Raw genomic sequence first — 144,179 nt, 5'->3', positions numbered from 1 at the left:
TAAGAAAATGGCTGCCTGAGTGAAGTCCTAATTAAATGCCCAGAGGTTTATCAGGAATGTCTAAGGAGTATCAAAAGGGCCAAGGCCACTTGTATGTTGACCAAGAAGCAATTCTACGATTCTGCAAGCACCACCCCTCCCCCGCCGACCCCCCAAGTGCCATTTACCTTAAAAGTAGAGGCAGACATCAGAAGGCTAGAAAGTGAAGGAATCATCAAACCAGTCCAGTTTGTGGAATGGGCAGCACCAGTCATACTGATTGCAAAACCCGCCGGTCAGTTCGCCTTTGTAGGGATTTTAAATAAATGGTAAACCATTTTTCACAGCTGGATAAATATTCGATCCCTTGCATAGAAGATTTATACACAAAGTTGGCAGGGGGAGCTGTCTTTCATGAAGCTGGACATGAGCCAGGCATACTTGCAATTGCAGTTAGATGAGAATTCCCAGAAGTAAGCTACAATTAATAGCCATAAAGTTTTCACCAATATACAAGACTGCCATTTGCGGTATCATCAGCCAGCGCAATTTTTCGGCAGATGATGGAAAACATTTTACAAGGTCTACCCTAGGCCGTCATTTATTTAAATGATGTGCTAAATACAGGAAAGACCAATTAAAGACCACTTGGAGAACTTGGACATAGTCCTTAGACATTTCTCCCAGGCAAGTGTACTCCTTAGAAGGGAATTATGTATGTTCCAGACACGCCAAGTGACTTATGTGGGCTACAAAGTCAGCAAAACTAGGTTATACCCATAAAAGTGAGTGCGATCAAAGATGCCATGGCTCCCACATCTGTACCAGAGCTTAGGTCTTTCCATGGGCTGGTGAATGATTACAGAAAGTTCATACATAACCTGGCCTCCAACCTGGCACCTTTGCATCAACTCTTTAAAAAAGGGTCAGCCTTCAAAATGGTCGCATAGCCAAGCCATAGCTTTCAGGGGAAGTGAAGAAACGGCTATCATTGTCAAAAGTATTGACACACTATGACCCCAATGACACACTATGCCTCTCTGTATGGCATTGGGATGGTATTAGCTCACAGGTGGCCCAATGGAGTGGATTGCCCAATAGCATCCAGGACTTTGGCTAATGCAAAGTGTAAATACATCCAGAAAGAGAAGTGAGGTTTGGCAGTCATATTTAGAGTCAGGAAGTCACAACAATAACTTTACAGACATAAATTTGTAATAACAAACCCCCGCTAAGTCTAGTTAAAGAGGACAAAGTAGTGCTGCCCATAGCTTCAGCCAAATTCAGTGGTAAGCTCTGATACTAAATGCATATAATTACAAGTTGGAACGCCATCTGGGAGGCCAAATCGTAAATGTGGATGCATTCACCCACCTGCTACTGTCCAATACACCACCGGTGGTACTGCCAATGGAAGAGTCCGAATGGTTTTACATTTTCTGGACACACTTCCAGTCATAGCTGACAATATCAGACTTTGGACGCAGGAAGATCCAATCCTGGCAAAACTGAAACAGCTGGTGGTGACGGAGGAAACCAAAGGGCCGTCACAACCAGAATTGAAACTTTTTTGGACCCGGTGAGACCAGCTCACAATAGAGGACAGCATACTATTATGGGGAGCAAGAGTGATTGTCCTGAGCAAAGGTCACCGCCAAATACAAACAATTTCACCAGGGTCAACCAGGGGTTTCCAAAATGAAGCTGTTGGTGAGAATTTATGTCTGGTGGGCAGGATTGGGTGCAGACATAGCCACATTGGTGAGGCAGTGCCCAGAATGCCAACAAGAACAAAAATTACTGCCAGCAGCTTCCCATATTTGTTGGAATGGCCGGGTAAACCCCGGATTTGGTTACACATCAACCACACAGATCTTTTCATGGGCTCAACGTTCTTGGCCATTGTGGATGTGAAAGGAGTTCCTTAATCAGACACGGGGATGAAGATAAATAAAACTGTAAATACCTTTTACAATACATGGACTCCCAGAAGTGTTGGTCACAGATAATGGGCCACCGTTTACCAAGAGTGAATTTGGTTATTTCCTAAAGTCAAATCATATTTGACATATAAGGGCAGCTCCATACCTTCCATCATTCAATGGTTTGGCAGAAAGAGCAGCCCACACTTTGAAGACAGGCTTAAGGAAAGAGCCCACAGTTTTATTATGTACCAAACTGTCCCGATTCCTATTTGATTATAGGACCACCCCTCATCCAACTGCGGGGATAGCTCCAGTAGAGTTGCTAATAGGGAGAAGACTCCACACCAGATTAAATCTCATCTTCCCAGACCTGGTGTCGAGGTGAAACAGTATCAAGAATGTCAATGCCGGACACAAGACTCCATTGAGCGAGAGAGACAGTTTACTATAGGGGACAAAGTTTGGTGTAGGAACCACAGGAATAGTCCTGCATGGGTAAGAAGCATGGTCAACTCGAAGTCAGGTCTAGTGATGTATAAAATTCTGGTAGGTGCAACAGTCCTGAACAAGCATGTGGATCATACGAAAGCTGCTTACTCATAAACTGTGCAATTGTAAAACATGCTTGGCTCCTCACTGCCTTTGCAACTGTTCCTGAACCCATGAGATCTCCTTCACCTTCAAATGTTGAAGAAGCCTCAGAATCTGAGGTGGACATGGCAAATGCTGCTGCCTTGACTCCTTTTTCCTGTGTAGAGGCGGAGTTGAAGGAATCTGATCCAGTGCTAAAATGCCCCAGGAAGAGCCACAAATAAAGGAACCAGCCTATGTTCTTGGAGTCAGAGAGGTGTTAATGTGGTCCAATCAGGGAGCCCTGGCTGACAGATATAAACAGCAGCGTCAGAGGTGTCAATGTCAAAGTTCCCATCCAAGCCAGTCACCATCCTGACTTGGAAATACATCGCCGTTCCTCCTATGCCTTTGGGTCAATATCCTGGAATTCCTTCCGTAAAGGCACAGTGGGTGTCCCTACACCAAATGGTGGTGACTCATCCCCACAGTCTTCAGGGCAATTAGGGATAGGTAAATAAATGCTGGCCTGGTCAGTGACGCCCAAATCCCGTAAACAAATTTTAAAAATCAAAATACCTCTTTTTTAACTGCACAGTGAATTTTTACCTCAAAGATCCCACACAATGTCAGGAGCTCATTAGTTCACAGGAAGTGAAATCGAAAATCTTCATTGCTTGAAACCCTCAGTTCACCAACAACAATAACCTGGATTGGCATAGTGCTTTTATTGTCATGAAACATCCCAATACCCAGGGACATTATAAAAGAAACTGAGCCACATGAGGAGATATTAGGTCAGAGAAATCAAAAGCCTGGTCAAAGGGATAGATTTTAAAGAATGTCTGAAATGAGGTCGGAAGGCAGAGAGAAGTAGGTAGGGAATTGCAGAGCTTTGGGTCCAGGCAGCTGAAGGCACAGCCACCAATTGTAGAGCAAATGTAATCACAAATACACAGTGGGTAGAATTAGAGAAGTGCAGATATTTCAGAGGGTTGTGAGTTTGAAGGAAGTTACCAAGACTTGGAGGGGACAAAGCCACAAAGGCTCAGAGCACAGCTAAATGAATTAACAAATTAATCCAAATTGCTTAAGAAGGAAGAATAACATGTATAAACCTAATAGTGAAATAGGTGATGAAGTTCACCGACATCAAAAAGTAACGTGATATGAGCATGAACAGTGGGTCACAGAAAGGTCTGTAAAAACTATAGCTGGAGATATGAGATGTTGCAAAGTTAGTATTTTCACTAGTAAAACAAGAAGAATATTCAGTGAAGGCTGCAGGAGGCCAGGCCAGGGGCAACACCTTTTTCAAAATGAGGTGTTGAACTGGTGGCTCTACAATACAGGACTACAGTCATAGAGATGTATAGCATGGAAACAGACTCCAGTCTAACTCACCAATGCTGACCAGATGTTCTCCATTAATCTCGTCCCATTTTCCCACATTTGGCCCATATTCCTCTAAACCCTTCCTAGTTGTATACCCATCATTTGCATTTTGAATGATTACTTGCATGCCAAATGGTGAAACAGCTTCCAATCTACATGGCTAAGCAATCCCACAACTAATGGATCAGATCTAGACCCTTCAGTCCTGCCACATCCAGTCACAAATGTAGTGGATAGTTAAACAACTAACAGGAGGTGCAGGCACCACAAATATCCCCAACCTCAAATGGTAGTTTTGCATCAGTGCAAAAGATAAGACTGAAGCATTCAGAGAAATTTACAGCCAGACATGCCAAGTGGATGATCAGCCTCCTCTTGAGGTCCCAAGTGTCACAGATGCCAGCTTTTATGCAATGTGATTGGCTCCAAGTGATATCAAGAAATAGGTGAAGGATCCTGATACTACAAAGGCTACAGGCCCTGACAAAATTCCAGCAATAGCACTGAAGACTTGTGCCCCAAAACTAGCCATGCCCCTAGCCAAGTTGTTCCAGTTCAGTTACAACACTAGCATATACCCAACAATGTGGAAAATTACACAGGTAAGGTCCTGTAAACAAAGAACAGGAAAAATTCAACGCAGTTAATTACCACCATTTCAGTCTACTCTTGATCATCAGTATTGACATGATGGATGAGGTCATCAATAGTTCTATCAAGCAGCGTAACTAACCTACACACTGGTGCTCAGTTTGGGTTCCTCAAGGGTCACTCAATCCCTGACCTCAATACAGCCTTGGTTCAAACATGGACAAAAGGTTTGAATTCCAGAGGTGAGGTGAGAGGAACAGCCCTTGACATCAACAGAGTGTAGGATCAGGGAGTCCTTTACGAACTGGAATCAATGGGAATTAGGGAAAAGCTCTCCACTGGTTATGTCATACCTGGCATCAAGGAAGATGGTTGTGGTTGTTGGTGTTCAATCATCTCAGCTGCAGAGGACATTTGGAGGAGATCATCAGGGTAAGTTCATAGGTTAAAACATCTTCAGCTGCTTCATCAATGACTTTCCCTCCATCATAGAAGTGGGGGTGTTTGTTGATGATTGCACAGTGTTCAGCAGCATTGATGAACCTTTAGTTATTGAAGCAATTCACATCCATAAGCAAAAAGACCTGGACACCGTTCAGGCTTCAGTTGATAAGTGGCAAGTGACATTCATGCTATGCATGTGCTATGCAATGACCAACTCCAAGAAGACAGAATCCAAACAGCACTCCTTGATGTTCAATGTCATTACTGTCACTAAATCCCTCAATATCAAAAGCTTGGGGGCTAACATTGACCAGAAACTAAAATGGACCAGTCTTACTAATATTATTGGCTACAAGAGCAGGTGACTGTAATGTTTAACTTTTAACTTTGTTCCTTATTTCTTTTCTTAAGTTTTTGTACCGAGGTATCGGTACCTAAGGTGGCACTGTGAGTGGTAACGTTGAAAACTTTTCACTGTGCTCCTGTACTTTTGTACTTGAGTACACGTGACAATAAACAAGGAAACATAGAAAATAGGGGCAGGAATAGGCCATTCAGCCCTTCAACCTGCACCTCCATTCAATGCGATCATGCAATCTCAGTATTCCATTCCTGCCCTCTCCCCATACTCCTTGATCCCTTTAGCTGCAAGGGCCACATCCAGCTCTCTCTTGAATATATCTAATGAGCTGGGCCCAATTGATTACGGTGGTAGAAAATTCCACAAGTTCAAACTCTCTGAATAAAGAAATTCTTCCTCTTCTCAGTCCTGAATGGCTTACCCCTTGCTCTTAGACTGTGACCCCTAGTTCTGGACTTCCCCAACATCGGGAACATTCTTCCCACATCTATTCTATTCAGTCCTATCAGGATTTTATATGTTTCTATGAGATCCCCAACATTCTTCTAAATTCCAGTGAATACAAGCCCAGTTGATCCAGTCTGTTGTCATATGTCAGTCCTGCCATCCCAGGAATCAGTTTGGCGAACCTTTGCTAGACTCCCCCAATAGCAAAAATGTCCTTCCTCAGACGAGGAGGCCAAAACTGCACACAATACTCAAGGTGTAACCTCATCAAGGCCCTGTATAACTGCAGCAAGACATCCTTACTCCGATACTCAAATCCTCTCACTATGAAGGCCAGCATGCCATTAGCTTTCCTCACGGCCTGCTGTATCTGCATGCCAACCTTCAGCAGCTGTTCCGCCATGACATCCAGGTCTCATTGCACCTCACTTTTTTCTAAACTGCCACCATTCAGATAATAATCTTTAAAAAAATTTAAAGGTTGGAGGTTAGGAATTTTGAGTGGTATCAAGTCCCCAAAGCTTGTCCAGCATACATAGGAATGTAGTAGAATACTCCCTACTTGCCTGGTTGGGTACAGCTCCAACAATCCACAAAGCAGCTGCTTGACTTGCCTCAACATTCACTCCCTCCACCACTGGCACATAATGGCAGAAGTGTGTACATCAGCATGATGCTCTGCAGTAACTCCCCAAGGTTCCCCTGATGGTACCTTCTAAACTTGTGACTATTACCAACTCAAAGGACAAGGACAGTAGAGGTATGGAAACATCACCCCCTGCAGATTTTTCTCCTAACATGCACCATCCTGACTTGGAACTACTAAACTGTTCCTTCCCTATTTCCAAGTCAACAATTTGGAATTCCCTCCTTAACAGCACAATGGGTATTACCTAGACCACAAGGACTGCAGCATTTCTAGGGTGGAGCCCACCACCACCTTGTCAAGGCAATTTGGCATAAACAATAAATGCTGGTCCAGTCAGTAATGCTCACATCCTATGAATGACTAATAAAAGGGTAAAGATGAACCAGAACTAAATCTGATGTTGAACCAGATGTTAACTGTAATAACTTATTCCTATAGTAGTGAATGAGAGGGAAATAATTCTCCCTCAGCAGTGATACTCCAAGCAGAACTATTTTCAGCACACATCATCTGGAAGCACAAGACCAATTAAAGTTCCTCAGACCAATTGAATTTCCATGTCGAGGTCACATCTTAGTAAGGAGTGAGGGAGGAGTTGTGTGAGGCACTCTTGGTCATGACGGAGTCAGTCATGATTGGTGTCAGGATGGCTAGTGGCGAGTGGAAGGTACACTGACAGTGCCACTCTGAAAGCTTGAGATTCCAAATAAACCTGTTGGACTATGACTTGATGTCACATGACTTTTGACCTTGTCCTCCCCAGTCCAACACCAGCTCCTCCACATCCTGATAACCAGCTACCTCTTATAAGAGCACAACACTGACACCAGGTCAATGGAGGAGAGGGGCAATCTGGAAAATGCCCAGATCCTCAACATTCCTCCAGCCCCAAAGCTTGAAGATCTCCTAGGTGACCAAAGGCAGTTGTCAGGAGAATGACACACCTTTCCTGTGACATCTGGGAGAACTGAATCAGGTATTTAAGTAGAAACAATGGAACAAGGCAGGAAAATGACACAATCACTGAGGGAACCAGTACAGACGAGGCAGGCTAAACAACCTTCATTTGTGGTGTGCCAATCCTGAGATAAGGGGCCTGTGAACTCAGAACCTCATGGCGCTTGTAAGTGTGCATCAAACTTAGTTCTTGCATTTACTAGTAAAATGGAAATATATTTTGGTCATTGTGAGGAATTGACTGGGTTGCTGGGAAGGTAGTGGATGTTAACTGAGTAATTGCACACCCTGTTTATAATGTGTGTACCTTTGTAATTGTTGTGTGTGTGTGTGTGTGTGTGAGAGAGTGTCTGTGTGTGTGTGTGTGGTCACTGGTTTGTGACTGGACTTGACCACCTCAGCTCCTTTGTGATGTCAGGAACATCTTGCAGTGGGACGGGAGATAATGTCCACTCCTCTCTCTAAGTATGGCCTCAATGTAGAAAAAAAACTTTATACAGCAAAACACCTCTTTATCTTTCATTGTGGCTTACATAGGAAACTTTCAGGGACCCTGTCTGCTTGATCGCAGATCTAGCGTGATGGAAAAAAGTTGCCCCTTTCGGTTACTCAAACATCAACAGTCAAACTAGCTCGCTCTTTCCCGAAGGGCAGGGCTGGTTAATGATTAGCTTCTAAGTAAATACACTGGGAAAGGGAGTCAACGCTAATAGCTCAGCTCAGCTTGGGAGAATTGAGAGAGGGGGATTGAGTTACCCAGGTTTAGAGAGGGGTGTTGGCCGTGTCCGCGGTACTCTGTCTCTGCTCAGGGGTGAGCGCGGCGCTCACTGACTCTGAGAGGGTCTTCACTGGTTCCTCAGTCAAGTTGGATGGTTTGTGCCGCCTGGACATGGACCCGGATCTCCGGGAGACCCTGCGGAAGCTGGAGGAGATGCGGCTGGACAAGCGGTAAAAGAAGCCCGTCCTGTCCTTCAGGCCCACGTCGTCCTCCAGTTGGTGCTGGGGCACCTCGATGTTACCCGTGTACCAGAAGATCCACCAGACCAAACTCAGGAAGATGACGATGGAGCCGGCGTATATCAGGAAGTCGTAGAAGAAAATGTTGGCGAAGACGCCGATGAGCAACACCGTGAGACCCACCACGTCAAAAGCCACCGCCAGCCAGAAAGCGCAGGCACAGCGCCCCAGGGCAGCTTGGAGCAGCGCCATCGTTCCCCGTGGCACTGCCTTCTCTCTGTCCCGGAGCAGGGCACTGTCAGCTCCGCCCGCGCTCACCTGGGCTCCCTGTACCTGGCCCACGTCAGCCTGGAGGCGGGCTCCCCCTGTCCCTCCCATAGCCAGGCTCTCCTCAACCAACCTGCTCACACATTACATATCCTCACTCTGAGGGGGGGGGGGGGCGGTGTGGAGATGTGATTTGAAGTCAGGCCTCCTGGCTGACAGGTAGGGGCACTACCCCTGCCCCATTATACCTCGCCCCACCCCCCGTAACTGACAGATCAGAGAACGCTGAAGAAACTCAGCAAGAAAACTGGGAACTGGAAAAGTTACACAAAACAAGAAATTGCTGGGGAATCTCATCAGGAAACTGAGGACCAGAAATGTCACACAAACGAGACATTGCTGTCGAAACTCCGCGGGTCTGGCAGCACCTGTGGAGAGAAAAAGTGAGGGCTGGGAAAAGGATCACTGGATCCGCAACTATAAACTGATGCAGCCAGGCCTGATGAGCTTCTAGTTTTGTGCAATTTTTCCAGTCCTCAGTCTCCTGCTGAGTTTCTCCTGCAATTTCAGTTCGTGTTTTAACATTTCCAGTGTCTTCGTTTTATTGAGGACTGGGAACATTGAACAGCTGCTGCCGCCGGTCCTGGCGAGTTCCTTCAGCAATTTGTTCTCAGCGCTCACTTTCATGCATCGTGTTATGGTTTTGAAACACTTAAATGACCCCTAAATCAATTCTGTGGAGAAAAAACAAGAGTTTTATTTTTGAGTTCAGCGACCCTTTTCAGAACTGGATTCCAAATGTTGAGGCTAGTTTCCTTGCACAGATGCTACCAAACCTGATAAGTTTATCCAGTGATTTCTATTTTTGTTCCAATTTCCAGTTAGTTCCTCGTTTTATACCACGCAATTCAATTCTACCGTCGTTTTCTCCTCATTGCAGAATTGATAGCAATTTAATGAATTTCCATCAAGGATTAGACCTAGTTTGACGATAACTGTTCCATTGAATGAGCTGCTATTTTTTCACCCTGTATGGTTTTCACTCGATTTACCTCAGATCAAATCGAAGTGTGGCTCTTACTCAATTTACAGATTTGCTGGTGGAAATTCTGAGGGGTTTTTAATCGGTGTAAGATGTGCACTTTTTTAGCCTCAAATCAAATAAAAGAAAATTGGATGAAATTTGGCAGGATCCAGAGAGCAGAGTGTTTAAATATTATCTGTTCACACTCTGAGTGCTCCTTTCGCACACCCACTTCTGTGGCTGAGCAGAGAGATCAGGTCATGAAAGTCCTTTCAATGTCTCTGGCCAGGAGGTATCCTCCCAACTTCCTGAACTATATGACATGGGAAGAAAAATGCCTCTTATTTTAAATGAAAATCGCAATTTACACGACAAAACTGCCTTTACACAGTCAATGCAATACCACTCTTTCAGTTCGGAAGAGCTAACTCTGCTTTCTCTCCACACATGCTGCCAGACCTGCAGAGTTTTTCTAGCACTATCTGTTTTTATTTCAGATTTGCAGCATCCACGGGCCTTTATTTTTGTTACATATTCTCATGGTCCATTTAGACAGCCGACCCTCTGCCTGTCTACAGTCATGATTGATCTAGCATTGATTTTCACAACCCCATATTCATTTTGTTACTCGGGGACAGTAGAAGCAGAAGGAGGCCATTCAGTCCCTGGAGCCTGCTCTCCCATTCAGTCGAATCAAGGCTGAACTGAACAGCCATCAAAATACATGAACATCAACCAGCAGCAAAACAGCTCGACGAACTCGCCTTAACATCAGTACTCTCGGACAATGAAAGCCATCAGTCTAACTGGGACAAGGTAACTATAGTAGCCCAAGCCAGATACAGACATGCATGGGACTTCCTAGAGGCATGGTTCTCCACCCATACTTCAATCAACAAACATATAGAATTGGAGCCCATATACAAACCCATACAGATCAAAACTGGAAATGACAGTACTCACCATAACGGACCGGACAGTATAAATTCCAAGCAGAGTAGAATAGCATCACTTCATCTGAGACTCCACAGATGAGGTCACCTAGCATAGTGATGAAATGTCTGAACAAGAACAAGCCAGCTCTGTGAGCAAGTCCATAACCTCACTCACAACCCCAGCTACAGATCTTTACCAAAACTCTGAAGGCTGAACTTCTGTCACCTTAAATCTCATCACCATCTGCCCCGATAACTTTCACACCCTTGCTTAATGTTGTAAGGTTGCTAGACAAATTGAGAGAGGACTTCAGGAGAACATGTAATCGCAGGGGCAGCACGGTAGCCCCTTGGTTAGCACCAGGGACCCGGGTTTGATTCCATTCTTAGGTGACTGTCTGTGTGGAGTTTGCTCATTTTCCCTGTGTATACTTGGGTTTGTGCTGGGTGCTCTGGTTTCCTCCTACAGTCCAAAGATGTGTAGGGTAGGTGGGTTGACAGTGGAAAATGCAGGGTTAAAGGGATAGGTAGGGGGTGGATCTGGGTGGGATGCTCTTCAGAGGGTCAGTTGAACTCGATGGGTTGCTTCCACACTATAGAAATTCTGTGATTTCATACGTACTTACAGAGAAGCCTTAACACTGAAAGTTAAACACTTTGCTGGTTACAGAACACCTTATACAGATTACAGCATTGCTGTTACAATTCCGTTTCCATGCATCCCATATTAACTTGTTTCTCAATGTCTCTCAGAGGCATTTTTGTTTTGTTTTACCTCAAGCCCTCTGACAGTATTATTCTCCATATACCTGCTCTGCTGGATGTGCTTATTACTTGAATATATGACTAAAGCTTTAAACCTTCATTAACTTAACCCCCTTTGCTTCTCAAGAATGTCAGCTGGCTATGAATTAAATGTCCTCTGTGGACATATCTAGATATTCAATATTTTCCAATTTTGTTGTATTAGTTTTCATAAATCATTCTGGCAATTCCACAATTTCAACAATGATACCACACAAAGAACACAGCTTGTGATCAATTATTCCCTTCGTACGGCCTGCTAAAGTTTGTTTAAAGTAGATTACTGATATGGATCATTCATTTTCCATCTCCAAAACAAGAAAGCCAACTTCAGTGGAGTAAGAGTGAAACTGGGTCAAGTAAATTGGTGTCAAAGGCTGGCAGGAAAAATGATAGCCAAACTAAGACAAACTAAAACAGAAATTGCTGGAAAACCTCAGCAGGTCTGGCAGCATCTGTGGAGACAAATCAGAGTTAACATTTCGGGTCCAGTGACCCTTCCTCAGAAAGCACTTCTGATTTCTGACCTCAAACATTTGCAGTTCTTTTGGTTTTTCTTCAGATAAACAATGAGCTGCCTCAAAGAATTTACAGTCTGGGTACAGTCAGTTATGTTTCTTTGAAAGGGGAAGGTGGAATAAACAAATCCAGAGCTCCCTGGGTTACAAAAGAGCTGGACATTACAATGAAAAGAACAAAGTGCGCTTATGGCAGAGGTCCAGTAGAAAGTAGGTTAATTAAAAACCAGGCTAAGGGATAGTGGGATAACAAATAAGACAAGCAAAGAGGGACCATGAAAAAAGACTGGCAGCTAACTGAAAAGGGAATCCTAAAATTTTCTCAATGAGCACCAGAAGTATGAGAATGGAAAGAGGTGTCTTTACCAAGGAGGGAAATACTACCTGGGCTATTGTGACAGTGGAGAAAATACAGTCAGAAGAAGGATTTAAAACTGCTGAGTAGGTATTGGATAGGGTGTCTGTACCTAAGTTGATGAGGCTCTGAATTTAGATCAGATCCATCCAGGGATACTGAGGGAAGTGAGAATGGTAACTTGCAAAACCATTGACTATGGCTGAAGCTTTAACTCCTCCATGCTTGTTTTTTTCTTAAAAACGTTCATGATTTAGACCTTGATATAAAAGGTAGAATTCCAAAATTTGTGACTGATACGAAATTTAAAGCATTGCAAACTTTGAGAAGAATGCATAGAACTTCACAAAGTCATAGACAAGTTGATAGAATGGGCAGAGAGGTGACAGATGAAGTTCAATGTTGAGTATGGTGACGTAATGCATTTTGGCAGGAAGAACATGGTCAGAGAGTATAACATAAAGGGTACAACCTTAGAAGTGGTGCAGTAACAAAGGGACATGGGTGTTTATGTGTAAGAATCATTAAAGATGGTGGGATAAGTGAGAAAAGTAGTTAGCTAAGCATACAGTATTCTTGATGGAGTACAAAGCAAGGACCATATTTTGAGTTGATGTAAAACATCAGTTTGGTCTCAATTAGAGTATTGCATTCAGCCCTGGGTGTTACGCTTTCAGAAGGCAAACGCTCCCACTCATGAAAGAACATAGAGCATCGAACAGTACAGCACAGGAACAGGCCCTTCAGCCCACCATGTCTGGGCCAACCATTCTAAACTAATCTCACCTGCCTGCAGATGATCTGAATCCCTCTACTCCCTGCCTGATCATGTGTCTGTCTAAATGCCAGTTAAACATTGCTAATATATATCTACTTCTACCACCCTCCCCTGGCAGCACAATCCAAGCACCTACCACCCTCTGTGTAAAAACACTTTCATTGTATACCTCCATTAGATATTTCCTCTCTCACCTTTTTTAAATTCATTCACAGGACAAGGGCCTCACTGGCTAGGCAGCATTTATTGCCCATCCCTAATTGCCCAGAAGGCAGTTAAGAATCAACCACATTGCTGTGGGTCTGGAGTCACATGTGGGCCAAACCAGGTAAGGATGACAACTTCCTTCCCTAAAGGACATTAGTGAATCATTTGGGTTTTCCCAACAATCGACAATGGATAATGGATTCACAGTCATCATTAAACTCTTAATCCCAGATATTTATTGAATTCAAATTCCACCATCTGCTGTGGCGGGATTCACACCCGGGTCCCCAAAATGTTATCTGGGTCTCTGGATTAACAGTACAGTGATAATACCGCTAGGCCAAGATCTCCCCACTTAAACCCATGCCCTCTAGTATTTGACATTTCCACAACGGGAGAAAGACTCAAACTATCTACTCCATCTATGTTTCTCTAATAATCTCATATACATCCGTCAGATTGCCCCTCAGCTCTGATACTGTAAAGAAAACAATCAAAGTTTGTCCAAGTTCTCCTTATCTGTAACACACTCCAATCGAGGCAACGTTTCCCTTTTATGCACACTTTCCAAAGCCTCCATATTCTTCCAATAGTGTGGGCACCAGAATGCACACAACACTCCAAATGTGGCCAAATTAAAGTCTTATACAGCTGTAACATGACTTTCCAAGTTTTACATTCAATGGCCCAACCAATAAAGGAGAGCATGCCCAATGCCAGTTTTATCACCTCATTCACTTGTGTTGCCACTTTCTGGAAGCTATGGTCTTGGATGCCAGTCAGAAAAGCACTACCCTCTGTTTCCTATGACTTGTATATCCAATTTGCCAACTTACTGTAGATCCCATGTGACTTAATCTTCTGGTCCAGTCTACACGAGACACTTTGTCAATTGAGAATGAGAACATGCAGAATTTGAAGTAATTAGTAAAAGAAACAAAAGTGATACACTGACAAACATTTTCATGCAGTGTGTGGTTAGCGTCTGAAATGCACTGCCTGAGAATGTGGTGCAGGTGTGTTCAGTTGAGGCATTTAATGGGAATTTAGATGGTTAATTGAAAAGGAAAATGAGCAGGGTTACAGAAGACAGAAGCTGGAGAGCATACAACATGCACACAATGGACTGAACTGTCTCCTTAAGCACCATAATTATTCAGTGATCCTGTGTCTCTGAAACTGATACTCAACCTCATAGGTTTTGTGACATAATACAAGCAGAATCAGTGGTGGTGTTTTGACCTGCTACCTCTTGCTCATTGTTGTCTTCTGTTAGTCGGTCCATTTCACTTAGAATTGGCCATTTTTTTAATCACAACATGGTTTTTTTATCTCTTGTCACTTAGCTGTTCTCTTTTTTCCAATAATAATCCATTGAGAACTGCAATACAGATATTGTTTGAAGCTTTGCTTCAAATTGAATTTTAAAAACCATTCACTGTGGCAAAGGTTAATCATCTCTTAGTTGTAGAGGATTAGACAAGTTTTAAAAACCAACTGAACATAACTGACAAATAGCAAAAAAAGGAGAAAATAAACAATGAGGGCAAACAGCAAGTAATATGAAAGCCGATTACCTTTAAATATTTGCAAAGAGGGGCCAAGGTGAATATTGGAGAATGAAGCTGGAGAAATAGAAAACTGAGAAATGACAGAAGAGTTAAATAGATGATTTACATCAGTCTTCACAAATAGCATTCCAAAAATACGAAATAATCAAGGTGCTAGTGGAAGGGTGGGCAGGAAGGAAATAAATACAATAACTACCATGAGAAAAAGTGAGGGAAACTGGTGCCAAAGGTTGACAAGTCCCCTAGATCTGGTGGATAGCATCCTGGGGTATTAAAGGAAGTAACTAATTAGCTACAGAGATTGTGGATGCACTGGTAATAATCTTTCAAGAATTCTTAGATTCTGAAAATGTCCCAAAGGATTGGAAAACTGCCAATGTAACATCCTTACTCAAAAAAGGAAGACAGAAAACAGTTAACTATATACCAGTTAGGTTAATATTGGTCATTCAGAAAATATTAAGAGTCTATGCAGAATAGTTTGAACTTAGTAGGATAATAGGTCAGCACAACATCGTGGGCCGAAGGGCCTGTACTGTGCTGTACCTTTCTGTGTTCTATTATATGCTGTGAGACACCATCTGCTCTGTCTCCATGGAAAATTTGACTGTAGACATACCCACAAAACAGAGGTAAATAGTTAGATGCTACCACCCCCTCCAGTGAATCCTGCCTCGACCTTTCAAAGTTGGTCAGGCACAGGTCCACGGGAGGTCCTCTGGTCTGTCCTTCCCCTCCGCATTGCATGCCACTCATCTAAACTGAAATGAGTGAATTTTCAAAGAAAAGCAGAAAAAACTGGAGAAAACCAGCAGTCTGGCAGCACCTGTAGAGACAGCAAAACAGAATTAATGAATTTTTCTGAGGAACAGTGACACAGGATGTGAAATGATAACTCTATTTCTCTCTCCATAAATGCTGCTAGAACTCCTGCGTTTCTCCAGCACGTTGTCTTTTCAGCTTTTCCAGCATCCTCAGTATTTTTCTAATGATTTCATTGAAACGTATGAGATCCCAAGGTGACTTGATAATGAACATTTCTTCATATGGAGGAACTAGAGGACATCATTTAAGAATAAAAAGACAGAGATGAGCATACTTATTCTCTCAGAAGATTGTTAGCTTATGGAATTCCTTTCCCCAGAAAGTAGTGGAGGTTCAAGGCAGAGTTGGGTAAATTTTTGATAGATGGGCTGTAGAGGGTTAAGGGGTTGGAGGTGCATACAGGAAACTGGGTTTCAGACAACATCCAGATCTTACTGAATGACAGGGCAGGCTTAAAGAGCCAAGTAGCCGACTTCAATTCACAAGAACTATGCTTGTTTTCAAGGACATCTGCTAAAAATTAAATGCTATGCTCTTCAAAGAATTACAAATACAATGAGTTAAATGAGTAATATTTAATATTTAAGTACAATGACATCCGTGTTCAACATATAATGTTTTGTCAAACAGTTTCTATATTGGAGGTACATTATTTTGGTGTCTTTTCATAAAAAAATTGTTCTTAAACATAAGATTAAATTCTTAATGAAAATGTTACCACTGTACCAACTATTAATGATTTTGTTAAAGTTTTTATATTACAGTATATTTTAATTGTAATTAAGTGTTTAACTGATTTAATTTCTACATCCGGTAGTGTGCTTTGTTACACCAAAATGCAGAGTTTAATAAGTTTCATTTCAATTAAGCCAGAAAGACAAACAATATATTCTATGAACCAAACCTTGGTGAATAAAATGATAATGTGTGCTGTATGAGAAACAGCAAAAACGTGAAACTGAGTACCTGAGAGTGATTCAAATTAGTGACTATGTAAAGAGATTGAGAAAATTAAATTTAATTTGGATTAATTTAATTTGGATAAATGTGAAGTATTGTATTTTAAAACAAACAAGGGCATTAAAAGTATGGCATTAGGTCGTGTTGCAGAACAGAGAGACCAAGGGTTTCAAGTACGTAATTCTTTGAAGTTTGCATCACATGTAGCTAGGGTGGTTAAGAAGGCATTTAGTACACTTGCCTTCATCGCTCAGACCTTTCAGTACTCAGGAGTTGGGAAGTTAAGTTGAGGTTGTACAAGACTTGGTGAGGCCTTTTCTGGAAGAACTGTGTCCATTTCTGGTCACCCTGTTACAGTAAGGATATTATTAAGCAGAATAGGGGTTAGAAGAGATTTACCAGGATGTTGCCAGGAATGGAGTGTTTGAGTTATAGGAAGAGATTGGATAGGCTGGGATGTTTTTCACTGGAGCATAGGAGGTTGAGGGGTTAACTTATAGAGATTTATAAAATAATGAAGGGTATAAATAAGATGAATGGCCAATGTCTTTAACCTAGAGTGGGTGATTTCAAGACAAGGTAGCATATTTTTTAAAGGCGAGAGGAAAAAATTTCAGGAAAGGCATGGGGGCAATTTGTTTTTACACAGAGTGGTTCGTGGGTGGAATGAACTTGCAGAGGAGTTGATGGATGTGAGAACAGTTACAATATTTAAAAGATGTTTGGATAGGTACATGAATGGGAAAAGTTTGGAGGGATATGGGCCAAGCGAAGGCAGCTGGGACTAGTTTAATTTGGGATTATGGTCAGCATGGGCTGGTTGAACCGGAGGTCTGTTTCTGTGCTGTATGTCCCTATGACTCTAAAATGTGATTTAAACATTATCTCAATTTTAATTGTAAACTAGTCCTTGATTCTCTTGCCACCAAAATTCTCCTGCTGTTACATCAGAGATTGAAACAGTCAGGATTGGAGATTTGTAAAAAATGAAATCAAGACTGGTATACAAGAACATTTGGTGCTGTAGTTCAGATTGAATTCCAAGGAAAAAATAAACTTAGGAGAGGTGCTCTTAAGTATTCTTGGGCTGTTACTTTCACATTAATCCAATATGAATCAGGGAGCAAGGCTGGCCTGAAATCAAAAGTTGAGTTGTGGTGTTTGCCCTGTTGCTGAAAAAAGTATATTAAATCACTTCATCATGTTTATAAGCTAGGCAGCCATATCATGACAGCACAATAAGAGTGGCAATGACTCAGAGTCAGACAGCAGGGAAACAGACTCTTCAGTCTGACCAGCACATGCTGACCATAATCCCGAACTAAACTAGTCCCACCTGCCTGCTCTTGGCCCATGTTCCTGCAAACAAATCCTATCCATGTACTTCTCCTAAACTAAACATTGTAACTATGCCCACATCACCACTTTCTTACTAAATTCATTCCACACATGAACCACTGTCTAAGGATAATTCATGACAATTTCGACAGCTCCCAACACATTGCAACTTGATAAATGGTAACCTGAAGATCCACTTTGATTTTCTAAACCAGGGAAAACAGAGCCATAACTTGCACCTATCCTGCATTTGAATTTTGTATCTAGTTCTAAAAATATGAAACTAGAATGGGTGCAGAGGGCATGTCACAGGGTAAAACTTACTTGAACCTTCATTGTTTTATAAGAAATAACTTAGGTTTTGGTTCATACAGAAAGATGGTATCATTCATGTGGATAATGTTCAATGACACCGAAAGTGAGGGATTAAAGATTATAAAGTAATCCCTTTGAATTTATAGAGTGACAATCCACACTGAATTACAAAGAAGTATCACTGGACTTAATGATGGTAATGTCTTGTTAAAGTAAAGCACGCTTGAAAAGGCACAGCAGAATCCTATAGACTTATGCTTTTTCCCCGTGTGTAACTGGAAAGCCCACACAATTTGGATGTATCACGGAGCAGGCTGCCTGGCCTGCAGTATCCGAATTAATCCTTGATGTCTGATCTTCTCCTTAATGACCTGAAGCCACACTAGTCCGGTGACCATGAACATTAAACCAATGGACAGACAAATTGGCCCAAGGACATAAGGCACTTCGACCATTCGAGTGAAGTAGAGGATGGTAAGGACGATGCCAGCCAGTAAACCCAGAACTCCAATCACAGTGATGGTAACAGGTTTGTGATAATAAGCCCAATTGCTGCATTCCCCGCCTTCAGTTATGGAGCTGCTCTCGCCTCGAAGCGCTGAGCTGGTCACATACCCTCCTAAAGAATGACTCCTCAGATTTGCACGAGATGAGATCTGGTCGGAGTTGAACTGCTCCGCAGAGCTGAGGGCTACAAGCTGCATCTTAGCAGTGACCTGCAAAAGCAGAAACAGATGTGATGTAATGCAACCAGGTTGCTAGTGAGCTTATGTGGACACCTACCAGTATCCATCCTTTATACTTATACAGTGCACCTAGAACATGAGTACAACAGCATTTATCTATTCCACCGGGACAGAGAGGAAAGTGGGCGGCATGATGATTCAGTGGTTAGCACTGCTGCATCACTGTGCCAGGAACTTGGGTTTGATTCTAGCCTCGGGCAACTGTCTGTGTGGAGTTTGTACATTCTCCCTGCGTCTGTGTGGGTTTCTGCCAGGTGCTCCAGTTTCCTCCCTCAGTCCAAAGATGTGCAGGCTAAGTGGACTGGCCGTGCAAATTTGCCTGTAGTGTTCAGGAATGTATAGATTAGGTGGGTGATCGGGGGCGGGTCTGGGTAGGATGCTCTGAGGGTCAATGAGGATGAGTTGGGCCCAAAAGCCCATTTTCACCCTGTAGGGATTCTATCCACAGCCCTGTGATGGAGCAGGCTTGAAGACCCAAATGACCTTCATCTGCTCCTAAATCCATTATTTTTCTTCTGAAACCTCTTTGAACATAGGAACTCTACTGTAAAACAGTTTTGATATTGGCTCTCCTTAGCTCCTCCAGTTTAACTAAGACAATTTAAAAGCAATTAATTCTTATTCCAGTGCCAAGCAATGTACTTTTTGAAATATATATCAGACAGAAGTGTTAATTTCAAACAACTACTGCATTCTCAGGAGCGGGGCACGTCATTAACCACTTCACATGATGCCGAGACCATCAAATGTATCTCAAATGTTGACTGACAAATATTTTAAACAAATCTTAGAGAATATCAGCCTTTGGTTGTTTCAAATCTGATTGTTTACATTTGACCTGCAGTTTCAAGTGAACAGTGTTGGAACCTGCATTGCTATGGTTCTCTCACCAGTGTTTCTACAGACACAATATCCCAATTCAGAGATCACCCCTTTCAGATTCTCTGCAGTGATTTCCTTCTACATATGAGGGGATTACCGGTAACTCTCAACCTCTGGCGCTAGCCCGAGGTCCACATTTTGGGAAAATATTTCAACTTTTAATTGTCTGCAACACATTTTACATAAACCTCTCAGTTTTCTACTGCTCGTTTTTGAATGAAGTGTGTTTCACACTGGCTTCTTGGCACAGAGAGATTAAACCTGTTTAGAAGAGAACAGTTGCTGAAATGTGATGTCTGGCTAACACGTCTCTCCGGCTGTAAAACCTGCACTGACGACCAAATAATCAAAAGATTGGAAACAAACGAAAGAAAGTGCTAGAGAAACTCAGCAGGTCTGGCAACATTTTTGAAGACATAAAGTAGAATTACAACTTCGAGTTCTGAAGAAGAGTCATTACAGACAAAACAAAACTGCATCTGCTGGAAATCAGAGTAAATCATATCATAGTCACATCATATCAGACTATCTCTCTCTCTCCACAGATGCTGCCAGACAGGCTGAGCTTCTCCAGCAATCTCTATGCTTGACTCAGAAAATAACACTAGCCATTCCAATTTAAGATCATTCTCCACAGCACGACATTTACTGTTTGAGAGTGAGCAACTGATTCTATGAGAGTCCTTTCTATTATGTGACCTCAGTAACATGTAAGTAAGGTCTGATGTGGTGACATTAGCACCCTCATCCTCTCCCTCTCCCTCCCTCTCCCTCCCTCTCTCTGTCAAGCTCCATTTCTCAAACTCTGGCTGTCAATCTAAAGACTTCAGCATGAGTCTTTGTGTTTACAATCCAAACTCCCTCCTGTCTCCACTGTGCCACACTCAAAAGAACAAAGATCAAACAAAATTACAGCATAGGAACAGGCCCTTTGGCCCTCCAAGCCTGCGCTGAGCCAGATCCTTGATCTAAACATGTCACCTATTTTCCAAGGATCTGTATCCCTCAGCCCATTCATGTATCTGTCTAGATACGTCTTAAATGATGATATCGCGCCCACCTCTACCACCACCACTGGCAACACGTTCCAGGCGCCCACCACCCTCTGAGTAAAGAACTTTCCACACATATCTCGCTTAAACTTTCCGCCTCTCACTTTGAACTCATGACCCCTAGTAATTGAGTCCCCCACTCTGGGAAAAAGCTTCTTGCTATCCACCCAGTCTATATCCCTCATGATTTTGTAGACCTCAATCAAGCCCCCCTCAACCTCCGTCTTTCTAATGTAAATAATCCTAATCTACTCAATCTCTCTTCATAGCTAGCACCCTCCATACCAGGCAACATCCTGGTGAACCTCCTCTGCACCCTCTCCAAAGTATCCACATCCTTTTGGTAATGTGGCGACCAGAACTGCACACAGTACTCCAAATGTGGTCGAACCAAAGTTCTACACAACTGCAACATGACCTGCCAACTCTTGTACTCAATACCCCGTCCAATGAAGGAAAGCATGCCGTATGCCTCTTTGACCACTCTATTGACTTGTGTTGCCACCTTCAGGGAACAATGGACCTGAACATCCAGATCTCTCTGTGCATCAATTTTCCCTAGGACTTTTCCATTTACTGTATAGTTTGCTCTTGAATTTGATCTTCCAAGATGCATCACCTCGTATTTGCCCGGATTGAACTCCATCTGCCATTTATCTGCCCAACTCTCTCCAATCTATCTATATTCTGCTGCATTCTCCGACAGTCTCCTTCACTATCTGCTACTCCACCAATCTTAGTGTCATCTGCAAACTTGCTGATCAGACCACCTACACCTTCCTCCAGATCATTTACATATATCACAAACAGCAGTGGTCCCAACACAGATCCCTGTGGAACACCACTGGTCACAGGTTTCCAATTTGAGAAACTCCCTTCTACTACTACCCTCTGTCTCCTGTTGCCTAGCCAGTTCTCTATCCATGTAGCCAGCACACCCTGGACCCCATGCAACTGCACCTCTTCCATCAGCCTACCATGGAGAACCTTATCAAACGCCTTACCGAAGTCCATGTATATGACATCCATAGCCCTTCCCTCATCTATCAACTTTGTCACTTCCTCAAAGAATTCTATCAAGTGGGTAAGACATGATGTGTGTGTGTGTGTGTGTGTGTGTGTGTGTGTGTGTGTGTGTGTGTGTGTGTGTGTGTGGTGCTGTGATCATCTGTCTAGGGCTTGAACCCTCGCTGTTAATCAATTCCTTTGACAGAGATTTATTCCTCAGCTTCAGCTCCAGATGAATCTAGACTTGGTCTAGAACCTACCCGCACTGGTGGCCTCCACAACACAGACAGGAAGAGTAGGAGCTGAAATGAGGAAGGGGCAGATACACCATAAGCACAGGCTAAACCTCGCATATTAGCATCGCCATCAGGTGTATTGACACAACATGGAGAAGGTCCTCCCTCCTGTCTCATGAGCACAGGGACTATCTCCTCATCCCTCTCTGCACTGTCCCCTTTTATTCAACTCCCCCTCCTTATACACCTTTACTGAGCTTTCATTTAAAATAGTCAGAAATACTGAATTCGCCAAGCAGCATCAGAGGAGAGGAACGCATATAGAGTTTTCAATTGACAATAGCGGAGGCAGAAAGAAATAGAGCGAGCAGTGATCAGGGGTACAGCTCTAAGGTCAGGTACAGAAGGTTTAGAGGGAATGTGAGAGAAACCTTTTACAACTCATTGCCTGTAAGAGTGGAAGAGGTTGAAACCCTCACTTAAGAAGTATTTAGATGGTCACTTGCAATGCCAAGACATACAAAGCTATAGGACTAAGTGTTAGAAATGGAATTTGAATAGTTAGGTGGTTGGTGCAGACTGGATGAACCTAATGGTTCTGTAGATCTCTATGATTATATGACAGCAGATTTCCAGCATCTGTCTTAGTTTGTTTTGCTGCTATCTGGCTTTGCCACTTTTTTTCTGTCCTCCATCCCTTCCAAGAAGTCAATTTGTCCATTCATTCCTTCCTCAAAGTTATCCCAACAAACCCCAACTTCTCCAAATTACCCAGATCCTTGGCATTATTAATGACATTCCCTGCCCCTAGTTTCCCTGGCCATGTGCTTCAGCCCCTGGCTTCACTGGACTGCTCCCTTCAGATGCAGGGGGAATGGGTGAGTTTACACAACAGTTTATACAAAATGGGAGAGACACACTGAGGCACATCCACAGAGCTCACAGACAGAGCTGTCCTTGCAGAATGGAGAATAATTCTGAAAAATGACAGAGGCGATCAACTATCAAAACATAAACTGGACTGCCATAGTGCTAAGGGCTTGCATGTACAAGAAGATTTTCTTATTGAATATGTAGATGTACCTATGAGAGAAGGAGCAAAACTTGATGTTCTCTTGGGAAATAAGGCAGAGCAAGTGACTGAGCTGTCAGTGAGCAAGTGATCATAATTGTATTAATTTTAAGTTAATTATGGAAAATTATAGAACTGATCAAAAAGTTAAAGTTCTAAATTGAAGTAGGCCAATTTTGATGTTATTAGGCAGGAACCCGATTGGTGAGTTGATTGATGGAGGGAATTTGCAGGTGAAGAGGCAGTTGAAAAGTGGGAGGCCTTTAAAAACAAGATAACAGAGGGTCAGAGATAATACGGTCCTGTTAGTGTGAAGGGCAAGGCTGGTAGGTGTACTGAATGCTGGATGACTTCAGTATAGACTCCCAGACAAACAGGGACTCTGGTCAAGAAGAGAAAGGAGGCCTATACCAGGTTGAGACAGCTGGGATTGAGTGAATCCCTTGAGGAGTATGAGGGCAGTAGGATATACTTAAGAGGAAAGTCAGGACAGCAAAAAGGGGACATGAGATAGCTTTGGCAAATTGGGTCAAGGAGAAGCCAAAGACATTCTATAAGTACATTAAGGGAATGATAGCAACTAGGGAGAAAATAGGGCCCCTTAAAGATCAACATTTGTGTGGAACCACAGGAGATGGGTGAGATACTAAATGAATATTTCACATTATTATGTACTGTGGAGAAGGACATGGAAGCTAGGGAACTTGGGGAAATAAATAGTAATGTCTGGACAAGTGTCCATATTTCAAAAGAGGTGGTGCAGGAGGTCTAAAATGCATAACAGTAGATAAGTGCCCAGGACCAGATTAGGTGTATCCCATGCCTTTGTGGAAATTTAGGGAAGAGATTGCTGGGCCCCTTGCTGAGATACTTGAATTATCAACAGCCACAGGTAATGTGCCAGAAGACTGGAGGGTGGCTAATGTGGTCCCATTATTTAAGAAAGGCTCTAAGGAAAAGCTAGGGAACTACAGATTGGTGAGCCTTACATCAGTGGTGGGTGAGTTGTTGAAGGGGATTCTGAGCGACAGGATTTACATGTATTTGGAAAGGCAAGGACTGATTAGGGATAGTTAACATGGCTTTGTGCGTGGGAAATCATGTGTCATTAACTTGATTGGATTTGTTGAAGAGATGACAAAGAAGATTGAAGAAGCAACAGCAGTACACATTAGCAAAGCTTTTGACAAAGTTCTGCATAGTAGATTTGTCAGTAAGATTAGATCACATGAGAGCCAGGGGGAGCAAGGCAAATGGATACAAAATTGACTTGAAGGGTAGTGCTTTTCAATCTGAGGCCTGTGACCAGCAGCGATGTGCCATGACAATTGGTGTTGGGTCCACTGCTTTACATAGAACATAGAACATTACAGCACAGTACAGGCCCTTCGGCCCTCGATGTTGTGCCGACCTGTCATACCCATGTCAAGCCCGTCTAACCTACACTATTCCATGTACGTCCATATGCTTATCCAATGACGACTTAAATGTACCTAAAGTTGGCGAATCTACTACCGTTGCAGGCAAAGCGTTCCATTCCCTTACTACTCTCTGAGTAAAGAAACTACCTCTGACATCTGTCCTATATCTTTCACCCCTCAATTTAAAGCTATGCCCCCTCGTGCTCGCTGTCACCATCCTAGGAAAAAGGCTCTCCCTATCCACCCTATCTAACCCTCTGATTATTTTATATGTTTCAATTAAGTCACCTCTCAATCTTCTTCTCTCTAATGAAAACAGCCTCAAGTCCCTCAGCCTTTCCTTGTAAGACCTTCCCTCCATACCAGGCAACATCCTAGTAAATCTCCTCTGCACCCTTTCCAAAGCTTCCACATCCTTCTTATAATGCGGTGACCAGAACTGTACACAATACTCCAAGTGCGGCCGCACCAGAGTTTTGTACAGCTTCACCATAAACTCTTGGTTCCGGAACTCGATCCCTCTATTAATAAAAACTAAAACACTGTATGCCTTCTTAACAGCCCTGTCAACCTGGATGGCAACTTTCAAGGATTTTAACATCTTTTAAACAAATGGTTTAGATGTAAATATAGCAGACCTGGTTAATGAGATTGCAGATGGCACCAAAATAGGTAGGAAAAGGTTATCACAGAGTACGCTGGGTCCTTGATCAGATGGGCCAATGGGCCAAGAAGTGGCAGATGGAGTTTAATTTAGGTAAATGTGAGTCATCGCATTTTGGTAAGGCAAACCAGGGCAGGATTTGTACAGTTAATGGTAAGGTCCTGGGGACTGTTGCTGAACAAAAGGACCTAGGGGTGCAGGTGCATAGTGCCTTGAAAGTGGAGTTGCAGGTAGACAGGCTAGTGAAGAAGGCATTCAGCACACTTGCCTTTATTGGTCAGAACATTGAGTAAAGGAGTTGCATCACGTTGCAGCTGTGCTAAACACTGGTGAGGCCACTCTTAGGATATTGCATACAATTCTGGTCACTCTTTTGTAGGAAGGATGTCATTAAACTTGAGAGGGCCCAAAAAAGATTTTAAAGGATGTTTCTGGGACTGGTGGGATTGAATTATAGGGATAGGTTGAATAGACTGGGGCTTTTTTTTTCCCTGGAGCATCAGAAGCTGAGGAGTGACCTCAGAGGTTTATAAAACCATGAGGGGCATGGATAGGGTGAAGAGCCAAGATCTTTTTTCCCAAGGTTAGGGGAGTCCCAAACTAGAGAATAATAAGTTTAAGGTAAAAGGGGAAATTTTAAAAAGGAACTGAGGAGTGACTTTTTCATGCAGAGGGTGGTGCGAGTGTACAATGAGCTACTAGAGGAAGTGGAGGAGGCTGGTACAGTTACAACATTTAAAAGGCATCTGGGTGGGTACATGAATAGGAAGGGTTTAGAGGGATATGGGCCAAATGCTGGCAAATGGGACTAGGTCAGATTGGAATATCTGGTTGATGCAAATGAGTTGGACTGAAGGATCTGTTTTAGTGCTGTATGGCTCTATGACTTCTTAATCAAAATTTGTCAGAGACAGAGAGAAGGGACAGAGAGGTGGCTACAGGTGAACAGGACGATATAGAGCAAACCAGAAATGGAGTGCAGGCAAAAAGCAGTAAGTTACAGCAGTGGAAGGAAGCTAGGGCCTATCAAATGGATACAATTTGTTTCAAAACTGCAGGAATGTTCATACTTCGTATTCCACTCTGATGTAAATTAAAGTTCTGCACAATTTCAGATGGTGCTAAAGTTTATATTAACACATTAGTAAGACTCATAAAACAGAAGTAGGTCATTCAGCCCATCCAGTCTGCTCTGACATTCAATACGATCGTGACTAGTCTGATAAACCTCAACTCACCTTGCTGCCTTGATCCTCGTACTATAAATCTATCTCAGCCTTGAATGTACTTAATGACCCTGCCTGGACAGCCCTCTGCAATAAAGAATTCCACAGGTTCACTGCCCTCTGAAAGAAGAAATCCTTCTTTATCTCCATCTTAAATCTGTGACTCTTACTCCGAGGTGATCAGGTCAGATCCTAGACTCTCCCACTGAGGGAAACAGTCTGTCTACATGTCCTTTGCCAGCTTCCTAAGAATCCTGTGTGTTTTATTGATAATTGTTTTGTGTTATTTTATTTCGTAATAGTCGACACTGTGCGTTATAAGAGTCAAAATCCTATACTTGCAACTGACGAATTAGGAACAACTTTGGTTTCAATGTTATATATTTCTTCTAACTTAATTGTTGCATCTGGTCAGTATCAGATTGTGCAGCGAACGACAGAAATCTTCCCCTAAACCCGTTACTTTCTTCCACTTTTAGAACCTCAAACAAATCGTTCTCACCGACATGAAGCGGAAAGTGTTCTGCACTTGAAACAAATTTCAGGGAAACATAGCTTTAACAACGGGGTGCAGAACTGCGGATTTGAATGAGACAATTTTATGTCGGTCCCAGTAGGAACGAACCCGCAATGTTTAAATGTATCAGCTGAAATTTGGTCACAAACTCTCCAACTGGTTTTGCATTCGAATAGAACCTACCTCAGTCGGAAGACTGTATCTTGAGGATTTTGATTTTGCAGCACAGGTTATCAACAACACCAAAAATGGAATGAATGTCTCTTTTTTTGGTTTATCCCTTTAAGTTTCTGATTGTACGATTGCCATCGACTCTCCAGAGTGTCCCAGAGTATCACAGCCCCGGGCTGCTGCTGGCTGCATTTGTTTTAACAGGAGGCGAGCCCAAGCTGCAATTAGACATGTGGTCACTGAGCCAGGAGGGAGTGCGTTGCAGTTAAGACAAGTTTAACTCCCTGATCTGATGATGATGATGGTTGGTGGGATGGGTGGCGGGGAGGTTCCAGGACACCACTGGCTCTGCCCCCGGGAGAAAGAACAGCCGCCAGAAGGAGGCGCTACCTGTGAACAGCGCAACTTCACTCACATTATTCCCCCAGCTGCGTTCAAACTTTCAAAGTTACTCCCCCACCCCCCCGTCTTACACTAAATAAACAAAAAGCCGAAAGAACTGCGGATGCAGGATATCAGAAGCAAAAACAGGAGCTGCTAGAGAAACTCCTGTTGCATGAAACGGTTCTTAAAAATTCTCCCCAATCCCTATTCCCCCAAGATTAAAGATGACATTTTTGTGTTGGTATTTCAAATGAAGACGCTTGAGGTGATTTCCTGACCTGGTTCAGAGGGGAGACGGAGGTAAACGAGAAAGAAAATGAAAACAGCGAGGACCCTACGTGAGAACAGTTTATACAACAGCATCTTCACACTGGGTTCATTAAAAAAAATTAAATATCGTGGCTCAGTCTGTCAATAACATCTCAGTTTTTCTGACTGAGTTTCCTCCAACAACAAAAATGGTGTTCAGCTTCTCCGCACTGAATCTCAATCCCTGCACAGGAAAATCAAGACGTGTATTTTTTTTAATTCATGAGATGTGGATACCCTGGCTAGATTTACTTTCCAGGAGAACTGTCTGTCAGGGAGTCACATGAAGGCCTGGCCCTAAAGGAATTCTGTAAATTAAGTGGGTGTTTACATCAATCCATAGGATTGCCATTAGACCAGCATCTAATCTAATTCCAATTTTTATCTAAAACATGGGATTTGAACCTGTTGAGTCATAGAGAACAGAAGCAAATACTTTGGTCTAATGGTCCATGCTGTCATATTCCCAAACTAAACTAATGTCACCTGCCTGCTTCTGGCCCACAATCCTCCAAACCTTTCGTATCTATGTACTTCTCGAAGTGTCGTTTAGATATTGTAATTGTGCCCACATCCGCCACTTCCTCTGGAAGTTCATTCCTCAAATGAATCACCCTCTGTCTGGAACCAGCCTAGGGCTCCAGACTGCTAAACCAGTAATGTTAGCAAGTAGTCAAGAATATTGGCCCTTATTTCAAGAGGGATTTGGCGGAGCAGACTCAATGAGCCAAATGACTTCATTCTGTTCCTATATCATATCTTATGGGGTTGGAGTATCAGAGTAGGGAAGTCTTACTGCAACTGTGCAAGGTGCTGGTGAGACCAAATCTGGTGTGTCATGAGCAGTTTTAGTCCCCTGATTTAAGGAAAAATATCATTTCATTCAAAGATAGTAAGAACTGCTGATACTGGAGTCAGAAACAACACGGTGTGGAGCTGGAGGAGCACAGCAGGCCAGGCAGCATCAGAACAGCAGGAAACTGATGTTTCGAGTCAGTTCTGAAGAAGGGTCCCACCCTGAAGCTTCAGCTTTCCTGCTCCAGTGATGCTGCCTGGCTTGGTGTGTTCCTCCAGCTCCACACTGTGTTGTCTCATTTCATTCGAAGCAATTCAGAGAATGTTCACAGGGATAATCCCCAATATGAAGGGATTTCCTTATGAGCAAAGGATAAACAAGTTGGGATCCTACTCACTGGAGTTTAGAAGAAGGAGGTGATCTCATTGAAACATAGAGGATTCATAATGGGCTTGACAAGGTAAATGCTGAGAGGATGTTTCCTCTCTGGGAGAGTCTAGGACCAGTGACTATATTCTAGATTAACGGGAAGCCAATTTAAGACTGAAATGAGGAGGAATTTCTTCTCGCAGTGGGTTGTGAGTCTTTGGAATACTCTGCCATAGAACTATGAGGACAGAGTCCTTGCATATATTGAAGACTCAGATAGATTCTTAATCAGTCAGGAATCAAAGGTTATGGGAGAAAATGCAGGAAAGTAGATTGTTGGATCAGCCATGATCCTATTAATTGGTGTAGCAGACTCAGGAGACCAAATGTCTTACTGCTGTTCCTGCTGCTTATAATTACCACCATCACCTTCAGGACTACAAAGAGGGAGGGAATGGTCTCCTGTTAAATATCAATCAATAACATGGTCAGAAGAGTTTGGTTTTGATACTTGGAGAAAACATAGGTGAGAATCAGTTGGAGCGAGTCACTAACTGAACTGCAATTATTTCATTTTGGCGATGACTATGTAAAGAGTTTATTGTCAAAGTAGGAAATGCGTAGGTAGCTCAGCACCTGGAAAGGGGGAACTTTATCCAGGCTCATGGTGCTGACATATCCTTTCCCCATTCAAATAATTTGTTACTAGTTTCATTCTGCAAACAGACTTTTTATGAGCAAGAATAAAATCTGATGAAAGATTCTGTTATCCCAGTGATGTTCCTGTACGTTATAATTACACTACACATTGGATGATACATTGCAGCTTTAAACAGTCTCTGATACAACAAGCTTATGAAATGTTGGCATTGTTTTGGGCTATTGCTGCTTCACACAGTTACATAATTCTTGTTACTGAACTACTTCGATAGTTCTCAGCTCACTGCAACCATGCATCTAACTATGTAAACATTGTATTTCCAATCATTTCACAATGAATTCCTGACGATAGGCAGCATAAAAGACAATGTTCACTCTCCATAGCGCAGGGCAAACCAGAGATAATATGATGACCCCACAGTGACATACATCTATGACAGTCAGCATTCAATACCTTCCCAACCATCATTCACTCACCTTCATTCAGAGGGAATGCCATTTAGACCATTAGAGACAGAAGCATAATTGGGCCATTCAGCCCATCGACTCAGTTCCATTTTTCATTGTTGCAGCCTTGCTTTGGAATGCATTATTGGATCATTAGTATCCCAAAGTAAACAAATAACAACAGAAATAGCTGGAGAAATTTAGCAGGTCTGACAGCATTTGTGGAGAGAAAGAAGAGTCAATATTTTGGGTCCAGTGACCCTTCTTCAGAACACTCCTAGTTCATTAACAGAAAGAAACTGCTGTCTTTCCCTGGTCTGGCCTACAACTGACCCCAAATCCACACCAACATGGTTGACTCTTAACTGCCCTCATGGTTGATCAGCAACTGTGCTCCTGTTTTATTCCCTGAGCCCTTTGTTCTGTTCTGCATCTGTTTCTGCAAACACAATTTGGAATTAAAAACTAGCCTGATGGCGACAGTGTAACCAGTATATTTACATACATTCTGCAATTTATTTAAACAGTAGTTTCAATTGAATGAGAGTAAATGCTGAAAGTAAATTACATTTAAAAATGACACCAAAATGGGACTGATTGTGTGTAAGAGACAGGCAGCGGCTGTATGTCTGCAATGTTACCAGCTGGTCAACTGTCGGAGCAGTTCTCCGATGCTGGTTTACACACATTACACCATATTACAGGTGAAGTTCTTTAATTCTATCTTTCTGCTGTACCTTTGGCAACAGAGCAATATACAGGCACAGTGAAGGCTGATTTTACACATTCTTACCTTGGATCAAGCGCAGTCTATAAGGAGGAATTGTGAAGTGCAGTTTTCAATCACTCTGGTTTAACATTTCCCTCAATGTTCTTTCCACATCCTTTTCTCCTCCTAAAATATGGTCATTGGGAGAGATACTGGTTACTCAGGGAAAGGGTGACCCTTTTATATCTTGTCTGAATGACCATTATTTAAGTGTAAAATATTGGACTGCAAGTAATTAATTTTTTTATCCTTTATATACTTGATAGCCACATGTACTTATACACTTGCTGTTGGGGCCAAGTTGGAGCAGAAATAATAAATATTTCTTTTGTCCCTGAATCCTGCAAATATACTGATGTTAGTTAAGTTGCATTAGCTGGAATTCAAACAAGGGAACTCTCTTAGTTTAAATGGGGAGACCGTGATGCAGTAATAATGTCACTGGTTTGATCCTGAAGAAACCCAGGGTAACGCTCAGGGAGACAGGGATTCAAATTACAACATGCTGTTTAAATTAAATTAACTAAATCTGCAATTTAAATGTAGTGACAATGAAACGACCATCCATTATTATTGAACTCCACCAGGGAAACAAGGATATCTACTGTTCTTGTCTGGCCTACATGTAACTCCAGACATACAGCAATGTGGGTGATTCTCACTTCAAAGGCAATTTAGGATGTGCAACAACCCTAGCCCTGCACATGATGTCCACATCACAAGAACATAATAAATATAGTTTAGTTGGACATTCAGCTCTGTGAGAAATGGATAGCCTGTTGTCCACCTTAGGGAATATACATGTAGCAAAATGCACATGACATTTGTTGAACTACAGTCAGTAAATTCATTGATGTGACATTTTAAATTTTGGATTCCAAAGTAGATAAGTAATTACAAATTTCAATGCAACATGCTCAGCTGTTTCAATCTGAAGCATAACAAACGCAAGGGAGTTTAATAGCATTTTAAGAAGTTCCACTTTTAAATTGAACAGTTCTTTTGGGCATTATTTTCCCTATTCCTGCTCAGATGGAAAAGATCAAGGAACTCAATGCCATTGAAGCTGGTTGTGCAAGAACAGCCTGGATAGACTGACTCTGTTTAACTCTTGATCTGTGTTGCTTAGTGAAGATGTGTTTGAAATTAAAGTGAAGATGTGTAAAATTAAATTAGAACTCACACTTTGTCCTTCAGGGAAAATACTTGCGCAGGGAGAGAAAATAAGATTTTTGGAAGGAGGGGACAGCAATGGTTCATAATTTAGAAATGAACAAGGATGGTTATTCCGAGATAACAAAGTGTGGAGCTGGATGAACACAGCAGGCCAAGCAGCATCTTAGGAGCACAAAAGCTGACGTTTCGTTTCTGTCTGAAAACAAAACATGTTGGAAATTGCATTTTGATGCTGCTGGATCTGCTGTGATTTCCTGCATTTTTTTTTGTTTTCAGTACAGATTCCGACATCTGCAGTAATTTACTCCGAAGCTATTCTGTGTGTCTGAGCTCATCATGTAAAGGGTTTCACACTATGTTTTATTTGATTTGTGTTCAGTACTGAATAGTTTGCAGCACTGCCATTCCATTTATTTCCTGAGTGAAATGTTTTGCCCCCAATATCTTCTCCAGAAGCCCAGTTCAAACAACAAACCATGTCTTCACCATTTCATAATTTAACTTGAAGCAGTTTTCTCGATTTAATTTTACTTAGTGCTGTTAAGTTGCGGTGAAACATCCCTGACCTAAAATACTAACTCTCCACAAAGTGGCATCCACTTTGGTTCAAATTCCGCCACAGGAGGTGGTAAAACTTATATCTGTGGAATCTAAAACTATTATTTTTGTAAAAACCCACCTGATGTAGCCCACATGTGGCTCAAGACCCACAGCCATGTGGTTTACGTTGAAATAGTCCAACAAGCCACTCAGTTATATCTAACTGCTGTGAAGGATGGAACATTTGGAATCACTATGACACTGGAAAACAAAAGACAGCAAACCTTGTCAAGACCTCCTTTCTAACATCATTTTGTATCAAAATTGAGAGAGTTGTCCCAGACTAAGTAAGCTATGAGTTAAGGTTTAAACCTTGCAGATTATATCTCAGGCATTACCATGACCACTATTAGGTCAGGATTAGGGTTACATCCTCAACAATAGGGGAGACCAGCACATCAGTGCAAAAGATAAGACTGAAGCATATGCATCCATTTACAGCCAGAACTGCTGAGTGATGGTTTATATCAGCCTCTCCTGAGATCCCCAGCATCACAGAAGCCAGTCCTCAACCAAATCAGTTGACTCCTTGTGATGGCAAAGAATGGCTCAAGATAATTGATACAGCAAATTGTCCACCCTGAGTGAGTGCAGAAATAAGGTCAGGGAACCAGGAAATGGCAGAGTTGAAGAAATACTTTGGATTCATCTTTACAGTAGGAGACACTAATAGCATTCCAACATTACTAAATAATTAATCAATAAAAAGATGAGAGGAAATAAATACATTGACTATCACAAGACAAAACTAATGGGGTTAAAGACCGATAAGTCCCCTGAAACCAATGGGATCCATCCTATGATATTAAAAGAAGTAGCTACAGAGTTAATGGACACACTGAGTAATCTTCCAAAAATCCTTAGATTCTGGAAAAGTCTAAGAGGATTGGAAAACTGATAATGTAACAGCTTCAGTTTAATAAAGCAAGTTGACGAAACAAAAAATCATTTAACTATAAGCCAGTTCACGTGATGTCTGGTAATGAAAAATGTTGATTCAATACCAGAACTTTCAAAATACATAATATGATCAAACAGAGTTAGCATGGCTTCACAAAGGGAAAATCATATCTGACAAAATTTCTTAGAATTCTTTATGTAGGTAACAAGCTGGATAGATAGGGATAGCAGAGGATCGAATACATTTAGGTTTTCAGAAGGCATTCATAAGATGCCACATATGGGCATTTAAAAGGCATCTGGATGGGTACACGAATAGGAAAGTTTTAGACAGATATGGGCCAAATGCTGGCAAATAGGATTAGATTAGGACTAAAAATAGTTGGCAAGGGGCTCAGTGGTTAGTACTGCACCTTCACAGCGTTAGGGAGCCTGGTTTGATTCCACGCTCGGGTGACTGACCGTGTGGAGTTTCTACATTTCCCCTGTGTCTGCATGGGTTTCCTCCGGGTGCTCCAGTATCCTCCCACAGTCCAAAGATGTGAAGGTTAGGTGTATTGTCCATGTTTAATTGCCCATAGTATCCAGGGGTGCAGAGGTTAGGTGGATTAGCTATATGAAATACAGGGTTACGGGGGGTAGGTCTGGGTGGAATACTTTTCAGAGAGTTGGTGTGGACTTGATGGGTTGAATAGCCTGCTTCCATACTGTAGGGATTCTATGATTAATTTACGATTTTTGGTCAGTAGAGACAAGTTGGACCAAAGGATTTGTTTCCATGCTGTACATCTCTATGACTCTAAGAGCCCATGATGTTAGAAATAGCAAATGAGCATGAATAAAGGATTGGTTAACTAATGGAGGGTGGAGAGTTAGGATATGATGGGGCATTTCAAGATGGCAACCTGTAACTAGTGAAGTGCTACAGGGATCAGTACTGGGGCTACAATTATTTACAATATAAATTACTGACTTGGATGAGGAAAGTGGATGCATTATAGCCAAATTTATGGATGACACAAAAGTAGGTGGGAAGGCAAATATTGAGGTTGACTTAAAGAGTCTGCAGAGAAATGTTCAGCCAGTGGACAAAAAACTGGCAGATGGAATGCACTGATGAATTTTGGAGTGCTTGTGCATGAATCACAAAGAGCAAGTGTTCAAATTCAGCAAGTCAAAGGGAAGGCAAATGGAATGGAATGGAATGTTGACCTTTATTTCAAAGGAAATGGAGAACAAAAATAGGGAAATCTCATTAAAACTATGTAATAGAACTATGTAATAGAAATAGCAATTTATTGTCACTTATATTTTAACAGAAGAATACAGTGATGTGTTTACATTGCCATACTCCACATTAATAACAGAAATCATATATCAAAAAATTAAGGCAAAGTCTGTCTTTGTTCGATTCCTGGCTCATATGTTGCCAAGGTCAAGGGAAAGACGGGAAATACATTCTCCACTACTGCAGAAAGCTCACATCGTTGAATATTGGGGCATTGCAATCACAGGTCAGGTCACCAGGCAGCAAAAGAATCCACCTTCAAGATGGCAGTGGCAGCTAGGAAGTGTTTAGGCATCTGAGCCCGTCTGCTTCTGATCACAAGGCCTGCCCCACCCTTTTTTAAAGTTTTAAAGCTTTCCTATATTTATGTCTGGAACTTGTCTTATCTTCTTTTAATGGCTTTGATGAAGGAGGAATGGTTTGGGAGTCTGCTGCAGCATCTGTGGGGTGTGGTCTGTCCCTTGTGGCTGTTGCAGCCGCTTCCTGCTGGGTCCCACGGAGTGGGTGGGTCTGACCTGGGAATCCAACAAGGCACTAGTCAGACCACAGCTGGAATACTGTGGAGAGTTTTGGGCCTTTTATCAAAGCTATGCTGGCAATGGTGGCAGTCCAGAAAATACTCACTAGACTGATCCTGGGTATCGAGGGACTGTTTTATGAGGAGAGTTGAGTAGGTTGGAGTTTAGAAGAATGAGAGGAAAACTTATTGAAACACACAAGATTCTTAGGGGAAAAAACATAAATTACTGGAAAAGCTCAGCAGGTCTGGCAGCATCTGTGAAGAGGAACCAGAGTTAACTGTTTGTGTCCAGACCCGAAATGCTAATTCTGATTATTTTCCTACATAAGGTCCTTAGGAGACTTGACAAGGTAAATGTGAAAATGTTGTTTACCCTTGGAATCCAGGACCAGAGGGCATAAAATCAGAATAAGGGGTCACACATTATGACAGGGAATTTCTTCTCTCTGAGGGTAGTGAATGTAAAATTCTATACTACAGAAGGCTGCAGAAGCTGGGTCATTAAGTATGTTCAATGCTGAGATAGACAGAGTTTGAACTAGTAAGGACATCCAAGGATATGACAAAAGACAGGGAAGTGGAGTTGAGGATTATCAGATCCGCCTTGATCTTATTAAATGTAGAGCAGACTCAATGAGCTGAATGACTCCTACAGCTTATGGTCTTAGCTAAGTCCTGTCACAAAACAGCAAGACAAACACAAGTGATCAATTACTACCCTGACAGTTTACTCTCTGTTAGTCCCTGGTACTACCTGCAAAGTGATGGATGGTGTCATTAACAGTGCTTTCAAAAAGCATTTGCTTTATAATCATCATCATCATCGGTGGTCTGTTGCATATGAGGACGTCTCTCTTCCACCCTCAGGTTGAGTCTGTAGATGGCTGTACAGACCGATGTGGCTCTGGCAGGCTCTGGTGAAGAATGGGCGAGTGGGGCATTGGTGTGGCAGGATGGTCCTTTTGCCTGGTCTCTGCTTTTTGCGGAGGTGCTCGTCGCCTTCCCAGATGCTCCTCCTCCACTTTGGACAGTGTTGGGCCAGTGATTCCCAGGTGTCGGTGGGAATGCCATCACCAGCAAGGCCTTGGCAGTATCATTGAAGCACTTCCTCTGTCTATGTGGGGCACCCCTGCTGTTTCAAGGCTGAGAGTAGAGCACCTACTTGGGGAGTCTGTCGGTCGTGTGCCCAACCCATTATAGCCAATCAAGGATGGTCAGCGCCTTGATGCTGGGGATGCTACGGGACGCTGGTGTTGGTGCTTCTTTCTTCCCAGCAGATTCACAAGATCTTGTACAGGTCACGTCGGCAGTACTGCTCAAGCACCTTGAGGTGTCCACTGTAAACAGTCCATGTCTCAGAGCTATATAGGAGGGCAGGAATGACACAGCTCTGTTAACCATGAGCTTGGTGGCGGGTTTGATGTTGTTGACCTTGAATACCTTTTGCTTCGTAATAACCTGCTTAAGGATGCTCAGTTTGGGTTCTGCCAGACCACTCAACTCCTAAACTCATTACAACCTTGGTTTCAACATGGACAAAAGAACTGCACTCCATGGTTCCTCTCCAGGACATGAATACCTTCTGTTTTGGTGTCAACACAGGAGACAGGAAAGTGCCAAATGATAAGAGCATGACTTATTTTCATACAAATTGTATTTTATACTTGGTTTGTTAAAAGCCAGCCCTCCATTTATGATAAAGAATGCTTCTCCACACATATAGAAACTAATATCCTTAGAACCCCTCCATCTTCGGTCACAGCTATTCCAACACCATTCATGGGACTAATTTCCATTTATTTAACAATTCACGTTTATTTCCACAACCATGGTTACTTTTTCAGCTTTAACTACACTGCCCTGTTTGGCATCAATTATAAATTTAATGAGTTTACACTGACCTTCAGGAATATCCATAGCAGACAGAATGATAGGAACAAATTTAGCCCAACATTATGTCCATTTACAATCTGAAGCACTTTTGTTTGTTAATTGAGTCATTTCATTGGTTATGTTTGGCTGATGGGTTTGATCCTCTGCAGAGAAGTGTGCTGTACTTGTTCATATGTTGTAAGTATACATATCTTCGAAGGGGTTAATGTTAAAAATTCAAAAGAGAGTTGTTCATCACTTCTCATCGCTTTTCAACCTTTGTATAAATCTTTTTGTCGCGTTTCAACTATAGTTTGCTTTCTTTGTCTCTCAGATGCAGGTTCAAAACTCACTGTTGCACACAAGGAATTATTAATTGGTGACAGCTATGCATACTTTAATAACTGTTTATGCTATGTAAGAGGTCATTAGTTATGCCTCTATATAGAATTGCAGACTCATCTAACCTTACTTGGAATGCAGAGAAATGTGGGGCTGAATAATATTCTTGCCCTGTTCCGAACATCTGACATTCATAAAGAAAGTGTCACAAAGACTCATTTCTTCCAGAGTGGGTGCTGGATGGCAGGAACAGGAATGGAAATCAAAACAAAATTAAACCCACAACAAACTCAGATCCCATTTGGTGTTTCACTTCATTCTGCACAGCAACCCTGTGAAGGAAAGCTGAATTTTTAAAAACCAGAACCTCAATTATTTATTAAGATTGTCAGTACTAAAGTTGCTCCTAGGAAATAAATCCAGATGTCTGTACTAAATATTATAAAGTTTCCATTTCCACACGCCAGTGACACCCACATGTTGTGAAAGAATAAAGAAAGCCAGCTGCCAACCGTTAAGTAGTTCCAGGATTTTGATGCAACAATGATTGAGAAACAGAGACATGTTTCCAAGTTAAAGTGGTGTGTGACGGAATAGAACTTGTAGGTGGTAATGTTTCCATGCACCTGTTGCCTTTGTTCTTCTTGGTGGGAGAGTTTGCTCATTTGAAAGGAGCTTTTTAAAGGATTTTTCACATGGCAATATAATGTAGACAGGGATTTAGCGAAGGAGCGGGTGAATATTTAAGGGAGTGAATTGGATGCCATTCAAGTGAGCTGCTTTGACCTGAATTAAGTATTATAGCAGCACTCATCCAGGTCAGCACAGTATTCCATCACACACCTGAATTGTAAGTTAGATGGCTTTGGAGAACCAGTGGGTGTTCAACCACAGACTACTCAGCTACCAACATGCTTCTGTAGGTGCAATATTTGAGTGGCTGGTCCGGTTACATTTCTGGTCAAGGGTGACTGCCAGGATGTTGATAGTAGAGGAACTCTGCAATGGCAACTTTATGGGGAGACTCTCTCTTGCTGGAAAGGGCTATTTACTGACACTTTTGTAATACTAATGTTACCTTTTACTCAGTGGTCCAACACTGAATATTTATCAGGTCTTGCTGCAGTTGAAGAGTCCCAAGGGGACCTCAATACTGTACAATTAAGAGAGAACATCCTCACTTCTAACCTTATGATTGAGGAAAGGACATTGATATAGCAGAGGTTAGGCCTGGGAAATCCTCTAAAGATGCGCTGGGTCTAAGTTGACTCACCTCCAAGAACCACAACTATCTTCCTTTGATTCAACTAGATCCAACTCCAGGCAATAGTTTCCTCCTCCTTCCCATTGACTTCAGTGTTACTAAAGCTTTATTTATTAAGACTGTCAGTGGTAAAATTGCACCTAGGAAATAAATCCAGATGTTTGTACTAAATATTATAAAGTTTCCATTTCCACACGCCAGTGACACCCACATGTTGTGAAAGAATAAAGAATGCTGCCTCCGTATCACATCAGCTCTGTGCCCACGTTTTCATGTAATCATGTCAGGAGCCATGCCATCATAGCTGAATCCAAACTGTGCATGTATGGCTGGAGATGTGCTTGGATCCATCATCACTGACAATAGGGAGATTCACAGAGCCTTCTCCTGCTGTCAGTATTTAACTGTCCACCACCGTTCACAATTTGTTGTGGCAGGACTGTGGTACTTTAATCTGATGTGTCAGATTGAGATCCCTTAGTTGTCTATAACATTCTAGTTCCACTGTTCAAGATGTATGATGTAGCTCCACCAGCTTAGCATCTCTACTCAGATGTGCACTCTCTACAACAGCACTCATTAGACCAGAGTTGGTCTGCCTGGCTGGAGGCCAATTAAAATGTGAGGGGAATATCCTGCAACACAACGTTGTAGATTATAGAACTCAATTCTGTTGCAGCTGGATGGTGCAGTGTCTTAATAATGTTCTGAGCTGATAGATCAGTTCTGAATTTATCCCATTCAGTACTGTACTAGTGCCATATAGGATAGATGGAGTTTCAGATTGAAGATGGGACTCTGCCTCCAAGAGGATTGTGGGGCAATCACTTCTAGAATTGGTGGATAGGTTTTTCGCCAACAGGTACAATGGTCAGGATAAAACAAAATGCATTTTCCTTATATGCCTGTTACAGATTGTCCCAACAGACATATCCTGTCAAAGCACTAGGTATTGGAGAATTAAATATTCCACCCACAGTATATTCTGTGCCCTGGTGTTGAACTTTCAGGCACAGTGATTCATGAGGGAGGGTGGGCAGTCATACTCAGCTGATGCCATGAGGCTTCATGAAGTGAGGAATCCATGTCGACTATTCCAGGGGTCACTCCTTCCCTTTCACATGTCAAGAACCACTATCTCTGCTGGACACAGATGAGTATCTGGGGAATTATTGGAAAAGCATGATTTTGAGAGCGTGATTAAGTCAGGGTGCTCATTCCAGAGTCTGTGGATTAGCTCTCCCAGTTTTTTATATCAGACTCCAGCTATCAATGAGATGGCTGACCAGGCTTGATCAACCTCCTTGAACAAGTTACAACACACCTCCGCAGCCATCACAGTCTGAGGTAGGTCTTCAAACTAGACCTTCAGGCCTAGAGATAGGGACACTGTCAAAGCACAACAAAGATCGGGACTAAGCCAATATTGGGTGATTTTCTTTCTTAGTGTGCTTTTTCAACATTTTTCATTGCAGTTTGATATAACTGAACACCTGGCCAGTCCATTTTAAATAACTGTTAAACATGTTGTAGCTCCAGACCTGGTGAGGATTAGCATTTCTATTCCTAATGGACAATAATAAAGAAAATGGTTTCTAAGACAATCCAGGATGGGTCACTCGACCAGAGATGTTAACTGATTTCTCTCCACAGATGCTGCCAGACCTGCTGAGCTTTGCCAGCAATTTCTATTTTTGTTTCTGATTTGCAGCATCTGCAGTTCTTTCAGTTTTTAACAATGACAATCCAATCATTTTACAGTCAGCATTAACATTATTTTGTTTAATTAACTGAATTTAAATTCTTCAACTGTAAGCTAGGTTTAAATATACATCACTGCTAATAACGCTAAAATAATAAGTTGAGTTTTTAAATAAACCCATAACTAGCAACATTAGGACAATACACCCTGTATCTACACCCTAGTTTCTTACAAAAAATCAAAAATGACAAAACATACATCTGCAAATACAAAGCTACAACAGGATAAAAATGTTTTATTTGGTTTCTGGATGCCTGATATACTTTTAATAAACAAACGGTTGACTTGAGCTTACATTTCAATTGACAGTTCTCATGAGAAATATTTACACAGGGTAAGCATGAATGAGGATTAGCCAAGTTCAGCACATATATGGACGCACAGTTAATAGCACTGGAACAAATTCTGATGCATTACAAGCTTTGTATAAATCCTGCAATGGATTTCCCTCAAGACACAAACAGATCATTAAAATTTAACAGTCTGCCTTGTCTTATTTGCTTCTGACACATGCATTAAAAGAAGTGTTTTTGCTTGGGTGGTGTAATTGAAAGTTAGTGGGAACAAGTGATGCAAAAATTAAAAAGGGAGAACCCTTGACAATTTTACCCTACAGTTACTTTCCCACAGTGTATAATGTCTTTTCATCCATTTTGACTGCGACTTCAAATGTATTCCCTGTAATGCACACAGGTTCATATTCCCGAGCACCTATCACTGTTAAGCAATTAGTAAGCCTGCTGAAGCTGATGTGTAATGCTCTTTTACAGGAGAACAAGGGAAAAGAAACAAAATTAAGGATGAAATCAAGCCAATATAGAAATGAGATCTGATACAATCTGGGAACAGAAAAAGTTAATGTTTCAGGTAATGACGACTCTCATTAACAGCAGCTCCACAGATGCTGCCTGGCCTGATTATTTTGGGTCTTTGTTTCAGATTTCCAGCATCTGTAATATTTTCCTTTTACTAACGGTTATCATCAGCTCTAAGATAACTGTTGATCAGGTCCATACACTTTAGCTGGAAACTGGTGGATAACTAAGGGAGAATACAGCACAATTAGGCCAATACATAAACTATTACATTAGAAATAGCAATAACTGGTGACAGTTTACAAAGGAATGAAGATCTCAGCAACCTTTTTGTTTCTAATTTGCTGTTAGTTACAGCTGTTCCAATTCATACTCATAAATCTGTTAAACTTAGCACGTTATTCCTCAATTCCCATGATTTATGCACTGGTGACAATGCCCATTCTTCTGAAGATAAGACACTTTCTTCAGATTGTTTCCACAGTGAACAACAAACAGGTGTCATTTAAATTATTAAACAATGTCATGTATATTTAAACAAAGAGATTCAACACCATGTGTATTTGACAAACCACTTGTAATAGCAACGAATTTATTACCAATTTTGAATAAAGGATCTACATCCTACTCAAAGGTGAACTTTGTAAAGGCTACAGAAGATTTATGTCTTTCTAGCTGTTTTAAAATCATACATTGTATGAAAAATACACTCAGTCTCACTTGGCTTCTGCCACCAAGGCTCAAGCAGACCATGGACTCTCTTGTTTTTGTTTAGGAGTTTTCATTGCTGACTTCATAAATTTTTCTCCTACTGACTTTTGTTCATATTTTTCTAAAGCAGTTTCCTTCTCTACAGTACTCTCAAATAAGGAATTGATTTTCATTTCAAGGTTTTATGTCTGAAGGTATTTCCCTCATGAAGGTGGAGTTTGTAGTCCTTGGCTCTCCGAATTCTGTTTTGGTGCTTTCTGCCTTTCTTTGTGCTTTAATTTTTGTTGTTTCTTACCAACTGACTTCTTACTTCCATTGATTCTCTTTGGAGTGGTGTGGTTTTCTCCATTTAATTCCTGCTCAGCAAAAGAGAAAAAAAGTAAGGACGTCAAATAACCTTAACTGTAAACAGACCAACACATCCTCTCCGATCAGTTTTGTAACAGAACTCAATCTTCATTACCATAAATGGCAAATAGTTCACTTTAAATTAACTAAGTTCTACAGTCAAGTGTCTCTGTTGCGCACAAAATCACATGCTCATATAAGGGAGAACAATTAAAATTCTTACAACTTTCTACTCTTCATTGTATCATCTCAGCTAAGAATTCTCTTGACTGTTTATAAGGTTGGCAGAAGCCAAGTGAGGCTGAGTGCATTTTTCATACAACGTATGATTTAAAAACTAGAAAATCATAAATCTTCTGCAACCTTCACTAAGTTCAGCTGAAAATTATCCGGCCGGCATCTTCGACAGCAACTAATCGTATACCAAATTTAAAGTCAATGAGACAACACAATAATGACAACAACCAGGTCCATATGTGAAAACACCTAGAGATACAGAAATATGTGTTTAGCAGGGGGAAACAAAGTCCAGAAATGTTACACAACCCAGAGTAAAATTTGTGTCATCCAGCACATAGCAAGGACAGATGGTGCTAGAAATAAAACAAATACATGTTTACATGGGGAGTTATTACAACAGCAACAGTAATGAGGAGGTGTGGAAATGATGCGCATTGACTTATGCTGTAATGTTTTTGAGTGCCTCAGAAAGGAGGAGCTGATAGCGGTAGACAACAAAGAAATCCTGTATAAAGCACAGCAGAGAAAACAATCACTTAAAAGTGGAGAAAGGAATGGCTGACATGAGAACAAATACTGCACAGCATTCATTATGCTGCCTGTTCCTCTGGTACCACTTTCTGGCTGGTTAGAGTATGTTGCATTTTGTGAGCAGCTCTGCCACACACCCAGTTCGCTGAAGATGGAGAAATAAGTACAAATGCAATAAATAAGTCACTTTAACTCGGCAACAGTACGTTTAACTGAAAGTGAAAAAAATTTAAATAGAAAATAGTTTGCAACCAGAGGGCTATCAGTGATTCTGTCCAGTGGAGCATTCTGGTGCTACAGTGTTGGATAACACAAATTTTACTGTATGTGTTGAGCTGGCAACCCAAAATTAAAAAGGATTAAAATAGTTAATGAAATAATAGTGATGTCAGAAAACCGAACAACCTTGGAAGGAAAGAAGAGAGATATAAGCAACTGAATCCATTGTTTGGTTAAGTTCCAGATTTGATTAATCTATGTCACTGTTGCAGATTTCAAAAGAAGTCCTGGCTCATTTCACTGTGGGGGAGGGCTTACTTGCAATTTTGTCTTCTTTGTGACCGTTTGCTCTTCAATGGGAACTAGCTGTGGTATTTCTTCTTCTGTGGCATGTTTATTGGCAGTAGAAGGCTTTGATGTTTTTGGCTTCTTCGCCACTGTCTTAACAAGAACGCGACCAACAGCAGAAGATGGATTTTTTAAATTCAACACTTTTGTCTTCTTCTGCTTCTTCTGAAAAATGTTCATAGTGAAAATATTTTGAGATATTACTTAATTTTCAGACTGAAGTTGACAGAAAACACAGACTAGGTTTCTAAACTGAACAAGAATTACCATGTAATTAGAGTCTAGCTATAGGTAAATAGACATAAACTGTCACATATAACACTATAAAGTAATAGTTTAATTCCCTTATAAACTCCTAATTACTTCACTCACAAACACAGATGTAGAGACAGAGGAAAAACACAGACAGTAGGGAAAACCTGTAAAAGACAGCTCTGTAATCTTTGTCTAATTCTGTTGAGTTTGCTGATCCAAAAGTTTCTTGGATTTGCTTTTCTTAATGCCTCCACTGGCCCGCAAACAGCAGAGGGTGGCTCGATCACTTGTAAAATACCTCTGATTTATCAATTAAAAGTTACAGCTTACTGTGACTGCTAAAGGAAAGATTAACTGATTTTCTTCTGGTTTAAAGTGAGTTTTGACTGCAGAGAACAGACAGCCCACTTCTAAGCTTGTGGAGATCAAATCCTTTCTCTGTAACATTTTGCCAATTCCACATTATTCAGTTCCCCGACAACCAATCACATAGCAGTTGGAAGGCAAAACGCCTTTGTCATTGATGACAAGTCACTAGTACATAATAGTATTTCCTCCAGGCTGCACGCTATCCATACATGGCAATTGGCTCACTAATGCTATGTGCGACATTAACTTCTGGAATGCAAGTTTGTGCATGAACCACGGAGACATGTGCAGAAGAAATAAAATTCAGTAGGAACATTGGTCTGTGGAACAATCAACTTTACACTGCCACCCAGCTGCACCTGTATTCAGAACCACATCTCCAAATTGGTTCCAACCACTTCAATTGCCATTTGTTCAAACAATTATGATACTTGCAATAACAGACATGCAGCCATCTTTTCAAAACACTGGTTTTAAAACAGTCCTTTCTCACTTCAGTCCACAATTTTGGGAGAACAAAAATAAAAAGACATGTTCCTTACATGCCTTAATGAAACAAACCGTCATTTTGAAACAGTGTTTCAGTACAAAACAAGTGGCAGACAACAATAAAATGCAAAACTTACCATGATCCACCTTGCAGTCTTAGCATTTCTTAGGCTTCTAATGTATTTCAATATTTTACATTTGGGGCAATATATTTACAATTACATTATCTTTTCCAGTGAGATGAATAAGCTTTATGTTAAATGGTTGCAACAAGACTCCACCTGAATAGTCTTACATTCCAAATTTTAAACTTTTCAGTGAAGACCAGTGGAGTATAATCATTGTAAATTAGCACTTTCTTACTCCCAGGTCTGACAGACACTTCAAAGTGTTGAAGAGTCAACAACAATCTCAAAGTCTCTTTTTCTATGGTAAAGTACTTCTTCTGATATCGGCTTAGTTTCTTAAAGCAGTACCTCACTGGCCTCTGTATTCCCAACTTAGCATCCCAGAACAAGACAGCACCAATGTGCAAAACACCAGCATCAATCGACAATTTGAAAAGGCCTGGAAAATTCAGGGCAACTAGCTCATTTGTTAAGATTGCCTTCAGTTTCTCAAAGATTGCTTAGCATTCTGCTGACCTTATAATTTTTGCTTGTTTCTTTAACAAATGTGTTAAAGATTCAGCTATCTTGCTGAATTAAGCACAAATTTCCAGTAAAATCAACATGGTCTTAGAAGCCTCGGTTTCTCGTCAGTTTTATTATTAGGAAATTCTATTACAGCCTTCACTTTCACTGACCTTGGCAATTCTTCTCTTTTTGATCAACAATACACCCCAAACAAGTTACTGCTTTCACAAATTTACTTTTGGCTAAATTTATTATTAAACCAGCCAATGGTAATTGCTAAAAACCACAATACCTTCAGATGATGTCTGCATGAAGCTTACGCCATGTAGCACAAGCATTAAAAATAAAAGGTTGAAAACAATAATTGTTATTTTTACAGCAGAGGCAAAACCTTGCTAATAACAAAAGAACTGTGGATGCTGAAAATCAGGAACATAAACAGAAGTTGCTGGAAAAGCTCAGCAGATCTGACAGCATCTGTGAAGAAAAATCAGAGTTAACGTTTTGGGTCTGGTGACCCTTCCTCAGAACTGATGGCAACTGGGAAAACGTCAGTTTATATGCAGAAAATAGGGAGGGTGATGGGGTTGGGAGTAAATGATAGGATAAAGGATAGATCCGAAGAGATAGAAAAGCAGTTGGATAGACAAAGGAGATAATAACAATCTGGCTACGAGGATGAATAGCTGTTAATGGGCACTGTTACTGACTAACAATAGACAGTGTGTAGCGGCAGGCTATGTGGTAACTCAATATTGAGTTCACTAATTTTAGGGCCTAAACTCTTCCATGTCCCAGCACCCCCACCCCACACAGGCCTTGTTACCACATAGCCTGCCAGTCCACACCCCCTGTTGTTAGTCACTAACAGTCCCCATTTATAACTACTCACCCTCCCAGCCTGATCGTAGGCAACTCCTTTGTCTGTCCAACTGTCTTTCTCTCTCTCTTTGGGCTCTATCCTATCGCTTACTCCCCAGCCCACCTACCTCCCTACTTTCTGAATATAAACTGATGTTTCCCTGCCACAATCAGTTCTGAGGAAGGGTCACCGGACCTGAAACGTTAACTCTGCTTTCTCCTTCACAGATGCTGCCAGACCTGCTGAGCTTTTCCAGCAACTTTGTTTATGTTGTTGTATATGATAACAAGGCCTACTGAGTGTGGTAGGGAGACTGGACATGGGAGAGTTTAGGCCCTAAAATTATTGAACTCATTATAGAGTCCAGAGGGTCGCAAGTGGAAAATGAGGTGTTGTTCTTCCAACTTGCACTGAGCTTCACTGGAACACTGCAGCATGTCACTGTCAGAGATGTTGGCCAGGGAACAGTGTGTTGCATTACGGTGGCAGGCAACTGGAAGCTCAGGGTCATTTTTGCGAGCAGAACGTAGATGCTCTGAGAAATGGTCAGGCAGTTTACGTTTCGTTTCCCCAATGAAAAGGAGACCACATTGACAGCGGTGAATGCAGTAGACTAGATTCTGGTACGTGCATGTGAAATGTGGCTTCACCTTGGAGGTATGTTTGGACCCTTGGAGAATGGGGAGGGAAGAGGTAAATGGGCAGGTGCTGCACCTTTGCCAGTTACAGGCAAAGGTACCATGGGGCTGCTTCAAAATCTCCCCTTCCCCCACCGCATCCCAAAACCAGCCCAGTTCGTCCCCTCCCCCCACTGCATCACACAACCAGCCCAGCTCTTCCCCTCCACCCACTGCATCCCAAAACCAGTCCAGCCCGTCTCTGCCTCCCTAACCTGTTCTTCCTCTCACCCATCCCTTCCTCCCACCCCAAGCCGCACCTCCATCTCCTACCTACTAACCTCATCCCACCTCCTTGACCTGTCCGTCTTCCCTGGACTGACCTATCCCCTCCCTACCTCCCCACCTATGCTCTCCTCTCCACCTATCTTCTTTTCTCTCCATTTTCAGTCCGCCTCCCCCTCTCTCCCTATTTATTCCAGAACCCTCACCCCATCCCCCTCTCTGATAAAGGGTCTAGGCCCGAAACGTCAGCTTTTGTGCTCCTGAGATGCTGCTGGGCCTGCTGTGTTCATCCAGCCTCACATTTTATTATCTACCATGGGGCTGTGTTGGGAGTGAAGGAAGCGTGGACCAGGTGCCCTGGGGGGTATGCTCCTTTCAGACAGTGGACAAGAGAGGGGAGGGGAATGTGTACCTGGTGGGAGCATCTGATAATTTTCTGGATGTGGATATTGGTGGGATGGTAGGTAAGGACAAGGGGAACCCTATCGCTGTTCTGGGAGGGAAGAGAGGTGGTGAGGGCGCAGGTGCAGGAAATGGGTTGGACCCAGTTGAGCACCCCATCGACAGTCGTGCTGGGGAATCCTTGGTTGAGGAAGATGGTGGACATTTCAGAGACTCCCTTGTCAAAGTTGGCCTCACCTGAACATATGCAACGGAGACAGAAAAACCGAGAGAATGGGATGGTGTCTTTACAGGAAGCAGGGTGTGAATGTGTATACTCCAGGTAGTGATGGGAGTCAGTGGGTTTGTAGTAGACATTAGTGACCAGTCTATCACCAGAAATGGAGACAGAAACGTTGAGGAAGGGAAGGGGGGAGTCAGAGATAGACCAGTTGAAAGTGAGGGCAGGGAGGAAATTGGAAGAAAAATTGATGAACTTTTCCAATTTCAGATGAGAGAGGGAAGCAGCACCAATGAAATCATTGATATATCGGAGACAGAGTTGTGGTGGGGGCTGGAATAGGACTGGAACAAGAAATGTTCCACATGCCCCACGACGAGACAGGCATAACTGGGGCCCATGTGGGTACCCATGGCCACCTCTCTGACCTGAAAAAAAAAATGAGAGAAGTTAAAAGTTGTTGAGGGCGACGACGAGTTTGACAAAGCAGAGGAGGGTGAGGACAGCTCAGGTCTTTGCTCCAGGGAGAAGCGGACAGGCCCTACCCGCCTGTAGGTAGGAAGCTGGCTCCTGCCCCAGAGAGCTCAATTCCATGGGTAGGGATTGGACCAGGAGAAGACTAAGTGAAAGCAGGAAGGGATGAGCTCTGTGGGGCAGCTGCACTATGACTCAAAGTGCAATGCACCTTGAGGGCAATTTGGCACGATTTTGAACAATTGATAGCAAACGTCTCCCAGTCAATACTCATCCACTACTGCATTCCAGACAAGGAGTCAGATGGTGAGGTGGAGCTGGGTATAATCAATGCCCAGTTTTACTCCTCTACCACTATCAGCTTTTCATCTGACATCACTATTCCATCTTCTTAAATATTAGAAAGACTAAAAGTACCACAAACTCCATACATTTGCATCTAATTCTCTACTACATTGGGCAGTGCCCCAAGCCGATCTGGACAATTTTCATTTTGACATCCTATTCAACTTGGTATCCACTCTAACATTTACTGCTATCGCAACCCTCCTACCATTAAAGTCCAATAATACATCATCTCAGCTGACGCTTTGACAAAATCACAAGAGAAATGCTGCAATGTCAGAAGTGCCACCTCATGGGTGACATGTTAGACCAAGACCCCAGTTGCCCTCTCTGGTAAGCATTACCAACTCATTCAAAGAGGAATACGGGAGTTCTTCAATGTCTTGGTTGGTATTTAACATTCAACTAGGCAGTATAACAGAATCTCGGATCATTTATTTCATTGTTGCTTGTGAGATCGCACTTGGTGCAAATTAGCTCAAATTTTTCACATAACTGTGATTTTGGATATACTTCATAGGCAGTTAAACCTTTGGAAGGATTCAAGGCATAGAAGACACTGTAGCAATTTAAGTCTTTTCACTGTCAGCATCTGGCTTCTCAAGCCTCCCCTACGTGCTTTCCAGCTTATCGATGTTGAATATGCTATGCCAATGCAGAATTTTGTTACAGTAAAGCTGTCTTTGCTGCAATGCAAGTGAGCTCTAAAAGAACAGCAGCTTTACTGCTCTTTTGAAAAAATATGAACATTTGTTTACTTACTTGTGTGTGGGCAGCCTTTGGAAGGCTTTCCTGCAGATTGTGAAGGTTCTGCATCCCAGATGCATAAATGGGAAGCGCAACAGAAGCTGGTGTTTTCAAATGAAGAACCTTCACATTTTTCCATTGCTGCCGCCAGAAAAGGAAACATTGTTGAGACAACTTTATGAAAAATTTTACAACATTTTAGCAGATCCTACTATTGAGAAGATAGATAAAATCAGTTATTTTCCCTCAACAAACACTGCAAAGTTTATTTCCCATATTTTGATGGTCAGGTTAGCAAATTCACAAAAGCAACAATTTGTAATCACATTTGGGAAAGTGTTAAAGAAAAATAATTGGATGGGAAATAATATCAAAAGCTGGAATACTAATGGTAAATCTGGTGTTCTCACAAAGCAAATGATACATGGTGAAAACATGTTTAAAAAATCATGGGACCTGGGTTTGAAATAAAATTCAAAACGCTCGAGGATTAGAGTTATCAATATGAAAGAGTCAATCATCCTCAGCTGTTTTCACCACCATCATAACCTCCTTTCTGATGGTAACCCTTAATTTGCTTGAAATCCTTGTCCATTTAACTCGAGTTCTCATTAATAATAAAATTGTTAAAAATTCCAAACACCTGGGACCAGATGAGTGAATGAGGTGGTCTGCATTTGCACATTTGGAATACAAGAAATCCATGACAAATATTAGATCAAGTCCCTGCACCTTGCTTTTTAAAAGTTTCTTCAAGCGGTTTTTGATGCGAAAGTCTCCTGCAATGACTAGTTATCCTCAAGATTAACCAAACATTTCTACACATTATTAGCCATAAATATATTAATGTCATTTCAGTTCTACTTTTTGTACAACTTTTACAATTTTAGTTACCAAAGGGATCACTGGAGTAGAAAATAACAATTTTCACACTATTGCAAAACAACTTGACCTACTAAGACATGACATTAGATTGTTTGGTGTTGTCAAGTAGAAGCCTTATTTTACATCTAGCTGTGCTATATCCAAGTGGATTTGCAAACTACAGACGCAGTCATCAGCATGGAAAATGAGCACCAGCAGCTTGTGGAAACAAATGTCACCAAAAACTAAAAAATGTAAAGTTGCATTTTTAAGAATATTACTGACTGCAGCTTCTCACTTTTCTCCCCTATGCACCACACAGTAAATTGTAAAGGAAAAGAGCACACCAAACATTGCTGATTTGAAATATTTGTGATTACCTCTGTACTTTGTGCAAGTTTGCATTTGCAAGATATTCCTTAAATCCAAAGTGAAACTAAGATAATTTGGGAAAGAGAGATAATTGGAATTCCCAACTACAAGATCATTAAACTCACAAGAAATCAGCATGACTTGAGGTTGCTAGAAATAAAGGGCTCAGGTAACAGGAAAAGCCATCAACAGGGATATGACTTAATATTTAGACAGTTGTAAGCTTGCTAACCTGAAAGGACAAAGAGTAGATAATGGGGCTACTTAATTACAGCTTGTGATATGCTTTGTTTCTGCAGCAAAGGGAGAACAGAGAAGGTATATTTACATGTGTATGTGTCACACAGTTGAAAAGATTGAAAGCTGAAGATAGGTTTTGAACAAAGATTGTGGTTTAACAATTTTACAGTTGCTTCTCCAGTTTTGCCAGAGCTTTACTGTGTAAGACATAGAGGGGTCGAATAAGAGTGTCTTTGGGGAAGTTTCTACGATCAAGTTACGGCAGTTCATCAATAATCTGCTACTGCGGTGTTAGCATTAACTGGGACTTAAGTGAGATAAAGGCAGCTGATGAAAGAACTCAAAAGCCAAATCGACTGAGTGGAAAAAGTGAGAGGTTCTACACATTGGTGGCATTGTAAGTGGTGCCACATTCGCATGGGAAGTGACAAGTGCTTGTAATTTCCTGTGACTGCTTTTTATATTGACCATTTAAAGAGAAGTCCATCTTTGTCTCTTAATATATGTTTAATTTTATGTTGACTTTGGGTTTGATTGTCACAGTAACAGTTTTAAAAAGTAAAATCCTGTCCCTCAATTCCTTTCCTCTGAGGCATTTTGGGATTCATTTCTTCTCAGATTTATGGTCTCTATGGATTTCATTTATTGTAGCATTTTACAGATTCCACAATTGAATCAGAAACTCTTGTTTAAAATACCAATTTTCTATCATTTGTAACAGCCTACCTAGACTACACTAAAGAGAATAAAACAAAAAATTGCTTATTACTGCAATTGAGGAGAGTTGGGGGAAGGAAAAAGCAAAGAAATGACAACCGACGTAATAAGTTAAAATCATCCTGGGTGTGATATACATACAATTCAAAGGATAGTTACACCTATTTACATATGTGATCATCTCTATTCCCAACAAGGCTACAATTTTCTACATACCATGGGCAACTTCTGTGCAATAACATGAACTGCTGCAATAACATTTTCCACTGCTTCCTGGGACTTCATTCCAGTATGAGCTACACGGGAGGCACTAAGAAAAAACAGAAAATATCCCAGGAAATTACCTGTTACACAAAGTATAGCAAACCATGAAATCTCAAACTCCACATTCCGTAAAGTTACTTCACAGTAAACCAATAGTGAGCAATTAGTATTTCTGAAATTATCATTTGGTAATTTAATCAACATCCACAATCTGTTTAAATTTCCACGGCACAGTGTCTGATGTTGACCACAAGTGGAAAAAAATCCAGAAGCTGTCCCAGGATAAAATGAAGTTCAAGGCCATCATGTCCATGTAGAACAGTAAGCCTTTGGCAAGGCTGCAGAGAAATAGACAGGCGGGAAGCACGGAGCAAGTTATTTAGACAGTCCTGACTGACTGCAAGCACAATACAGCATTTATATGACTCCACAGATAAATTAGATGTTCAGAAACAGATAGGGAGCAGACATGTTTTAAAAACATGCAGGTTACTGAAACAGCGGAACCTCATTATAATCCCATCAGTTTGTGCTATTGTAGCCAGCAGCAGTTCACTGAATTTAAAATAATTTCTACCAAGGATCTATCAAACCAATGATCAGACACCCATTTCAGATGAAATAAAAATACAAAACTGGTCCCGATTTTGTCGCGATAACCTTAAAACTCTTATCATTCATTGTCATTACTTCTCTGAAGTTGAATGCTTAGTCCTGATAGTACCAACAGTTTGCACGTACACAGTACCTTTAATTTGATAAAATATTAAACATTGGAACCTGCACATGCACAGTTGAATATGGAAATCCAAAACTCATTCTCAGAGATTCTATGCTTAATTACTAAATCTCTTAAAGTCCCTCATTTTCCAGACAATTAGAAATCAGGGAGATAATGTGAACAAACCTGTTTTAGCTTTTAGTCTAGCTGCAAAACTTGTCCTTAGTTGAAGGATCAAGGGGGCAAAACTTTAAGGAGAAAGGCAGGAGACTTACGGGGGTTTCAGGACAAATCTTTTTCACAGAGGCTCGTGGAAATCTGGAATGCACCACTTGGGAGGGTAGTTCCTTATGGAAGCCTTATAGCCTTTAAAAGTAGTTGAATGAGCACTTGAAATGTTATAACAATCAAGGCTACGGGCTAAGTGCTAGAAAGATGGACTAGTGTAGAGTTAATGTTTTGTTCAATGTGCCAAAGAGCCTCTTATGTGCTGAATGAATCTAAATGATCATGAAAAAGTTACACCTTGCAGCATGAGGTGTACTAAGTTTCAATGGTTGCAGTTAGTTCATAATTAGGAATCATCAGACTTAAAAATGAATGTTTCACCTAAAAGTCAGTGGAGAAATCATAATTTCTTTTAAAAAAGGTGACATCTCAGCTTCTATCTTAATCCCACATACATGCTTCAATCTTTATTTTATGCTTTGCAAATCGATAAAAATGAATTTCTTTTATCTGCCTTGTTTTCAGTCCATCAGAATGTTTCAACATGACTAGCCACTCATTAACTAACTATACCACATTTGCTACAGAACTAACTGGTCCTGTTCACAAATGTTACTTCAGGCCATTCCCCGCCCCACCACCAAATCCTACATCTTTTTACCTCTTAACAGTTAACCCTGAAGCTGGCCCTGAAAACGATAAGAATGTTGCTCTGTTCGCTGACATTTCAAATCAACAGTCTAATTTTAAATTGCTGGCAAGTGGAGGAGACCATGTGTCAACTAAAAGAGCAGCTGATTACGTTGTCCACAAACACATGTGGAATTAAACAAAGCACTGGTATCAAAGCATGTTTGTGATTAAATAAGCTGTGCTGTGCAGTGAGTATGAATACTAGTCAAGGCAGTATGACTACTCAAGATATAAGCAACAATGGAAATATCCAGCACCTTTTGTGCTCAGAAATTTGGAAGAAACTAATGTCTTCAAATAAAATTAACAAAGGAGAAAAACAAAGTCTTTTTCAAAATTAGCAACACCAGACTTGTCTACAACAAAACCTGGAATGTTGCATATCTGCAAATCCAAACAACTTAGACTTCTGCAGGAACTTTCATTGTGTTACTTATCAACTCCATTTGGATATGTTTTGCAAATGAAAAGGAAACGCTTTCCGTAGTCAAAATGCAGTTAGATCTTCTCAAAATTGAGGAACACACAATGCAGTGATATGCCTCAATACTCACTAACAGCTGCCTTTCTTGTTCACAAAAAGGGTTGTACCCTGGATTAATCTGTTCAGATCTTTTGTAAGCTTCTTTGAAGTCAGCTTCACCGACTGAGGTGCTCTGAAAACAAAAATCAAAACAAAGTTGAGTAAACCATTCACAAGAAAATGTCAGAAAATTGCACAGCTATGCTGCTTACAAAGGTGATATTAAGAGTTTGAGAGAATTTCCATATATGCCAGCTACAGGTTTTCCAAATGAGCTATGAAGCCACAATATTCATGTTTTACATTTATGTAATTTTGTGCATTTTCACACTTGCATATTAACTTCAGAAAGAAACACCGTCTGCAATGAAATCGCCTTTGCACACTGTCTGAATTTAGGTAGGAAATTTCATCACACACTTACTTATGTGGCTGCCTACATAATCAAGATGACAACAACTATTATAAATCTGCATCGAAGAAACAGACATGATGTATTATTAGCGCTCAATCTTACTTTCAACCTCATGAAGAGTCATTGATTAAATGGCTGAAGATGTTTGCGCCTAGGACATTACCCTGAGAAAGTCCTGGAGCGATATGTTGCAAATATGACGACTCACCTTCAACCATCACAACCATCTTCCTTTTATTTAACAGGAATTATATCTTATGTTTTGGGATACATCAAAATCTAACCAACACCACTTTTGGTCTAATTTGTTGAATTTACTTTAGCAAATTGTGAGAGGAAATTACTGGGGTCCTGACACAAATTTTTGAATTGTCTCTGCCTGCAGGGTAAGTTCCAGAGGGCAAGTATTGTAATTCAACTTTACAACAAGGGTTATAGAGATAGGCCAGTGAATCTAAAACAGTGGGTATGGAAACTACTGGAGAAAATAGTAAAAGGAAATAATTTTTCTCCTTCAAAGAGGCAATGTTTGAACAGGGATATTGGCACGGCTTTGTCAGGTGTATGTCACGCCTAACAAATTCTATGTGATTTTTCAAAGATGTGCCCAAGTGCGTAAATGAGAGTAGAGTATTTTATGAAGTTTATACGAACTTCAGCAAGGCCTTTGGCAATGTACCACATGGGAAACTGATAAAGAAGGTAAAAGGTCATGGAACTTACATCCAAAATTGTCTTGGTGACCAGAGACAGAGGATGATGCCAGGAGGCTGTTTGTGTGACTTGAGCTTGGTGTGCATTGGCATACAACAGAAATAAGTGCTGAGTTCCTTACTGTTTGCTATTTTCATAAATGGTGTAGAGGAGTATGATAAATAAGTTTTCAGATTACAGAAATATTGGCTGGGTGGTTGCAGTGAGGAAGAAGGTGTTAGGTTATAGGACAATATACAGAGATTGGTCAGATGGACAGATTAGTGGCAGATGGAATTTAACTCTGATAAATGAACTGATGGAAGAAGGAACAAGACAAGGGAGTACTCAATGAATGGCAAGACACCAAGAAGCAAAGCAGGACAGAGTATATAAGGTAGGGTATAAGACGACATGCAGGACACTGCCTTTACCAGTTGTGCCATGGATTATAATAGCAAGGAGATCATCTTGGAGTTGGACAGAACTTTGGTTAGGCCACACTGGAGTACTGTGTGCAGTTCTGGTCACGTTACAGGAAGGATGTGACTGCACTGGAGTGGATGCAGAGGAGGTTCACCAGGATGTCGCCTGGGATGGAACAGTTTAGCAACAAAGAGAGGCTGGATAAGCTCAGGTTGTTTACTTTGGAGCACAGAAGGTTGAGGTGGAGCTGACAGAGGTCTATCAGATTTTGAAGGGCAAGAACAGGTTGGATAGAAAGCAGCTGTTCACCTTAGTCGAAGAGTTAATAACAGAGGCATAATTTTAAAGTGAAAGGCAGGAGGTTTTGAGGGTATTTAAGGTTTAGCTTTTTTGTTCAGAATGTGATCGTAGTCTGGAATATATTACTGGAGGGTTGTTGGGGCAGGAAACCTCAACTTTCGCAAAGTACTTGGATGAGCACTTAAAATATCACAACATCCAAGGCTATGGGCCTCGTCTGGGAAAGTGGTATATTCTGGGTTGAAGGATCTCTTCTGCACTCTAAGATGAATTAATTTTGCAATTAAATAGTTGTTTGTTAGTACAGAACATCAATCCTGCTGAAGGAAAAGGCATTTTAAGAATGGAAAAAAAAACAATATAGTTATATGACTTACTTTTTAGAGTTGTAAAAATGTTTGCCCAAATGGGAAGGTAAAAGTCGTCTTATTCGGTCATCAGCCAAGAACAGATCGAAACTGCTCAACAAACGACGTTTTGCTTCATATGGTTTGTATTCAGTCTTCAGTGTCTTGTAGGGAATGACCTAACAAAGTAAATAAAACCACTGTATTTGGACTGGATTACTATTCTACCAATGGGAGGTGTGACTTTAGTAATGTACAAATTCATCAACTCCTTAGTAACTAAACTTCGTTGCTTGAATGCCTTTTATTTCACCCTATTTCTTCGACAACATGCGCCGTTGTATTTGAACAAATCAACTTCAAGAACCATGGCTGTGAAAGGTTGAAATAGAAGCACATTACTGAACTTTTGAATGGGTTTTAAAATTACACACAGGTCTAAAATCAAATAAAGAAGAACTGATCAAAATCAAAATCATTTTGAAATTACACTGATCATCACTTCACTTTCACTGTGAGTTAAATAAACAACTTTCAGGTCTATTGAGTGAGAAAGAGAGCGCAAGAGAGGGACAGAATGTGTGGGTGAGTGGGGGGGGGACCTATATTTACCTTAAGTTAAAAACAATACTAAAATGGGGATCAAAATGCATCTCAGCTTACTGGTTGCAAAGCATAATCAGAATTGGAATCTTTCCCATTTTTGGACACAGAGCTCAGTAATTTCCATGGGGACAGGTATGCACAAAGGGCAATTAAGTAGACAATTGCTTAGATCTTCCCTGTCCATGCTCTGGTGATCACAAAGCTAATGAAGAATGCAGCTAATGGTTTACCACAAATTCCGATCAGCTATTATTACTACACAGAATTGGGTTACAAAATATCAACAATGGGCAAAGTAAAGATAAAATGCACAGGTAGTTTTAAAAGCAAGTTTATAACTTGCATGAACTAGAAGCCTACCTGTGTTATATTCTTAATGCCATGCTTGCTGAGAAGCTTTTTATAGAATCTCTCTGTTTGATCTGCAGTCATATTTGGTTCATCTTTGGTGAAGAGACAAACTTCCATTGACTCTGATCGAATTCCATGAGGCAGATTTCTGCAAAAATAAAACCTTTTCACCATCAGAGATCAAAATTAGCTACATTAACCAACATAAATTTCCTGTTATTATTAATGTTAAAATTCCAAATAATGCAGTGTAGAGTGGCATGTTAGTATACTAATCAAAATGTAAATGAATTGCTGGCACCTGCTGGTCAAACAATTCTCCATACATTCTTCAGAGAGAGTAGGAACTGCAGATGCTGGAGAATCTGAGATAACAAGGTGCAGAGCTGGACGAACACAGCAGGCCAAGCAGCATCAGAGGAGCAGGAAAGCTGACGTTTTGGGCCTAGGCCTTTCTTCAGAAATTTTCTGCTGTGTTCATCCAGCTCTACACCTTGTTATCTCCATCCATGCTGCTACATTTCCTCTTGTACAAAATGCCTGAAATGTGGCAAAAAGCTTCCTGAGGCATTACTAAAAATCAGTATGCAACATACTTTCTTGCTTTACTTACATTTATTAAATTTTTCAAACACAATTTAGTTTAGAAAGTCTGTTCTGGATGTTCCTGATGAACGTAAGCATTTCTCAATGCTCAATTCTATCTCAAATTATGGACACTGAAGAGCAGAAAAAAGTAATTTATCTTGAGATCACTGAACACATTCCCAACAAGTGCAATTTGTGATCAGAGATTCTAAGTAGGTTCCCATTCATGAGATAGCTTGCACGTCTCAAGTTGATTGAAAAAAATTGTGACTAGAGGCTCTAGTATCTTTTCTTTAATACAGTGAAATCCAGCATGTCTTAGTAACTGACCTACAGCAATTTTTATCAATTCTAATTTCAGACTTCCCATGCAGCTCCCCTCCTCTCTAGATGTATAAAACCGAGATCATTTGGACCACCTCAATCACTGCACACTCAAACAATTCTTCGTTCAAAGAATCAGAACTATTACCAAATTAGAGCAGAGAGTGGGAATACAAGAATCATTTAAGTTGGTGCAAAAGTAAATAAAATGTCCATCCAGATAGCCTAAATCAAACCAACTTCAGATTGTGTCATCATGCATGAGACCACAAATTTAAAAAGTAAACAAATTCTTTGCTAGGTTAATAAAAGAATTGCAGATGCTGGAAATCTGAAACAAAAACTGAAATTGCTGAAGAAACTCAACAGTTCTGGCAGTGTTTGTGGAGAGAGAGCGAGCTTTCTGAAGGCTCTGAAGGAGGATCACTGGACTTGAAACATTAACTCTGATTCCTCTCCACAGATGCTGCCTGACCTGCTCATTCTGTCCAGCAATTTGTTTGTGCTACATTTCCTCCCCCATCCACCTCCAAGGGCTCTTCATACATATTGTCTGTTCTTCAAAGGTGAGGACGACAATCTTCATCATCTGCAGTGTGTGGTAGGGTTCCAGTGATGGCTAAGGCCAACTGGCCACTGCAAGGTTCTGTTTCAAGTAGTAATATAATACTACAAGCAACCAGGTTTTGGATGAGCTGTTACTTTGGGATTTCCTCCCCTCATATACACTTTTCATTAAGGTTACAGGAGGAGAGGGGCAAAAGAGCAAAATTTCACCAGTTTGAAATAAAGCATCAACTGTTCCAACATTATTACAAAAGCTTGCACTAGGTCATGGAAACAAATAATTTGGTGCATCTTTTATGTTCTGTTTTATTTCTATTGGCTTACATTTTGATTGTTTGCTCCCGATTTGGAATCTTCCACACTGTAACATTCAGCATTATGTTCTCATTTTCATTCAGGAATAGCTCTGCATCTTTCCTGCTTTTCTTCACGTATGCCTGCAGGGCCTTCACAGCCTTAGCCACCTGATGAAGCAAGGCAGGAGGGAACATCAACACAAACTTATGCAACATTTTGAGATAAATAAACCAGTAAATTTTCCATTAAAGGAACATTCTAGAGCTGCTGCTTTGAATGCAGTTTGCTCCATCTGTCTGAAAACTGCAAATTTGCTCTTTGGCATTGCAAATTCAAAAGACAGATAAAGAAAAGCTTCTAATAATGCACTGTGATCACTTTCATTCTTAGAAAAATCACTTCATTGCATCATTCTTAGAATTTTCTTTCATCTGCTCCTGAGGATCCTAATGTTTACCAGATACAAACAGGTCATTAGTTGAGGTTTCATGTGATTACTGACAGCACTATAAGTGATTCACATTCTGCCCTCAACTGAGATGTTTAATATTATAATAAATGTAATATTTCTGGTGCACAGCCTTCATTGATCCCTTTATGGAGGCTACACATTTGAAGCAATAGCTTGCCATCTCTCTTTACAGATGTTGACTGATCTGCGCAATTCCTTTTATTTTAGATTTTCACTGTGTACCACTTTTATTCTAGAAGGAATTCAGGAGGCAGTGTTGATGGCCTAGTAATCTCAACCCAGGTGATTGCACTGGAAACATGAGTTCAACTCCCAACAATTAATAAAAGTGAAATTAAAAGTTAGTTTAATGTTGATTACAGAATCATCATTGTTGTAAAAATCCATTTGATTCACTAACATTGTTCAGAGAAGGAAATCTGCAGTCAATATCCCCACGCTACTCAGATCACGCATGTCATTTGGCGTGTTCATGTAGTGATATCCTGTTCTGAAAGCTGCTGCAGTGCACAGACCTCATAGGTCTGCACAGCGAAACTTTTTTTTAAACACAGGGAACAGCGTTGTATAAGCACAGACATCAAAAGCTTCTACAAGTATATGAACAAGGAAGAGAATAGTGAAACTAAATGTTGGTTTTTTTTAAAGAGGATGAATAAAGCAAGGTAATTATGGGAAACTCAGAACCAGCACTAAACCAATACTGTCTTTGTTTTCACAAAGGAAGATAATAACTTCTTCCCAAAAACAGCCTCGATTCAATCACTCATCACCAAATCCTCAGGCAGCACATTCCAAATCCAGGTCCTAACCAGCTGCTGCACAACAGGTTTTCTCCCTTCTGTGTCACCATCGCTTCCTCTGCCATTCACCTTAACTTGATGTTCTCAAGTTCTCCGCCTTCAGCTGTTTCTTGACGTCATGTGGAGTGAAATGAATTATCTGAAGACTGGCAAGTGTGATGCCGGGGACATCTGGCTGAGGCAAAGACAGGTCAGCCACTCAACACTTCTGGCTGAACATTGGTGTAGCTGCCCGAGCCTTCAGCACTGACGTGTTGGGCTCAATTATTGAAGATGGGAGATATTTGTGGAGTTGCCTCCTCCAGCAAGTTGTTTCACTGTCGCACACCTTTCATGACTAATCAAAGCAGGAGCCCTTGCTAACTTTTCATTCATTTTCATTCTTTGATCAGTTTTTCTTTGGAGCATGAACTGGGAACTGAGAGCTGAAGATGACTTTTAGACCGAAGATGACTGTGGGTAACAGCTTGTGTTAAAAGCAAAACAGATCAAACAAGCTTATGTTTATTCACTAGGCCAGATCTGAAGTTAAATGCAGGTTGGTTCCCGGCCAAAAAGTTCTGCAGATGCTTCATTGCGAGGGAAAAGCTTTAGGTGTAAACTGATAGCAGAACTGACTATAAAGAGGTTCCAGCAAATCTGAAGACCTTATGCTGAAGGAGATGTCAGATGTTGAATGGTAACTGAGATCTTGTGGAGGAGATGGTCAGTCTGTCAGGGAATGGTCAGGGTTCGAATTGGTATGGTGTTTTTTGTGAGAAGGAATCTGGTTGTTAATGCTAGAGCATGATGAAAATTTGAAAGTTCCCATCTAACCATCCATGAGCTGCTCTTGGAAGCTCAGAGAATAGAAAACGTAAGTTTAAGCATCACTGCCTTTATCTGAGTGAACTGTAAAGGTGACCCTGATCAACATCTTCAGAAAATCAACTTACAAACCACCAGCTATGCCTCTAGGACAACGCATTGTGAAAAGCACTTAAGCAATCTGGCCAGTCTGTTATTTTCTTTTATTTATCTGTCCATATTTTACTTGAATGAGGCTAAAAACAAATATTTTTGTGTTTGTAGCACAGACCAATTAGATTACTCTGTTGTTTAATTCAGACAGCACCTTACTTTTTGGTGCTGCACCTGGCATGCCCTCCTGCACTCTTTATTGACCAAGTTCGATCCTTGGCTTCATGGTAATAGCACATAGGTGTATACGTCAGGCCATAAGTCTATACATTGTGTTAGAATACAATTCTGCAGCTGTTGGTGGTCCACAGGACCTCATGACTGCCGAGCCTCAAGATCCCAGACCTGTTTGATGTCCCTCCCATTTAACATTATGATAGCGCCACACAACATGATGAAAAGCTTCAACTGGAAGACAGGGCTTCATCTCCACAATGTCTGAGTGCTGTTCACCCTTACTGACGCTTTGAACACAGATGCATCTGCAGCAGGCACGTGATTGAGGATGAGGTCAAGTATATTTCCCTCCCCCCTCAAACAAAAGCAGAATGTGCTGGAAAAACTCCACCAATGGGAAGAAAACAGCAATGGGAAGAGTTAACAATTTGACTCCAATGACTCTATTAGTTCTTCAGAGCTGTTCTGGAAAAGGGTCATTACACTCAATGTTAATTGTACTTTCTCCCCCCAGATGCTGTCAGACTACTGAATTTTTCCAGCAATTTCAGTTTTTGTTTCACATTTCCAGAATCCACAGTTCTTGGTTTTATTTTCCTTGTTGTTTGTTCTGTCACTCTCCACCATCACCTTGGTCACTTGCCAGGGCTTCCTCCCTGTGTTCAATAAGACGGTTGGGGGTGGGGGGGGGAAAGAGAGGTATTAGTTGGCCAGTTCAGACAGCAGCTAAAAATTCCAGATTATTTTCCCAAATTTAAATTCCATAATATGCTGTATTGTGATTCAGACCCAGGCTCCCATCCTCAGTCTCTGGAATAACAGTCCAACAAGAATAAATGGAGTATCCCTGGAGCACTGAAGGCTGTGGGGTGACCTCGTAGAGGTTTATAAAATCATGAGGGACATGGATAGGGTGAAGAGGCAAGGTCTTTTCCCTGGGTTGGAAGAGTAAAAAAAAACTAGAGGTCACAGAGTTAAGGTGAGAGAGGAAGGATTAAAAGGGACATAACGGACTTTTTTTAAGAGGGTGGTGCACGTACGGAATGTGCTGCCAGAGCAAGTGTTTGAGGCCGATACGATTACAACATTTAAAAGGCACCTGGGTGGGTACGTGAACAGAAGGGCTTCGAAGGAGATGGGCCATTTAGGATCTCTGCTCGGCACGGACGAGTTGGACCGAAGGGCCTGTTTCGGTGATGTACATCTCCGTGACTCTAACTCCCCGCCATGGACGAACCCATTTGCGATGTTTTCCCACAGAATGATAGAGGTGTGACGGGGGAAAGGGAGGCCATTCAGTCCACCGGGTCGGTACTATCCGTCCCGCTTGCCTTTCTTCCCGGAACCTTGCGCGCGCTCCCTAAAGTGCGGCGTCTCCCACAGAAGGGCACACACAGTAGCTGAGGCAGAACCGGCGTTTTATGAAGCTTCATCCCGGGATTCTGCCTCTCAAGCTGCCCTACCACCACCTCGTGGCCGTCTCCAATGCGGTGATTACGGAGATCTGGCGGACCACGCGAGTCCCCTGCGCCACAGGCCCCGAGCCCGCGGGTATGTTCCGTTCCTCTCTCTCTCTCCCCCCCCCCCCCCCCGGGGCCCAGGCTGACGGCTCACTAGCTCCCGGGATACTCCAGCTCGCTGAGGGAGGGTCCGGCCGCTCCCGCTCCCCGCCTCCCCCCGGCCTTTACCTGCTCGCTGTCCAGCGCCGCCATCTTCCCCACGCTCGGAGAGCCGCTCCCGCCTGCGCAGCCGCACAAACGTCAACAACAAAACTTTATCAACAGCCACCGGCTGGGGCCGCGTGAGCTCGCGGGCGGCACCAGCTGGACAAGGGCGGCTCTGCAGCTGGAGGGAGACTCAGAGCTGGATAGAGATCCGTCCTGATCGAGAGAGACCAGCAGAGCTGGACAGACAGCTGATGTGACTGGATCTCGCACCAGCAAACTCAGCTCGCCTGCTGTGAGGGAGTGCTGGAGAAACTCAGCAATATTTGCATAGAGAGAAACTGAGTTGATATTGAGTATAACATGCCTCTTCTTTGCAACATCCTCTTTTATTTTGCTTTTATTTCACCAGTTTAGTTACCAGCATGAGGAACTTTAGTAGCATAGACAGATTGAAGGAAGTGGGAATATAAACAGAAGCTCAGCAGGCCTTGCAGCATCCATGGACTGAGAAACAAAATCAATGCTTCAATCCCATATAACATTGTTACTAAGGCGGGGGTCGCAAGTGATGGTTCTATTATGCAGAAGCAGTTGGAGAGGAGCAAGGGATCAAATGTGAAAGGTGGCAGAAAAGCAAAGCGAGTACAAACGGTTGTGGAGAAGATTATGGACTGGTAGGTGTTAAAAGCTGAAAATAGCTCAGCTTCAACATAGCAAACTGATGGAAACAAAACACTGGGAGGATGGAATTGTATCAGAGATAATGGGAACTGCAGATGCTGGAGAATCCAAGATAATAAAATGTGAGGCTGGATGAACACAGGCCAAGGCAGCATCTCAGGAGCACAAAAGCTTTTGTGCTCCTGAGATGCTGCTTGGCCTGCTGTGTTCATCCAGCCTCACATTTTATTAACTGGGAGGATGGGGTGAGGACAGAGTTCATGTTCTGAAGTTGTCGAGCTCAATGTTAAGCCCCGAAGGCAGCAATATGCCAGTTGGAAAATGCTGTTTCTCCAGCTTGCATTGGGCTTTTCTAGGACACTGCAGTAGGCCTGGGACAGAAATCCTATTTCAGATCTTCAGTATCAGCATTACTGAAATACAAAGTACTGTTGAAACTCAACAGGTCTTGAAGCATCTTTAGTTCTGCAGAGATGACATATTGGACTCAAATCAGAGTGTCTGTTTCTCCCTCCACAGATGCCACACAAGGCAAAAAGCTTTCACGTGTTTTATTGCTGAAACAAGAGACAGGACTTGTATAATCATAACAAGTCTGAGGAAATAAGATCAACCGGTGTTGAACATGTCGGTATTCTGTCAAGTTATGCCTTCATATAGTGTCAGTGGGTCTAGTCCTTATAGATAAGCACACATTCAGCAGTTGAGAGAGATGGAGAGGTATTGCTGGAGTGATGAGCATCAGAAATGACACCAATCCATCAAATCAATTCCACAACATGTACCTTGCTCTATATATTTATTGTGTGCATTAATGCACTTAAATATGGCACCCAACATAAGTGAATGTCACCTACAGATACCATTTTGGAGCTGTAAGGGCACTTTATGTTCAAATGTTTGTAACATCAGTGTGTTTAAATTATGATGATACTATGGCTTTCAGAGATGTATTTTGTCTAGGTTTTTTTGAAGAGAGGCTTTGAGCGAAAGATGTTGAGCCGTCTCCTCCAAGTCAATAAACAGCTTGTGAGGCCTTGGGTTTTATTTTATAAAATTCAAACAATAGAAGCAGCTTGAATGGGTAGAGTCAGGCTTCCACAGAACCAAGGTTTTAGTTTGGTTTTGAACATTTGTTGGGGATTTGGAAGTTGACTGTGGAAGGTGATACATCTGTCTGTTACAGCTAGAAGTTTAGATTCCCTTTATGCTGCCAGAATCGCACATGAGACAGTTGTTTTACTGACTTTGCCTTTGCCTAGTGTGCATTTGAGATGTTACAACATTGGAACAGTTGCTGTTTAGTAATGAAATAATCTATTATTCTATTAAGTTTTCCAGTAAAGTTGTACCAATTCTTCTTTCTTTTGTTTGTACTTTAACTGGAGGCGAGAATAAATTTTGTTTAGTTCTAAGCCAAGTAGTGTGATCAATTAAATGACACCTGGGACACAGACCTTACACTTGCCTCTAAAGAACATAAAAGTTAGAGTCTAGGCTATTTCCTTGGTATAATTGAGTGGGACGTAGCCTTGCCCATAATGAAATATACGTTCCATATTCTGCATGGAAAACCCATGTTCCCTTCCCTACAATAAAACTGCTGGGCCTTGCTAAGGTTTTCCCCGAAAGCTTCTATGAATTTCTATACCTAACACTAATAGCATAACTCAATGCATCATAACTCACTGATGGAAGAATGTGTTCTGCAGAATACAAAATACATCAGATGACTCAAAGCCAAGCTGCTGAGCCATCCACATAGATCCAATTAGTTTACAAAAATAAAAAAAAACAAAAATAGAATTCTTCCCCCAAAGCACTGTGGGTTGACTGACACCACATGGGCTATATGGGTTCAAGAAAGTAGCTCAACAGCATCTGAAAAAGTTAATTAATGATGGACAATAAATATTGGCCTAGACATGATTCTTACATTGTGTAAACAAGTACAGCATGTTTAGGAGTAATGGAGGTGATTAGGTACCAGAAAAAAAGTGCATTAATTCAGGGACATACCTGAGGTATTAAGTACTTTGCATTAGTCTTTACTAAAGGAAATGTTACCTATGTCATGGTGAAAAAAAATTGCAGTTCAGAGTTTTGAAGTATTTAAAATTGATTAGGAAGTATTGGATAGGTTGCAGGTACATAAAGTTGGTAAGGCATCAGGATAACCCGAAACTTCCCATGAGACTTCCTCTAAGTACATCTCACTTGGTGCACCCAGTCAAATATACCAAGGAAATAGCCTAGACTCTAACTTTTATGTTATTTAGAGGCAAGTGTAAAGTGCTGTGTTCCAGATGTCATTTAATTGATCACACTACTTGGCTTTGAGCAAAACGCAACTTATTCTTACCTCCAGTTAAAATACAAACAAAAGAACAAAGATTTGGTACAACTTTAACTCTATTGGAAAGCTTAATAGAGTAAGAGATTATTTAATCACTAAATAGCAACTGTTCCAATATAGTAACATCCCATGCACCAGGTGAGATGCACCTAGAGGAAGTGAGAGTGGAGATTGCAGGGGCACCAGGGTACAGGAAGCCACAATGGAGAGAGTGGTCTCTTCGGAAGGCAGACAAGGGTGGGGATGGAAAAATGTCTTTAGTGGTGGGGTCGGATTGTAAATGGTGGAAGTGTCGGAGGATGATGCGTTGTATCCAGAGGTTGGTGGGGTGGTATGTGAGGACAAGGAGGATTCTCTTTTGGCAGTTATTGCAGGGCCGGGGTGTGATGGTTGTATTCGGCTTGGGAAGCCTGCAGCCCAATGGTATCAATGTGGATTTCACAAGCTTCAAAATCTCCCCTCCCCCGCCACTGCATCCCAAAACCAGCCCAGCTCGTCCCCGCCTCCCTAATCTGTTCTTCCTCTCAGCTATCGCCTCCTCCCACCTCAAGCCGCACCTCCACTTCCTACCTACTAACCTCATCCCGCCCCCTTGACCTGTCCGTCCTCCCCAGACTGACCTATCCCGTCCCCACCTATCTTCTCATCTATCCACTTTCGATCCGCCTCCCCCTCTCCCTATTTATTTCAGAATCCTCTCCCCATCCCCCTTTTCTGATGAAGGGTCTAGGCCCGAAATGTCAGGTTTTGTGCTCCTGAGATGCTGCTTAGCCTGCTGTGTTAATCCAGATCAACGAAAGGTTTTTTTTCTGGACTGGTAGAAGGTTTATAATGGAGTTCCCCGGGGATTGGTGTTAGTACCCCTGTGTTTTCTCTTACATACATGTGCAGGGATCAACTTCAAAATATGAGGATGGCGCAGAACTTAGAAGTGCGGTGAGCCATGAGGAGAAAGGTATAGAATTTCTAAAGGACATAGACAGGTTGCGAGAATGAGTGGACAAGTGGTAGATGAAAATTAATGCACAAAAGTGTGAAGAGAGTCGTCTTGGTGGGAACAATACAGCGAATCCTGTTCCTATTTCTTACGGTCTTAAATGATATTAAAAATACATGTATAAATTTATAGGAAAGAGATAAACTAAAAGAGATATCCCTTTGCTCACGCAATCCTTTCAGAATTTGTACAGGTACATGTATTTTTAATATCGTTTAAGACTGTAAGAAATAGGAACAGGATTCGCTGTTTGGCTCCTTGAGCCTGCTCTGCTGTTCAACAGGATCATTGGATAATCTGACATCCCTCATGTTTACTTTGCTGCACTTTCAGCACAGCTCTTGATTTCCCCTCTGATCAAGAATCCGCTTCAGCTTCATATATGCGCAAGAACTCTGCCCTACGCTATCTGGGGAAAACAGTTGCAAAGATATTCAACCCTTTGCGAGAAGAAATTCTCTTACATCTGTGTTAAATTGACGCTCCCTGTTCTGAGACTATGCTCTCTGGTCCTAGACTCTCCCATGGGAGGGAAAGAACCTCTCAGCATTTACCTTCTCAAGCCACTTAAGGAGCCTATGTGTTTCAGAGATCATCTCCCATTCTTCCAGACTCCAGGGGCTTGAGTCCTGACCTGTTTATTAAGACCATTCTTCCAGACCAGGAATCACCCGAAGGAGAATTCTCTGAACTGCCTCCAATTAAATGAAATACTTGCTTAAATAAGGGGACCAAAACTGCTCGCAGTGCTCCTATCGTCTCACTGGAACCTCATACGGTTGCAATTAAACTTCCTGAATCTTATACTCCAACCCTCTTTGGAATGAGAGCCAACATTCCATTAGTCTCCCCTATTCCCTGCTGCCCATATACCAGCCTTGTGTTTCATGAACAAGTATTTCCAAATCCTTGTTTTTCAAGGTCTGCAACTGCACCCCCATTCCCCCCTGCCACCGTGGTCAAAAACACCTTCAACCTCATCTCCTGCATTTCTCACAACTCACAACTCATCCTCCACACCCCCTCCCCGCAATAACAACCAAAACAGGAACCCCTCATCCTCACGTACCACCCCACCAACCTCTGGATGCAACACATCATCCTCTGGCACTTCTGCCAGCTGCAATCTGACCCCACCACCAAAGACATTTTTCCCTCCCCACCCTTATTTGCTTTCCAGAGGGACCACTCTCTCCATGACTGCCTCATCCGCTCCACACTCCCCTCCAGCCCCACTGCACCCAGCACTCTTCCCTGCAACCGCAGGAAGTACTACACCTGCCTCCACATCTCTCCCGTCACCCCCATCCCAGGCCCCAAGAAGACTTTCCACAAACAGATGTTTACCTGTGCATCTGTTAATGTGGTATACTGTATCTGCTGTTCCTGTTGTGGCCTCCTCTACATTGGGGAAATCAGCAAAGGCTTGGGGACTGCTTTGTGGAACACCTATGCTCGGTTCACAACAAACAACTCCCTATCCTGCACCTTAGATGACATGTCCATCCTGGGCCTCCCGCAGTATCACAATGATGCCACCCGAAGGTTGCAGGAACAGCACCTCATATTTCACTTGGGAACCCTGCAGCCTAATGGTATCAATGTGAACTTGACGAGCTTCAAAATCTCCCCTCCCTCAAGTGCATTCCAAAACCAGCCCAGCTTGTCCCTGCCTCCCTAACCTATCCTTCCTCCCAAAGTTCCCACCCCCATCTCCTACTCACCAGCCTCATCCCGCCCCCTTGACCTGTTTGTCCTCCCTGGACTGACCTGTCTCTTCCCTACCTACATTCACCTTTACTGGCTCCACCCCCGCCTCTTTAGCCTGTCTCCTCTCCACCTTTATCTATCTTCTATCCGCCTCTCCCTATTTATTTCAGAATCCCCTTCCCCTCCATTTCTGAAGAAGGCTCCAGACCTGAAACATAAGCTTTCCTGCTCCTCTGATGCTGCTCGGCCTGCTGTGTTCATCCAGCTCCACACTTATCTCTTTTTCCAACTCGCTTCATGTTGCGGCTGTTTGCAGTTTTTTGTCCATTTAAATAATAGTTTTGATTTCCCTTCCAAAATGCAATTCTTTTGCCCATATTATACCCTGTTTGCCAATGTTTTGCCCACTTACTTAACCTATCCATATTTCTTGTAAATTGTTTGTATCCCTCTTGCAAACTGCTTTTCCATTTTTTACTGTCTAGTCTAAAACTAATTTAATTCCTTCCTCCAAATCATTAATACGCATTGTGAACAATTGGCGTCCCAGCACTGACCCTGTGGAACACCACTGGGCACTGGTTGCCAACTTGTAGATGAACCTCAGTGCCACTTGGGTGTTTCCTGCCCATCATGCAACTCTCTATCCATGCGCATATATTACCTCCATCACTGTGGGTTCTCACCGTACCTTTTGGGAGGTACCTTGAAGTCGAAACACAATGCATCTACTGATTCCCCTCGAGTTGCGATTTCCTCAAAAAAACTGAAACAACTTCAGCAGTCACAATTTCCTTTAATGAAGCTACGCGGACTGCTTATGATTTCCAAATTGTTATGCTATTACTTTCACAATATTCAATTCCAATACTATTCCAACAATGGATTTTAGCCTAATCAGCATATAGTTACTCACTTTTTGCCTCCCTCCCTTCCTTTTACAATAGGTTTCACATTGGCAGTTTTACAATCTCTGGCACTGCTCCAGAATCCAAGGATTTTTGGAAACTTAAAGCTAATGCATTCAGTGACTCTGTAGCTACCTCTTTTAGGATCCTAGGATGCAAACCTTCAGGGTTAAAAGACTTATCTGCCTTAAGCCCCAGTTAGTTTGTCTGATACTTCTTTGGTGTTGCTGATAGAACTTAATTCATCTCCTGTAATTTAGCTTTGGTTTAATAACAGATTTTCAGTATGGTTAAATTTGATTTTGAACACTGGTATTTCTGCAGCCAAGGTGATTTATTTTGAGGCAATGTGAGAATGCTGCGTTGGCAGGACTAATTGGTTTTTATTTATCTCGGATGTTTTGACTTAGCAAGGTAAGCCATTATGCTTTCAAGTCTGTTACAAATTTCTATTTTTAAGAAAAACAACTTGGGGGAAAATACCAATAGCTCAGAGGGAGAGACATTTAAAACAAAATTACTTGGTTTTGAGCATGTCTGTAAAGTCCTTGGATGAAGATGGTTATATGCCACAGTTCTCTTGGGAGAAGAATTTTCCAAGGAAACATTGCATCCCATTTCTTCCTGCTTTGTACTATTTTCATTCTTCCTCCTTTTGGCACTGAAAATGAATTTGGGGAAATCAGGAAGCAAGTTACTCACTTCAGAATTCTTATAGCTTTACTCAACTGTGGTAAGCACAGTGCTTACAGACTGGTCTCGTTTAATGTTTGGTCACTGGGAACCCACAAAGTTGATAAGAAGGGATTCTGAATGTAAGAGCAGTTCTCTTGCTGAAGAAAGTCTTCGTTTCAGTGACTGATGGGCCTTGCTGATTGCCTGGCACAAACTATTGACCAATTCCGCCAAATAATTTCTTTGGCTTAAACTTTCAAACCAGACAGTTTATGGAAGAGCCTTACCACCAGTGATAGTCTGTGACCAATGACGATGTGAAAAACCCTAAATGTTCTCAAGTGAAATGCACGAGTTGATCACAATCTATTGTTTGAGACAGATTCTCCAGCACCTGCAGTTCCTACTGAGATAACAAGTTGAATGAACACAGCAGGCCGGGCAGCGTCAGGAGCAGGAAAAGGGTCTAGGCCCGAAACATCAGCTTTCCTGCTCCTCTGATGCTGCTTGGCCTGTGTTAATACAGCTCTACACCTTGTTATCTATTGTTTTCACTGGCTTTTATTACATGTTGCTCATGGCAAACACTGTTCTGATACCAACTGTATTTGTAAAGAACTACTTAGGGTCTCTGCTTTGCGCAGCAGCTTTTGAGGCGAAATTGCATCTCACTAGCACTGCCTGATGTGGCTGCCTCACCTCATCCACTAAAATCCTCACTCAATGTTGTCACCTTTACATTATTCCAACACACTTCTGGCTGGTCTCCTGCACTCTTCCCTCCATAAAAATTTAAAGGTCATCAAACTGCTTCCCGTATCCTTCCTTACACTATATTCTGTTTAGCCATCACCTGTGCTTACCATCCTACACCGACTGGTTAAATAGCCACTTAACTTTTAAACATCCTTTTTGAAATCCTGCATGCCTTGACTTTGGCTCCCTCAGCCTTCTGCACTTAACCTCGTTTTGGCCTTGTGCATTTGAATAGTTCCATTTGGTGACTGTGCTTTCAACTGCATTGGTTGTAAGCATTGAAGTTTGTGCTAAAACTCCCTGATGCGCCATGCTCAGAAAAAAAAATAACACAGCTAAGCAATCCTGCAACCAACACAGCTTACATCTAATTTGCAGTCCCACCACGTCCGGTTGTGAATGGTGGTGGACAATTAAAGAAAGCTCCACAAATATCCCCATCCTCAATGATGGAAGAGCTCAGTACATCAGTGCAAAAGATAAGGGTGAGGCATTTGTAGCAATCTTCAGCCAGAAGTGCCAAGTGGATGATCCATCTCGTCCTCCTCCAGTGGCCCCCGGTATAACAGACACCAGTCTTCAGCCAATTCAATTCACTCCACATAATGTCACGAAAAGGTTGGGTATTATGGATACTGCAAAGGCTATGGCCCCTGACAGCATTCTGGCCACTGTACTGAAGACTTGTGCTCCAGAACTTGCCACTCCCCTAGCCAAGCTGTACAAGTGTCCAAGCGTGGCCTGTACATAAAAAGCAAGACAAATCCAATCCGGTGCTCCTGAGATGCTGCTTGGCCTGCTGCGTTCATCCAGCTTCACACTTTGTTATCTTGGATTCTCCAGCATCTGCAGTTCTCATTATACCTGCTCAGTGATGCCCAGTTTGGGTTCCGCCAGGGTCACTCAGCTCCTGACCTCATTACAGCCTTGGTTCAAACATGGACAAAAGAGTTGAATTCCAGAGGTGAGGTGAGAGTGACAGCCCTTGATATCAAGGCATCAAGGAGTCCTGGCCAAGCTGGAATCAATGGGTATTGGGGGCTAACTCTCCAGTGGTTGGAGGAAGATGGTCTTGGTTGTTGGAGGTCAGTCATCTCAGCTGCAGGACATCACTGCAGGAGTTCCTCAGAGTAGTGTCCTAAACCCAACAATCTTCAGATGCTTCATGAATGACCTTCCCTCCATAAGAAGAGAAGTGGGGATGTTCACCAATGATGGCACAATGTTCAGCACCATTTGTGACTCCTCAGTTACTAAAGCAGTCCATGTTCAAATGCAGCAAGATCTGGACAAGATCCAGGCTTGGGGTGACAAGTGGCAAGTAACATTCGTGCCACACAAATACCGGGCTATGATCATCACCAATAAGAGACAATCTAAACACTGTCCCTTGACATTCAGTGATATTACCATCACCGAATCCCTAACAACATCCTGGGGATTACCATTGACCAGAAACTCAATTGACTCACCACCTAAACACAACGGCCACAACAGTAGGCCAGAGGCTGGGAATACTTAACCGAGTAATTCACATCCTGACTCCTCAAAGCCTGCCCACCATCTACAAGGCACAAAAGTCAGGAGTGTGATGGAATACACCCCACTTACCTGGATGAGTGCAGCCCCAACAGTTAAGAAGCTTGACACCATACAGGACAAAGCACCCCACGTGATTGGCACTACATCCACAAATATCCACTCCCTCCACGATTGAATCAAGGGTTATGGGGATAAGGCAGGAACAGGATACTGATTGTGGATGATCAGCCATGATCATAACGAATGGTGGTGCTGGCTCGAAGGGACGAATGGCCTACTCCAGCACCTATTGTCTATTGATGCTCAGTGGTACACACTGCTGCTATCTACAACATACACAGCAGAACTTCAAAGATCCTCAGACAGCACCTTACACGACCACTTCCATCTGGAACGACAAAGACAGCAGATATATGGGAACACTAATCATGTCCAAGTTCCCCACTATCTTGATTTGGAAATATATCACTGTTCCGTCACTGTAGTTGTTTGTAAATCCTGGAATTCCCTCCCCAAAAAGCATTTTGGCTCAACCCACAGCAGGAGGACTGCAAGACGACAACTCACCACCACCCTCTCAAGGGTAACTAGGGATGGGAAAGAAATGCTGGCCAGCCGGCGACACCCACAGCCCACAAATGAATAGAAGAAAACCTGCCTCTTGAGTTGAGCTTTGGGCTATCTGCCATAATAGCATCATGTGATTCATTGTCAAAGTTTGCTTTACAACACTTCTGCGAAGCACTTTAATACCTTTAGAAAAAAATTAAAAACAGGGCATTCCTGCAAGCAATACTTGGTGGTTTTGGACAAAACAGCAACTTGGAAAAATGGCATGTAGTGATCACATTTGAGCACTGTCTGTGCTCAGTTACACAAACACTTTTTTTGCCATTATTATAATGGGTCTGTCTTTCACTTGGTTGCAGTACAGAGTACTCAAAATAACCTTCAAACAAATACTTCTTTTTTCAAACCTCTGTCTAGCAAAACATTAATTGCTTTCATGTTTACACAGCAAATCTTCAAAATGATCAATCATAAGCAAACTTATTTAGGCTCTTAAGACTCTTGTAAACAGAGCATTCATTTCCCCTCAATTTCTATCGAAGTGACCTTAATTTCTATTTGAAATATTCCCAACTGAAATTACCCCTTTGGTCCATTAACCTAAGAAAATAGCACAGACTAGTGCAGCATTTTTTTTGTAAATCCAATCAGGCACTAATAACTGTCACGTTATTCGAGTTACTAGTTGAGTGATCATATCGTACAGATTGGAAACCTTAATGTCAACTCAACTAATAAGTTATCAGTCTTGACATTGTGTTAGAGGAGAAAATAACGTCTCTGGCAGTTAGATGACTTATGGATTTGTCCAAAGCTGATCTGATGCAACTCAACACACAGGACACGCGAGGTTATTTGGATTAAACCAAACATCCCTGTTAATCCTTCCTACCCTCATTTTCTCTCCTCCCCAAATTTTTAGAGCACATAGATTAGACAAGTGCTGGCAGCTTCATGCAAGCTTTGATGTAGTCTGCTAGTTAAATCAGAGAGCACAGATGTTTTCAGCAGAGATCACTGATTAAAGTAAATGCTGTTTGATGTTACCTTCAGCCAGGAAATTTCAAGCAATTTTATTGCGTCCATTTCTATCAAGGCTGAGATCAAGCTCAATAGAGAGCATACTACAGCCAGGATTTCCCTGGTCTATATGATATGGCTAGTCATTTGCTGGCTATATCTGTTCTACATTTGAAGCAGAGAGAAATTTTTATTTATTTCCCTCTTTGGTCTTATCCTGTGACTATAAATAAATGATTTCATGTGAATATCTTCAACAAAACTTTATTGCAATTTAAACACTATCCCACATACAGTTTCACGACACAACTGCATCTTGGCAATCAAGGTTAGCTCAGCCAATTGGGTTTGATAAATGTGCACACACGTGAAGAGCCAGCACTTAGAAAACAAATGAATGACTTTTCTATAGTCAATTCTGGTTAAATAACCCATTTGCCACAAGACTATTCCCTAGGAATTCACGGAGAAGGTAATGTTCCATTGCACACAATTTATTTGTAATGAAATTGTCCATAATACAACCATCTTATGATCACTTTTACCCTTCTGTAGTTTCGTTAATGAAATGAATCATAACATACAATGAATAAGTGCAATTTGCACCTTAAGCAAAGTACAGTGTGGACAAAAAAATCATTTACAGCAACTTACAGCTGAAGTTCAGTTTAACAGAAAAATTCAGCAAGTTGATACAACTTTCTGTTTTTAGCTTTCAACAGATATTGAATCCCATGCATCTTAGCAAACAATATCTTGCACTGCACTTCAAAAGGTAATATTTTAAATCGCCTGGTTATTTGTATAGCCTGGTCACTGTAAGATCATAAGCACCTTTTAAGAAAGGAGCGCCTTGTATGTACATTATATAAAGGTAATGATTAATTTTAGGCATTTGGATGTGATGGTGCTAATCCTCCATTTACTTAGCTAAAACAAACTCATTACTGCACATACCTTAAACAATGCATTGATCAATATAGACTTCAATACCCAATTAGGATAGAAAATTGTACTTTTAAAGCAGAATTATTGCAAACACACCAAATCAAATTACCAAAGGTATTTGCCACTAACACTCTATAATTCTTTTGCAATGTATGCTATACAAATGGATATCCTTTCATAGCCTGGAGAAAGTATCCAGTATGAAACCTTTTCAGCATACCATTGTATTTTTAGGCAAGGATAGTAATACAGCAAGCCTCTTCAGTGGAAATTTCTCACTGTCCTCTCTGCTCATCTTAGTTAATAACGTAATTACATGAATGCATTTACATGATGAAAAGACAAAACCAAACATGTACTCTAGATCTTCAGTTGGAAACAATATGCCAATGGAAAGGAAATCAAATTTTATTTTGAGAGGTTAAGAATGCATACAAGAAACTTGTATACTATACAATACCGTGGTCATATTTAACAGTTGTGCTGTCTTACACCAGGCTTGTGCAGTGCTAATGATACTTCATTATATAAAACAGACAACTTCAAGTGGGATTACCAAGACAAAGCCAACATTTGCCCATTTAAAAGGGCATTCATACAGCAGCAATTAGCATTTTCTTTAGATGCTTACTGACTTAACCAATTTTAAAAAGCACTGCAATAGCAGAAACCTGGGAAATATTGCCATTAATATACCAAAGCACCAACTTTTCCTCAAAAGCAGCAAATTCCTGGATTATTTTGTTTTGAAAGTAAGATAACAAAACAATGGTGCTCTCATTTCCTTGCACTATTGGAACTAAACTTGATCGAAGCAAAACAAAACGGAGAAAACAGATGGCTGCCCAGTTGACTCCTAAAATAGGTGAAATATGACTCGGTTTCACGGCATTGGATCAATCGATTTCACAGGCAGTACAGTTTGCACTAGTAACAGCCCAGTATATCAATGGGATTTGCTCCAATTTAGTGTTCGGGTATATTTTTTGTCCAAAGTCTGAATGTAACGTGTTGCTTGACAACAAAATAAGACGTAATTGCAATTTTTCAAGATTGACTCATTCATACCATTGTTCACTGTCTATTTAGGGCTAACCCATCAATCTTCCATAGATCCCTTTCAATAACTGGAATAGTAACTTTGCTTGGTGAGGGAGCTTTTTTATGTTTAAAAGTTCCCATCATGACCCTTTAGCAGTAACAAATTTACCACTGTAATTAAATAACTGCTGTCTCAAATACAAGAATTTTAAATATGTACAAGAACTATATTTTCTCCTTTTGTATACCAACCACACTGGTTCTATTCAGCTGATTTTTTTAAATCTTCATTACTCATCTAAGAAATATCCATTCCCCTTATAAAATCAATTTACTGAAAAATTAACAGTTTCATATCAAGTAGCAAGTGTTAAAATCCCCCCCAAAAAGTGACAAAATTGAAATGTGCACCTACATTTCAACTGGTCTATGTAATATGCTCAGAAGCAAGAAAATAATAATTCATATTCCCATCTATTATGTGAATTAGCATTTCACTTCAAAAGAATCAGAGAAACCCATGTTAGTAACAAAACTGAATCTGCTGCAAAATCTCAGCAGGTCTGGCACCATTCATGGAGAGAGATCAGTTTTGAAGAAAGGACACAAGACTTGAAATGTTAACTCTGATTTCTCTCCACAGATGGTATGAGACCTCCTGAGACTTTCCAGCAGTTTCAATTTTTGTTTCTCATTTCCAGCACTCGCAGTCCTTTTGGTTCTTTACCCATGTTAATATACTGCTGGTTCAATGTGGATTGCAAGACCGAAGCTCACGTAGCATTCATTAGTTTCTTTTCTCCCGAGGTTCGTCCCAAACGATTCACATTTATTTACTTGAGGTTATGTACCTTTCTTGAAAAAAATGATTCTTTTGGAGGTGGCACTAATGGAAGGGAAGCAGTAGCTTGAAACATGCACTGCACCTTTATCAGTACTGAAATAACGAAAGTTGTTTTCCAGCAAACAAAACTACATTAGAATGCAACATGCTTTTGTGCAAAGTTGGAAAAAACCCACAGAAACCATACCGTGTGGGTACATGGCAGATATTTATAAAACACATTTAGGACTGGAAGTGAAGATTAAAAATCTAAAATGTATTTTGCTGGGACATAAGTTATCAAGCTGAAGCAGGGCTCACTTCAAATAAAGCTTCCCAAAGTAACCCAAATGCCACAAACATTTCAATCAATTTTATTATCTCTACAGATGTCTCTTTAACACAAACATATGCTGATCTGAATAACCTGATCTAGCTGGAAAAAGCAGGTGAGCGAGAATGCGCACAAAAGAGAATGATGCCAGAATAAAATAAACTTTTTTGGTTTAATTTTATTTTTGCAGGCAATTCTGTCCACATCAGTTAGGTAGCTACTGCTGTATTTCTAAGGAAGCAGGTTTCAGAAGAAAAGGATGTAAAATGGTAGCTTAAACAATGGCATAGCAGAGCTCTCAATATGAGAAAGCTGACGTAAAATGTGGACACGTTTACAGCATTTCGCAGTTTATGGGAAGATAAAGATATTGATGGGCAGAGGAACAATGAAACCAAGAAAGGAAGGCGTGAAGTAGGCTGTTGCTGAGTCCTTTTTCATCACAGTATTGTGCAGCATTAGATAGTGGATGTTCAATCCTTCTCCGGGATCAGCTTAAGGACCTTCCCAATTGCAATAGTTTTACCTTTGAGAGGAAAAAAGTTAAATTTAGTGCTTTAGTAAAATTAATTTGCATCAGACAAAACTCTTGTAATAAACTTGCTGAAGTATCATTAACTCCAGCTTCTCAATTCCAAACCTGCCGATCATTTGAAGCCTATTTATCATCAAACTGACAAAGTTACAGCATTTCGGCCATAAAGTCTTAGCTTCCAGCCTGAACACCAATTAACACCAGCAATTTTTGGTTATTCCAACCTTGCAGAGAATGAGAAATGAGAACTGTTGCTTGAAATCAGTAAATCATGCTCACTGATCAACGGTCACAGAATCACAGCCGTATTACAGTGCAGGAAGCTGCCATATTCAGCCCATCGTGCCTGCAGAGGTACTGTCAAGAGTCAGTAACTCCACCATGTCTTGGCTCATTAGTAATGAGCAAGAGAAGAAATTAGCATTGGTGCGGCCAACAACACCATTGGCATTGGCCGGTTAATGCAGATGGTTAAAGCACGGTGCTAATAATGCCAAGGTCATGGGTTTACTCCCCACAGTGACCAAGTCTGCAGGTTTCCAGCTTTGAACTTAAAATTGTGCGCACTTGGCTCTTGGGATGGCATGGTGACTCAGTGGTTAGCACTGCTGCTTCAGTGCCAGGGGCCTGGCTTCGCATCCAGCCTCAGGCAACTGTGTGGAGTTTGGACATTCTACCTGTGTTTTTGTGGGTTTCCTCCAAGTACTCTGTTTACTCCCACAGTCCAAAAGATGTGCAGGTTAGGTGGAGTGGCCATGCTAAATTGCCTATAGTGTCTAGGGATGTTAGGTTATGTGGATTAGCCATGGGAACAGCTGGGATAGGGTCGGAAAGCATGTCTGGCTGGTACACTCTTCAGAGTCAGTGTGGACTTGTTATTATGTATGATTGTATGGACAGCCTCCAAATTAAGTTTAAGTCTGCTAACCTCAGTGGCAATGATTTGTACAAAAGTGAATCATAATGACCACTGGGCACAATAGCTCCAAATCTTAATAGGGTTGTGCTTAGTACCAGGAACAAAGTTTCAAATGAAGCAAAACAAAAAAAAAGGGGACACGTTTGTGTGTATAGCTAAAATTCATTCAGGAGAAAATTGTGTTGTGCTACACAGGGTATGTGGATTTTATGTAACTTGGTAAGGGAAGCCTCATACACAAAAAAAGCATGAGAACTATTGGGTTCAGGCATGCCATCAACTCAATGAATTGTGGTGAAAATAATATCTAGGTCCTAAATTTGATAACCCTATTCCTCAATTCTTGACAGGAATTTTGTAAGAATGCCAAGGGAACAGTGTACACGTCTATTCATAATTATCAAATAGAGATATATACTAAGGTTCCCTTTAAGGTTCCTTTATCATAGGTAATTTTAAAATGCAAGACTTTGGAAAAGGTCAAAAAATCCCATTTATCTCAAAACAAACTTGGCAATTCAGTTTAAGTGGCTCAAAACTTTTATTTTTTTCTACAAAACATGCAAAGCACAATAATAAAAGATCATACAGGGCGTATTTCAAGGACGATTTGCACTGTCCTAATTTTTGTTCAATGTCTAAATGTGAATCAAGTTTTTCTGGTAGCTTTGTGGTCAAGTTACTCTATTAGCAAATATTAGAACCAATTATAATTTAAGCATGTAAAAAGTTACACAATTTGAAAAATTCAACTCATGCATTAATGAAACAGATCCCTTTTAGGTCACTAAAGTGTGGATTTGTGCAAAAATCTGTGGCTTACCTTCATCTCTCAAGGTAAAGCGCCCCATTTGAGGGAAATCTTTGAAGGTCTCAAGGCAGATAGTTCCAGCTGTCCTTAGACGTGCAATGCAAACCTGATCCTGTTTAACAAAACGAGGCCGCGTCTTGCTCTTTTCTCCAGACTTCTTATCCACCAGGCAGATTAAGGCCTGAAAATAGAATTGTCACCCAGAATCATTTAACTTCAAGATTACATTGAAAATTGCATGAGTACTGTCAAGAGTCAAGTCAGATCACATTATGCTCTCGGACTAGAGAAGCTAAAATATCTATTAAATTTTTCAGTAAAATATTCTGGGCATGTTGATTTAAACATTGTACATGGAAGATAATGCAAGTCAGAATTCAGCAGAAAGCATAAGAGATACCTCAATTCTTGAACGAGAATATTATGAGACCACTTTTCTAAATTTTACACAAGAAACAATTCTCCAACCCCAGCTCCTCCCCACCTCTATTTCACACCCAAACTATTTAAATCATGAAGTAGAAAAATAACGAATCCATATAGCAAAGCAGTTATAATTTTTTTTAATAGAAAGAGCACTAACAATGTTGTCCACCTCACCATTTGCAGAAATCTGCAAACCTCTCTGTATTGGGTTCCTTCATGTTAAACTGACAAAGAGAAATTCTTGCCAAAATACGATGGAAAGCAGTAATAAGGCAGGGTTATGCCCAAGTTTTTGCTCGAACTCATACCAATCTCAAATCAGCAAGTTGATTTCCGTGACTCGTAGACATTTGCGTTGCATGCGTACTTAAGGCTGACATTAACTAGCTTATTGAGTGTTTTAAGGGCATACTCCCAGATTAGGTCTCTATTAGCACTATGTTTTAGTATCCATGTACAAAATACAGCACTGAGCTTAATTTTCCACAAATAAAGCAGTAATGAGAATGTCAGATCCTCAATTTCACCATCTTAGCATTTTTTGCGATTGCAAATATTCTGCTGTACCCAAGTTCCTAGTCTGACCTGATTATTGATGGGTTTCTAGGTATAGGATCGAAAAGCACAGACAGTGGGTACGAGACACAAAGAAACAAAATCAGATACCAACTGGAAAGATCAGAAGGATTTAACATCCCTTGTTCTTTTCAGACATTCCCAAGGTAAAACTCATCTTTTTTTGACAGACAACACAAGTAACAAGGTTATTAAAAACATAGTTAAGTGACTAGACAGACATCCAATGAAAACTGTTGGTTTGAATGGTTCTGCAATCTGGCTATTAGATTTGGACATGTTAACCATGTAGTAAATATGCCGTGTGATTAAATAATCAGAATTCTTACAAGCTGCTTCACTTTTAAATTAAGTAATCCAACAGTTCATTTCTGTGGAGGAGACACCCAGTAGTTTCAGGCACTGTCCGACATATGTTGATGGCCAATAAGCTGTATATCAAATCACCAAATCATTTTTAGCTTAAACCTTTACAAAACCATCAACTATACAGATTTTTTTAAAAGCAAAATTCAACAAAATGAGGACAGCACATTGGCTCAGTGGTTAGCATTTCTGCCTCTCAGCACCAAGAACCCAGGTTCAAATACTGCCTCAGGCAACAGTCCACTTGGAGTTTGCACATTCTCGACTTGTCTGCATGGATTTCCTCCAGGTGCTCCGGTTTCCTCCCAAAGACATGCAGGCTAGGTGGACTGACCATATTAAATTGCCCATAGTGCCCGGGGTATGCGTAGGCTAGGTGGATTAGCCATGGGAAATGTGGGGTTACGGGACAGGATAGGGGGTGGGTCTGGTTGGGATACTCTTCAGAGGGTTGGCGTGGACGTGAAGTGCCGAATAACCTGCTTCCACACTGTACAGATGCTATTCTATTCTAAAACAGATAACTGCTTCAACTTCTCTCGACTTACCGCAATCTGCACCTCTTCAATGCAAGTATGAATGTGCAGCACTGCATTGTAACCAGGGCAGATGATGGATTTATGCTCAATTATAACTATCTGCAATAAAATAAAAAATTAGTTCAACACTAATTTTGGCAGTTTGTAAAGAAAATGCATGCATTCCAAAATATGCCAGCTGTCAAAATCATACCTCAAGTCAATTTTCAGTAACTTACTAAAGACAATCAAAACCAAACTAGTGAGCTAGACACAGCAAGACTATTTTTCAAACTCATGCACAACGTGGGTGACATTTGAAAAGATGACATTTATAGTCATTCCTTGGGTTGCCTTGCAGCAAACCTTTTCGCAGCAATGTGAAGGAACAAATTCCTGTAGACTGTAACCACAGTATGCAGTAGTAGAGGGAACAGACATTCTTGGTCAGGGATCAATTAAGCAAATTGTTTGACCTGAATGCTGATCATCCAAACGTCAAAACTTCCAGTCGTATTCCTGACTTCTGACTTGTAGAGTGCCATTACCATGTAATGTTGTGCATTGTTCAAACAGAAATAATTCAATAAAAAAACAAAGAACTGTGGATGCTGTAAAATCAGAAACAAACTTGCTGGGAAAAATTCAGCAGATCTGGCAGCATCTGTGAAGGAAAAAACAGAGTTCACCGTTTCACATCCATGTAGACAACATCCACTGCCCTACTCTCAATCAATCATCTTTGTCGCTTCCTCAAAAAAAAACTCAATCAAGTTAGTGATACACAACTTGCCCTTCATAAAACCACGTAGCTTCTTGCTAATATGTACGCTTATTTCCAAGTGGGAGTAAATCCTGTCTTGAAGAATCCTCTCCAATAATTTCCCTACCACTGACACAAAGCTCACTGGCCTGTAATTAGCCAGATTCTCCTTGCAACCTTTCTTAAACAAAGGAAAAAGGGTGGCTATTCTCCAATCCTCTGGGACTTCCCCTGTAGCCAGTGAGGATATAAAGATTTCCCTCAAGGCCCCAAGCAATTTTCTCCCCTTGCCTCTCAGTGTGCTGGGGTATAACCCATTAGGCCCTGGGGACTTGTCTACCTTAAATGTTTTTCAAGACCGCCAATACCATCTCCCTTTTAATCTCAACATGACACGAACCATCTACGCAGCATTCCCCAGACTCATCATCCACCAAGTCCTTCTCTATGGTGAATACTGATGCAAAATACTCATTTAACACTTCATCCATTTCCTCTGGCTTCACACAAATTCCCTTCCCTGTCCTTGAGTGGAACAACCCTCTGCCTGGCTACCCTCTTGCTCTTTATGTATAAAAAGACATGGGATTTTCCTTAATCCCGTTGGCCGATGACTTTTCACGACCCCTTTTAGCTCTCCTGACTCCTTGCTTAAGTTTCTTTCGACTTTATATATATTGTATATTAGAGATTAGAGTATTTTTCAGGAAATTTCCCCCAGATCATGAAATTCCATTTTAACTGGTTGGTTGGACTGTTGCTGTATTTTAACCCAAAAACAGAAGTTTACCTGAGCGTCAAAAGTTCGTCCTGAGTGACAAAGGCTGCCATGATCACACAGAATAAATCCTGGCAATATCTCCTCCTCTTCAATACCTTTCAGTCGTATCTTTAGATTTTCACCTGGGTCTGCAGTCTCAGTTTCTACATCATCAGACAGGAGACCCAGAACTTCAACATTGTGCTGCAAACAGAATATCAACATTATCAGATCATATTTAATATTCTCCCCCAACCATTTCAATTTAATCCAAAAGCAACACTGCAAACTGTACTAGTTTGAGTCAATTTAGCTAGTCTTCCATAAAAACCAACTGGGAAAGAAATTAAAGTGACCAGTCAGTTGTATAACAAAAGCTGTAATGATCACAAATAAAGGCAAGTTAACAACCAATTAGGTACAATATAAGAAATTATATTTCATATTCGTTTCACTGGTGATATCATTTTTTCCTAAATTCACTCACAGGATGCAGGCATCACTGGCTAGGCCAGCATTTAGTGCCCATCCCAAATTGCCAAGAGGGGTGAGAGTCAACCACAATACTGTGGGTCTGAAGTCACTGGTAGGCCAGACAAGGTATGGATGACAGATTTCCTTGCCTAAAGGACAGTGAACCAGAATATTTTTTCCCTATAATCGCCAACTGTTTCATGGTTGTCATTAGACCTTTAATTCCAGATTCTTCATTGAACTCACATTCCATTTGCCATGGCAGAATCTGAACCTGGGTCTTCAGAATATTGGCTGGGTTTCTGGATTAATTGCCTAGACCATTGCTGGTGATGCTAACATTTATACCTTTTCCTAGTTACATTGGAACTGAGTGAATTGCTGGCCAATTTCAGAGGGCAGTTGAGAGTCAACTACATTGCAGTGGGTCGGGAGTCACTTGTAGGCCAGACCAGATAAGGATCGGAGCTTCCTTCGCAGCAGGACGTTGGCGAAGCCAAATATCTTTTTGCATCAATTGATTGCATGTCATGGTCACTCTTACTGAAACTATCTTTCATTAATTAAAATTTGAATTCCACCAGTTGCTGAGCAAAGATTCAAACTTGTGTCCCTAAACATTAGCACAGACCATTGACATGACCATTATGCTCCTATCTTTGTGAAAATTGAACATCTGGGAGGACTGACCACCTTTTCCACTACTGAAGATACAAAAATATTAAGACGTAACATTGAGCAGACTAGCAAGCTTTCCCACTTAATCCTTCATCTTGGTGTTTGACGAACCATCCTCAAGGTGCACAGAATCACAACTTATCTTTCTTTCTGATCATGAACAAAAAAAAACTACAGATCAGAATCTGGATTAAGATTTCAAAATTGCCTTGAAATATTGGCTATTGTTCAAACAAATACTGTACAAGGACTGCAGAAAACCTAAGCAGGTCACCATCTTCTTGGACAAACTAGGGCCAACGTTCAGGTTTGCATCAAACACCCAGCTTTAACAAAGAGCGATTTTCTGGCTGAAAAAACCATGGTCGTCTGAAAAATAATTTCGCTGCAAAATATACCATGGTACCTGGGAGACCGACACACTTGCAGCTAGATTGGATGAGATATCCAACTGCAAACTGAATTACTAAATACTTAAATGTCATATTTCAGACATACATGTGATAATTGCAAGTTAACTTACTTTATTTGGCATCATGACAAGTTGGTGTCCTTTCCCAATTAATCCAGATTCCAGTTTGCCTAGAACCACAGTACCCATATCCTACAAAAGAAATTTAAAAATGAGTTATTCAGCCACTATGAACCATTTAAAACACCAATTATCACATTTCTGTTGTCCATGCTAAGCACAACTTAAGCTACCTTCTATTCAACAACCCACACTTAATGAGGTACTTTGTGACCAAGTTTCTTTAGGAAAGTTGACTCATCTATAATTGAAACCGTTGGAATATTTCAGAACTGGAAACTGAGCTAAACAGTAAATTTTTTTCAATACTTTAATGTACTTTCTACTACAGCTATGAGCTTCTAAAACAAGATGATACGAGTTAGCTTTAACTTCTTCTGAATCACCATTCTATTTCCTGGCTAAAAAAGATCAGATACTGCCACGATCAGCACTGGCAAGATCATTAAGTTTCAGTGCTAAATATATAATTGCAGTATGAAAACTCCAAGTCCATATTAAATCCCAACAATAACTGCTCATGTTTGAAGTAGTGTGATGTGTCGCTAAGCACTTCAAAGTATTATTTTAAATGAAGTGTAACACTCAGCCACTCAAGAGCTACCAGGTCAGATTGTCAACAGCCTGCCCAAAGGTTTGAAGGAACTGAACTGGCCGGGTTTGTGTAGCATTAGACCGTTTCCAGTGCATGATTGACAGATGTGGCAATCCTGAAAAAAATAAGATTATCTATCTTAATTGAAAGATTTTAATACTGGTTTGAATTGTACTCTGAATTGCAACTCTGATGATCATGCAGATTATTGAGGTCAATTATATTTATCACACTGAGGTGGTCAACTTAAAAGTCCGAGGACAGAAACCAATCATCACTTCAGTGTAAGGAGGGAATGTGTGCAGTTTCATGCCTGTATGTTTGCAGATGATACAAATCATGCAACTTATGACTTCATAATTTTAAATTCAGCCAGGTATTCATAGGACTGGATTTTCTGGAATTTGTGTCAGTGGAACAAAAGTCTTTTGAATAGATAAAGCTGAATAGCTTGGGAATTAAGACTGACGCAGCTTCAAATACAACAGATTAGTTGTTATCTTCTCAAATAATAAAAAACACACAAAAGGTGTGCCAAGTACTTAAAGTGAATAAAGTCAATGACAAATACACAAGCTTACCTTGTATTTATCTACAATGGGTACCCGCACAGGTCCAGTAGATGCCCTGTAGAAGTGCGGTAAATTGTCCAGATAGGGAATAAATGGTAATCCACTGGAAGAAAAATCACAATACAGCAGCCAAATTTTAAGATGGATTTTTTTTCTATAAAAATCTAGCTCTAAATTTCAAATTAATCAGTTACCAATCGAGTGTGAAATGAATGGGCAAGCAGTCACAAAATAAGCACATCAATAATGAATTCTTCAAAACAAATGCAACCAGACTCCACTGATTACCTGACAATTTGTCTGGGGACATAAACAAATCAAAACAAATTTAACTTGCGTCTTGAAAGTACGTTTCCTATAATTTTATTGACTTCAATATAATTTTATTGCACACTTATACACATGTACACTAAAAGATAATGAATTAAGTCTAGTTCAATAACTGCAGATCTGCTATACAGAATACACTAAATAAAATGTAAATATTTGGACTTTCACTATTTAAAATTCTATTTTAGATATTCAAGCAAATTTGGTACAGGTTCTCTATTCAAGGAATTTGGGCTTTTCGAGATGTGCAAACTTTTACTGCTACTGAATCAGTGGGGAAGGAAATAAATGTTTATGGATGTGGTGCCAACTCATATGGCCCAGGATAGCATTTGTTTGTGTTGTTGGAGCTGAATAACTTATGTCGCTAATGTACCAGGGGAAGAAATGGCCTAGTGACATTATCACTAGACTATTAAACCCAGAAGCTCAGCTAATGTACAAATCATGCTATAGAGATGGTGGAACTCTGGAATTAAGGGTCTAAGGATGGCCAAAAAGCCATTGGTGATTGTAAGAAAAACCCATTTGGTTTGCTAGTGTCCTTTAGGGAAGGAAATCATTACCAGATTTGGCAGATCCACAGCAGCGTGGTTGACTCTTAACTGCCCTCGGGGCAATTAGGGATCAATAATAAATGCTAGCCTAGCCAGAGATGCCCACAATCCTTGCGTAAATATAAAAAATACTCCAGTCACAAGATCACCATACCCCCTTATGTCATGAATAATACCAACATTTCTCACTTCTTCCATCAAGCTAAAAACAAACTTGCTCCCACTGCAGCATGGATCAGTCATAACAAAAGGAAACACTAGCTTCTTAGTACAGGAGTTTAACCATTTTAAATCATGCTGCTTCAAAATATTACACTTAGAGATATTTAAACATGAAACCAAACGTACTGCAAAACCAAGGTGTGGTGAGGGGAGGGCGGAAGTCTGTTATTCCTTTTCCTGTAACTACCAATCATTGAAATACTTGTTTCTTATGCCCATCCTTATTTACATCTCAACAAATGGTGCCACCTATGTGAGGAACCAAGGAAAACTCCTTATACTCTTGATTTTATTTAAGCCACAGTTCTTCAAGCTTTTTTTGGTAACAGCAGGAAATCTTTTCAGTCTTGACATTTTTCTTAGTACTTAGACATACTGGACCTGGAGAGGTCAATGGGATGGTGGACTTATGAGAACAGATAGATGTTCAGAATGATCACAAACAGACAAGCACCATAAAAAGACAGCCCAGAAACCTCTTTCTGGAAAATCAAACATTAAATAAAATATCACAACATAAAACCGCTTCCCCTTTTGCTCACTCGCCCTCCTCCCCACCCCACTCAACCCAAACAAGATCACCACATTCCTCCCAAGTGGATGATAATAACAGTTTAGCTAGTTTATATAGACATTTTAATGGCACAATACTGTTTAATCTAACCTAGGATATCTGCTCATGGGCTGCCCGACAGTTGTAATCAGGCATATAATATTTTTTAGTAATGACCATGTTAATTCCACTCAAGGTTTTATAAAAGAACCCTTAATAGTCAAATTGTACCACACATTTTAGCAGTACCAGCATCAAATTATGACATTTATCAATTGACTGTTAGCCCACTTGATTGTTTTTTTTTGATGATAATACTTACGTGTACCAAGAGCAGTTCTCAGCTCGCTCTTTTAAGTTTGCACCAGTTAGTCCAGAACAAGGCATAAAGTGAATATCCTTCTTAGGATTGAAACCAACTTTCTTCAAAAATGGCACAAGTTTTTCCTTGCATTCCTCATATCTGAGAAAAATATAAATATTTGGTATGATTAGATCTAATGCAGGACAAATGCAGTGAAGCAAAACACTGCACAAATTGAACCAAATAGATGTTTCCACGCTGGCGAGTGTTCATTTTCATTTCTAACAGGATTACATATTGCCTGGGCCAAAAACACTCAAATGACTGCCTCGGTTAAGACAACAATATTTGCTGTACACAATCTGATCTTTTCAAAACCTTACAACAAACATTTGATCGCAATACAGGTAATTCTAATTCAAATTACTTAAAGCAATGATGACTACATTGTAGTACTAATCAGAATAGCTATTAAAACTAAAGCTTCTTTATTTTTTCTTACTCCCCGATCAGAACCTATTATCATGTCAAATCCCATTTTATTCAGGGGTTCTAGGATATGTGAGAGATTATGCTGTGATTCTGTCACTGTGCTAATTGTTCAAGCCAACCAAATGTGCCAAACATTGTTTAGTTCCACTGATTCCTGAGTATCACAATGGACTTTGAGGCTTATCCATGCTGTTTTAACCACTTCATAAGGAATTTATAGGCATATACAATAGCACTGTAACTTTCATTTTTTAGAACATTCTTTCAGAGCATGTGGCCATGCTGTCCATGTCTAATTGCCCTCTAAGTACTAAAACAGTTGCACCACTTCAAATCAAGTTTAAAAAAAAACTTTTGCAGGTAGTTAGAGTTTTACCAGCAGTGCACACTTTTCCAAGCAATTTTAACTTGTTCCATAGGGATGCCATCAACAAAATTAAGGATTCATTCACCCGATGTACAAAACAAAAATCCACATCCTCTTCACTGCAAAGTTATAACGGAGCACATAAAAAGATTTTGAATGGTACAGCATTACCTCATCACACAACTTCTACCTTAGACAGCAGCTTTAACAAGGTGCAACATGTCAAATTACTTCACAAATACCAATCTGAATTTGACAGGGCCACAAATATATTCAGGTGGATGATTGACAGCTTGGTCAGCAGTAAGATTTAAGTGCCAAAAAGCAAAGCTGGACAGAGGGGCTTGGGGTAAAGATCAGGCTGCTCAATGGGTCAAAATGCAATGAGTATAAATTGAGTTACAAAGCTCAGATGATTAGAGATAGAAGTCATGGAGGGATAGGAAAACCAGGATGAGAACTTTATAGTTGAGACGTTCTTAACAAGAAGGCAATATTGGTCAGTTAAGGGTGAATGAATGCAGATGCATGAAAGAATGATGGTCAGAGGTCTGAATGACCTCAACTTCACAGACAGTATAAATATCTCAATTTAAGCATGGATGAGTTTCAGCAGGAAAAGGGCAGAGGCTGGGGTAGGGTCAAATGATATTACAAAAGGCAAGAATGAGTGGTGCGTAGTGATGACATAGGTATTTGGTCAAAAGTTCATCTCAGGATCAAATAGGATACCCAAAAATGCCAACAGCCTCATTTCACCCAGACAGTAGAGAAATCCCGAAATGAGAAATAGGAGAGGGTGCAGCACTGGATCTCCTCTTAGGAAGCGAGGTTGGGCAAGTGACTGAAGTGTCAGTCGGACAGCACTTTGGATCCAGCGACCGTATCTCTCGGTTTTAACTGAGTTATGGAAAAGGATGGGACAGGTCCACAGGTTATGGTCTTGAACTGGAGCAGGGCCAATTTTAGGGCCATTAGACAGGATCTAGCAGACGTCAACTGGGTGAATCCGTTTGAAGGAAAAAGAAGCTACTGGCAAATGGGAGGCTTTTAAAAGTGTGGTATCAAGAGTCCAGACATAGTATGTCCCTGTTAGAGTGAATGGAAAAGTTGGCAGGTTTAGGGATCCCTGGCTGACGAGGGATATTGAGCCTCTGATCATGAAATGGGAGGCAGCTACATTGGGTTTAAGCTACTGGGCTCAAGACAATCCTGAGATGACTATACAAAGTACAGGAGCATGCTCAACGGAAATCAGACAAGCAAAAAGAGGCCGAGATGGATCTGGCAGGTAAGGTTAAAGCTAATCCCAAGAGGATCTATAGCTATATTAAGATCAAAGTGTGGCTCGGGAGAGAATAGGTCCCATTAAAGATCACATTCCGTCTATGTGTAGAGCCACAGGAAATTGGCGGGGGGGGGGGGGGGAGAGGAGAAAGAGAGCAGGGAAGATTTTTAATGAATATTTCTCCTCAGTGAGGACAGAATTATGGATGCTAAGGAAATATGGGAAACAGGTGGGGATGTTTTGGACCACACACATTACTAGAGGTGGTGTTTTCAGCCTTAAAGCACATTAGGTGGATAAATCCCCTGGGCCTAATCAAGTCCATCCTCAGACATTGTGGGAGGTTAGGCAAGAAACTGCAGAGGCCCTTGTAGAGATTTTTGCTTGATCTTTAGCCACTGGTAAAGTTCCCGAAGACTGGAGGATGGCTAATGCTGTTCCGTTATTTAAGAAAGGTAGCAAAGACAAGCTAGGGAACTACAGGCCGGCGAGCCTGACATCAGTGGTAGGCAAGTTATTGGACAGGAGATTGAGGCACAGGATCAACCAACATTTGGATAGTCAAGGTCTGATTAGGGATAGTCACCATGGATTTGTGCATGGGAAATCATGTCTGACAAATCTTTTAAAGTTTATTGAAGAGGTAACCAAGAAGTTAGATCAAGGTAGGGCAGTGAATGTTGTCTACTTGGACTTTAGTAAAGGCCTTTGACAAGGACTTGCAGGGCAGTCTTGTCACAAAGGTTAGGTCACGTGGGACTCAGAACTAGCTATGTCGATTCAAAACTGGCTCAAATGGTAGGAAGCAGAGAGTGATGGCTGAAGGTTGTTTCTTGGGCTGGAGGCCTGTGACTAGTGGTCTACCACAGGGTTCAGTGCTGGGACCCTTGTTATTTATTTACATAAATGATCTGGATGTGAATGTACAAGGCATGATTAGTAGGTTGCCGGATGATACAAAATTTAGGAGGTATAGTTGATAGTGAGGAAGATTATCAAAAATTACAAAGGGATCTTGATCAGATGGGGGAAGTGGGCTGAGGATTGGCAAATGCACTTCAATACAGATAAAGGTGGTGTTGCACTTTGGAAAGTCAAACCAAGGTAGGACTTACAGAGTAAATGGTAAGGTCCTGAGGAGTGTTGTGGAACAGAGGGACCTAGGAATAAAAGTACAGAGTTCGTTGGAAGTAGTGTCACAGGTAGACAGACTGGTGAATAGGGCATCAGTCAAGGCATTGAGTGTAAGAGTTGGGATGTTATGTTACAGTCGTCAGGGAGGTTGCACTTGGAATATTGTGTACAGTTTCAGTCCCCTGTTATGGAAAGACAGTTAAACTGGCAAGTGTGTAAACAACATTTACAAGGGTGCTGGCAAGACTAGTAAGCCCGAGTTATAGAGAGAGGTTCGCCAGGATAGGACTTCATTCCTTGGAACATTGGAGATTGAGGGATGACCTAATTGAGATGTATAAAATAATGCGGGGCATAGACAAGATCAATGCACATAGTCTTTTATCCAGGATTGGAAATTGAAACAAGAGGGCATAGGTTTAATGTAAGAGGGGAAAGATTTAAGATCCTTAGGGGCAACATTTTTATGCAGAGTGGTGCGTATATGGAATGGGCTGCCACAGAAAGTGGTGAGGCAGATACAATAGCAACATTGAAAAAAAATTTTCATAAGTATGTGGATGGGAAGAGTTTAGAGGGATGAGGACCAAATGTAGACAATTGGAACTAGATGAGTGGGCACCAGAGTCAGCATGGACCAGTTTTGGCCAAATGGCCTGTTTCCATGCTGTATGACAGGACACCAGAAATAACACGAAATAAGCCAAAGACCATTCTTTGGCTGCTCTGGAAAAATAAAAGGATGAGGGCAGTTCCAACTTGTCAGATGATGGGAGTGTGACATGATCAATCTCAAAAGCGGCAGGTCAAGCAAACAAAAGTTTAATATTTCATAGTAAACACATACCTGTTCCAGTAATTTTTAAAAATGAAGGGTTGCTTAGGGGCAGGGAGATGGCAGCACCATGCAATGAAGGCAGTTTCAGTGGATCAGGTGACAAAGGACTTGAAGTCAGACAACAGTTAATATTAGGTAGCCAGCAGTTCAGTCCTTATGGATTCTGTGCATCTCATGGACAGCATTAAGTCAGAGCACATAGGACAGAAACTACTTCAGACAAGGAAGAAGTTCATGACTTGATCATCAATACTTGGGCAATTCACTACTTTAAGGACACAAGAGGGATAGCAAGACCAGGCTCTGGAATTCATACTCAGTTTTAGGCACTGGAACTAATTTCAAAATTTCATTGGTCAACTACAGAATTGGACAGCAAATTACACCTGAAGTTAAATGCAAAAAAAATTAGGAAGAAATGTAAATGTTCGCATTCCTTCCCTTAGATTAGTTATCTATTACATCCTGACAACAAACATCATGCTCCCAAATGTCTGATTCATTTAACTACTGGAAAATACTCTAACTCTGGTAAACTTGCTCAATTATTATTTCTTCTTCCCCACCCCCCCAGTAGAGAGTCAGTCATTACTCAGAACAAAATGCACTCTACATTGCGCTGTTATGCCAACACGCTGTCACTTTAATAGAAATGTTCCAGCGTTAAAAGGTGAAGACTGCTAAAGAAACAATGTTACTCATATCTGGCACACAGAGCCAACAATAATTTCAAGGCCTGGAAAAGCACAGCAGATAAAAGAATTTGGTGAAGGTCCCCAACAATTCTGAAGCAAAACATGTCTCAGTTGAGTTAAAATTTACACTGACTGATGTATGAAACCTTTTCCTTTTATTTTGTCCATTTGCCATCATGCAGACTGAGTGAAACAAATTTGGAATTGTTTTTCACTTTTTTTTATTTCCTACTGCCGTGGTTGCCAATGTTGTCCAAACTCATTTTATCAAGGACCAGTACCAGAGAAGACTTTCATTCCATCAATGAGTCTAAGTAGGTAACAAAACTGAACAAATGCAAAGCAGATCTCAAATTGCTCTGCAATATGACAGCTACACCAGAAATAATTATAAGCATTCTTCAATATTCAGTACTAATCATGTGCTTTTGTTTCACCAAATTAATGCTAATACTGTCATGTCAAATTTTGCTCGCAATCTCCATTTTTAAAAATATCTAAAACATGCACAGTATAAATATAGAATCATACCTATCTTGGCTCCAGGCTACTGTTGGATCATCCATTTTGTTTATAAGAACTATCAGATGTTTCACACCTGCTGTTTTCGCTAACATAGCATGTTCTCGTGTTTGACCTCCTTTCTCAAAGCCAGTTTCAAATTCACCTTTCCTGGCTGAAATAACCTGAACAAGGAACATGTTAGGAAGTGGGAGATCATGGGGACTTTTCTGTTGGTAAAAATGGCCACATAATTACTGCACAAAAACCATAAATAGCAGGGGTACATTTGAATAGCAGAAAGAAATCCCCAAAGGCTGGGCTTATCTTCCCCTATAACCTCACTGCCAAGAAAGCGCGTGAATGACAAGGTACAGGAAGATAACAACTCAGATCTTGAACTGATTCAAAATTACAAGCTTAACTTGACCCGCAGTTCAAAATTTCCTTCACAAAATACATAAGTTACACTTAACTGAGAAACAGACTTAAGATATGTATCTAAACCAAACCAAAACTTTTGCCATAGCAATGCCATTGTTTAAAATCACGTACTATTTTTCCAGTGCTAAAAGCTACACTGGAATAAACATGAATTAATTGCCCATGTTTCATATTACATAGAAAATGATGGTTCTTCTTTCTCAAAGCAAAATAGCATGAATGCCGAAATAAGAATAGGAAATGTTGAAGGTACTCAAGTAGTCCAGCAGCATTTTAATGCTGACAGCTCCAACAGCAGGTCATCAGTCTAAAACATCAAATGTTTCCTCCCATATATCAGCAGTTAATTTCTAATCAGCATTTCCTGGCTTTATTTCACTACTGTCTCTTTTCTGATAATTTCACAAACAAATTAGTTTCTGAATCTGAAGATTAACCCCAGTACCCCAATAACCAGAAAAGTTGAGTTCTTACCAAGACAGCAAGGTCAGCTTGAGATGCCCCACCAATCATATTTGGTACAAAGCTTTTGTGACCTGGGGCATCTAAAATGGTGAAGTGCTTCTTCTGTGTTTCAAAATATGCACGGCCCACTTCTACTGTTTTGCCCTTGTCTCTCTCCTCCTGATTAGTGTCCAAGGCCCAGGAAAGATACCTAAAAATAAAGACTTTTGTCACATGCTGCAAACAGAGAAACAAAATTGCGGCCATTCAAATTAGTTTGTTGGATGAATAAGAGCATAAACAATTTGAAAATTCCATACGTTAAAGAAAGCCACTTCAATATAGTTCACCAACAGCACATTCTCAGCAGGTAACCAAAAAACCAGCAATTAAACAGGAGGTGAGGAGTTACTCAAATTGCAACATGCATTGCCCCCTTAGGCCAATAATTCAACTAAATTCAAAATCAGTTATTTACTCTCCCCACCAACTTCCTTTCCTTACCTTTCCTCTCCCTGAAGCTGACCACAGAAGTAGATTTGGCAGGAAAGGTCGTGTATGGCATGCTTGCCTTTACTGTTCAGGGAACAGAGTACAACAGCCAAAAGTGTCATATTTATATGACTTTGATTAGGCCATATTTAGGGTAAATTCTGGTCACTACTTTACAGCGAAGAGGTAGAGACTTCGGAGAGGGTGCAGAAGAGGTTTACCAGGATGCTGCCTGGATTAGCAGGTAGGAGCCATAACAGGAGGCTAGAAAAGCTCCAATGGAGGCTGAGGGGAGACTTGATAGAAGTCTCAAAATTATGAGATGCATAGATGGGGCTGACAGTCCATCTTTTTCTCAGAGTGAAATGCCTAATACTCAGGCACATGCATTTAAATTGAGGGTGCGAGTTCAAAGCAGATGTTCGGGGCAATTTGTTTTTAAAACAGTGGTAGGAGTCTGGAACTTGCTGCCGGGGTGGAGGAGGAGGCAGGGACAATAGGGTGTTTAAGGGACTTTTAGGTATGCACACGAATTTGTGGGGAATGGAGGGATAAGGACAGGCAGAATGAATTAAGTTGGCATCATGTTCTGCACAACATTGTGGGCTGAAGGACCCATTTCCTTGCTGTTCTGATCTACATTCTCTATGGTCTCTAACCTTAGTCTTCTGCCCCCTCTTCAGAGAACACCGATTCCTCAATGCCAGCTACCGTCTGCAAATTCAGCCAAGTTGCCATAACAATGCAAACTCAATGAAATATAGCAGCCAACTTGGTAAAAGGAAGATAGGAGGGCCTGCTCAATCACATTATCAGCACACTTCAAACAGGGATCGTTGGTGCATTACTTTAACCGATTTCCCTGCTGATTGAAGGTGCTTGAGAAAATTAGCCTGATTGCAACTTGATGTTCCAATCAGCTAAATTAACACATGCTACTTCTCCAATTCAAGGACCTCCTCATCTTTAAGACAGCCAACGGACGAACTTTCAACTATTGGGAAGTCCAGATATTTTAAACTTTTGTTTTACTTTTTAAAATTAAGAAAGAGGTTCCAAAAGTAAAAGCTTCATTTAGAAATTTTGATGATGATTTCAAAATATAAACATAATCTTACCATGTTTCTCTATTTTTTTCCTTGGCCTCCCTCTCATACTTCTCCAGTGTTCGTTTGTCAACCATACCTGTGAGGTACCTTGAAGAAATTAACAAACGATGAACAAATTGCCACTCATGTTTTGGTGAATACTTGGTTCAGATTAAACATTCTTTTAATTTCAACTTTGGTGCAGGTCATCTTGAAGGCTGAGCTAAACTTGTCCCATGAGCTATTACGGAGTATTTCATAAAATATATTGTACAGTATATATAAAAGAGGACATATAAATGCGCAAACATTTTAAAAGGTTCTTTGCATAAGACAGAAATTTGTTCTGACTGTGTACAAAATGTGGAATCTTTTTGCACACACATCAAATGGTCAAAAGATGGCTTATCAATTTGATTCCATTGTGGTTATCATTTAAAGAAACACGTTTTCTTTGAAACAGTAAGCTCAAAAACTTTTGCTGTGATAAACACCAGTCTGATTTAGTTGATCGTAACTCCTCAGATAGCTGAAGAGACAGATCTTAATTTTCAGGAGATTCATAAGATTTTTAAGAGTCTCAAACCCACAAATGAAGCAATGTTATCAAAATAATATTGCTGTACTTCTTGACCAAATCAAGACTATTTGCATTTTAAACTTTTCAGTTTGAAATACATGACAATGAAAATGAAAGATCAAACAGGACAATCGTATTCATACAGGAATCATTGCAATAAACAGAACTGAACCAAACTTCAGGTTGCAAAAAAAATTAAAAATCTCATGACCTCCAAGTGCTTCAAATCAGGTTAAACTACTTCTGGAACAGAATTAACATGATATAGGCTAAGTAACTAGCCACAATATGAAGTATTACAACAGTAATAAAACAGATTTAACCAAATCTCCCTTAAAACAGTATCAAATACAAGTGCAATAAAGAATCAGAGCCTCAACACGAATTATCAACTCAAATCTTGGCATGGGTCTCAAGTTCATACACTACTGACTGAAATGATAGGGGCAGGGCTTAAATGAAGCACTCTCATACAAATGTGAAAGAATGGCTCAGTATTGCAGCCTATTTAATTATCAAATAAATTGTTAACTTGGATTACAAGAATAATTTTCCCTCTATTCTTGATATGTAGAGGTAAAGAGAGTTGTAACTTACATTATCTGGCCACCAATAGTGGATTTTCCAGCATCTAAGGGGAAGAGAAAGAGTTACTGCTCAAAGACAATGCAAACAAGTATTAGCTTTTGTAAATTAGTTAATCACAAGAAGATTTCATTTAACAAAGTTCTGTTGCCAGAAATAAATGCAACATTTTAAGCGAGATCCACAGTTTATTACAAATGGGGTTTTAAATGAGGCTCACAGCCATAGCATTTTATCTGGTAACCTACCTACATGACCAATGAATACAACATTTACATGTTCCTTCCTTGGAGCACCTGGTTCTACCACCACTGCAACTGTGGGCATAGATATATCTTCATCCTCTTCCATTCCGACTGGAGTTGCCAAAGGCGGACCCCCATCACCAGCAGGACCACCTCCTGGCTCTGCTTCACTTGGCTCTGCTTTTTGTTCCCATGATTCTTCAGATCCAGCTTCTGTATCACCATTTTCTACTGGTGCTGTAAAATATGTACAGTTAGGTTCTCAGCAGTTGGCTATTTAAGCAACCAGTTAAAATTTAGCTATTGCTCAGACTCTGAACCATCAGTTGAAGAAAAGCCAAATCCAAAAGAATCCAATGGACTAAATTAAATCTATTCATCAAACCTAAAATCTAGCATGGAATCACAAGGCCATGCTCTGCACAAACCCAAACTGAGTGTGTTGAGTTAATTTTGTCCAAAAGAATTATACCATACTTTAAATTGATAATAAATAACATATGTCCGCACATGCAATGCAGATACAAATTTGCAAACAATATAATTAGGAAAATATTCCAGCTGCTTTAATGGTTAAATAAGCCAAGTGCTCAAAATGCATCTCAAGTTCAAAATATAGACAAATTGTCAGTAACCAAAATAATCTGCCAACGTGCGTCACCATTATGTTCAAGATTGAAATGTTAGTCAAACCTTCTTACCAGTTGGCTCTGAGATTTCCATGCTGGCATCTGTAGCATCTGGCCCTGAAAGAGAAAAGCTGAGAATTATTTGTTTGGAACAGTAGCTAAAACCACATTTATTGGAAGAATTTTCATTCCCATAATACAAATGTTCACTATTTTATAAGGGAAAGTAAAGACATCTGACTGGTAACATTTTATGAATAGAACAGCAAGAACACTTGTAGACACAATGGTCATTAGGATGTAGCATAAATGCCTGAATCATTAGTCTTGCACCTAAAAGTATAGAAAGCAACGCAAAGGGGTAATGACAAACGCATGCGAACAGTGAGACAACATTTGAAGAACTGTAAGCAATTACAGACAATGCCTTGCAGGACCAAGATAAAAGCAGTGGAAAACACACAGGCTGGATTCACTGTAAATGACCAAAGAATTTCAACGAAGAAATATATTTCTGACAACAGAAGTTTCTACGAGGCTAAGGATCACACAAAGACAAAAAACAATGGATGGTGTGACTACAAGAAATAAAACTGGGAAAATGGTATGAAGTTACACAAAAGAAAATTTGCAAACTAATGAAGATTTAGAGAGATTATAGATAATGGAGTGAGCAAATCTGAACTTGGAGAAATTTTCTGAATTGATATGCTAAAACAGAGATAGTTAACCCCAACTACATTATCAGCCAGAATATTGAAACTGAAGCAATTATATCTTTTAAGCAAAAAATTTGTTGAATAGTTGAAGTTGAAGACAATATACGGATATGGGCAAAGCTGATATATACCATTTCAAGTACAGAATAGTTTCCTCTCATACTCAGAGTCATAAAACACAAATTCCCGTAGATTCAACTTGACTAATACATAACCCATGCCTGACTTTCAGACTATGAACACATGTAATACTTGGAATTAGACAGTATAAACTTAAGATCTCAATCTTATGCCCTCGAACTTAATAGCAAGTGCTGAATGATTCGGATAATTATCAGATAACCCCATTCATTCATCATTTGCTACAGAGCTGCGTGACATCAGTTCTAGATCTTAAAATTAACCAACTGTATTACTATTACTCCATTTGATATTAGCAAGGTGAAAATCTTACAATCGTGTTTTCAAATGGGGACAGCAAGCCAAACTATATTAGCTTTCCTAGTAAAATATTCAACGATCCTTAAAATTGACCTAATCAGACTTTATATATAACTGATATCAGGCACCAAAGCTTACTGCTTAAACAAGAAAGTTAACCATGAGTACAGTACTTTTGCGAAGTCAAATGAAGTTATGACTATGATTTCAATTCGATCATCTTTGATTATAAGCCCCATGCTGTCTCAGACAAACAGTGTTAAGGGATAATTTAAATGTAAAATAAAAAAGATGTAACTGGCCAGTTTACTTACGCAGTTTCCATGATCTACAGTGTTATGGATCAGACCAAACCCCCTTCAAATACATCAAGCGGTAGCTTAAACCCTAACCATTTTACTTAAGTGCAAGGCAAATGTAAGGTGCTGTGTTCCACTTTATTCTTACACTATAATTAAGATACAAACATAAACATACTATAACTAATTCAAAAGCTTAACAGAATAATAGATTATTTAACTACTAAACAGTAATTGTTTCAATTAGTACCATCCCGTAAACACACACTTAGCAAAAGCAAGTTCAGTAAAATAGATTGCCTCACATGCAATTCTCAAAGAGAATTCCAGCTTTTAGTTGTAGAGAGAGGAATAACAAGACCCCAGCAACTGCTCTAATCCTAGTTCTGTGAGTGCTTGACTACAACCATTCATGCGGCTTCTTTTTTCCAACCTTATTTTTAAAAATATCTGAGGCTTTACAAGCTGTTTATTAGCTTGGAGACAACTGCTTGGTACCTATTTAATTAAAATCTCTCTTCAGGAAAAAACCCAGGACAAAACACACCTGGAGGCTATTATATTGTCAGAATAATATCACAGGCAAATGGGATTTTCCTGCTTGATTTCTGAAGACACCTTGCAGTAGGCTCCAAGGAAGATTGGTCCAATTCTTATAACTGGGGTTATAAATTTAAACTTTCAATACGATAATGGGAGGATAACAAAAGAACTACCAAAGCTCCATCTGTAGCTTTTGCAGCCATGCCTTTGACTAAAGCATAGCTCAAACTTCTACAAACTTACATTTCTGTTTTTCCAATATGCTTTGCTAGATGGGTCTCGCCGTGATGGCTCTTTTTAGCATCCAAACATCTGCCTAGTAATGAGCATAACGCACCTCTAAAGACAAAACATCTCGTGCTCTTTGAACACCAAGCTGATCACAGTCCAAAGGTCATCTTCAATTCAGTTTCTGTTCCAACCAAAAATAGGAAAAATAAAACAGCAAAGTTTGCAACATCAGGATCACACAGTATAGAGGGGATCCTTCAGTTAATCAATTCTCCACCAAAAAATTACTCTAAATCTACACTAGCTCCATTTTCCAGCACTTGGCCCAGAGCCTCAAATGTTGCAACATTCCAAATGTTCATCCAAATACTTCTAATAAATTCATGTTTCCTTATGGTATGGCAATTCCCACGATCTTTTGGGTGATACTTTTCTCCGTCTCAAATCCCCTATAAATTTTAGGGCCCTGGGGAGCATTGCCAACAAAGAGTCCTTGGGGTGCAGGTTCATAGTTCCGTGAAGATGCAGTTACAAGTAGACAGTGTAGTGAAGATGGTGTTTGGTACACTTGATTAAAAAAATGCAAGAACTGCAGATGCTCTAAATCAGGAACAAAAACAGAAATTGCTGAAAAAGCTCAGCAGATCTGGCAGCATCTGTGAAGAGCCTCAGGGGATGTGGGCCAAATGCAGGCACATGGGACAAGACAAGTTTCAGTTGGACCGAAAGAGTTAGTTTCCCACATTGTACAACTGTAGGAGTCTTAAAATTATACTCCTTTGTTACCCATCCTTTCCATGAACTCAACCTCAAAACAGGACCCCTCTCGGCTTTCTCTGCTCCAAAAAACCCAACCCATGCTTAACCAACCACCTCTCTTCAGAGCTAAGCTGCTCTAACCTGGGCAACATCCTGTTAAATCTCCATTGCAACCATCTCCCCTCTCCCAGTGCAATCACATCCTTGCTACTGTACAGTGACAAGATTAGAACTGCATACAGCTCCATATTACCTTCCTGGTTTTATAAGCTACGCCATGACTGATGAAGGCTAGTGTTCAGTATTCTGCTTTAACCACCCTATTAACCTGCTCTGCCACTTTCGGGGATCTGTGGACAGAGTTCCAGAGTTAAATTCCATCAGCCACTGATCTGCCATCTGACCAATCAGTCTATACCCTCCTGTCAGCCAAGACCTCCTTCACTGACAACCACCCAGCTAATCTGTGTAGATTCCATAAACTTTTACAAAACAATTTACAGTGGTTACATGGCCACCAGAAGGCTGGCTTGATATTCCAGATTTTATTTAATTCAAACATCACAGCCTACCAATTGTTTGAGATATGGAGAAACCGTGATGTTAACTAAAGGAAAACTCAATTCAGCAAAATACCATATATAGTATATACCATATATACCATAACTGTGACAAACACTACATTGGACAAACTGGCAGAAAGCTAGCCACCAGGATACATGAACATCAACTAGCCACAAAACGACATGACCCACTATCACTCGTATCCTTACATACAGATGAGGAAGGACAGCACTTTGACTGGGACAACACATCCATCCTAGGACACGCCAAACAGAGACATGCACGAGAATTCCTAGAAGCATGGCATTCCAACCGGAACTCCATCAAACACATTGGCTCCAAGTCAATCTACCATCCCCTGAGAAAAAGAACAGGAAATGACATCACCAACCCAAGGAAACCTAACCAGATAAATAGAAAGCGGGACATAACACCAGCGCTTTGTCGGAGGCTCACTGATGATGTTACCTAGAATGGTGACAAAACGTCTGAAAACTAACCTTCCAGCTCAGCGGGCAAACTCACATCCAGAACCTCAACGTGAGCTACAAATCTTCTCAAAACTCTCTACCATATATAGTCCAAGAATCCATCTTGACATTAACTGCTTAAGTTGCAAAGACAAAAATGCAGGAAATAGAGTTCCCTTTTGACAAAATCCAAGATCCAACTCAGTAACTATTACCAAACATTTCTCAAAACATGTCAAGACTCAGGTATAAAGGGTTAAGAAATGCATTGAACGAGCCATATCAAACAGATAGCACCAAGATCAATTTGTACTCTACAATGTTCTTACTCAAGTGGAGGCTGGAGGGATGCCAACTGAGAACTGCAAATGGAAATGAAGAAGAGTTGTATTAAAAACAGCCATGGTTTTCACATCTGGTCCATTTTTTTCAAAGATTTTAAAAGGCACACAGTGACACGTTGATTTCAGAGAGGTGTTGAACAATTCTTGAACACATATTACAACTTAATTATCAGATTAATGGTGGACAGGACAAGTACTTAAGGGCAACTAACAGTGGAATTCCATGAGGGATTTCAGGAGAGAAAGGAAAACACAAGGTACTCGATCCCTTGGTAGCACTATTTAATTCAGACAATGAAGAATATTTTTAAAAATCAAATTCTCAAATTTTATATTAGCATGAATATTTCTGAAGCTGTAGGATGTCTTCGACCTTTCACTCAGCTCATAACAATACTGAAGACATGAAGAAATGCAGTCACTTAAAACAGTCACTTTTTTGACAAATACCATTTCTAATTTGCGATCAAAGTTTCATAGACTATATGCACTCCCCTAATAACGTAGTTTCCATTATGATGTGGGCATAGGAATTAATAAGTATACTGGATACCAGAATCATTTGGCTTCTGCGCACGCAATGAGGCACTGCGGGTAGGAGAGTGTAATTACAATACAAGAAGAAAAACTGACAACACGACTTCAAAACTGGAATTTATTATGCTTGCACCTTACAGTCAATAAAGTGATCTGATCATACTTCACCTGAACAGAACTGTGTTTTCACTCCCATCTGTATGCAAAGAAGATTGGCAAGATAATTTTCACAAGCAATGATTACTACTTCTCTTGCTCATTACTGTTGAATGGTGGTGGTGCAAAGCACTGGGCATCTGCATGGTCAAAAAGTGAAGCACAAGGTTTGGAGGGATTTGGGAAAAACCAGAAAATGTCACAATTAAAAACACACATTCTCCTTTTCCATAAAAGGTTTTGGGACTGAAAATTTAATGCTAAAATACTAAAAGTTTGAACTCACTTCAAAACAAACGTAAAACCAACACATTGAAGTGAATTTCCACGAATTCCATGAAATTCATTCATCTTAATAGTTTATTGCCTAAACTATTTGAAGCTGTTGTTTGCCAGATTAAAAATAATGTGAAGTGCCACTTTCAAATTAAAATCATATTAAGCATCAGCCAAAAAATTCAAGGGTTTAATTTTGATTTCTTCCCCTTTTTGACTATTAAATTCAACTTTCTAATGACCTTATGTCTGTTATTTTTATCTTCCAAGGAATGACTTAGAAAATCAATTGTGTTCTAGAGACAGCTAATTGAAAATTATTTGCTGACTGGTCACAAAATCAACCATCTGGTTCAGTTAGTTCTGCTGCTGCTTGGGCACTTGAAATATTTCATGAATGGCCTGCATTGCTTCCCTAGTAGAAAGTAGATGTGGCAGTAAAATCAACATGGTGCTTGGCCAATGCTCATTTAAATACTGAACATGTAGGCACTTTATCAAGATTAAACATCTACAAGGACTGCCACGTTCGGAATAAAAGCACATAATGTCAGCTATAATTCTTTTAAGTATAAGTGAACAAGGTCAGTGGTCCATTACATTTCAACAGTATGGACAGGTTTGGTTGGGGGAGATCCATTCCATTGATTGGATCTAACTGGCAGCAATACATTCAAACTGGCATCCTAAAATGAAGATAGATTTTGCATTGGTTGAAAAATCCTCCTAAGAGAATTTTCAGAAACAGAGATTACTGGAGGTTGCCAAACTATGAAAATCAAGCAGCAGTATTTAAGGAAAAACGCAAAAGAACTTCAGATGCTGCAAATCAAGAACAAAAACAGAAGTTGCTGTAAAAGCTCAGCAGGTCTGGCAGCATATGAGTGTTAATGTTTTGGGTCCGGTGACTGCTCCTCAGAACTGAACAGTTTTTGCTGCAGTTGAGCAGCATTTAAGGGTTTGAAAGTCTTCCCCGATCAGGAAAGCTTACAAAACAATCATGTGCACGAAATATGGCTCCCTATCAGCCAATTTACACACCTGTTTTGCCACCCTTGGTGGATAATTTGGTTCTTGTATGAGCAACTGATACAATTAAATGACCAGTAGTGGGTGAAGAAGAGGAGCAAGCAGTTCATGCCATTAGCTGGCGTTAACTCTATTCTTGTCCAAACAACTCTTCAAGAGTTGGGCAGCTCACCACTGCTTTCTAAAGGGCAACTGGGGAAGGATGATCAATGCTAGGTCCAGTAAACAACACTCATCCCATGGAAGAATTTTTAATAAATTGTACCCAAAGCCAGTAAAAAAATCAAGTCAGCAAAGACGTGCAATTGGAAACAACACTGAAAATAATTTTGACAATTCAGATCTTACACGCAGCTGTCTCTCAGTGGCACCACAGCAGCATCTTGTGTGCCAGTGTAATGCACCTGTCCTTGTACAAAATTTGTGCCCTCCAACTTACAGTATGCAAAACAATGGGTCTGGGCAAGTACCCTTTTAAGAGGACTGACAACTGATTTTTCTGAACATTTAAATCTTCTCTATCTACTACATAAAATGAATTGCTAGTACTGATGTCAATGGGACACAATTGCTGTGAAGAGTAAGTGGGGGAGTGCTCACGAATTCACTATGTTATAATCACAGCTAATGGTACTATTGGACAAATCAGATGCCAGAATTAAACCTGGCCTGATACATTAGTTGTCATGCACTGACACAAACACATATAGCTGCAGATTCTAACAACAAAACACAACATTATTACACAAAAGAAAAGAGAAAACAAATCAAGCTAAAGACAAAACATAGTTTCAAAGATATTAAAACACATCAAAATAAGTCTCATATTCCCCAATACCAACTTCCAGTGAGTCAAATACAGAGGCATTACTGTTCATATTGACTCTTTATGACTGCCTTAACTGCTTCTCCCCAGTCCTGGTCTGTGAACTAGAAAGTCTTCCAATCCCCAAGACCACAAAGCATAGACTTCCTCAGTCTTTCATGAATCTGCTGATTTTGAAACAATTGCACCTAGTGTGGAATTTACACAAACTAAATTTTTACACCTAGGCAATTCAGCTATCCCTTCATTGTCCCATCTCCCACAGAGAAGAACTCTATTTACATCTCCTTCAAAATTACCCCCAAAGATTTTAAATACATTTGTCACTAATTATATAAAAACAAAAAAGCTAATACCCTGTCATAATCCCACAGTACATACAAACATTGATCCATTAACACTCCGGGGAGATAGTGTTCTTTTAAACCTCTTCACAAAGTTACTTGGTTGATTATCCCACTCAGCAGCTTGATCCCACTTTTGCTTGGACTTCAGCCCTAAGTAGCAAATCCATCTTCTTTGTAAACATTTTGTCTTTGAAAACACTTTGACTCCAACTGCTTTGTGGCTTAGAATTGCACACGCTCACCACTCTGGTGAAGAAATTTCTCATCTCAGATGATTTTACCTGAGGCCCCAACCCGATAAACGCCACAAGTGCTGAGATGGTCTCTTCGCATCCATAAGCCATTTTCCTTTGTTTGAGAGATGAGTAATCAGTGAATAATGTTCTAGATTCTGAACAAATTCTGTTTTGCTTGAGATCCTTGATAGCACATTGCCAACTGCTATCTCAATGCAAAAGTCAGCCACTCTTACCCGAGCGCCGAAATTCATCTTTCTTGTCCAAGTTTATGCAAAAGCAGTAATAAGATTCAGAGCCAAATGCCCCAGAGGCCAAAATGAGCACTTGCAATTCAGTACCAACAAATGGACTGGAGGCAGCTGTGGAGCAATTTCATTAAAGGGCAGAGATAAATTCTGAAGCATGGCTTGGATCTTGCAGGATCAGTATCTGGTAACCTGGTATCAGTAAAATCAGATTAAACAAAAATGATAGAACGAGTATGCAGAGATATATAACAGATCAAAGTAGCAGCGATCAGATGGAGAGACAGAACTCCAAACTCCACCTAAAAAGTGAACGAGATGTACACACTGTCCAATTGTGCAAAAAGGTTAGACAACTCTGACCTATACCATAATAATGGCCAAGAGCTGTCTTCATGACTTAGTTCGCATCTGACTCTCAACTGTTCAAATTCTCTTTACACCAATTAATGTGAGGGTCTGCATCCTTTTATTTACTTGATTTTTGGTCCTTGAACCAAAAAGTCTATATTGCGAAGAGATGGCTGCAGTTTTAGAAATCACAACAAGTTGTACACATTGCTACCTTTCCCTGACACTAGAAAGCAAAACACAGGCACCATAGAAGTGATGGGCTCTGAATTAGGGTGGGGGGAAACTGTTTAACATCACTATTCTGATTGTTTTGATACTTGCCCTTTAAAGGCTAGGTTGTTCTCTCCTGATATGCTCCATTCAAGGCTAAAATCACGTGGTGAGGAAACAATCTCTCCCCCTTCTGATTGGGGGGGGGGGGTAGGGAATGTCAAGTATCCAGTAATAGCTACCTGTCTTCCACTCACTTCTCTGCAAATCCCTTGCTGGAGATAAAACACCTTTGAAGGCAACACAGACAAATTCTCAACCAATAATTGAAAAAGCTCTGGTGAGCAAACCATCAAGTCATACAATCAAAACTTGGCTCACTTTACTGAACAGCTGATTTGCAAAGCAGAATCCAACAATTTCTATACCAGCCGAGGTTATCGCGAGGGGGCACTCCTTCTTAATCCCTCCTATTGCCTGGGGTATGTTGACCCTCATGTTAAACCCACCAAGTTGTGTCTCTCTCTTGAAAGACAACAGCCCTTCAATCCAATAGGACTATGAAGACTTTAAAGCAATGAGAAAGAAAGCAAGTCATCAAAACCTGTGGCCTAGACCAGTGTTATCAAATTGTTTTTTTTAAATCCAGCCCAACACCCACGTCTTGCTCACTTGTTTCTGCACCTCACATTGAAGGAGGGAATTTACAAGAGTTAGAGTCCATGGAAACTGGTCAAAACTAAATGTGAAAACTGGGACATTTGCAAAACAAATGTTGTAAAATTATAGCAGATTATATTGGTCTCCATTAAATTTCAAATACTTCAAATGAGAAATGAGTAACCCAATTCCGTACAAAATGCCTTTATATTGCTTCAGTTGAAGTTAAGTAAGGCTGATATGAGTCGACAATGCTAAACATGTGACCAAAGAGCAAACAAAGCCAGTAGAATTGTATGTTTTAAATTTTCACAAGGTTTTCATTAAACCATAGAGTGCCAGTGCAGTATCCATCAGACTCTAGATTTGGTCAATGCCATGAAATCAGCCTTTGTCCAAGCTCCCAGCCGTGCCTTCTGTGTCCATCTTAACGTTATTCATACTTGCCAAGTACGTACAGACTTCAGAGTGACCTCAGCAAATAATGTAATGAGAAATGTCGTAGAAAAGCAAAATGTAGTCAATAGTACAGAAGCACATGATTCTGTGAAATACTACTCTGGAAACAGGGTTCTGACGCAAAGTAATCAACCAAAAATGTTAACATTTGTTCCACAGATGCTGCCTGGCTTGCTGAGCTTTCATTCTTATGTGGAAAGAGTAACAAATTCAAAAATAACAGCACAAAAATATGAAGGCAATACCACCATCAGCAATTGAAGTTTACCTGTAAACGCTCTTGCCTATCTACAATCCCACAGAAACCACCTAATTCACACACAAACAAATGTTCAGTTTAAGCATCAGTCTTACCAGAAGGAAATCTAGAATAAATACCTATGGAGGACATTCTTTACTTAAAGATCAATAATACAAGTACCCATTTTTGTACGGACAAGTAGAAACACTCTTTACAGAAGTTTAATTAGTTCAGTTCTTTTTTCGTTCAGTCTTTAATCTGTACTTAACCAAAACACACAATGATATCTAATGAGTGTTACGAACAGAAAATGGGGAATGGAGTTGCTACTCACTCCATCTCAATCAGAAGCTGTTCTTGCACAGTTTTGGAATGAATTCACTTTGCTGCTCACAACCATAAATCTGTCAAAGTCTATGAAAAAAGATTTGCTTCCTTTAAAATGTAGCTCTCAATGATCAAATACTCATTTTACTCTAAGCACGTGTAATAATTCTACAAAAAAAAAGGACAATCATTCTCATTCTGTGAGCAGTGTTCTCATGATGTCTGTTGGCCAGGAGATTGGATTTAGTGCGTTCCTCTTGGGAAGAAAAACACATCTGAAACAGACTGTTTATCTTGCTTATTTTCTGCATTAAATGCTTTTGAAGATTTTGACTCCAACTGACCCAAATTAGGGTAACATAAAACAACAATTTGCCAAAAGGGATAAGATTATTGAAGGTGAAGTTAATTCAGGCTGGATTTAGATTTTACAGCTTTCAATTACATGGCAAGCTTCGCACAAAGTAGCGATTTGCCACCCCCTGGGATTAAGTGAAAAGTACCACATTCATCATGCTGATAGCAACAGAAGGGCTAGGCAAAAGCATGCAACATGCAGAATATGCCAAATTAGGAAGACAAATCAGTTATTTGGAGACAAAATATACCAAATGTAACATCTTCTGACAACTTCAAATAGTCAGGAGCTGAGGTTAAAGGCAACATTTTAGTAACATGCTCCTGAACATACACACATCATCTTAGCTAGCTGGTAGCACTTTCCGACAAGATTTAAGCTCTGCCACAAAATTCCAGCTTCACTTGGGTTTTGGCAGATAATGTAGGTTATCACTCCAGTTCAACGGAAGCAATTGTCCATTACAGATACCAATTTTGTGATATTGTACATTGAGCACTAGCATCTGTTCAAGTACACTTGAGATAGCATTGTATTATGCCCTTGCGAAAGAGATCAAGAATACAAACAGCAAGCCTACTCCTCCACGATTACCAAAATACAAACCATGGGTTACACAGGTGACCAGTAAGTCCAAAGAAATTTAGGGGAAATTTCTTTACTCAGTGGTATGAATATGGTACTCATTCCCAAATGCAGTAATTATGGGAACAGCACAGATATATTTAAAAGTCAGATAAGCAATGAGGATGAAGACAAAAATGAACCCTTACATACTCTATAAGGGTTTAGGCATACAGAATTGGAGAAGGTGCATGCCAGTACAAACAAATCACACACTACTTGCTTCTGTGCTACAAATTTGATGCAATTCAAAAAATGAGCAGAGCTTCAACTCTCCTGGCCAACATTTGTCCTGAGTCCAAGCTGGTTCACCACAAGAACAAATTATCTTCCTCAATATGAAATCTTGCTAGTCTTTTCATTTACTGAACTTGCTCTGCCCTGTGCCACACAACTGGAACAGTCACACTACTTCCAGCTTTTAATATAAAATGCCAAGGCATTTTTCCTTCAGTTTATATTAAAACCAATTTTCAAATTAAAAACACAATTGGCTGATATAACAACAACCAAGTGAACGTATTTCCGTGATAACGTTCTTTCAAAGCCTAAGGCTTCAGAAGTGACTTATGTACCTGATAATGTGATCCCCTAAAAATATTTGGCAATTAAAAAGATTCAAACACAACGCAGGGCAAGTATGAAATTATTTCATGCAGCTACAAGCTCTAAAGAGGTGAGATGGATTAACCATGGGAAAGGCAGTTTATGGGGACAGGGTAGGAGAGTGGGTCTGGGTGGGATGTTCTTTGGAAGGTCACAGGGGATTCAGTGGTCTGAATGGCTTGCTTCCACATTGTAGGAATTCTATAATTATTAAGTACATAAGCAAATGACAATCTATCCCGGTGGGCCTTTGTTCACATCAAGACACCATACACCCAACAGAATTTTTTTTTTCTGGGGGGGGGGGGAAGAGGAGGAAGAGTGCAAGAGACAGCGCACACAAGAGCGAGAGCGCGAGCGAGGAAGGTGATAGCACCAAGTCCGTACATGATTCTTGACCCTTCAAAGGCTGAACCTCTTTAATGCAGCAATTTTCAATGTTACCAAACAAACATTTTGCATCAACCCATAACTGGTCAGTCCAAATAGTCTACCTTCCATATATGTTAAGGGACACACTCTGGTATATATGGACTATCCAGAATATCTTGGCAGACATCTCTCAGAAGACCACTACTGAAATGATCCAGCACTGCATTCAGCTGCACCCGTTCAGTCTTCCATATAGTACTGCGAAGACTGTTTGACACAAAGACACTGCAAGACAACAAGAAGTCTCACTAAACAGAGAAACTGCCTTCACTACATTCTAGTAGTGCAGTGAAGTTTGCACTGCGCACCAGCAACATGTAATAGCACTGGAGAAATTCAAGCAGCAATGTGTCTAATACATTCTTCAGATGCAATGGGAGAAATGAACACATGCTTATGTCTGTCCTAAAGCTAGCTCCACAAGCAATCAAGTACAATACCGCAAAAGTTGAGAGAGCATGGAATGCGTTGCCAGCAGCAGTTGTGGAAGCAAGGTCATTGGGGTCATTTAAGAGACTGCTGGACATGCATATGGTCACAGAAATTTGAGGGTGCATACATGAGGATCAATGGTCGGCACAACATTGTGGACTGAAGGGCCTGTTCTGTGCTGTGCTGTACTGTTCTATGTTTTATGTTCTAAAACTGGCTATTATGGACTGGACACTGCACCAGACAGCTAAAAAGTGCCTTAGTATTTTTTTTCAACTCTCAAGTGGCCAATGTTCAGCATGGCAGCATTGACATTTGTGACCGAGTAGTTTGCATTCAACCATGTAAAATGGTGACAACTCGTCCTTTAAGCTGCATTATGTTTCAAATCCAAAATCCTTCATGAAGCAAAACAGCTGCAGAGAAGCAAAGCAAAGCACACACTCTGGGTTCCACGACCTTGTGGAACAGCTTACCAGATTGTACATTGAGAGAAGGGAATGCCAAAGATCTCTGGGTTGACAATCTGACTGTTCAGCATGCAAAGATGCACAGCAGAAAGTTGCAATCTGAATAGACAAGTAAGGAACACCCCAATGACAAGCTTCGAGTTCATATATAGATATCTTAATCACTTTGCTTCTCTACTATTGCTAGTCTGATATGAAAGCCATGATATTCGTTCAACTCCCTAGACCCCAAGTGGACAACCTTGAATGTCACAACATGAAATTAGACCTGCCTTCAAACATCAACTCACCTGCAAACTTGGACATAAATTTTAAATTTCTTTGTCAACATTAATACGAAGTCTTTAAAAAGTTAGACCACAATATAGCTCTGGGGAATACAACTTACAACATCCTGTGATATAACAAACATTTTATCCCAACTCTGAAGATAACAAATTCCTTTCTTGCCCTCGAATTATGGAATGACATTTGTACTTCAAGGTCTAGAAGGCAAAACTCTTGAATACAGTATGCTTCGTAAAATTATGGTAAATATATTTCCAATGTGTCAATCATCTGTTTTCTATCTGGGTGAGAAACCAGTGACAATAAATTTGCTCACCTTATATAATCACAGACTCCCTGTAGCATGGAAGCAGGCCATTTGGCCCATCGGATCCACATCAACCCTCTGGAAAAACATCCCACACAGGCTCACCCCATCCCTATAACCCTCCATTTCCCATGGTTAATCCACTTAACCTGAACATTTATGGACACAGGACAATTTCGTACAGCCAACCCACCTTCCCTACATATCTTTGGACTGTGGGAGGGACTGGAACACCTGGAGGAAACCCATGCAGAATGCGAAAACAGATGCTAATCTTTCTTGAATTTTGTAACACACATCAAATCCCTTTTCATTAAAAGTGCCATTGGAGTTGAACACTCATTAGCCGTTTGTTTCACCCACATTGGCTGCATTGCTTTCTCCACTCAGTATCCGTCAACGATAAACTAGCTTTTAACTTCTTTGCTCCCCATATACTCCCTTCTCATTTATTACTTGCCTTACACCTTTATAGTTCTTCCAGTCCGCTGCATCTCTACTTGTGTAGGTCTTTTTAGTTTGAGACTGTTTCTTAACCCAATTTTACAGCTTGTTCTGATCCAACAATTAGCCAAAGGAATCGAAAGTCCTCTTGCTGTCCTCAAATCATGTACTGACACTGAACGTCAGTGTCTACTCATGTCTACTCCAGTAAGGGGAGCATTCTTCATGACTGAACTGCAAGTCCTGCTGCTTCAACCTAGAATTTGCTTTTCAACATCCAATTAGAGAATCTCAAACTCACTTCGATTCATACTGTCACCCTAATATTTATTCAAGAAGATAAAGGTAGGTTTGAGGGCTCCATTACCAAGTTCGATAGTAGATGCATGGCATCTCCCACGGGAAAATATCAATGCCTAGTCAGAAAAATCTGACGCATATTCCAACATTTCATGAAATAGCCACCTGACAAATATAAAAGTAGCAAGATAATACACAGACCAAGATGCATCAAGGGAAATGCAACTGCCCTGCTATTTCTTTGTAGCTAAAAAATCTGTTTAGCATTATTTCCACCAAGGTCAACGTAAAGATGGAAGGCGATCAAGTCAGAAAAAACGATTTGTACTGTCCTTCAAAGATAACTTGTATTTACACATCACCTTCAGAAAATACATCTTCATTGTCTAACAGACAAAATTAACTCCAAGCGAAAGGAGAAGATATAGATCAAGGTTTCCATCAGACATCTAGAGATGTATTCGAAGGAGGGCCAGAAAATTGGAGATATTTCTGGAAGAAATACTAAAATATTACTTATGGATGATTGAAGGAACACTTCACACGATAAAAAAACAGAAGGATAGAGAACACACAAAACCAAGACTCAAGGCCGAGAATGTGCAAATGGAAAAGGTTAGAGATAGATGGGCAGCACCATTCTCATTTGGGTTTGTTTGAGTGCTTTTGGCAAAGCTCCTCAAACACTTTGGGATACTTTGCTACACTTTGCTATAATTGCAAGTTCTTGCTACAACATACACCGCCTGCCCCAAATAAACTACAGTGATTCAAAGCACCAGGAACTGCTACCTTCTCAAGGGCAACCAGAGATCAGCAATGAACAATAACCAAATCAACAGCGCCCACGTCCCATGAATGAATTAAAACAGCTTCTGGTGGCTGGGTTGAGTCCCAACAGTTTTAAGGAGCATTGCACATGAGATCTGGAATAATTGGAAGGTGATATCAGAATTCTTTAAATGCTACGGATGGGTTTCTGCATGGTGACAGCCAAGTACGAAGTTTAGGATAATTGTCAGAGAGATGACGGATTGGGGGACGTGAGCCCTAGTTTTAGTTTTGGGGAATATTGTTAATACAAACCTAATAAGTTGGATAAGGGAATGTCTGTGTGGACCTTGAGTATAATAGGCTTTTGTAACAGATTTTGGACAATTGATGAAATAATGTTCGTGTTTATAATCTGCTAGTATAAGTGCCAGCCAGGTCTAGGAGTCCTGTCATCAAGTGGCATGGTAGCATGGGAGCCTTTTGAAAACATGTTTAAAACTACATTTTTGGGCATTTGAAAATTTACCAATAAAACAGACATACCACTTTCGAAAAAGCATTGAGAAAATACTGAGATGTTGAAAAAACATAAGTCCTGTCGCTGGATTGGAAGTCAGAGTCACAGCTGTATAGCATGGAGCAGACCCTGTGGTCCAACTTGTCGAAGCTAACCAGATATCTTAAATTATTCTAGTCCTGTTTATTAGCATTTCGCCCATATTCCTCTAAACCTCTATTCATAAACCAACCCAGATGCCTTTTAAATGTTGTAATTGTACCAGCCTCCACCACTTCCTCTGGCAGCTCATACCATACACACACCACCCTCTGCATAAAAACGGTGCCCCTTAGGTCCCTTTTAAATTCAACACCCCCCCAACTCACCTTAAACCTATGCTCTGTAGTTTTGGAATCCTCCACCCCAGAGAAAAGACCTTGGTTGTTCACCCTATCTATCCCCTCATGACTTTTATAAACCCCTATAAAGACACCCCTCAGCCTCCAAAGTTCCAGGCAAAGTAACCCCAACCTTTTCAGCCTCTACCTATAGCTCGTACCTTCCAACAGTGGCAACATCCTTGTAAATCTTTCCTGAACCTTTTCAAGTTTCACAACATCATTCCTATAGCAGGGAAACCACAATTGCACATAGTATTCCAAAAGTGGCCTGCAAATATGATCAACCTACTCCAGTACTTAATAGTGACCAATAAAGGCAAGCATACCATGTACCTTCTTCACTGCCCTGTCACCTAGGACTGCTCTAAGGAACTGTGAACCTGCACTCCAAGGTCTCTTTGGTCAGCAATACTCCCCAACATATTACCATTAAGCGTATAAGTCCAGCCCTGATTTGCGTTTCCAAAATGGAGCATCTCATTGTGCGCAACTGAAAAGATTTTTAGGTCAACTTCAGTACATCGTGATGTTAGACAAGCGGTTTTACATTTTGTCTTGACCGTGGGTTTGGAAGCTACTGTCTAAGAATCTCTGGCAAGTTACTGCAGTTCAAGTTGAAGATAGTGCAACTACTGCCACGGAACCTTGGGAGTGGATACTTGATGATACGGCGCCAATGAAGCAGGCACTTTATCTTCAATCATGCCAAGCTTGTTTGAGCCATACTTACCAGGCAAGTGGAGAATATTCCATCACACTCATGACTACTGCCATGTTGATGGAGGGAGCAGGTGGTGAGTTACTCGCTTCAGTATTCCTCGTTTCATACCTGTTAATGTAGCCATTGTATTTATAATGGCAAGTCCAGCTCAATTTCCGGTCAACGGTAACCCCAGAATGTTGATAGAGTGCGATTCACGGATGGCAAAATTATTTAAGAGTATGTGGTGGCATTCCCATGCTGTTGGCCCTCTGGACGGTAGTGGTTCAGGGTTCGCAAGGTGCTGTCAAAGTAGCTTTGGTGAGTTATTGCAGTGAATTGTGTACATAGTACACACTGCTGTTACTGTGCATTGACAGACGAGGGAGTAATTGTCCATTGACGTGGTGCTAATCAGTCAAGCTTTTTCAACTTGCAAACTACAAACCAGTGGGCTTAACATCTGCTATAGGGAAGATGCTAGCATCATAACAAGGTACATAAAAGTTCAAGACAGGACCAATCACCAGTCAACGCGATTTTACAGAAAAAATGTTTAACAGGTTTACGAGCATGCTTTGAGGAAATAACATACTAGGATAAAGAACCAGTGGATGCACTATTCTTAAATTCGTAGAAGACACTGATGAAGTTCCACAAAACTTACTGTGGAAAAGCAGTGTATATAGGGGACATCATATTGGTATGGATAAAAGATTGGCTATTTAAAAGGAAACAGTAAACATAAATTGATACCTTTTTTGGTTGGTTACATGTGGTGTGCCACATGGATGGTGGTGAATTCTCAATTTTTCTTCACACTCCATAGACATAATTTGAGGAAAAGACTGGTGCAATTGCACAAATTGCTAAGAACACAAACCTAGATAGGAAAGTAAGCTGTGAAGACACAAGGAAAGCACATAGAAAGCAGGACAATGAAGTTGAGAAACACATCAGCCACGATCAAATGATGGAGCAGACAATGGGCTCACTAGCCTAATTCAGCACCCATATCTTACAGTCTGACAGATGCAAATAGGTTATGTGAATGGGCAAAGATCTGGCAAAGTAATCAATGTTGAAGAATGTGCAATTTGTTAATTTCAGCAAAAAGAATGAAAATGCAGCATATTATCCAAGCGATGGCAGATTACAGACATGTGGAAGGATCTGGGCATCCTCAAACATGAGCTGTAGAGGTTGACATAAGGTTCAGAGAAGAACAAAGAAAGCGAACAGAACGTTATCATGTATTAAAGTTAACCAAATATAAAAGCATGCTTATGGTGAAGTTATACAAGACATTGGTGAGATCACATCAGGAATACAGTGCAGTCAGTCCTGGTCTGCTTATTTGAGGAAGGATAATGGTTGGGTCCAGTAGCACAGTGGTAGGTATGGTAGTCTGATCACTGGGCCAGAAGACCCTGAATTCAAGGCTCACCTGTTCCAGAGGTGCTGAACAGAATCTGAACAGAAATATGTATAAATACATTGGAAGCTTTCAGAGAAGGCTCATAAGAATCCCTATGGTGGAAGCAGACCATTTGGCCCATCCAGTCCATGCCATTATCTAGAATGAGGTGTCTAGTTTATGAACAAAAGTTGGACAGGCTAGTGCTTATCTGCTGCTGATAAGAAGGGTAAGAGGTAACTTGGTTGAAACGCTAAGATTCTGAAGGGCTGTTACAGATTTGCAAAGGAAATCTAGAACTAGGGGTCACTGATTAAAAAGAAAAAAATCATCCATATAAGACAGAGGTGTGGGAAGTGCTTTCTCACTAAGGATTGAATCTCTTTGGAGCTTTCTTGCTTAGAAAGTGGTGAAAATAAAACATTAATTTTTTTTTTAAGGGTCAAAGCAGACAGCTTCTTGTTGAGCAAGGGGGCGAAAGGTTATTGCTGGGAGGTAGAAATGTGAGATAACAAGAACAGCTATGATATTACTGAATCCTAATCTGTACATTTATCATGAATCTGACATGACTGAAAAGAATGTTAAATTGAGATTATTGCATACACTACTCACTGCTAATAAAATTTATTTAAAGATCTTGGTAAAGATCTGTGCTGAGTAGATAAAGTTGCTCTTTCCAGACAACTCTTTCTGACAACTACATGCTCAAATTGCTTACTTTACATGCACTTTGAAATTTGGAATGTAAATGCACGTCTTCCACACAAGGATTAAAAAAAATGCACAAGCATAAAATCTTTGTCAAAAGTCAACTTCAGTTTAGGAACTGGCCTTAAACAGCAGTTACGCTATCATCTGTATCTGATATCAAATCGTTGAGGTACGTCTTTATACCAGTAGAAAGTCACTCCTGGTGCTCACTACCAGAAACTCAGAGTCCAATTCCATTCCCATTCCACCCGTTAGGCATGAAGTGCAAATCCTGGACACTAGGATCATTTTCTCCTGGGAGTAATTTTTCATGGTCATCACTCCCACATTTAACTTAGAATTTAAAATGGGAACTTTCTTTCGGACCACTAGATTTGAATTTTCCACACCTCATCAGCAATAAGGCTCTTTGCTGCACAAAATATTATCTGCAACTGTGCACTGTTTTCTGAAACAAAACTGACCTTGGCAATGAACTTTGCTTTCAACAGTCTTCACTTGCTGTCCTTCAGGAACTTTCAAGAAGTATAATTAAGCTGGTGTGCAAACATACAGCAGAAATTACCAATATACAAAATGCCATGGAAAAAGTTGCAGATGCAGCTGGAGATGATGCATAAACATGTTGTGAGATGGAACCTTGTTGTAAATATTTAGATGTAGTAATAAAGCTGTTAGTCAGGAGTAAATCCTCACTTACAAATTGCTTCTTAGCATTACAGCACTGCATTTCCAAACGGTCCAAAATTCAAGTCTATTTTGGACCAAAAACAGAATCAACTCCCAACTTCTTATGTAGCACTCATGGTCAAACCTACATTGTACTGAAACACTGAACAGCTCACTGCAGAACTTTTGCACTCCGAAAATGCTGCTTGGCCTGTGTTCATCCAGCCCCACACTTTGTTATCTTGGATTCTCCAGCATCTGCAGTTCCCACTATCTCTGATCACTGCAGAACTCTCCTTATTAAATAGATCAGCCATTCCCATCTTCAAATTCTGTTAAGCTTAGGTAGACCAACAGGAGGCTGGAAGAACACAGCGGCCAGGCAACATCTGGAGGAAAGGAGCAGTCAATGTTTCGAGTATTACTGTTAAGCTTAACCTGCCTTATGAAGAAAAGAGATACCTCATGTTGAAGTGCTACAGAAATTTAAGACTTAAATGACAAATAATTCTTTATCAACAGTATGATGACTACCTAAATAATGGAGCACACTCACACTGCCCTGGCCTCTGCACGCTCCAGAAACACCTGTTACTTTACTAAAGGGCATCAAAACCATCAGTGGAGATGAACTATGCATGTACTCCTTTCCTTGGAGCCATATTCCCTTCAATATTACAGAGTAGGGTTGTAAGGATAGTTTTGGATGATGTGATCATTTCATTCAAGCTGTAATTCAGGGCAGACACAGGCTTATATTCCACCACAGCAGCTAACAGAATTGGAATTCTAAAATACTTGGAATTCAAAGTTAGCCTCACATTGGCAACCACAAGATCATTCTGATCTTTGTAAAACCCCTTTGGTTCACTAATGTCCTTCAGGGAAGGAAATCTACCATCCTCACTTGACCTGGTCTACATACCACCCCAGATCTACTGAACGTCACCTATTCCGAACAGCCCTCCAAAACAAACGGTCAGACAAGCCACTCAGCTCAAGAACTATGAGGCAAGGGTAATAAATGTTGGCCACTCGTGATTGCACTTCCCATGAAAGAAAGAAAATGATCTTTTGGTTGTCTGAACTTTGTAGCTGGCTACCAGAAATTAAAACTTCTCATATCAAGAAGCATTGCCCGAAAAAGTTTACTTTAAGGTAGAGACCTATGGACCACAATTTTCACCATTGCCACATGTCCATGCTGCAATAACAACACTTATTTATATTGTAACCAGCACAATTTTTAATGACCCCATATAAAGAATAAATGGGGAGGGATGTTTTTTGTTTAAAAATCAGAATAAAAATTACAGTGCATGCAAAAATGGACATGCTATTTCAATACAAATTATACTCAAAACCAATTTTGCTTAGCTTTCTTTTAAAAAGTTGAAGGCAATATTCCACAAGAGAACACAAGTTCTACAAAAAGGTATTCCAGTGTTCATGAAAGAGACTTGGAAACACAAAATGGAATTCCAGTTCTGGTTGTATTCAGAATGTGGAGGAGAAATTGAGCAAGAACGAATCATGGCTCAAAAACAAATGCCTTCAAACTATCACTGTTCATCACGTCTATCCGAAATGAATGCAAGAAGCTTTCAACTGTATGAACAGGCAGTTAACCTTGCCATTCCCAGGACACAGCTGCATAACAACCATCTTACAACCAAGAGCTGAATCTACCTTGCAACTCCACCCTGTTCAACCCAAAATGAAAAAGTCCAATGTTTAAAGCAAAGTGTTCTTGGGGCTCATTCAACTCAAAGCTCGATGAGGCATTAATATTTCTCTAGTTAATGCACTGCATCTTACTTGCTATAATACGACTGACCACTAGAAATGTCACAACTCCATAACAAATACATACCGTCTCATAAATCCATGAGTATTAATTGTTTTTTGATGACATCCGAGCTATAAACAAGTGCTGAAAGTAGCCAACACAATCATACAGTACTTTAAATGCTTGCCAGCATGCAAGATAGCTACGTGATTGCGTGACATACTGTAGGTTCAAGCTCCTAATAACCCATGCCATTTTAAGTTAGTTTAAGGTTTGTGTGTTTTCTTGTAATTCAACACTCCCAGCATTGTCTGAAAAGCCGGAATACACGGCGCAGGCATTAATGCCTGTTTAAAAGGATTCGTCAGTAGTTTTTTCTCTCTCATTATGTCGAAGCGGAACAGGAATTTTACAAACACAAAATCGAGACGGAGCTTGGTTTTCACGTCCGGGCCTCAGGCCATGAGAGATGCAGCACAATCCTTCCCCAGTGCACCATATGGAACAGTTCTCAAGAAGGAGGGGGTAAAAGCACAGAGCGCCACACAGACACACGAATGGAATACGGCTCCAAGAAAGTTGAGTTTGAAACATCATCTGAAAAGCCAGCGCTTCACGTCGACATAGAGGGCATGGAAGAGGGCTTTTTTTCAGTTTAGTTATAAACACCCCCACCCCCCAGACCTCCTGTCAATACAGGCGCAAAATAGGCGAGTGGCTCGCCCCATTCTAGCTGGAATTTGGACAAGAAGGATTCACTGTAGCGGATCGTGCAGGGAGGGGGGGGGGGGGGGAAGTGTGGACACCATGAGTCCCCTGTCCTTGTGGAAGGCGGTCAATGCAACCCCTCCCAAGCTCCCCTAGTCCCACCTCCCATGTTTCAACGGAACAAAGGCCTCACTCGAAGGCCCGTCGCCACCCTGGCTCACACCGACTCCGCAGCCTCGGGATTTATTGTGTGTACTTTGATTTAAACGATATAAAAATTGTACGCGTGTGTCTGTCTCTCACTCACACACTATGTCTCATTACCTTCTAGCGTCTCCCCAACCTCGTCCGAGCTCCTCAGGAAGGAGGGCACAAACTCCGCTGCGTGCACATTAGGGACGAACGGTTTGGCGTTCACATTGAGCCGGGAGAACGAGGAATTCATCTGGGCCTCGACATCCGTGTCGGCCGCCAGCTCCCAGGAATCCGGGGCGTAATCCGCCACGTCTTTCGAATCCATGGCCGCGCTCGGAATGTCACCGGATTCAAAAAATAACGTCGCAGCCCCTTTTTTTTGCAATGCCTCTTTCTCTCTTCCCCCTCCCCAACCTTCCCTTTTGTGGTGACGTTTCTCTCCGACGAGTCGGTGGTTGTCCGAATGGAGGCCGAAGAGAGTGTTGTGGGAAGGGAGGAGAGCACCGAGAATCCGCCGGGTGCTGCTGGTGGTAGAAGAAACCGAGCTCCGACTCCTCGCGTGTGTCTCTCCCGACAGCACTGACGCGATCGATCGATGGATCCACGGAAGCCTCTGCGCAGGCGCTAGCTCGACCCTCTCCTCCCACTTCCCCTCTGGGAATTGTAGTCCCGCTTCCCGCCGCTTCCATCACTCCAGACAGCCGTCCCCAGTGGACTACATGTCCCACAATCCCTTCCGACCCCCAACTTTTCCCACCCCCCCCCACCAAAAAGCCTGTCAAATGCCCGGATGGGTGACCCCCTTCTCTTCCCAACCAGGCGCTCGAGCGGTTGCCCGTTAAGCCGGACTTTGAAGAATCAGCGCTTTCGAGTCGCTGGTTGGGGAGGAGAGGAGGGAATAGTTCGGATATAATGCTATGCCTTTAAATAACCTCTCCTTTCTCCATGTACGTTCAGAGCTTCACCTAAAGCCTCAAGTGGCCATACACTGGAAGACAAAGCTCGTATGACTGGAAGAGCTCGGCCTGGTGATCCGCTGCTTCAAGCCTGGAACTTCCCTGAGCTCGACAAGTGCCTCTCATTAATGATGTCGTTTCCTTTAAAACCCTTTCTGCAAATGTTCAACCAAACTGTAGTAGTTCCCCCGTAACATCGACTATTCTGCGACACAGCCTTATGTAACTGAAGTGGCTAACACGTTCTTTTCAAAGGGGACGTGAAAATAACACTCTAGACGAATAAAATAAAAGCAGAAAATGCTGGAGGAGCACATCGGGTTTGGCAGCTTCTGTGGAAGGGAAAAGGAGTTAACGTTTCGAGTCTAGTGATTCTTCTCCAGAACAACAATATATTCTCGGACTGGTTTAAACATCCAGTGGAATTTTATGATTTTATGTACATGATAGGAATTTTTGGTTTCACGTGTTCTGAAAATCAGTCTTAAGATCCCGTAATTATAATGTGCTGTTTGGGGTGGGAAACAACATTGCAACAATTGAAATGATGAAATCTCCATCATCAAAGGATCTCAATATATTACAAAAAAAAGTCACTTCAGAATAAACGAGCACGCAACAAAGACGGTACCTTCCCCCACCCCTCCAGGAATGACTTTGTATGTAATGTTTCCAAATCAAGAGATGGCTCAATATCACAAAGAGTTTGGCTAAAACGAACGTGGGTCTATTGCAGGAGAATTTATAATGGCAAATGGAGAAATAGTAGAGAAGCTAAATGTGACAATGGGAACTGCAGATGCTGGAGAATCCAAGATAACAAAGTGTGGAGCTGGACGAACACAGCAGGCCAAGCAGCTTCTCAGGAGCACAAAAGCTGACGTTTTGGGCCTAGACCCTTCATCAGAGAGGGTCTAGGCCTGAAACGTCAGCTTTTGTGCTCCTGAGATGCTGCTTGGCCTGCTGTGTTCGTCCAGCTCCACACTTTGTTATCAGAGAAGATAAATGACTACTTTGTACCTACTTTCACTCAATGATACCATAAACCTTGCACAAGTTAGAGATCTAAGTGGCTGTGGAGAAACGACATCATTAATGAGAGGGGTTGAAGGAAAATTAGCATTAGTCATGTACTGGAGAAATTATTTGGGCTGAAAGTTGAAAAATCCCTCGGATGGTCTACATCCCAGAGTGTTGCAGGCAGTGGTTACAAAGATAGTCGATGCATTGGTGATTATCTTCCAAACTTCTGTAGATTCTGGTACGATTTCTATGGATTGGAAGCTAGCAAATGTCTCCCATGATTTAAAAATGGAGAAAGAAAGAGAAAACAGGGAACAAAGCTGTCAGTCGTACAATATTTGTCAGGGAAATGCCAGAATTTATTGAAAAGATAAGAGACACCTGGATGATAATGATCTGATTGGGCATGGTAGGAATTTGTGAATGAGAATTTGTGTTTGACAAAATTATTGAATTTTTTGAAGATGTTAGCAACAAAATTGATAATGGCGAGTCAGTGGATATACTATACTTAGATTTTCATAAGAGTTTTGTTAAAGACCCCACAGGATCCTGTTTAGAAAAATTCAAGTACATGGGATAGAAGATAATATACTGACATGGATTTAAGATTGGCTAACAGGCAGAAAACAGAGAGTTGGAATAAATGGGCTCTTCTCACATTAGCAGGCTTTGAATAGTGGAGTACTGCAAGTATTTGTACTTGGGTCCCAGATGTTCACGGGAGATATTGATGATTTGAATTTGGGCACCAAGAAACAGATTTCCAAATTTGTAGATGACACGAAGCTAAATGGTAATGTGTGTTTGGGAGGAAGATGTCAAGTGGCTTTAAGAGGAATTGGACAAGCATAGTGAATAAGAAAGAGCATGTCAGATGGAATACACATGAAAAAAATGTGAAACTACTCCCTTTCGTAGGAGAAACAAGATATACAGAATATTTCTTAAGTGGTAGGTTATAAAGTATAGACATACAAAGGAACCTAGGTGTCCTCGGTTTCAGAAGGTTAACATTTTCAGTTGTAGCCATTAGGAATGCTAACAGATGTTATTGCTAGAGGATTGCACTGCAGGAGTTGTGATGTCTCGCTTTAATTGTATAGGGCCTTGGTTAGATCACAACCAGAACACTGCACGCAATTTTGGTCTCCTTGTCTCAGGAAAAATATATTGCGACAGAAGAAGCACAGCAAGGGTTCATAAGACTGGTTCCTGGGTTGGTGGGACTGTCTTATGAAGATAGATTGGACAAACTGGACTTGTATTCTCAAACTCATCTCCACCTATCTGAACTCCATTTTCTCCCCCTTGGTCCAGGAACTCCGCGCCCACGTCCGTGACACGACCCATGCCCTCCAGCTCCTCCAGAACTTCCAATTCCCTGGTCCCCAACACCTCATTTTCACCATGGACATCCAGTCCCTATACAACTGCATTCCCCATGCAGATGGCCTAAAGGCCCTCCGCCTCTTCCTGACCCGCAGACCCGACCAGTCCCCCTCCACCAACACCCTCATCCACCTAGCCAAATTCGTCCTCACCCTCAACAATTTCTCTTTCGATTCCTCCCACTTCCTACAGACAAAGGGGGTGGCCCTGGGTACCCACATGAGCCCAAGATATGCCTGCCTCTTTGTAGGTTACGTGGAACAGTCCCTCTTCTGTATCTACACTGGCCTTAAATACCACCTCTTCCTCCGTTACATTGATGACGGTATCGGCGCCGCCTCGTGCTCCCAAGAGGAGCTCGAACAGTTCTTTCACTTCACCAAAACCTTCCACCCCAACCTCAAGTTCACCTGGACCATCTCCAGCACATCCCTCACCTTCCTGGACCTCTCTGTCTCCATCTCAGGCAACCACCTAGAAACCGATATCTATTTCAAGATCGCTGACTCCCACAGCTACCTAGAATACACCTCCTCCCACCCACCTTCCTGCAAAAATTCCATCCTCTGTTCCCAATTCCTTCGCCTCCGCCGCACCTGCTGCCAGGATGAGGCATTCCACTTCCGCACATCCCAAATGTCCTTGTTCTTCAAGGACCGCAACATCCCCCCCGCAGTGGTCGAGAACGCCCTCGACCATGTCTCCTGCATTTCCCGCAACTCATCCCTCACACCCCGTCCCCACAATAACCGCCAAAAGAAAATCCCCCTCGTCCTCACCAACCACCCCACCAACCTCCGGATACAATGCATCATCCTCTGACACTTCCGCCATCTACAATCTGATCAGACCACCAAAGACATTATTCCATCCCCACCCTTGTATGCCTTCCAGAGAGACCATTCTCTCTGGGAATCCCTTGTCTGCTCCCACTCCCATTCAACCCCACCACACCCCGCACTTTCCCCCGCAACCGCAGGAAGTGCTACACTTGCCCCCACACCTCCTCCCTCACCCACATCCCAGGCCCCAAGATGACTTTCCATATCAAGCAGATGTTCACCTGCACATCTGCCAATGTGGTATACTGCATCCGCTGTACCCATTGTGGCTTCCTTTACATTGGGGAAACCAAGCAGAGACTTGGGGACCGCTTTGCAGAACACCTACGCTCAGTTCGCAATAAACAACTGCACCTCCCAGTCGCGAACCATTTCAATTCCCCCTCGCATTCCTTAGACGACGTGTCCATCCTGAGCCTCCTGCAGTGCCACAATGATGCCACCCAAAGGTTGCAGGAACAGCAACTCATATTCCGCTTGGGAACCCTGCAGCCCAATGGTATCAATGTGGATTTCACAAGCTTCAAAATCTCCCCTCCCCCCAACTGCATCCCAAAACCAGCCCAGCTTGTCCCCGCCTGCCTAACCTGTTCTTCCTCTTTCCTACCCCCTCCTCCCACCCGCGCCTCCATTTGCTATCTACTAACCTCATCCCTCCTCCTTGACCCGTCCGGACTGATCTATTCCCTCCCTATCTCCCCACCTATACTGTCCTCTCCACCTATCTTCTCATCTATCCACCTTCGATCTGCCTCCTCCTCTCTCCCTATTTATTTCAGAACCCTCTCCCCATCCCCCTTTTCTGATGAAGGGTCTAGGCCCGAAACATCAGCTTTTGTGCTCCTAAGATGCTGCTTGGCCTGCTGTGTTCATCCAGCTCCACACTTTGTTATTCTCGGATTCTCCAGCATCTGCAGTTCCCATTATCTCTTGTATTCCCTAGTGTTTTGAAGAATGAGAGGTGATTGCAACGAAATTTTTAAAATACTTAAAAAAGGTTAGACAGGGTGGAGATTGTAGGAACTGCTGATGCTGTAGAATCTAAGATAACAAGATGTAGAAGTAGATGAACACAGCAGGCCAGGCAGTATCAAAGGAGCAGGAAAGCTGATGTTTCAGGTCAGGACCCTTCTTCAGAAAATATTCACCTTGTTATCATAGATAGGGTGGATACAGGTAAGATGGTTCCTTTGGTGGGGTAACCTAGAACTAAGGTCACTATTTAAAAAATTAGGGGTTGCCACTTTGGTCTGAGATGAAGAGAAACCTTTTTACTCAAAGGGTAATGAATCTGGAATTTTCAACCACAGAGAGTTATGGAGGCTCAGTATGTTTAGGGGCAAGACTGATAGACCTCTGATTACCAGTGTTGTATAGTGTTATGCAGATAAACATAGAACATAGAACATTACAGCACAGTACAGGCCCTTCGGCCCTCGATGTTGAAGTGTTCAACAAACCATGATTGTATTGAATGATTGCGCAGGTTTGACAAGCTAATTGGCCTACTCCTGTTCCTATGTGGAAATGCTATGATGTGTGTTAAGTGTTGGATATGCTATGTGTCCAACGTTCCCTTTAAGTTGTGCTCCAAATTTCTGTGCGTCGCATTTGGCATTGGCATGCAAATTTTAGTACTGACTTCCAGTTCAGAAGTTGCTGGTGTGCATAGACCTCAGTGGCCCATGCAACTGGACAGAAAATTAAAAAGAATGCTGTATGAGTCCCAGATATACATATTTGAAGCAAGTGTCAATAGCTACACGAGCTTGAACTCTGCATTTCAAAACTTCAGCCATGGCTGGAGTTCTGAATCTATTTAAAGTAGAGATTGGTAATTTTTTGATTATCAATGGCGTTATGGTATAGCGTGGGTAAAAGGTATTAAAATGTTCAATCAGCCATGTATATATTAAATGATGGAGCAGGTTTGACAGGCTGAATGGTCTACTCCAGTCCTTATAATCTTATGAAGATATTACTAGCATAGATAATAAGCAGGTGATATTCTTACTGAACACCCCTCAGCTGATTTGAAGATTAGGCTTGCATATTGATATTGCAAAGCCTGAAAATTCCTGTAGTTGTTACGCAGAACAACATCATGCAAGCATCTATTGAGTCTTCCCTCTTCAGTAATTGTACGATATATTGATGATTTCAGGCATAAATCTTCAAAGTTCGCTTAAAGTGTTACCACGTATAATGGAGAAGGAGGAAGGGGGAGAGGTATTATAGCACAGTGCATGGCATCCTTGCTTCTTAACCAAAAAAGTTCCAGATTCTAGTACTCCAGGACTTGAGGACCAAGGAGGGTAAGTTTACAGCATCGCCAAACAGTTTGAGGGTCAACTTGTAAATCCTTCCAATATACTGTAATAGCTGACGATAAAATCAGAAAAGTTTCTTGATCAGCCATGGTACAGAAAGGAATTGCAGCTTTTACCATTACTAGTTATAGCTATGAGACAGAAAACACATGCTACAGTGTATATTGTCATTGGAATTCAGACTTTAAAGGGTGACCTAAATGGCCTAATGGCCAACGTGGAGTAGATTGGTGCTGGTAGCACAGAGTTTGACTTCTGTTGGATGGAGTGTGTTCAGGACATGTCTGCTTTCCTTATCCATTGTGCAGATTGCTGTGCCTTGGATTGTGCTGAGGCAAAGACATGAAGAGAAAGCTTGCAGATGAAATTGTATTCCATTGGCAACAAGTTGAAAAGACCTAAGGGTTTTTAATGGTTGAACCGAGAGTCATACAGTTATACAGCATAGAAGCAGACACTTCGGTCCAACCAATCCATGCCGGTTATAATCCCATATTAAACCAGTCCCATCTGTATGGTCCTGGCCCATATCTCTCCAAACCTTTCCTATTTATGTACTTACCTAACTGTCTTTTAAACATTGTAACTGTACCCGCATCCACCACTTCCTCAGGAAGTTCCTCACATAGGAACTGCCCTCTGTGTAAAATATTGTCCACTCGTGTCTTTTTTAAATCTCTCTCTTCTCATTTTAAACATATGCCCCTTTGTCTTGAAATCCAATATCCTAGGGGGAAAAAAACACCTACTGTTAACTGTATCTACACCCCGACGATTTTATAAAACTCTTCAAGGTCACCTCTCAACCTACTATGTTCTCATGAAAAAAGTTCCAACCTATCCAGCCTTTTTTTTATGTCCCTTAAGACCCAACCAGCCTGCTCCTATAATGCTGCTTGGCTTGCTGTGTTCATCCAGTTCTACATCATGTTATCTCAGATTCTCCAGCATCTGCAGTTCATAATCTCTCTCAATCAGTAGTACTGCTGCCTAGCCACTCTTGGAAATTGAAATCCCCCACCCAGAGTACATTTTGTGTCCTTGCTATCCTCAGTGCTTCCTCCAAGTGTTGCTCAACATGTGGAATACCAATTCATCAGCCAAGGGTGGATGGTACATGGTTAAGCATTGCTGATGTTTAACCAGAAGCCATGAGGTCAAGAGTCAATGTTGAGGATTCCTAAGGCAGCTCCCTCCTGACTGTGTACTCTGTGCCACTATCTCTGATGTATTCAAAATATGTTGTAGACCATTTAATGACTTGCAGTGCACTAAATATTTAGTAAATATGTAAACTGCCTGATTTTTATACATTTTTAATATAATTTATTGTAAATTTATATTTTTGGTTTTTGAAATAGTTACTGTGGTTTTTTTTCTCTGTATCTGAAGTTAATGATTCTCAAGAGTTTTGTAGCCATGGTGATTTATTTTAAATCAGTTTTGAGGCCAAACGATAGAATTAATACATTTTTGTATACATTGGTAGGGTTTTATGACACAACTAGATAAACAAGCTGCATTTTGAAAGACTTTTTCAAGGTTACAGGAAACACCCATAAATACCAATAGCTCAGACAGAGCATCCCTTTTAAATCATGGAGTCATGCAGCACAAAACAGACCGTTTTGTCCACCCAGCCCATGCTGAGCACAATCCCAAACTAAACTAGTCCCATCTGCCTGTTTTTGGCCTATATTCTCCTAACAATTCCTATTCATGTACTTATCCAAATGTCTTTTAAATGTTGTAATTATACCTACATCTACAGCTTCCTCAGGAAGTTCATTCCACATGCGAACCACCCTCTGTGTCAAAAAACCTGTCCCTCGTGTTTTTTTAAATCTCTCACATTTCACTTTAAGAATGTGCCCCCCTCGTCTTGAAATCCCCTATCCTGGGGAAAAGACAAGAGATATTAAGGTTTATCTAAGATTATATAAGGGTCAATGGGCTGAAAAATGGCAGATAGAGTTCAATCTGGATAAATGAAAGGTATTGCATTTTGGTACAACAAACAAGGGTGGGTATATACAATTAACGGTAGGGTCTTGAGTAGTGTTGTAGAGCATTAGGACCTAAGAGTGCAGGTACATAATTCTTTGAATTTTGCATCACAGTGAGGTTAAAAAGGCATTTGGCATGTTTGCCTTCACTGCTCATTCCTTTGAGTATCAGAGTTGGGCAGTAATGTTAAGGTTGTACAGGGCATTGGTGAGGCCCCTCTAGAATATAGTGTCCAATTCTGGTTATCCAGTTACAGGAAGGATGATTAAGTTGGAGAGGGTTTGGAAGAGACTTACCAGGATGTTGCTGGGTATGGAAAATTTGAGTTGTAAAGAAAGACTGTACAGGCTGAAACGTTTTTCACTGGAGCATAGGAGGTTGAGAGATGAACTTACAGAAGTTTACAAAATAATGAGGGGTAAAGATAGCCCTTTAATGAAAATGCTTAGATCAGGTCTCCTGAGAAGGGAAGCATATAATGAAATTAGATTACCTTAAATTAAATAATTAGTATTAGCCCCAGACCAGAAATGTTGGGATAAAACCCTGAGGAGTTACCAGATATTCTAGGTGTTACAGCTGGGGACTCTGGTGTGAGTACTGCCTGTGTGTGTTTCTGGGTACCACATTAAAGATGTCTGTTGGATACTGTACCAGAGGTGCATTTTGGGTATTGCATAAAAACTAGTGTTTTCCTTTTCAGTTTGGGATTAATGGAATTATACTTATACTTGGTATTTTAAAAATCTTTGTTGGTATCATAATAACAGATAGAATTGTGCACCTGCAAGTCTATATGAAAGATATTTATTGATCATGTGTACAGTTTGTTATAATCTCAGTTGATTACACAACTGGACATATCAGATCCCAAAATGAAATCTGGCTTGATAGGTCATGTGCTTAATTTTCTTCAGTTAGTTAATGTGATGGTTAGTCACTGAACAAGCCACCAGATATTCTTTAAATAACAGATCTGCTGAACATTGTTTATTACACAAAAGAGAAAATGGAAACAAACAGCATTGATATATAGGACTGTTTAGAAAGATCTTAACACAAACAGCAAAACAAAGTTAGAATCTGCTTCCCAATATTAACCATTACAGAGACTCAAGTCAAAGAAAATATGTTCCTATCTCACCTCTTTCAGTCTCTGCTTACTTCCAGATTCTGTTCCCTGAATTGCAGAGACAATTTTACAATGCGTTCCCAAATTTGTGGGTCTACGTCTTCACTCATCTGATGTGGGCAGTGCTGGTCGGCCAGCATTTGTTGCCTGTCCCTAGTTACTCTTGAGAAGGTGTTGGTGACCTGCCTTGTTGAACCACTGCAGTTCATGTGCTGTCATTAGACCCACAATGCCTGTAAGGAGAAATTCCATGGTTTTGACCCTGCAACAGTGAAGGAATGGTGATATATTTCCAAGTCAGAATGGTGAGTGACTTGGAGGTGAATTTGCAGGTTGTGGAGTTTCTATTGTAGTTGTTAAACCTGTCTTTCTAGATGGAGAAAGTTATGGGTTTGGAAGGTGCTGTCTAAGGATCTCCTGTGAATTTCTGCATTGCACTTTGTAGAAAGTACACACTGCTCCTACTGAGTGTTGATGATAGAAGGAATGGATACTTGTGAAGATGGTGCCAATCAGATGGCATCCTGGATGGTGTCATGCTTCTTAAATATACAACTGGGGACAATTCCACCACACTCCTGATGTGTGCTTTGTAGATGCTAGACAGGCTTTGGGGAGTCAGGAGGTGAGTTACGACAGTATTCCAGCAACTGACCTGCTTTTGTAGTCACTGTATCAATATGGTGAGTTTGTTTCAGTTTCAGGCCAATGGTAAACACCCTGCCCCACCACCATAATGTTGATAGTGAAGTATTCAGTGACAGTAACACCACTGAATGTCAAGGGGTAGTGATTAGACTGTCTCTTATTGGAGATGGTCATTGCTTGGCATTTGTGTGGCATGAATATTACTTGCCACTTGTGAGCTCAAGCTTGGATATTGTTCAGATCTTATTGCACTTAAATGTGGACTGCTTCAATATCTGAGGAGTCAAGAGAGCTGCTGAACATTGTGCACTTGTTGGCGAACTTCCCCACTTCCAACTTTAGTTTAGAGGGAAGGTCAGTGATGAAGTGGCTGAAGATGGTTGGGCCTAGGACACCACCCTGAGCAACTCCTGCAGAAACCTCCTGGAGCTGAGATGACTGACCTATAACAATCACAACTATTTTCCTATGTACCAGGTATGACTTCAACCAGTAGAGAGTTTGCACCCCGATACGCATTGATTCCAGTTTTGCCAGTGCTCCTTGATGCTACGAATGTGGCTTTGATATTGAGAAGTTTTCACCTTCCCTCACCTCTAAAATTCAGCTTTTTTGTCTATGTTTGAACCAAGGCTGTAATAAGACCAGGAGCTGAGTGACCCTGGCAGAGCCTAAACTGGGCGCCATTGTGCAGATTATTGCTGAGCAGGTGCTATTTGATACACTGCTGATGATATCTTCCATCACATTCCTGACGGTCAAGTGTAGACTGATGGGGCAGTAATGGCTGGGTTGAATTTGTCTTGCTTTTTGTGTACAGGACATATCTAGGCAATTTTTCCATCTTGGCAGGTAAATCTCAGTGTTATAACTATACTGGCCCAGCCTGGCGAGGGGAGCGGGAAGTTCTGGATTACAAGTCTTCAGTGCTAATGCCAGAATGCTGTCAAGGCCCTTAGCCTTTTCAATATCCAATGACTCTAATTGTTTCTTGATATCTCATTGGAGTGAATTGAATTGGCTGAAAACTGTGATGCTACGAACTGCAAGAGGAGGCTGAGATGAATCATCCACTTGGCATTGCTAGATTACTGCAACTTCTCCACCTTTATCTTTTGCATTGATGTGTTGGGCTCTTCCATCATTGAGGATGGGGATATTTGTGGAGCCTCCTCTTCCAGTGATTTGTTTCATTGCCCATCACCATTCATGACTGGATGTGACAGGGCTGCAGAGCATACATCTGATTTGTTGGTTGTGTTGACGGACACTTACTTCTGTCTACCACTTTCTATTTACACTGTTTGTTCGCTTCACCAGTTTAATACCTCATTTTCAGATTTGTCTGGTGTTGCTTCTGAAATTATCTCTTTCGCTGTCCTCTGAACCAGGATTAATCCCCCTGGCTTGATGGTAATGGTTGAGTGTGGAATATGCTAGGCCATTAGGTTACAGATTGGGCTGGAGTACAATTCTGCTGCTGCTGCTGATGGCCCACAGCATGTCATGGATGCCTTTAATTGCTAATCTATTCTTAGTCAGTCCCATTTAGCATGGTGATATGCCACATAGCACATTGGAGGATATTCTCAACATGAACATAGAACATAGAAAAGTACAGCACAGTACAGGCCCTTCGGCCCACGATGTTGTGCCGTGGAATAATCTTAATCCAAAAGTAAAATAACCGTACCTACATTCCACTCAATTAATTGCTGTCCATGTGCATGTCCAGCAGTCACTTAAATGTCACTAATGACTCTGCTTCCACGACTACCACTGGCAAAGTATTCCATGCACTCAACTCTCTGGGTGAAGAACCTCCCTCTGACGTCTCCTCTATATCTTCCTCCTAACACCTTAAAACTATGACCTCTTGAGGCAGTTAATCCTGCCCTGGGGAAAAGTCTCTGGCTATCGACTCTATCCATGCCTCTCATTACCTTGTACACCTCGATCAGGCCACCTCTCTTCCTCCTTCTCTCCAGAGAGAAAAGTCTGAGCTTAGTCAACCTCTGTTCGTAATACAAGCCTTCTTCATCTGCAGAAGGGACGTGCAGGGATCACTTTTACAGATATTGTCATGGGCAGATGCATCTGCAGTCGTCAGACCAGTTAAGGATGAGGTCAAAGATAATGGGAACTGCAGATGCTGGAGAATTCCAAGATAATAAAATGTGAGGCTGGATGAACACAGCAGGCCAAGCAGCATCTCAGGAGCACAAAAGCTGTCGTTTCGGGCCTAGACCCTTCATCCTCTCTGATGAAGGGTCTAGGCCCGAAATGTCAGCTTTTGTGCTCCTGAGATGCTGCTTGGCCTGCTGTGTTCATCCAGCCTCACATTTTATTATCAAGGATGAGGTCAAGTGTGTTTTTTGTTTCGTCCCTCACTGACTGCTGTCAACCTGGGATAACAAGGTGTGGATCTGGATGAACGTAGCAGGTCAAGCAGCATCTTAGAAGCAGGAAAGCTGACGTTTCGGGCCCAGACCCTTCTCTAGCTTTTGTGTCCTTTAGGACTTTGGCACTAACTGAAGACTTATGCACAAGCTCAAATTCGCCTAAAAAAAACTTCTGCTGAGGTAACTGGTTCCCCTAACTCAACTCACCTGAAGAATCTTGGCTCCCCTGCTGGCAGAAACTATTCAACCTTCAAAACTGAACTCTGAACATTTATGAACTGATAAAACAAAATGATTCTTTTGCTCTGAAATCAAAATTGTTGTTCTGCTCTGTTTACTTTATGTCTTAAGCTCACTCGTATTAACATCCTATCCATTCACACCAAAGAAGATCTTCCAGGTTATGTTTTGCTCCTGCTGATGTTAGTACTGGACAATCCAGATCCCAGGCAGAAACCTGTCTTGATACATCATAGTTTGATTTGTTTTGGAGTTAAGCAAGTGGTCTCTCACTGAAACATAAGCAAGGAACATTGCACATTTTGCTTTGACAATAAAACAAGTTTATTATCAAAGGACATAAAGATAAAACCAAATAAACGTAATCATTTGCTTATGATACATATTCAAAGATTTTCAGCTCAGTAAAAATATAAAACAAAACTCTCCTTTGTAAAGAAGCAAAACAGCTTTTGTACAGTACCCAAAACACACATGGTATCCACACTGAAGGCCCTGTATAAAGCAGCTTGGATAGGTTTGATTCACTTATGACTTCAACTTTCAGATTTTTCCTGGAGCTATTGTATCAGTTTTTAAGTACCATCTTCAAGGTTTTATCTCAATACTTTTGGTCTGCTGATTTACATTAACTATTTTATCTGAGGTCACCTACTCCACCATATAGCCTTCCCTTTTCTGGAGGACAGGTCTGTATAGCCATCCTATTCCAAGGACTTCATAGAACTGCTCAATACTTAAGTAGAACTGAAACCAAAAGTCGCCACCTCTAAGCATTGGATATTTCCCTTCAGCTTGAAGAAAGAAACAAGCACCACAATTCTCTCACAAACCTTTAAGTTGCATTATTTAACTTGCTAGGTCACAAAACATTCCAAGAGAAACAAAATAAATTCCGTTGGTGGTGCATAAAAATCCCTTCATTCTGAAATGAGACCTTAAAAATTTTTTTTAAAATCAACATGGCGACAGAAATGCTTTCATGTTAATCATTCATTTCCAACACAGAGAAACCCATCAGTTACTGTCTCAAAAACCAGAAACCTATACTTAGAATAAATGATATTAAATATTATCAATCACACAGTTTACATCACAGCAGTCATTTGTCTTCTTGGATATGAATGTCCAAATGATTTTCTATTCTGTTAAAAGAAATAAAATCTTCAAAAAAGTGACCAAAATCCATCTGCCTTAGTTTAAAAACAAGTCAACATTCCAAAACTAATTACACATATTTCACCACAGGTCAAAGGAAATAAAATTTAGAACAACCTTTCATCCCCCAACGTTTTTCTGAAATGATAAATATATTATTTAGATTAAACAATATATTTTTGTCAAAATGAATTGAGATAAATGAGTTTTGTAGCATCTTAGAGATCAGCCACATTTTGTCATCTTCCCCCAAGAAATAATTTAGTGGTATTAACTACAGAGCTGAACTGCATATATCTCAGAGTTGCTTTTTTCACTTCAGTAGAGCTGGCACTCTGTGTGTGAAATACAATCCAGAACTGACTGGAAAACTGGTTATGCGGCAGTATGGTACCTGTTGTGCTTTATTCTGGAGAGGAAATTACTTCAAACCTTGACAGCCTGTATTCTTAGGCATTTCATATATTAGATGATCAGAGATTTTTTTTTCTCTAATAATCAGTATTTGCTGCTTATGAATTTTGTTTTAATAAAGATGATATTTAGTATCATTTTTGAACTCCGATAACTTGGTGAGACTGTGCTTTAATTATATATATACATACATACATTAGTTTATGTACAAAAGAATAACAATTGAAATTTTCTGGAAGTTACTCATGAAATATCTGTAGAAAGTGCCAAAATAAACCATTTCTATAATCATTAGAAAGTTGGAATTGAAATGTATTTGAACTTTGATACCTGATGGATCACCTGTCAAATTTGGGTACGAAAGGCTTGTCATTTTCTTTTGGATCATTCAAAAGTTGGTCATGAGTCTAAGCTAACAGCAAAAATGTAAAAATATGCTGAGCTAAGTGTTGGTGTGAAAGTGTAAAACTGTCATTGTCATTTATTTTGTACTTTCCAATCAGCTTCAGAGGTTCAGTTTTTTAAATGAACAGAATTGTTTTTCATTAGTAGTTGAAGCTTAGGATAAATACACAATGGCATGACATCACAAAAAGCTGATCTCATACAGTTATATATAGTTGAGATCAATGGTAATAAACAAAGCAGCATAATGTCAGGGAAGATTCTGCACAACTTGAAACATGCCTGTGGTGCATCCCCAATTTTGGTTCTTCTAGCTTTGGCAGCTGTGCCTTCAGCTCCTTAGGTTTTAAACTCTGGATTTCCCTCTTTGCGCCTCTCTGCCTAACGGGATGGATTAAATCATAATTTGAAAGGTGATTGGATAATACATTAATCCATTATGTGACTGAGTTTCCTCAAAAGAACAACATGTAAGTGGAGGATATATAAACATGTTTTTTTTTAATCTAGGTCTTCTTGCAGCACAGGATATGGTGATGTGTTTACAGCAGCACGTCAACAATCAAATATCTTGAAATGTGTTAACACTCCTATTGCAAGGGGTGACTTCAGCAGTACAGCCCATTTTAAAGATGTAATGTTCAAATGAGGTGACAGTGTTCAGCCAATTTTGTGTTAGTTACTGAAGATCGAATTGATACGGATAAGTCGGCTTTCGATCAGAATATTTAGCTGAAGTTAAAATCATTGTACTTGACATTGATCAGCCTGCTGACACATTTATATTTTACCTGATATACCATCTTTGCAACAATAAGCTAAATTCTACACAATGCTGCAGTGATTTCAATGTTCTGTACGTGCGGCAATTTCTCACATTCTCCATAATCACAGAGTCTAAAACCAATAGAGAGTGTAGAATAAAGGTAATCAAATAATACAATGCAAGCAAAACAACTCAATCCAACACCATACTTCAAATTTCTACATCAAGTTTATTGTCAAATCATGGCCACACTTCTTGGAAACTCTGTTATGTGTTTTATTTCTTAGTTTGGTTGCGTTTCTTTCCACGATTTTGTCATTGGTAGGATTTTTGAATTAACTTCAAGTAAGTACAAAGTAAATTTTAAAAGATATTGGGTGGCGTCTTCAAGGCCAAGATCTCAATGACATAGACTATGGTGAAAACTTTGAGAGAATCATGTGGGGCCTTTCTCAACATCAAAACCAACAATTTGCATTTTCCAGAAATAATGGGAACTGCAGATGCTGGAGAATCCGAGATAACAAAGTGTGGAACTGGATGTATCCAGCTCCACACTTTGTTAACTTGCATTTTCCAACTAAGTTCCAAGACAAGATTTTTACTAGTGAGCAGTGAAAACCCTGTTAAATCATAGAATCTCTACGGTGTGGAAGCAGAGCATTTGGCCCATCATTGCCCATACTGACTCTCTGAAAAGAGCCACCATCCCTGTTGAAATAACTCCTCGAAAGCCAGCATCCTGTCACCAGGTCATCTTTATTTATATTTTCATAGGTTACACTGACCCAGCTAGCTCAGAGAGTGAACAGAACCCCTGACACTCCTGTTTATATCTGTCAGCCAGTACTCTCTGATCAGACTTGGTTAACAGCCCCGACCAAGGAACTCATATTCAATGAGGTCCACCTGGCTGACCTCATTGCAATTGCTCCACCTGTAATCCTGCATTTCCCATGGCTCATCCACCTAAGCCTGCACATCCCTGGAACTATGGGTAATTAAGCATGGCCATATGTTTGAACTGTGGGAGGAAACCAGAGCAGCCAGAGGAAACCCATGCACATACGGGGAGAATGTGCAAACTCCACGCAGACAATCGCCATAGGGTGGGATCAAACCTAGGTGCCTGGTGCTGTGAGGCAAGAGTGATAACCACTGAGCCACTGTGGTGCCGATGCAAATAATCATTCATCAACATCTTCATTATTACATTATCTCACCTCATTAATATGAACTTTTCTATTCTACTACTCGCCAGACTCAAACTAGATACTGAGAATTCCTGATCTGAAAGTCAATGTGAAATGCAAAACCATCCTCCAGACCTCAAATGGGGACATCCAGCACCAATGTCTCAGGTCATGGGCAGCAGCTCCAGGCTTCCCACATACACAGGCATTTGCATCCAACGCATATCAGCCTCTCTGCACCCTTATGGTACATCACCAATCCATTGTCAGTACACTTACGTACTTAAACACTGCACTTTGGGGCACACTGGAACCTTTTGATGCATTGTTGCTGCAAGAAGGATTTCCTCACCAAAATAGGCATCCAGTCTATCAAATGAATCAGCCTGCTTATTGGGGCTCCTCACTTGCTTTCTTTGCACTCACTCACCTTGAGCCTATCTGTGTGCTGTAAGCGTCCTTGCCTTGCCTTTGTGCACTTTGCTATTTCAGCCATAGCCATTAATCTTACAGTGTTTCTGTCTTGCTGTACATTTGAGGGCAGGCACAAAATGACGCAGCTTGTTAGCAGCTGGTGGCTATGGGGTTGGACATGCTATTGCAATCTTATACCCTGCATCATGTTCCAGCAGTTTACATGATAAACACACTGTATATCTTCAACCAAATGACTGTATCTCAAAGTAAACGTGTTGTAGTCCTTACTCAAGTCAAGGGTGACACTTTTCAGTCAGGTGGTCCCAGCACAGTAAGTCAAAGACAGCCTCCAATATAAGCCCATTTGCTTGGACACGTCAGGGTCAGGATCAGGATCCTCTCTTCATAGGGAGTAAGGAGCCAAATGTCAACCACCCCGCCACCTTTCCTGGTCATTTTTGTGCTATTATGGGTTGTTTCCTTTTGCAATGAGAAAGTGACGCATTGAGTAAGATGAATGTGGGTGACACAGCTGTTATTGATGTTGCAGATGGAGGACATCTTGTGAGGTGTTCTGAGTTAGTGAATAGGATGCATAGAGGGGTGGGAGGGGAGATTGGGGTGGGCGAAAATGAGTGAGGGTTGGTGCTGCGTGTGATAGTCAGAGTGTTAGAGAATGTCCTTTAGTGTGATAATGAAGTGTGAAGCTGGGTGAACACAGCAGGCCAAGTAGCATCTTAGGAGCAGTGGGAAGTGGGTGCAGTAACAGACGTAGAGTCAGTTGAGCTTACTGAGAAAAGATTATGGCACTTATCCTGGCAGAATGGAGAACATAATCAAGCTTCTTGCATCATTGTTGCACATTTCTCCAGACTATGGAGATTGCACTGGCCCAGGTGGCAGTGTAAGATCAGGCTGGCAGGGTCTGGTATAGCAGCCTTCTCTGCTGTTTCTGGTGCAAGAAGACAGCGCTTTGCAGCATCCTTTCCTCTAGTGCCTCTGGGTCCTTATCTGCAAAATGAGGCCACAATTTTCACTTGTGTGCCATATCCGGAACAAATAAAATCAAGTGCGCAAGGCAGCTCCATACCTACAGCTTTTGACTGAGTGCTTGATTGCATTTTAAAAATGGCATCAATGCAAGAAACCCAAGATGTCCCAGGAGTGACAAGTACTTTTGCCTACAGCGAAAGGGAGAATATCATGTGGGTGGGGTGTCATAGAGGCTTGAAGAATGCCAGTTTATTTTCCCTTATCATTTGGAGAATTCCTCGGCCTCCTGCAAACCAATGAATGTACCTGGAGAAGTAAGATCAAGGAGTAGCAGGTGCTGACAAGCCAAACAGGTCATTTCAGTGAACAGTGTGGACAAAGACCATTGAATTGTCTTCCTAGTCCTGCCTGTTGCTAAAGACCCCAATGTTTCTTGAGTCTGTGCGCACACGTGCGCGCAAGTGTATTCGTCTAGTAGATTGATATGTCAATAGTTCACGATTGTTATCTGTAGCTAGAATCTATTTGTTTGCAATAAACGGTAATTAGTATGGAGTACAGAAGCCTGGCCACACCTTCTACCAACATTGGTCTAAAAGACAGGTAAATGGGGGTATTTTGTGTATCTTACAAACAATTTTGTGATAACTCTGGGAACAGTGAGGCTTGATTTCCAGTGAACTACCCCAGTGAGACTTAACATTATTTTAGTTACACTATGATTTAGAAATGAGCAATTGTTTCAAATCCGTGCTGTTCAAAATTTACCTTTGGAACTTAGTTAAAACACCGATTTTTGCAGTTCAGTAGAAAAGAGTCAGTGCGTAGAGCTGATCTGGAACACATGGGCAGATGCTCACAATTTTGCCTCAGCAGCTTTCAGCTTTGGGAGTCGCTCTAACTAGGTCAACTTTCAAAGGTCTTTGGCAAAACAGTATTTGGGAAATCCACATTGTGTTTGAATGTGACAAAATTCTTATCTAATGTCAGGAATGCTGACAAACCGTAAGTAAATTATTTCCCAGGAGTACCTCATTGGGATTTATTTTTGTAATGTGAGGGGTTAGTAAATTAGATAAACAGATTTTCAGCCATGAAAAACTGCATGAGAAGATTTGCAGTGATACTGCTACCATTGCAGCAATAAGGTTTTGCTGTTATGTCTATTTCATTCATTTGCTCAGTGGCAACAGACTGCTGCAGAACACAATTATGAAAAGAATTGTTGCCTCATGACATTTTTGAAGCATGGTAATTGTTTCAAGTGATGTGTCTTAATGGCTGCCACAAGTTAAAATGAAATCAGATTGCTGCGGAGTTAGAGGGCATAGTATATTCACTGGCTTTCTGGCACTCCCGTTTTTCACAAAAACAAGTAAACAAAAAGAAATGTGCATGCATACCATTTGCAGCTACAAGTTGCCTAACATACCTGGTCAACCCAAAAAATGATAATTCATAATAAAACTATGGTAATTCTAGTCAGTCCAATTTCCATCAGTCTCTGTATGTGCATTTCATTCATTGCCCCTGAAGTCTTAGGTCTTCGACTGATGTGAATGCAAGTTGTCACTGTCAGTTTGTCAGCTTTCTGGTCATTTCTGGTGCAATGTGTTTCCTTGAGGAGTGTCGTTCCTTTGATATGTACTTGTTCTAAATAACATAGTTCTCCTTCATTTTCAACATCTCTGGTGGGTTCACGACTTCCAGAATATGCTGAACTGTGACTTCTTGTTGCATTTTCTAGATTCAACGCTCTGTCTTACCATCTTACCAATTTATTTCTTGGCAACGCTACCCTTGACAGCAAGTTAGTAATGTGCATGTGTATAGATCATATTCAGATGATATAGCTGCAAACAAAGCAACATTCTTTGTAATAAAATGTGAGGCCGGATGAACACAGCAGGCCAAGCAGCATCTCAGGAGCAGCTTGGCCTGCTGTGTTCATCCAGCCTCACATTTTATTATCTTGGAATCTCCAGCATCTGCAGTTCCCATTATCTCTGATAACATTCTTTGTAGGTGCTTTATAGCGTATCAAAGTGGTTTGATGAAGTGGCTTGTGTTAGGAGTCACTGTAATTTTGTATTTCCCAACCAGGTATTGAGTAAAATGCTTACAAGCAAAAACCTTTTATTCTAATGAGTCTAAGCATAGCATCTTTCACTTTGTGTTAATGTCCTGGGTACAAATATAACTGTGATGTGAAGGTGTCAGTAAGAGACTCGGTTTGACAAAGTCAGAAGTCACGCGACATCAGGTTATAGTCCAACAGGTGTATTTGAAATTACAAGCTTTCATAGCATTGCTCCTTCATCAGGTGAAGTGAATTTGCCTGACAAAGAAACAGCATCACAAAAGCTTGTGATTTCAAGTAAACCTATTGGACTATAACCTGGTGTCATGTGACAAATATAACCAGTCATCCTTGCTGCGTAATAATTACTTCAAATTACACTGCAATGTGACTTCATCATTGTCATAATTGTCCCTTAGCACTGGGGTTGCCATCATTAATTGTTTGATTTGACTGAAATCTGCTTCTCTCTCTGTGCCCCATACCAATGCACATCATAACAGTGCATAGAAATTCAACACAGATAACAAATTAAGCAAGAACTTTTGGTTGCATTTTTGAACCATCTATCAGTCATTGCACTGCTTTTACATCTCTTGACTGGTGTATCTTTGCTACAGCTCTCACCTTGTCAGGACCTGAGCAAAGTCCTGACACTGTCAGTGCATGACCCATCGATTTCAGGCATCTTCAACTACATCGTCATCTTCGCCCTTTTTCTCTTTTCACAATTTTCTTCAGTTGTTCAGTGATGACCACTTATTCTGCTTTCACTTGCTTATCAGTAGCCACCAGCTCTTCTAGAAATGACTCCATGGCACTGTTATCTTTCCATTCTTTTCAGAACCTTCTGCATGTGTGGGGCCTCCATTTCCTCTTTCATGTTTTCCACCTTGTACTTGAGGGCAGCTGGAACTCTCCTCAGCAGGTATTGACTACTCTCATCTATGCTGAGATTATATTCACCAGGAAGACTTTTAAGACCTGTAAAAAAAATCTTCATAATTTTCTGGGATCTGTTCAGAAGGAATGGGTTCATGGCCTGCAAAATGCTCAAGTATCTTCTGGTATATTTAAGGTTATCAATCCAAACTTTAGACTTCCTTAAGCTTAGATGAATGGATTTGCTAAATGGAACAAAAACAAAGTTGCTGTAAAAGCTCAGCAGTCTGGCAGCATCTGTGAAGGAAAAAAACAGATTTAACTTTTTGGGTCCAGCGACCCTTCCTCAGAACTAATGGTGGCTGGGAAAACGTTAGTTTATATGCGGAAAAAAAGGAGGGGGATTGGGTAGGGAGTAAACGATAGGATAGAGCCTAAAGAGAGAAGAGCAGTTGGACAGACAAAGAGTTGATAATGATCAGGCTGGGAGGGTGAATAGTTGTTAATGGGAACTATCAGTGACTAACAACAGGGGGTGTGTAATGGCAGGCTATGTGGTAACAAGGCCTGGTATGTAGGGTAGGGGACTGGGACATGGGAGAGTTTAGGCCCCATTATTGAACTCGATATTGAGTCGGGAGGGCTGCAGAGTCACCAAGTGACTTGTGTTGTGCTTTCCTGGAACACTGCAGCAAGCCAGAGGCAGACATGTTGACCAGGGAACAGAGTGGCGTGTTAAAATGGCAACTATACCCTGTTAAAAAGTGACGTTTTCCCAGCCATCATCAGTTCTGAGGAAGGGTCACGAGACCCGAAATGTTAACTCTGTTTTTTCCTTCACAGATGCTGTCAGACCTGCTGTGCTTTTCCAGAAACTTTGTTTTAGTTCCTGATTTACAGCATCCACAGTTCTTTCAGTTTTTATTTAGGATTTTGCTTAATGTCTCCCGAACTCCAGATCTTCAAACTTCCTATTGAAAGCAGTTTCAGTTGTCTTTCATGTCTCTGCATATAATTGATCATATTTTGCTGCATTGATGCCCTCACCTTCTTGATTGTGTTTATATAATCGTCTGACAACTTTCACTTGTCCTCTGAGGGTGAATTTCATTCCATTATATGGCAACAACCAGCTCTTCATCAAGACACACACAGCAACCATGCGGACAAAATTTGAATGCAGTCTGCCAACATTTTCACGCACAAGTTCGAACAAGACTGCTTTGCTGCACAGGATCTCCAACCAATCGGCAACATTTTCTTCCTTTGGACTCATGGCGAGGAATCACTGAAATGACTACACAGCAATGTCAACAAGTTTCATCCCACCATCAGACTTACCACTGACTACTCTTCAGAATCAGTCTCAATTCTTCGACACATGCATCACCATCAAGGACAGACACCTCAGTACCTTACTGTACCACAAGCCCACGGATAACCTTACAATGCTGAACTTCTCTAGCTGCTACCCTAAACATATAAAAGAAGCCATCCTCTACAGACAAGCCTTGTGTATATGTGAGATCTGCTCAGATGAGGAGAAACATGATGGACACCTGAAGATTTTGAAGGATACCCTCATAAGAATGGGATGCAATGCTTAACTCATCAATCACCGGTTCCAATGTGCCAAAATGAAAAACCACAATGACCTCCTCAGAAGACAGACACAGGATACATCCAACAAGAGTACTCTACATTATCCGTTACTTACTCAGAGCAGACAGACTATACCATGTTCTTTGCAGCCTTCAATATGTCATTGATGACGATGAGCATCTTGCCAAGATCATCCCTACGCCTACTCTTCTCACTTTCAAAGAACTGCCAAAACTTAAACAGATCATCGTTCACAGCAAACTACTCTGTCTTCAGGACATCAACCACAACACCTTCCAATCCTGCCATGGCAACCTGTGCAAGACATGTCAGACTATCAATATGGATACTACCATCGCATGTGGGAACACTACCCACCACATACAAGCAAATACTCATATGGCTTGGCCAATGTTGTCTGTCTCACACGCTGCCGTCAAGGATGCCCTGCGGCATGGTATATTTTTGAGACCATGCAGACACTGCGACAATGGAGTGAGTGGACACCGCGCAACAATTGACTACTAATGTTTCCTCCCAGTCGGGGAACACTTCAGCAGTCAAGGACATTCAGCCTCTGACCTTTGGGTAAGCATCCTCCAAGGCAGCCTTTGAGATACATAACAATGGAGAATTTCTGAGCCGAAACTGATAGCCACGTTCCATCCCCACGAAGATGGCCTCAGCCATGATCTTGGGTTCATGCCACGCTACATGTGACCCCATCACACTGTTTTTTATCTGTATAATCGTCCTCACTGACCGGTTTTGGCACCATCACCTTGATAAATTGTTATGATCTCTCTACCTTAATTAGCCCATACAGTTTTGGATTACTTATTACTTTGGTTCAACCCTCAGCATGTGGCTCTTATACCTATCATGTTATCGTAGTCATTTGGTTTGTCTCCAGCACCACCTTATTTACAATTTTTTGCAATCATCTCTCTGCCTCATTTAATTGGGTTATGGGTCATCCCTTCACTTGTTGTTCAGCTGCTGACACTTTACTCACACTGTCTGATACTTTTGATCACCTGTAGAGCCTTATTATTCAACATTCCACTT

General features: G+C 41.0%; 3 protein-coding genes across 3 annotated transcripts in view; all 3 read right to left on the bottom strand.

The window, feature by feature from the left end:
* Window positions 1–8,684, bottom strand: part of si:dkeyp-72e1.6 (transmembrane protein 238-like) — a 17,502-nt gene extending 8,818 nt beyond the window's left edge. The window contains exon 1 of the mRNA XM_048552530.1: window positions 8,075–8,684. Within this exon, the coding sequence (XP_048408487.1) occupies window positions 8,081–8,653 (573 nt within the window). The 5' untranslated portion in view covers window positions 8,654–8,684 and the 3' untranslated portion in view covers window positions 8,075–8,080. The remainder of the gene's footprint in view (window positions 1–8,074) is intronic.
* A 32,096-nt stretch (window positions 8,685–40,780) lies between these two features.
* Window positions 40,781–63,239, bottom strand: rsl1d1 (ribosomal L1 domain containing 1). Its single transcript, XM_048552373.2, has 9 exons — window positions 63,174–63,239; window positions 59,101–59,240; window positions 57,307–57,445; window positions 56,371–56,519; window positions 54,191–54,292; window positions 51,947–52,040; window positions 49,553–49,678; window positions 43,808–44,002; window positions 40,781–42,507 (listed from the first exon to the last, which is right to left on the bottom strand). The coding sequence occupies exons 1-9, from the start codon at window positions 63,195–63,197 to the stop codon at window positions 42,355–42,357; spliced, it is 1,122 nt and encodes a 373-aa protein (XP_048408330.1). The 5' UTR covers window positions 63,198–63,239; the 3' UTR covers window positions 40,781–42,354.
* An 11,606-nt stretch (window positions 63,240–74,845) lies between these two features.
* On the bottom strand, window positions 74,846–120,847 carry LOC125462246 (eukaryotic peptide chain release factor GTP-binding subunit ERF3A). Its single transcript, XM_048552048.2, has 14 exons — window positions 120,359–120,847; window positions 97,899–97,943; window positions 97,201–97,434; window positions 96,965–96,998; window positions 95,818–95,895; window positions 94,238–94,418; window positions 93,350–93,504; window positions 88,023–88,163; window positions 86,048–86,141; window positions 84,863–84,943; window positions 83,218–83,391; window positions 81,695–81,784; window positions 79,791–79,959; window positions 74,846–78,039 (listed from the first exon to the last, which is right to left on the bottom strand). The coding sequence occupies exons 1-14, from the start codon at window positions 120,552–120,554 to the stop codon at window positions 77,987–77,989; spliced, it is 1,725 nt and encodes a 574-aa protein (XP_048408005.1). The 5' UTR covers window positions 120,555–120,847; the 3' UTR covers window positions 74,846–77,986.
* Window positions 120,848–144,179: the final 23,332 nt, after the last annotated feature.

The sequence above is a fragment of the Stegostoma tigrinum genome, chromosome 23 (assembly GCF_030684315.1).
Source record: "Stegostoma tigrinum isolate sSteTig4 chromosome 23, sSteTig4.hap1, whole genome shotgun sequence".
Lineage (NCBI taxonomy): Eukaryota > Metazoa > Chordata > Chondrichthyes > Orectolobiformes > Stegostomatidae > Stegostoma > Stegostoma tigrinum.
Note: the sequence above shows the minus strand (reverse complement) of the source record. Positions and strands in the feature narration are given on the sequence as shown.

Excerpts from the sequence above, each read along its gene's own strand:
- rsl1d1 (XM_048552373.2), bottom strand. The coding sequence starts at position 63,197 with ATGGCGGCGCTGGACAGCGAGCAG. Across the intron at positions 59,241-63,173 it reads CGGCGCTGGACAGCGAGCAG|GTGGCTAAGGCTGTGAAGGC; the intron begins GTAAAGGCCGGG and ends TTGCTTCATCAG. Across the intron at positions 57,446-59,100 it reads CGGGAGCAAACAATCAAAAT|AAATCTGCCTCATGGAATTC; the intron begins GTAAGCCAATAG and ends TTATTTTTGCAG.
- LOC125462246 (XM_048552048.2), bottom strand. The coding sequence starts at position 120,554 with ATGGATTCGAAAGACGTGGCGGATTACGCCCCGGATTCCTGGGAGCTG. Across the intron at positions 95,896-96,964 it reads ACTATTGGTGGCCAGATAAT|GTACCTCACAGGTATGGTTG; the intron begins GTAAGTTACAAC and ends AATTTCTTCAAG. Across the intron at positions 81,785-83,217 it reads GACGAACTTTTGACGCTCAG|ATAGTTATAATTGAGCATAA; the intron begins GTAAACTTCTGT and ends ATTTTATTGCAG.